The following is a 131,121-nucleotide window of genomic DNA, read 5'->3' as shown; positions in this document are numbered from 1 at the left end:
GAATTGTACCGGGGGAGCCCGGGCATCACATTACAATGCAGGTTCTGACTCAGTGGGTCCAAGTACATCCACAGGTATTGAATGTCTCCCCAGCTCCCAGTCTTGCCCATGCACTGTATCATGGACCTGGTGCAGTCGGTGAGGGTGTAGAGGGTGAATGGGCATGGGGACGGATGTTTCTTTCCACCTCAGTGTGCACTGCTTCTATTTCTGTTGTGCATGGCTTTTATTTCCCTTCTTGGGCTCCACAGGTTTCTCAACACCAGCCAGATGGGAACAACTCACTCAGGTCTGGTGAGGTCCTACTGGTGAAAAGTGGAGGACCTCTCTGAGAGCCTATTGCTCTGCTCTTCCCAAGAGGGAAGGGTTATACTCCAGGGCGGGTGCATCCCTAGAGAGAGGGGAGTGGCCTGGCTGTGCAGCTTGCAGATTGGTACCTCCTGCTCCATCCTCTGAGCCCTGCAGTCATCTGTTCAGGTAGCTTTCCACTTAGCGCTCTGATTTCTGTGTTCAATCGATTGGCCACACTTTGTGCCACAAAAAATGCATGACTGAGCTTTGACCTTGAAGCCAGCCAGCCAGCCAGCCATGCAGGTTTCTGTCTTTCACTGTCTCTTTGAACTCTGAAGAAGGTTAGGGAGGAAAAACAGCAAGCTGTTTGACTAAAATAACGTCATTAGTAATGCAACCTAATTGCATTAAACCCTGCATTTATTAATAATACGATTATAGCACTCTTTTCCATTTGTCAGTTATATTCTATTTTACAAAGCACGTTCACCACCATTATCTTATCTGATACTCAAAAAGCCATTATGAGATAAAAGATTATCATCTTCAGGAAACTGAGGCTCAGATTGGTTTATGAGCTTGCCAGGATCACAGGGAGCTGGGGGAGACAGAATTGGGATGTGGGTGCATATTCATATGGAGTGGAATTAGTTGAACCAGATGCTGATCCCCTGGGTCATAATTCACCCCAGCCCAGGCATCGTGATGCCATACCAGAGACGACACTCATAGTGTGGCCTTCCTGCAGCTATGTTAAGAGTCTTCTTGAAATGACAGTGGTCACATTGTTGCTTAAGTGCATAGCTGAGAATGCTCTGAAGTTTAAAAAAGTGTTTTTAGAAAAAGTGAATAGAGTGAACAAAGTCAGAGAAAACCAAGCCATAGAGAAATAAGCTAGAAAACGTGTTATAAGTTAGTTGTTCTCTCACTTTCTCTCAATTTCACATGTGTGCACACACACTTTGCCTGGTTTTCCTGGCAAGGTTGACATCCCTCAGGGAAGCATTTAGAAAAGCCAGGCAGGGGGTCATTTGTGTGGTGCATGTTGGACTCCTTTCTGGAATGGTTCCTCCAGGTCACCACACCTTTCTTTTGCCTTCAGGCAGGCATTTCAAGCCACTGGCCTTGACAAGGTGGGATGGACAGGTGGCCAGCCACAACTGAATTTTCCCCAAACCTTGTTTAGGCTATTTCACATGCTGCTTCCAGTTGCCATAGAGACCGTCGTCTACTACCTTCTCCCTCAAATAGAGCTGGAATGACACTTGTGAGTATGTGCAAAGTGGAAGTGACAGAGCTGCATGTCTGTGAGCAGCCCCTGCTGGTAAACTTGCCCCCATCCGAGTGCCCAGGAATGTGTGAGCAGGGCCCTGAAACTCACCCCACAGGGTACTTACAGCAAAACAAGACACCTGAGAACAATCCGTTCTAAGCTTCTTTTGTAGTTAATGATTCAAGGAAAGTACTGCTAAGTTGCTGTGAAAAAAAAAAAAAAAGTGACCAAGCACAAGGAGAGCCTCACCATAAAATGGGCTCTGAAGGCCAGTGTTACTGGGACCCCAGTTCTTCTGGAGTCCCTACAACTGCCTGCACTGTTCCAGGTGGGGTAACTGGGAAATGAAAGGAGGTGGTGGTGGGGAATCTAGAGAGTACTCAAACAGGAATCCTGCCCTGAAAGGATTTGTCATCTGGAGGGAAGACCATAATGTACCCATTCTCCAGCACTGCATCTGGGTTCCAGCTGTGCAGTGGAAAGGAAACTGGGAGCGCCTCTCCCAGAGGCAGGCTGTGGATCAGATCATAAATCTTCCACTCAGGAGCTCAGGGGCTTTGTTGGCTTCTTGGTACCTGGGCGCCTTGACTTCTCAGGTGGCTACCAGTGCAAAGTGAGATGGTGCACGTTGAAGAGCCTAGGATGGTCTTGCATGTAGCAGGCCCTCCCTGAACACTCCTAGTTCCATCCTTCTTTTCCTTCCCACCTATCAGAGGAGGACAGAGCAGTGGCAGAGGGGAGGAAGGGTGTAAGGGCAGGGGAGAGTTGGGAGTGGGGAAGGGGTTGGAGTGGATCACTGTTTTCCACATTAGCTGCACCAATTGCTGTAGGTGGCCCACAGCAGTGCACTGTTGCTCAAACCTAAGCAAAGGCCTGTGTCTTCTGCCTTTACCAAAGAGATATGCACCTTCAGCACTGTCAGCCTGAAGGGATTTTCCTTACAAATTTCCTCTGACTGGAATCTAGGGAAAAAGCTTATGAATCAACGTTAGGAAGTGATGCATTCTTTAAATAACAAACAAACAAACAAAAACCCTGTGTCTTTTTTGCTGTAAGCACCTTCCCCAGCCCTACTGCTGCACAACCTTCCCCAACATTTCTCAAAACAAACAAAAACAAAAACAAAACCAATGAATCACTGCGGAAACAGGCCCTAGGAGTAGATCACGCCTGCAGAGGGCTAGGGATGAGTGTGCTGCTGGTTCAGAAGTGCATTATGGATGCAGAGCATGATGGTCCCTTGGGACAATGGGTCACCAAATCCTAAGTGTGATTAGAAGCAGCTGTGACTCCAGTCCCGGCAAGGCCATGCATGCTCCTGGGCTGTATGTGGTTTTGTTTCCCCTAAACCCTGGAGGCCAGATGAGAAATTGATTTTAAGGAGTATTCTTTGTAAGCCCTGCCCAACGGCAGAGGATGGATTGGTTAGATGACCACTCAGAGCCTCTGTGCATTTTCTGAGACTTTGGGAATCTGAACTGCTAATGGTATCTGGCTTCAAGGACTGGAGGCAGTGTGGCTCAGCGGTCACAGGAATGCACATTGACAAAGAAAGTAGAGAAAAATAGGGAATGTTTAGTTTGCTAGGGAGCCAGGAGAATATTGTCTAAACCTATTGGTAACTGAATTTAAGGAAGAACCCTGAGTGGCTTCTCACTAGTGGGGCATATTGGTCATAGCAATATGGAAAACACCTGGATGAAAACAAGTGTTTCCCAAACATATTCCTAATCTCACTGGATCCTTACAACACTCTGAAAGGCAGGAAAGGTGTTATCTTGCATGATAGATGAGATGCAGGGTACTTGTTCTACCTGAAGCCATCAGGCTTGTCAGTGACAGATGGAGGCCTGATGATCCATGCCACCCTACTGCAGGTCAGTGGCACTTCCCTCTGAGCATGCTCCAGGTGCAATGAAGGACAGAGAGGAAGGAAATCACATACAGCTATTACCCTCACCACCTTGCATCTGCTTTGCCTTCAGTTGAGGGAGGGGGGCACTTTGCCTTGGAACCTTAGCTTCCTGCGGGGTGGGTGGGGGCCAGGTTCTGCCAGACACTACAGAGCCTGACTACAGAGGGGTTGAGACTCCTAGCCCAAGCCTTTGTCAGAGAAGAAGTCATCTGACAGCTCCTGGTGGGGGTGATCATTCAGGAGGCTGGAAAGAGCCTCCATGGGGGCATTTGAGAGACAGCTTTTCAGGTGGCCTGGAGTGGCCTCAGAGACCCATCTTAGAAGCATATCTCACCAGAAACACCACTGGAGGAGCCAGGACCCATTCTTGGCCCCTGGCTTCAGCCAGGTGGGGGCTTCTAATACAGAATAGCTTTCAAAGGAAAAGCTTTAGAAAGTCTGTGACGTGGAAGGTTTGGAAATGACAAAACAGACTTAGTTAGCTCAGGTGTTGGGAAAGGACCCACCTGTACATTTGTAGTGTACTGCCTGGGAGCCTCCTGGGGGCTGCCAGCTGACTCCCACCAGAGCTGGAGTGAACATCTTGTTGAAGTTCAAACCAATAACTCACTGGGCCACTCGAGATAGGACAATAGCAGTGATGTTGCTGCACTGTACGGAATCGGCACTCAGGAGCAAGTTAATGAGGGAGCTAGACAAGTACCCCATGATATATGTACTCTCTAGCCCCTGGATTTATGGAGAAGACAGAGCCTGTGTTTACTTTGTGTAAGGAGAGATCATGGTTGGACACAAAGAGGATCATTGGGTTCTGGCATTCATTGAATTAGATCATCTCATCTGAGAGCTTCTTGAAGTGTGAGGCCAGTTTTAATCTCTACAGCCCATTTTTAGGACTTAAGGTGGAAAGGCCTACTTAAGAATCAGTAGACCAGTTTTTTGTCTACTTGTCCATCTACTCAGTCAGGCAACTCTAATACATTGAGCACAGCTCTGGGCTTCTGGGACTGTAACCTGTCGTCTACCTAGTGTATAGTCAGGGAAAGAAGCCAGGTGTATAAATAGACATGTGATTGTGCAATACACTGTGTACCCCTCATCTGTGATAATTCCAGGACTATAGTGATAATGCCGCAGCCAAAACTCGAGTGTTTATTCAAGTCCTAGGAAACAAGGATCCCTCACCCCCCACTTTTTTATTTCTGAGATTTTATTTGTGACCTACAAACTTAATGGAACCTAGTACTTTTCTTCCAAGTAGAAACATGAAAAAAGCCAAGAGCTACTAGTGGATGCAGTTTTCTCTGCGTTTGCAGCAAAGTGTGATTCACACGCTGGTTTCTGAAATAACTTATTGGTGACTTAAATTAGAAGTGTGGGTATAGTTTAAGTGTTCTGAAGGCATTAGGGAGTTTTACTACATAACTGTTAGGGAGATAATAAATCCATATGTGAATTCAACAAGTAATGATACAGGCCGGTGTAGGATAAATGCCACAGCCCCTCAGATAGCTAAGATGGGTGGATTGCAGGTCCAGGGACTGAATATGGGAACACAAGAAACAAATTATGTTCAGTCGTGTGAAGTTGGGGGTGTCTTGAGGACAAAGAGCTAGTGGCTCTCTGGGTCTGGAGCTTTGAGGAGTGTTCCATGCTGTCGATCTAGATTTGGGAATTGCCAACATTTGGAGAATCCCAGTGTCAGATGGTCAAGGAAGTGTGTGGAGAAGAATCTGACAAAAAGCAGGAGTCTAAGGAATCTCCAGATGCTTGGACAGGGAGAGGAAGAAGAATCTCCAAAGGAGGAGGGCTGACCAGAGGAGCTGAAGAAAAACTGGGAGGTGGAGGTGGGAGCTGTTCCCCAAACCAAAGAGCTTTTTGGCACAAAGAGGTAGCTAGTTTCTGATGTTCATGAGGGATACAGATGACAGCAGGGCAGCAACACCTGTTGGAATCTAGCATTCTGGGTGAGAGACATGTCAAAAGGAAATTGAGGGCAAGGTCAGGTGCACTGAAGGGACTAGGAGGGACCACCTTCAGGACTGTAAGGGGAGGAGAAAGTACAGGTCAGAGCTTTTAATATCCACCACCCCCCTGAAGTGGGGGCTGTTGTTTTCTGATTACAGAGGAGACTAGGCCCAGAGAGTTGAAATATTTTGTCCCTTTTCACATTACTATTACAAACAGAAACCCTGTTCTCACACACTCCCGTAAAGGTTATTCAGTGTTTCCCAAAGGTACTACAAACAGAGCATGGTGGCATGGGGATTCAAATCCCAGTATGCCTGGCTCTGAAGTCTGGGACTTTACTACTCAAAGTGTGGTGTGGGGACCAGTAACATGGGCATCACTTGGGACCTGATGAGAAATGCAGCTTCTCAAGCCCCACCCCAGACCTACTCAGAATCTCCTGAATAAAGTTCAGGTGAGATACATGCACTTTATTTTTTTTCTTTTATTAATATTTATTTATTGGGGGGGAGGGGGAGAAAAAGGAGGAGGGGCAGAAAGAGAGGGAGAGAGAGAATCCCAAGCCGGCTCCACGCTGTCTGGGCTGTATATAGCACAGAGCCTGGCACAGGGCTCAATCCCACAACCCCAGGATCATGACCTAAGCATAAATTAAGGGTCAGACATCACCGACCAAGCCACCCAGGTGCCCCAAGATTAAATTTCTTTGAACTGCTAAGGGGCCTGGGTGGCTCAGTCAGTTAAGCATCCAACCTCAGCTCAGGTCATGATCTCATGGATATGTGGGTTCGGGCCTGAGTGCTGACAGCCCAGAGCTCAGAGCCTGCCTCGGATTGTGTCTCCCTCTCTTTCTGCTCCTCCCCCACCCAGGATCTGTCTCTCTCTCTCAAAAATAAATGTTAAAAAATTATTAATAAATAAATACATTTCTTCAAACTGTTAAAAGGTCACCTGTTCCCTCCTTAGAAAGCTCAGCCTCAGTGGTAGAAAGGCTTGGATGTGAATCCCAGCACTACTGCCTATTCAAGGTTTTGACTAGGTATTGACTGGTTAAGTTACTTTAACCACTCAGAGTTTCAGCTTCCTTCTGTAAAATGAAGATACCTGCACAGGGTTCTTATGAGAATTCAGCGATGTGACACTGGTTAAATGTGAATAGATGCTCAATAAATGCTCCCTATAATTGTAGAAGGAATTCATCTTTTGACCTGAGTTGCCTCGAACAGAACTCTGGAGCAAAGAAAATGCTTAGTAAAGGAAATAAACAGGGACATGTGCCCTACCTGCCTGAGGCCTCCTTACTACAATTCTACCCCTCTCTCCTAGATGAACAGTCTTCCCATAAACATCTCCCTGTCAATCCATAATGCTCTCCTTAATCCACTCCTATTTTGTCTGCCTATCCTCCAAAATACAGCTTAGCTCACTCAAAGCCTCCCTCCTCTATTCTAGTCCCTGAGGTTGTGTGCTTCCCATTTTAATATGAAGTCTCTTGGCCTCCACTGTCCCATGGCTTTTCCTTGATCTGAAGTGAAAATGCTGGAGGGCAGAGATTTTATTTTGTACCTCTTTTGTGCAGCACCCTCTCAACCCTCATTTCTCTTCCCCACCCAGAAAAAGACCCAATAGTGCTAAATGAAAACCCAACAAATAATTAGTATTTAATGCAAGGCAGGGGGGGCAGGGCAAAGACTCCTGTTTTATATAGGATGAAGAGGTGACCACCATGTAGCAAAAAACCAAAACTGGCGACGGTTGAAATCTCCCAGAGAAGGGGAGTGGTTTATGTTTACTGGGTACAGTTTCAGACCTGCAAAATGAAAAGAGTTGTGGAGACGATGGCTGCACAACACTGTGAATGTTCTTAATGGTGCTGAACTGCACACTTAAAAATGTTTATGAGGCTGGGGTGCCTTGGTAGCTCGTTGGTTAAGCATCTGACTTCAGCTCAAGTCATGATCTTGTTCATGGGTATGAGCCCCACAAAGGGCTCTGTGTTGACAGCTCAGATCCTGGAGCCTGCTTCAGATTGTGTCTCCCTCTCTCTTTGCCTCTTCCCTGCTCATGCTCTGTCTCTCAAAAATAAACGTTATTTTTTTTAATAATGCTTATGATGCTAAATTTCATGTTATATATGCTTCGCCACATACAATTATTCTTTAAAAATATTAATTAATTTTTTTAAATAGTTATTTAAGAGGTGCCTGGCTGGCTCAGCCAGTGGAACATGGGACTCTTGATCTCCAGGTCATGAGTTCAAGCCCCACTGTGGGCCTAGAGCTTACTTAGAATTAAGTAAATAAAAAGTTAAAAACAAAAAGCCAAATTAAAATATCTAAAATTCCTTTCTAACATAAAAACAATGAAAATTGTAAATTAAAAAGTTTTACTTAAAAATTCTCTTAAAATACTGAGGAAAACGTAGAAAAAAAACCAAAAATCTCAAAGCCCCTGGAGAAAAATGAACTGATCAGTTGTATCTCCGTCTCTACTCTAAGACCAGTCTTTAACTTGCTCTTCCCTGTATTCCTAATACCTGGCATGCAACAGTCGATTCTGCATACAGAAAAATCAGTGGATGAACACATGGTACATCAATGAATGCACGATTAGTAAAGATACCAAACTTCACCGCAAATGCAAGCTATCCCACCAGTCCATACCGTCTTGTTAAAGAGTTTCTCACGCCGCATTTGGTTGTAAACAAGTATCTCTAAAATCTCTCCTCCCTGTTGCAGAAAATGGTATGCCAGAATGCCAAAGCCCCCCCCCCCCCCCACCTAGACTAAAGTTGCTGACCATGAGATGTTTTGAAGAGACGAAGAGCCTGGGCCTAGACAGGCATCGTTCTTCCTCCAGTTAGAAGTCTAAGTTTAGCAAACTACTCATTCAAAATAGCCCAGCGAGGGGCAAGGGTAGGAAAGTGAAAGAAAGATTATCTCATGAAGACATACGATGTTTGGTCAGATCATCTTATTCCACCACCTGCATGCCCCCAGCTTATTCTGGACAGGAGATACATGCACTTTAAAGTGTGAGAAACACTGCTCTGCACTTTCCTCCATACCACGTGTTAATAATCCAGGTATCAGGTAAGAAGGACCCAAACTACCTTGGGAAAAGAGAAATGGAGCAAAAGGTGTGCATTTCCCTTCTCTGAACAGTTTGAAAAGCTGCATATGCTCAGGTGGCCTTGAGGAGCTCCCTTTACCAGGAAGGGCATGCACTGGCTACCAAGCCATGGGACTGGGGCCACGATGCCCACCTTGACCAGACACTGATGGAGCACCCTGGGCTCTGGGTGAGTTTTCCTGCATTTTTAATTAACAACCATTTTCTTCAAATAATAATTCAGATGCAAAGGAAGGAAACACGCTTTCCATTGCTAGTGTAATTGAGCTGTGTAGATTAGCCTGATCTTTGTTGCCTCTTCAAAGCTCTCCAAAGGGAAGATAACTCTTGTGCAAGAGGTGTGTTCAGATGTTTTGCTTCTGAAAGATTCTGTAGGTGCCTACCTATGAGGGGTTTTTGGGGTTTTGCTTGCTTGTTTTTGTTTTGTTTTGTTTTGTTTTTAGCAGCCACCTCCTTAAATACTTTTTTTAAATGTTTTATTTACTTTTGAGAGAGAGAGAGAGAGAGAGACAGAGTATGAATGGGGGAGGGGCAGAGAGAGAAGGAGACACAGAATCTGAAGCAGGCTCCAGTCTCTGAGCTTTCAGCACAGAGCCCAATGCAGGGCTCAAACCCATGAACCATGAGATCATGACTTGAGCTAAAGTCGGATGCTTAACCAACTGAGCCACTTAAGCACCCCTGAATATTTGTTTTTTGAGTGAGCTGTTTCCTTCAGGGTTCTTCCTGATCCCTTCTCATCTATACCTAAAGCAACCAAACCACACGCAAAATTACTGAAAGGATGTGAGATTTTCAGTATTTTTCAAAGTGACCCATGGTTGTGAAGTGAATTTAGTGAATCTCAAAGAACTTTATACACACACACACACACACAAATAAAAATAAAAAAATATCAAAGCGCATCATACACAGTAAGGGCAACATTTGTTCTGTGAAACTTCTCTTTCAGTTATATAAATGTGTGTGTCCTGAGTTTCTGTGCCAAAAATAGTTTTTCATACTCTGGAGTCGTGGTCAAAAAGTATGGGAGCCACTGACCCGTTTCATTGGCTCCCTATTTGTACAATCATTGAAATCAGATCATTTTTTTTAATTACCCTATTTCCAGGCTGATATACACCCATTGTTTTCAGTAATTGGTATTAGAAAGCATTCCCAGAGAGCCCAAACATCAACCATGTTGAAGATCTGCTGGTCTGCTTCAAACTCGCAGCCAAAGAGGATCCCCTTTTATATTACTTTTGGCCAGTGATAACCAAGACGCTGGATGCCAGCCTTTCTCTTCCTGTTTGCCAGCAGGTATGTGCATGAATAACCTCATTTGTAAGCTGCTTCCTCACAGAACAGCAAGTATTCCATGCATCGTGGGATGCACCTTCTTGTTAGAAACTTATCCTGGAGGTTGACCCAAACCTGGCTTGCCTAAAGCTTTCACTCTGACAGGCTTTGGTCAATCCCCTGGAGCTCTACAGAGTGAATCTGTCATGCCCTTCACACAGACAGCCCTGCAAAAAAGAAAAAAGCGGGTTTTGTTTTCTCTGAAGCTTTTCCTTTTGTCGACTTAAGCAATTCAGGGTATTATGGGAGCAAGAGTCTTCATGAGCCTACCTTAGCATCTATGAACCTTTTGAACTTTTTTGAACGTTTGTGAAAAAGAGCGCACACTTCACTAAATGCAGTGCAAATTAGTGCTCTGAGCGAAGACTTCTGCTTCTGTCAGTGATAGTGATATGACCCTCGGTTAGCCATCTCATTCATCTCTGGGCCTTGGTTTCCTCATTTGTAAAGTGAGGCTGCTTGGCTGCGTGACCCACTTTACAAAGTTCTGGTTTTGGGGTTAACTAGGAGGGCTATATGACTCTCAACATCAAATATTATTCTCAGTTTCCTGTTAAAGTTGATGAGCCATAATCAGATTAGGATTTTTTTAAGAGTCCACAGATTCTTTCATTGATGGCAAATTATTCAAGTGTTGCTTTTATTGGCTTGACATATGGGCTTCCTTCCGCAAATGTATATTTTCCCTTATTATCAGCAACCAAAAAAAATATCTTTTTCTTAGGATTTACCATACTATATAATTTCAGACTGAAGAGATTTTTTTTGATGTTTATTTATTTATTTTGAGAGAACGAGAGAGAGAGAGAGAGAGAGAGAGAGAGAGAATCCCACGCAGGCTCTGGCTGTCAGCACCGAGATCAACATGGGGCTCAATCTCAATGACCGTGAGAGCATGATCTGAGCCTAAATCAAAAGTTAGATGCTTAACCGACTGAACCACTCAGGCTCCCCTCAGACTGAAGAGATTTTTGTTCATTCCCTGTACCTGAAGTTTTGTGCAAAATAATTCAAAACAAAGGAGGAGTAGGGCATGCTGTTCTTTCAGCCCAATGAGAGTCTTTATTTTTTTAAGGAATGAATAGATGTTTTTTAAGAAGTGTTTAGCTGGTCCATCCATTGTTAGCATCTAAACACATCTTCAATATCCATGCTATGAATTTCTAAAAAGAAAGGTTTTAAATATTAATGAGATTGAGAATTGGCTGTTCTTATGAGTATTCTAGAATTCACTAAAGCTCCAGTGAACCCTAAAGAACTCAGCCCCTCATCATTAGAGATTAGGTCCCCCTGGGACCTCTCTAGGAGCATTTTTTTACGTGAGGAGTGAACAAAAGGGCAAATGAAAGTCACCGTAGCCTCCTAGAGATGGACTTAGATTTTCAAACCTTCCCAAAGTGGTACCAAACCCACACCATCTTTTCCACATTTTCTGGTTAGCTCAGCAGGGGATGGTGCTAGTGGGGCTGTGTCCTGGCCTTGTTTGGGTGTGACTCATCCCTGTATGCTCTTGGTCTCAAAGGGGAGGTCACAAGAGATGTGGGTGGGATGAACAAACCTGGGAGAAACTTTTCCCTAACCCCCCTCCCCAGCAATGGAGACCTCTGCAGCATCCACATCCTCTTAGAATTGTCATCAGCCAGAAAAGGTAGGACCGTGTTCCAAATTGGTCGAAAGGAGCTCACCCTTTACTGCGAAAAGAAGGTAGAAGTTGGAGAGTTAGGGTGGTTCTGGGGCTCATGAGAGGAAAGGCCATCAGGTTGAGAAGGAAATGTATACACAGAGAAGGACCCCTCTGCTCTATCGTGGGCATGTGGTGGTCTCTCCCTGCATGACTTACTTTCCCTTGAAAGTTTTCTAGGACATAGTATTTTTATGGCAGGAGAGTGTCATGGGTTTCTTCTGTTTGCATTGGGGAAATGTCTTACTTGACAGATGCATGTCTGCAGTAATAGCATTTTACCTGGGCAATTTCCACATCCTCTCACACTGAGTATTTGTTTAGCCAAATAGAGAATGTTCAATGCTCTGGTCTCTCTCGGCTATACTTTTATAAAAACATACTGTCCCAACACAGTAAAGCCCCATCTTGATATTCATCAGCTCACTTAATATTGCACATGCAACTTTGCCTGCTCTCCATGGGAGGGGTGGGTGGGCAATTCTTCCCCCGACCTGTGAGGGAGGAGGTTTGTAAGGAGGGTTCTAGCTTCGCCTCTCTGTGTCTGCTCTCTGAAAGCACTTTACTCTAACTTTTGTTCAAAATCACAACTCCTGTATTTTTAGTGAAGCTCTGATCATTGTACCAAACACGTGGCATTATGCCTCTATTCTTTGGTTACCATTTTGCAAGGACTGTGGAGCACAGCATGACCAGAACCAAGAAGCATCTTGACTTGTCAAGGAGCCAAGGCAGAGGTGGTTCTTCTTATGTGAAGGCCTGTGTGTATAAACACACATACGTAGATGATGACCATAAAGGCTACGTGGGACTAAGGACCAGAAAAAGGTTCAGACAATAAATGGAATTTCAGGAGAGAAAATCACCATAGAAATCATTTTTAGGTTTCTATAGTTCCTTTAAAACCAGATAATTAAATTCGGTCCAAATCCCTGAAACTTTCATGGATTTCATGTGTATAGTAAACCATCTGTACACCAGCTGGAAAGTAAAGGCATAGATAGGAATTATTTTTCATGGGTCATGTTTACTGCCAGCTTGAGTCCTCTGTGGCGGGGCTGGCCAAGGCTGACAGCAGGGTGGGGCACACAGGAGCCTGTTGGGGGGCAGTGCAAGGCCTCTGAGCCTGAGTCCCACAAGCCTGTCTGTGTTTTTGCAGAAGCCCAGAGGACAGACACTGTTGTTAGGCCAGATGTCGAAGCAGTTGGAAGGCCTCACAGCTCTTTCCAGGGCCCAACTTATGTTGTCCTTCCTGTCAAACAGCCCTTGTCTTCAAGGAGCATCCTTTTCAGATAGGTATACAGGGAGGGCAGAACTGAAAAGCTAAACAAGGCAAGATCTGTGATGTGAACACATACACAGACGGCCCTGAGAGGAAATACTTCCAAACGCTAACAGTTCTGTGTTTGGATGGTGGAGTTTTTGAATAGCTTTTCTTCCACACCTGTTTAATTGGCCAGATTTTCTTCGATAATCTTATATAGTGTTCATGACGGAAATAAAAAGGTTGCTATTCAAGAGATGTCACAGACAGATGAAAATGAATCTCAGAGCAGGTGGTAGGGACAGGCCAGTAGAGAGAGGGAGGGGGAGGGAGTGATTGTGGGCAGCATCCCCAGGAAAGGCATCTGTGGGCTGGGCTGGAGAAGGGGGGTTGGGGCTGCTAATGGGTGCAGAGGGAGGAGAGTGTAAGCTACTTCAGGGGCCTGGAGATGCTCCCTGGGAAGAGCTGGCAGGATATGGCAGTGGCCAGTGTGTCCCAGTGGGAGAGACAACCACCCAGAGAGTGTGTCAGAACAGACATAAAGGCAGCTGGTTCTGGCTTGAATAAGGCTTATGTAAATAAAGGTGGCTCTGCAGAGACAGCTGGTTTCACTTCAGTTTATTTGAAAATGGGAGCACATCAGGGTCCAGAGAGGAGGAAGGGAGGGGGGTAGGTGGACCATGGGAAAGAGGCCTGGTCTGAGCTGGGGGGAGGGGTGATGCAGCACAGAGAGCCCATCCAGAGAGCAGAAGCACAAGCAGGCTGACACTTGTCAGCACCAGTTTCCCCTGGAAGACCAGCTGTGGGCAGGCCATGTTGGATCTTCGGGCACTGGCTTGGACTCAGAGATCCTCTTCCTTTCCAAGGCATGTCATCTCCAAATTACTTGGTGAGGGAGGCCGCAGGGAAGCCCATGTGTGTGAAGGTGTTTGCCTCTACCCTCCAGTCTGGCTCAATATGCTCGACCTGTGTCTGTCAGGCATGGGAAGGTTTCAGGCAGGTGAAGGAGAGACACTGGTAAGGGGAAGAGGAAGGCACTTGGAATCAAGACCTGGTTTGTGTCACCCCAACCGTGCCAGTTTCCCGGTGATCTCAGGCCGGCCAGCGGGTCTCAGGCTTTGTTTCCACATGCCTGAATGGTGGCCCAGCCATGGCAGTCCACCCCTGTCATCTTCATCTCCTGCAGCCTCAAGACTGGTGGGGCGGGGGCCAGTGGCCCCACTGGGAGGTAAGGACACTACTTTGCTCTGCAGTGTTAAGGCAGGGTCTGAACGATCTCACAGTCAAGTTCCTCTTTGACAAGAGAAAAGCTTCATTCCTAAGGTCTCATGGAGGAAGTAAAGTGACCTTAGCTTGAGGCTAAAACTTTAGAAGGTGAAGGGGTGTACACTAGGGCTTCAGCTTTAGGCTCTCTAAATGGCAGCTCGATAATTAATCACATAGGGGAGTGTAAATGGTGCAGCTGCTTTGTAAATGGTCTATCAGTCCCTCCAGTGAATAAACAGAGATGTACCTGACCCAGCAATTCCATTTCTAGGTATGTTCCCAAGAGCAATGAAAACCTATGTCCACACAAAACTTGTAATGGTCTTCGTGGCATTATTCACAATAGCCAAAGAGCAGAGACAACACACATGTCTGTGAGCTGTTGAATGGATAAGTGAGGTATGGAATATTCATACAAGGGAATATTATTGAGCCATAGAAAGGAATGAAGTATGGATACCTGGTACAGCATGAATAAACCTTGAAAATATTGTCTAAGTAAAAGAAACCAGACACAAATACTAGTGTTAGAGGGTTCCACCATGTGAAATGTCCAGAGTAGGCAAATCTGTAGATAGGAAATGCATTAGTGGTTGACTAGGCTGGAGATGGGGAATTGGAGAGTTATGGGGGTGACAGTTTAAAAGAGGCTTTCTTTTAGGTGAAAAAGTGCTTTAAAATGGACTGTGGTGATGGTTGCACAAGTCTATATGCATCGAATAGTATAGTTTAAAGGGATGAAATTATGGTATGTGAAGTTTTGTAAAACGATCAACCCAATAATTGTTCCCTCCCCTCGCCTTGCTTGGGCCTATGGTTAAACATTTCTAACAAGCAGCCAGACACTCAGCCCATTCCTGCTAAACTGAGCTTCAGAAATGAGAGACGCACACTCTAAGATGGACGTCAGACACGAGGAAGTCTGCAGATGGCCCCTGCCCTAAAATATTGACTTAAAAATATATCACAGAAAAGAATGCCAATGATTAGGCAGAGGTCTTCAATGAACCAGAGGATATTGAAGAATATGGGCCAAATACAGCTGTGTGTGTGTTGGGGGGCTGGGGGGGGGCATCTTACATGTCAAAGCCCATAATAGAATCCCCCAGTTTTTGTAAATAGGAGATGTAGTATATGTGGGGTTGGAGCTGCTGAAATTCCTATGTCCTCCGAGAGAAACTGACTGGGGATGATAGAAAATATAGATGAATAAGGTGCAATTGCCTAAAAAGAGTTAATGGGATCCCCTTGAAAGATGGGGAAAATTGGTGATTGTTGGCCTTAATGGAACATTTCTGCTTTTCCAGACACTGTTTTGTATGTCTTAGTGTATTTGTTCCTCACAAGACAAGCCAATGAGTTATTTGCTATTAGCACCCCATTTTCTAGATTAGGAAACTCAAATAGTTGGGTCACTTGCCTAAGATCATACAGCTGGCAAGTGGCAGAGCTAGGATAAATTGACAAGTCGGTCCCAGTGGCCAGAGCCCCTGGTCTGCTGTCTCTGGCCATGAGCAGTTTCCTCCAGGTACGTGTATGTGCTAACCAAACACTATCATTTCCCACATGTGCCATTCCATAGCAAAGGTACACTTGTGTGACACCCCTGGGCCATAGCCCTTCTGTATGACCTTGGAGGGCACATCTAGTATTGTCTTCATTTTGGTATCTCCTCCTGGTGTGATGCCTGGTGGCTTATAGAAAGGACTCGATACATAATTTGGATGTATAACAAATGAAGGTGGTTAACTGATTTCTAGATTGGTTTCTATATTTTTCAGCAGTGGGGATAGAAGTATAATTATAAATAATATATATCCATTTGCACCCTTATATAGGAAAAGTGAGCCTAAGGTTCAAATGAGATTATAAGTGGCTGCCCACTCTGAGATCTCAAAAACCTTTTCTGCACAGAAGACATCTTCCGATTAAGGACTTGATTTTCTTAAGGATACCTGATGACGTGTGTGGTTGCTAATGAGTTATTGTTCCTCTGGGAAGTCACACCACACTGAAAGCTCTGGAGTGGAGATGGCATGAGTGTGTCTCCAGTGACATCCACTTGAGGCTGTTTCTGACTCGAGGGGGGGGCGGTTGTGGTAGCCTGGATAATTAAAATCCATAGAATTGGTTCAGGACAGGGAACAGTTAAGCCCTATTTCAAAGGAACTGTCCCCAAGGACCCCTCTGGATTAATGTAAATTGTTTTTCCTATACTTTTCATTGCCCGGCTTTTAGGCAAGTGGTTAGGAAACTGGGCAATGGAAAAAAGAGACGCCAGTCTCGATTCCATTTTCATACAGGTTTGCCAGCCGTCTGGTCCCTAGTTCACATTGTATCATACATTGGTCTCTCTCTAGCTGAGCACCCCTCGGGACAGGTGTCTTGATCTATGATAGTATTTTTTTAAATTTATTTGAGAGAGAGAACACAAGAACGTGAGTGGGGGCACAAGTGGGAGATAGGGGCAGAGGGAGAGACAGAATCTTAAGCAGATCCCTTGCTCAGTGCAGAACCCAACATGGGGCTCGATCCCACAACTCTAGGATCATGACCTGAGCTGAAATCAAGAGTGGGGCACTCAACTAACAGAGCCACCCAGGCGCCTTGCATAGTATTAATACTAGAGCTCCACAGACTTCTTGCAGACACCCATTTTCTCATTTAACCTTTGCAGCAACACTGGGGTGAACGAGGCAATTACTTGTTATCCCTCTTTTATAGATGAGATTTGGAAAGCGTTTTTCCCCTGGTTCTAGAGCTGGTGAGTGGTAGTCTGATGTCCATCCCAGGTATCCTATATTCCAAATCACAGCTTGCTTTCTGATCCTATGTGCTTGTTGCTATCCCTCAGAGCATCTGGAAAAGCTTGAGTTCCATAGCAATCTGTTCAATAGTGGTTTCAGGAATCCCTATCAGTTTTACACTTAGGTTTAGGTGTGGTCCAATGGAAAAGAGTTGCAGTAGAGGCCCCAAAATTCTTTGTACTGGCTGAACGACTAACCAACTCTAAGACCTTTCTGAAGCCAAGGTCCCCTTGTGACCTCAAGGGGTTTAGTGTCCAGAGAGGGAAATGGAGGAATAAGAAGTTAAGTGCAAGGCAGTGTTACAGAACCCCTCGAGGGGGTTAAGTGCCCTCCCTGGAATTGTAGCCAGTGTCTCATTTGGAATTCCTTCCTTAAATTCCGGGAACTCTGCCACCCACTCACTTCCCACTTACTATCGTCACTAAACCCTTCCTCCTGGTATGCCCTCACCAAAAGCCTGTGTGCCCCACCTCTGCTGATAATTGGGGCTGCCCAGGGCACCTGCAGTGGAGACTTGTGCTTAACAAGAGGCAAGATCCTCCAGCTCTTGTTGCTAAGTAGCTGGCTTTTGGTTGCCTGAAGATTATCATGGAGTTGAGGCCACAGGTGGGTATCTCATCTGGTGCTGGAATATGCTCAGGTGCCTAAAACCCACCAAACCGTTCTCTCACAGGTCTGCTTTTATTCTAAATCCCTATAACTTCAGGGTAAGTACATCCTTCATGTATTTGTCATCGGAAATAGCAAGTACACAAAAGATCGTGTTCGATATCCCCAGGATTACAGGGATTGGTGATTCTTCAGGACATAAGAGGAAAGCAAATACCACACATCTGTAAAGCAGGATAAAGGAAAGAACCAGAAATTGAGTGGTGTGTGTATAAAGGAGGGGAGGTAAATGGTGCTTTTGAATTTTCCTCAGAGTGACTATTCATTTGTATGGGGAGGAATAAGCCTCCCCGAGTGAGGAGCATTTCAGGAAGGTTCTGTTGGAGAGAGGGTGGCACTAAAATTCTTTTAGAAAATGCAGAATGTATAGTTCCCTGGCCCCCTGAGCTGATAGTTACCTCTTCTTGAGGTTTTGACAGCTTTCAGATATGCAGATAGGAAGGCTGGATCATTTGGGAGGATTTAACTAGTCCTTTGACAGACAAATGTGCTTGTGTGCCCTGATGGGACAGCTGTGAGCCCAACCCCTGAGGCTCACAGAAGAGGGTCCGAGGATCAGAGGAAGAGACACTATGTGGGGTCAGTAGGATCTGACCAGCCAATTGCCAAGTTGACACCATTTTAGATACTGTGGAAGATACAGAAGTGTAAGACACTTGATTTCTATCCCTAGACTAGTTGAGAAGACACATGTAAAACAGTGCATGAAGGTGTATAGTTATTTCAGTGCCGACCTGTGTAGCATGGACTTCATGAGGTAGGAAACAGATCAGGGGCTCTTGCTCAGACTTCACAGGGTTGGTAAGCCTCCATGGGGGAGGTGGGGTTAGGAATATGTGGGAATCTCACTGACCAGAGCTGAATGTTCTTGGGTGCAACAGGCAATGTGAGGAGAGGGGTTTATCAGAAGTTTTGAGAAAAGGGTGTGACTAAATCAGCGTTTACTTAAATATGAGTTTGTTTTGTCTTAGACTCTGTGGAGATAAAAAGAGGAGGAAGAGAGGGAGGTGTATGAATGTGAGGTCTCCCTCCACACGACTTCATTCCCGATAAACAAATGGATCCAATCCACTGGTCCATATTCTCTGTGGAGGGAGAATCGTCTTTCTCCTGCGACTTCAGTTTCTCAGGAACTTAGGCAGGAACCTTTCCCCATGCGTGGGGACAGACAGTAGAATTTCCTGGCCCAGCCATGTAGTTGCTAAGTAATCTGTTTCTTGATCATTTTAACAAAAAGAAACAAATATACTTTTGGGGACAGGTAAAACTGATATGTCCACTTCCTGAAGAAAGAAATCCTTATACGAATTTGAGTCTTTCTTTACCAGATCAGTTGGTTCCGAATAGGAAGATGAAGGACTGAAGGCAGAGGAGGTATTAAGAAAACAATGGATGTTGGGGTTGGTTGAATTCTTCACTGCACATAGGTGCTAATGGAAAGCAGGGAGGTTGGGAATGTAGCCTCCTGCCCACATTGTACAGGGCTCTGCCACTTTCCAGCAATGGGACCTTGGCCTAGTTATTTAACTCACCAGGAAAAATACTAATACCCAACCCCCTGCCTCATGGGGTTGTCATAACACTTAAAGGAGAGAACACGCATAAAATGTTTGGAAGAGTGCCTAACAAATTGTATGTGCTCTGTAAATATTAGAGATGCTGTTGTTTTATCATTGGCCCAAACACAACGCTGAGAAGGACAATTGTTTTCATTTGTACTGGTGGCACAAAATTGATTGATGGGGGAAGTGAGGCCCAAATGGAGACCTTGGATTGAGGGAAGGTGTTCATGGCTGAAGGCACAGGCTAGTTACCAAAGCCAGGCCTGGGCTGTGCAGAAGACAGCAAAGTTCTGGATGCCTCAGGGCTCCTCATCTAGCTGAGATGTGGACAGCTCTGAGAACAGAGGACAAGGGACCAGGTTGAGGGCCCGTGGCAGCCAGGACTAAACAGCCAGAGTTCATGGATAGGCTCAGTGTGGGGAAACTAGGGAACACCAAAGAGGACGAGGGAAAGTGATGCTGGGCATGGTAGGCAGGGTATTTTAAAAAGGTATCCAACTCTGCCTCAAGGGTAAGCTTGCTAAAGTCTTTATTTTTATTTTAACCACCAGTGCTCATCACAGGTGCATTCCTTGATCCCCATCACCTATTTCACCCATCCCCTCATCCCCTTCCTCTCTGGTAACTATCAGTTTGTTCTCTATAGCTAGAGTCTGTTTCTTGGTTTCTCGCTCCTTTTTTCCCTTTGCTCATTTGTTTTGTTTCTTAAATTCCACATATGAATGAAATCATATGGTATTTATCTTTCTCTGATTGACTTATTCCACATAGCATTGTACTTTCTGGCTCTGTCCATGTTGCAAATGGCAAGATTTCATTCATTTTTATGGCTGAGTAATATCCCATTGTATATATATTCCACATCATCTTTATCCATTTATCAATCAGTGGACCTGTGGGCTGTTTCCATATCTTGGCTATTGTAAATACTGCTACTATAAACATAGGGGTGCATGTATCCCTTTGAATTAGTGCTTTTGTGTTCTTTGGGTAAATACCCCATTGTGCAGTTGCCTCCTATGAGGTACCTCCATACTATTTTCCACAGTGGCTGTACCAGCTTACATTCCCACCAACAGGGCAAGAGACGTCCTTTTCCTTCAAATCCTCACCAACACTTGTTGTTTCTTATGTTGTTAATTTTAGCCATTCTCTCATGTGAGGTGATATGGTGATATTTTAGTTTTGCTTTACATTTCCCTGATGATGAGTAATGTTGGGCATTTTTGTGTGTGTTGGCCATCTGGATGTCTTCTTTGGAGAAATATCTGTTCTTCTGCCCCCTTTTCAACGGAATTATTTGTTTTTTGGGTGTTGAGTTTTATAAGTTTTTTTTTATATATATTTTGGATACTAACCCTTCATCAGCTGTGCCATTTGCAAATATATTCTCCCATTCTATAGTTTGCCTTTTAGTTTTGTTGATTGTGTTCTTCACTTTATGGAAGTTTTTTTTTTTTAATTTTACGTAATCCCAATAGTTTATTTTTGCTTTTATTCCCCTTGCCTCAGGAGATGTCTCTTTAAAAAACGTTGCCATAGCTGATGTCAGAGAAATTAGTGCCTGTGTTCTAGTCTAGGATTTTTATGGTTTCAGGTATCACATTTAGGTCTTTAATCCATTTTGAACGTATTTTTGTGCATGGTATAAGAAATTGGCTGTTTCATTCTTTTGCATGTAGCTGTCCAGTTTTCCCAGCACCATCTGTTGAAGAGACTGTCTTTTTACCATTGGATATTCTTTTCTGCTTTGTCAAAGAGTGATTAACCATATCATGTGGGTTAATTTCTGAGTTTTCTATTCTGTTCCATTGATCTGTGTGTCTATTTTTGTGCTGGTACCATATGTCTTGGTCACTACAACTTTGTAATATAACTTGAAGTCCGGAATTGTGAAGCCTACACTTTTGCTTTTCTTTTTCAAGATTGCTTGGGCTATCCGGGGTCTTTATTGGTTCCATACAAATTTTAGGATTGTTTGTTCTACTTCTGTGAAAAATGCTGTTGGTATTTTGATAGGGATTGTATAAAATGTGTAGATTGCTTTCAGTAGTATAGATATTTTAACATTATTTGTTCTTCCAATCCATGAGCAATGGAATGCCTATCCATTTCTTTGTGTCTTCTTCAGTTTCTTTCATCAGTGTGTTATAGTTTTCAGATTATAAGTCTTTCACCTCTTTGGTTAGGTTTATTCTTAGGTGTCTTATTTTGGTGCAATTGTAAATGGGTCTGTTTTCTTAATTTCTCTTTTCTGCTGCTTCATTATTTGTGTATAGAAATACACACAAATAATCTTTTGTGTGCATTTCTGCATACACACAATCTGCATTTTTCTGTACATTGATTTTATGTCCTGCAACTTGCTGAATTCAATTATCAATTCTAGCAGGTTTTTTTTGTGTGTGTGTGCAGTGTTTTGGATTTTTTATACATATTGTATCATGTCACCTGCAAATAGTGAAAGCTTTACTTCTTCCTTACTGACTTGGATGCTTTTATTTCTTTTTGTTGTCTGATTGCAGTGGCTAGGACTCCCAGCAAAAAGAGAAATATCTGGAGCCTGGTGTCAGGCCACCAGGACTTGTGGATTATTCTTTAAAATGACGAGTTGCTCATTTCTGAGATTTAGGCCATGTACTGAAGGGTGAGGGTTTTCCCCTTTCCTTTATTACAGGCGTGATAAACTTGCACATTGTTCTCATACTTATCTCCCCTGACCTCTTAAGCATCCTTCATTTTACCAAATCTTATCAGCAAGTAATTACTATGTACGGAACATATGCCCAGCCAGCAATGAACCCAGGAGAGAATGCTGGAACATAAGTATCGGGAGCTCACTGGCTGGTCAAGAAGCACTTTGATAGAGCTTACTCTTAAGAACTAAGATCCATGATGTTAATGCGAGAAAGCTTCTGTGGATCGTTGACCATCATGGGGTGGGAAATCCTGGGACTACTTCCATCAACAGGTGCAATTTGGGCAAGAACTTCAAGGTTTTCCATAAGCAGCCAGATTTCAGGTGTTCCCTGAGGGTGGGAGTCCATGAGGAGTCAAGGCTACTGTAGGTGGGTGGAATCAGATTGGGAGAATTCAGTGGGGTAGAATATTAAAATCCTTAGTACCATCTACTTTTGGTTAGGCATTTCTAGGAGGGCATCATGCCAGTTTCTTTTACATCCCAGGAAACTGGGGACTTGAATTTCACATACTTGTGCAGTATCAATAACTCAGAAATCTTGAGAATTGATAAGGTTAGCAGGCATGAATTTTCAGTCTGCTGCTCAGCAGTTGAACTGAATTTTCTGGGGCTTACAATAATATTCATGGACACTTGGCTGGCTAAGTTTGAATTTTCCTTTCTCCAGGGCCTTGGCCAAGGGTGTGTGTGGGTAGGAGGGTTATCCACTCCTTGTTTCAGGGTGACTGCCATACATAACCACTGTCTTCAAGGAAAAGCCTGACAGAAATAAATTTCCATTACACAGCCAGTCTGGAAGCAGCTAGTGAATTCAATGATTTATGTGAGTGCCTACAGCCCTAATAACCCTTTGTGCGTTGTGATGATAGTGATGGTGGTAGAGGTGGAGGTGATGGTGATGAGGGTATTTATGAGAGTGGTAGTGGTGATGGTGGTAGTGAAGGTGGTGGTGATCATTATGGAGGTAGTGATCATGGTGATGATAGAGGTGGTGGTAGACACGATGGAAGTGATGGTGGTAATGATGGTGGTGATGATGGGAGCAGTGATGATTTTGGAGGTAGTGGTGATAGTGGTACTAATGATGATGGAGGGGTGATGGTACTAATGGGAATAGTCATGATGATGATGGTGGTAAAGAAGAGACCTTGTATTTGTGTAATACTGGCAGATCACATAGCTCTTCCATACGGCTAATCTTACTTGAGCCTAAAGCAAAATAGTGAGGTAGACAGAGAAGGTAGTGTTACTGGGGCACCTGTTTGGCTCAATTGGTTAAGCCTCGACTCTTGGTTTTGGCTCAGGCCATGATCTCAAGGTTCATGGGATCGTTCCCCACATCAGACTTTGCACTGACAGCGTGGACCCTGCTTGAGATACTCCCTTTCCCTCTTTCACTTCCCCTCCCCTGCTCATGCTCTCTCTTGATCTCTCAAAATAAATTAATGAACTTAAAAAAAAAACAGTAGTGCTATTTCCCATTGAAAAATGGAGGCTGAGATTCAGAGAAATTGTAAGATAGGGCTGTGAGTGTGTGTGTGTGTGTGTGTGTGTGTGTGTGTGTGTGTGTTTAATACCACTGTGTTTCTTGTCAGTGAGTATTAAACGAGTGGCTTAGATATCTATGGCTAGAAGTGTTCAGACAGGAAGGGTCTGCTGTGGGCCAGAAGCACCAAAATGGTTTCTGGAAATGGAATTTGAGGTTAGAAGTTTGGGCTGGAAAGTAGAACACAGGCCAGTCAAAGGTGTGAGAACGTGTGTATGTGTATCTGTGATTACGAGTGTTGGTGGAAGGGTGTTTTCAGAGAAGAGGGAGATTTAAAAGTAAAGACATAATTTGTGAACTAACGAATTTGATTATAAATTCCTTGAATCAGAATGTAGAGAAGGGAAGGAAATTAATATTTGTTGAGTCTCTTCAACATGCCAAGCCCTATGCTTTTTATACATCCTTAAAAAATGAACTCTTGGGGTACCTGGGTGGCTCGGTTAAGTGCCTGACTTCACCTCAGGTCATGATCTCATGGTTCATAAGTTCGAGCCCCACATCGGGCTCTGTGCTGACAGTGGAGAGCCTGGAGCCTGTTTCAGATTCTGTGTCTCCCTCTCTGCCCCTCCCCTCCTCACGCTCTGTGTGCCTCTCTTTCTCAAAAATAAACATTAAGGTTTTTTTAAAATAAAAAAGTGCACTTTTATATACATCATCCAGTTTAATACACACACACATCATCCAGTTTAATACACACACACACACACACACCCATGAAGTAGGAATTATCTTCATTTTACACAGTTGGGAACTAATGCATAAAATTAATAAATACCTCCCTCAAGGTCACCTAGGAAAGTCACATGAATCCAGGCCCATATGACTCAAAGGCTATCTTTCTAAAGCACCTTAGTGCCTAGCCAAGACCAAGCGTGCTATGTGCCAGTCTGTGATGGCTGGTCCACAGATATGCAGCCTGGCATATGTTACTGGATTCTGTGCCTCAGGTAGAAGGGCATTGGAGAGAGGAACTGCAAACCAACAGGAGGTACCATACTTCTCCTCTTTGCTGGTATGTTCTCTTGCAGTGGATTTGAGTATTTGTCTTCTCATTAAACAGATAGGCATAAAATTGCCCGCTGTTGATATATGCTGAGAAAAAAATACACCTTTATTTCTCTTCAGTTCTAGAAAGACTTTTCTGTAGTGACTTTGAGTAGTTGGAGACATCTGAGGTTTCATTCAAATGCATACCTTCTGTGGTAACTGCTGCCTGGTACATAAACTATAACCTGGTGGGGGGGGGTGGACAGGCAGGGGGACAGAGGGAGGTGGGCTGAAGCAGACTTATCTTCCAAGAGCCCAGGACCTGGGGAAGGGTGTTTGGCTTTTGTATGTTCTTTGGGGCTCTAAGAGTGTCCCACCACTAAACTCATTGACTTTAATATTTACTCTCTATTCCATCTCTAGGCTCTAGTTCTAGAGTATCTTACTCCATGTTGTGTCCTCTGAAAGGAAGTGGCTTAACCCCTGTGTCCGCCACAAGTTTTGCTTTGGGTGTGTAGTCATGGATTACAGTTCAGACTCCTAGCATTAATGCTTTGCATTGGAATGTAACTTTAATAACTTCCTGGACACATCCATTATTTCATTTTAGTCCTTCCACAACCATGTGTCTAGAAGAGATGGTAGAGAAAAGATCCAAAGTGGGGTTTATTTTTGAGAGAGAGAGACACACAGAACACAAGCAGGGGAAGGGCAGAGAGGGAGGGAGACACAGAATCCCAAGCAGCTCCAGGCTCTGAGTTGTCAGCATAGAGCGACATGGAATTTTCTACAATTGTTGGTCTATTGTTTCCTTTATTTCTGAGAGGGATTTGATCCCTTAGAATATAGTCAGGGATGGCAGGATTCCCTTGCATGTGGTGAGGCATAAAGAAGTGGGGAAGGAAAGGACCGTGCATAGATGGATTCTGAGAGCCCTCCTGCCTTATTTGTACCACCCTGGACCTCACATGGGCTTCCCACCCAGACACCCCAATCCTGGTATTGATCAATTAATAAAGCAATATAATTTAATTCTACCTGGAAAAATATCATATATATGAAAATAACACGGACACGTATGACATATAAACATAAAATAGAAAACACCCCACCATAAGAAAGCAAACATATTTAGCATACTATAGAATGGAGTGTTCCTTGAATTAATCCCATCACTATCTTATCTAGGGTTTTGTAAGATTTCATGTCTACCCACAATACACAGACACATTATAGAGCTGTCATGACTCTGTTTGTTTTGATGATCTTCAGAAAGAGGTTCTTCTGTGTCTTTCATGCCAACGGTGGTTCCTTACGTATCTCATCAATATCAACGTTGGTACTAGGCCTTGTTAGATTCAGTTGAATTATGAATAGAAAATGCCTAGTACTCACCAGTGATCTGAAGCCCATTGTTCACAATGGACAATTGGTAATGTCAAGGTACTCAACAAAGTGGCTCTTTCATTTCAATCTGCAGTCATTCAGATAAAAGGAGTTTACAACCATTTCCAAAATTTTGTTATAAGGCTTCCAATGCCTACATTCCCATATAATTCAAATAACCAGTATCGTGTGAAGATATGTCAGCTTCTTTGCATATAATCCTACATTGTTGTCAATGCTAGGTACCTGTAGATTGACATTTAAGTAAACCACGATGAGGTTTTCCACCAAGGTCACCTATCTTATTTGTACCTCCCTTCCTTTATTTACACCTACCCCAGGAAAACAGTGTTTGCAGTTTTTGTTTATTTGTTTGTATGTTTTCACAGAAGTCAGCCAAATATATTCAATAAATGTTATAATAATATTTCTGTTTCCAAAACAGACTGAAGAAAAGTTGATATAATTTTACTCTATTTGGATTTCAATCCAGTTTTCTTTGATTTTGAATCCTATTAATACTGTTTTTTGTTTGTTTGTTTGTTTGTTTGTTTGTTTTGTGTGTGAGTGGCCTGGCGAAACAGAAATGTCCATCATCTTTTCTGTGTTGGGAACACTCTGAGGTTTATGTAACTAAGACTGAGAGTCTTAATGATAACAGCACTGAAAGGACTGGGCTTACACTGCAGTGACCCAAGCACTTGTCCATCTGAAACACTCTGTGCTCACATAAGTACAGGGAGGGGAGTTCTCATCCACTCCCTGCCTCCCACTCTGTTTCCATATATTCCAGGAGCAGATATGCCAAGGGGAGCCCTGAAGCGTGCTGTATTCCAGAAATCCACCACAGCACTAGGGGCCCCTGGGTGGCTCAGTCGGTTAAGTGTCCGACTTCAGCTCAGGTCATGATCTCACAGTCCGTGAGCCCAAGCCCCATGTCGGGCTCTGTGCTGACACCTCAGAGCCTGGAGCCTGCTTCACATTCTGTGTCTTTCTCTCTCTCTCTGCCCCTCCCCTGCTCATGCTCTGTCTCAAAAATAAATAATAAAAACATGTTTAAAACATTAAAAAAAATACACCACAGCACTGTGAAAACTTTAGTATAAACATATAAAAATGGATTGAAAATAAGTGCCCCACTTCATCAGATGTGTGTAAATATCCTCTCTATGTGGATGCCTTTTACTTCCCTTTCTTTCTAACTTTACCCTATGTCTGTGTTCCTAGCTGATCAAAGCATCTGACACAGTTTGTGTGTGTGAGTGTTGGTATTTACACATTTCTATGATCATGGCTCCTAACTGAAAAACTGCTGTAGAAAAGTGTTTTATATTTCTCTTTCATAAAATCATTAAATTATGTTTTTACCAAAGAACCAGTTGTATCTAAAAGAGAAAACCATCTCATTTCTTTGTTTATGGTGGTCAATAGCAAGCCAAAAAGATCATTTTGGAAATTATTATTAATTATGATAAATTACTGAATTCTTGTTGAAAGCCACATATTGATATTTTGTACCTGCCTGCTTCTTTTTGCAGACTTGAACTTATACATAAGACACCTCCAAGAAAGTAAATTCAATTGAAAAGTCACAAATTACACTCTTCAATTGCCAGCTACTTTTAATTAGAATCCAAAATTATTTATTTATTTGAGATAGAGCAGGGGAGCGACAGAGAGAGGGAAGGAGCAAGAGAATCCAAGCAGACTCCACACTGTCAGAGCAGATCCCGACATGGGGCTCAAACACAGGGAATGTGAGATCATGACCTGAGCCAAAATAAAGAGCTAGGCACTTAACTGACAGAGCAACCAAGGCGCCCCTTGCAGTGCATATTTTTAGTACTGACAGCGATAAATTGGGCATTTAGACACACACATCACAAGTTTTGTGTTGGACTTCCCACTTGATGTGTTCCAGGATTTCAGTGTGTGTACTGTTAGTAGTGTTAGTGCACATTAGTCCACATGCCAGCATGTGTACTTACGTCTGCTGTTGTGTGTACTAATGTTTCCTAGGTGTGCCAATGGGCATACAGCTAGTGCCAGTGTGTAAATGTGTGTATACTAGCGTGTGTAATTGTTTCTGCTATTGTGTGCTAGTATGTGTCCTAGGTGTGCCAGTGAGCCTAAAGCTAGTGCTAGTGTGGATACTTGTGTATACTAGAATGTGTACTTGTGCCTGCTAAGGTGTGTGCTAGTATGCGTCCTAGGTGTGCCAGTGAGTGTACAACTACTGCTTGTGTGTGCTCAGGTGTATACTAGCATGTGTACTTGCATATGATTGTGTGTGCTCATAGGTGTACTCATGTGAACTAATATTTGGGAACCAGTATGTGTACTAGTGTGTGTTAGTGTGTATGAGATGTGCTAATGTATGCTAGTATGTACTACTGTGTGTACTAGTAGATGCCAGTGTGTTCATTAGTGTGCACTAGTACTAGCATATGTGCTAATGTGTAATAGGTTTGCAAGTCTGTGTGCTAGGTTGAGTATAGCATGTGTGCTATTGTGTATTAATGTGTAGTAGCATTTACTGAACATACTACTATGTGTACTGACAAACACCAGTTGTATACTAGTGTGTACTAGTGCGTGTACTACCTGTGTACTTATATTTATCCTTGTATAAGTACTAGCTTGTGTGCTATTGTGTGCTAGTGAGTAGTAGAGTGTGCTAGACATGCTAATGTGAACTAGTCTGTGTACTGTACGCCCATGTTTATACTAGCATTTGCTAGTTTGTGTGTGCTACTGTGTGCTCATGGACACTCATTAGAATAAAGGAGGATTGCATCACAAATACCATCATGGCAGCATCCCAGGCAGATGTCCAGTGCACACATGATGTCATAGAGGACCAGCCAATCAGAATCTCCCCAGCCTGTGGTTCTCAGGTGGGGAATGATGTTTGGAAGTGAAGACAGAGGTTGAAGCAGGAGACACCCACCCCCCGCCCCCGGCTCCCACAATCACATGCTCAGGACACTTCCTATAGCAGGGATGCTGGCATAGCTCCTGTGGATCTACCACCTGGAATCCCTCCCTCCTACCTCCCTGCATGGATCCTGCCAGCTAAGTTTGCAGTTACCTGCTTCAGGTATGTTCCTTTTTAGGGAATGCCCATAACTTGTGCTCTGAATTAGTTTTACATGAAATACCTGAGATTGAATCTTTGCCCTACCATGTGCTGTCTTAAGAAAATTTCTTAATTTCAGTAATCCTGAGTTTAATTCTCTGTAAAATGACATCATGTGCATATCTTGTTAGGGTTGTGTGTGGTTTAAATGAGATCATGCATATGAAACCCTGTGCACAGTGTCTATCCTTAGAATGTGCCCAGTCAGGATCACCATTATTATTACCTTCAATGTCACTAAATATTCATGTTCTCACATGTATCTTCTTACACATTACATTGTAGTTTTGTTTGTTTTTGAGATATAATTGGTATATAACAGTATTAGGCATACAACGTTATGATTTGATATTTGTATATAGTGTGAAAATATCAACAGAACATGTAGTTAATATTCATCACCATGTGTATTTACATTTTTTCTTCTAGTGAAAATCAACTCTCTTAATATCTTTCAAATAGACAAGATCATTAGCTATAGTCACCATGCTGCATGTTAGCTATATGCCCAGGATTTGTGTGTCTAGCTGGAAGTTTATACTTTTGGCAAACTTTCACCCATTTTACCCACTTCCTGACCCCACATCGGAACTACCAATCTCTTCTTTTTATCTAGGAGTTTTATTGTTTTTTTTTAATTACACGTATAAATGATCATGTGTATTTGTTTCTGACTTATTTCAGTTAGCACAATGCACTCAAGGTCAATCCATGTTGACACAAATGGCCAGATTTAGTTATTTTTATGGCTAAATAGTACTCCACTGTGTGTGTGTGTGTGTGTGTGTGTGTGCGTGTGTGTGTGCGTGTGATGTTTCCTGTATCCATACATCCATCTATGGTCATATAGGCTGTTTCCAGAGGTTGGCTATTGTAGATAATGCTGCAGTTATTGTGGGTGTGGGTATATATTTTAGGATTAGCGTTTTTGTGTCCTTCAGATTAATACCCAGAAGTGAATTTCTGGAATGTATGGTAGTTTCAGTTTTAATTTTTGAGGAGCCACCATGCTGTTATCCAGAGGGATTGTACCAAGTTATATTCCCACCAACTGTGCACAGGATTGCCTTTTCTCCACAGTCTTGCCAACACTTGTTAGCTCTTGTCTTTTTAGTGAAAGCCATTGGGATTGGTGTGAGGTGATAGCTCTTTGTGGTTTTGATTGTGATTTTCCTGCTGGTCAGCACTTTCCATGGTTTCATTGGATGAATGGTTGCTTTGCTATTGAGTGTAGAAATTATTTTATTTTTATATTTTGGAGAGTAGACCCTTTTTCAGGTTACAATTTGACAGTATTTTACCAATTCATTAGGTTGCCTTTTCGTTTTTATTGGTGGCTTCTTTCGATGTGCAAAACTCTTTAGTCTGATGTAGTCCCACTTGTTTATTTTTACATTTATTTACTTGTGGTGTGAAATCCCTCCAAAAAATTCATCGCAAACACTGATGCCATGATGCTTACCACTTGCATTCTCTTCTAGCAGTTTTATGGTTTCAGGTCTTATGTTTCACTCCTTAACATATTTTGAAGAGACTTTTGGGTGTGGTTGAAGATAGGGGTCCAGGTTCATTTTTCTGCATGTGGCTTGCGATTCTCCCAGCACCATTTATTGCAGAGACTGTTCTTTCACCATTGTGTGTCCTTGGCTTCTTTGTTGTAAATCATTAACTCTATGTATATGGGTTCATTTCTATTCTCTATTTTCTGTTCCCTTGATCCATGTGTTTATTTTTATGCCAGTACCATGCTGTTTTGTGTAGTATCTCTGTAATTGGAGCTTATTTGTGATTTTTATAGGTGTTATTTTATGAGCATGTAGTGAACTTTAGTAAGTGGCACATGGGCAGGTTGTCTCCTTAGTGATTCCCTTGTCTGGTTCACAAATGGAAGATAGTCTCATGGAAGAAGAGCCATTCCTGTGTACAAATAGTCACTTCTAACTGCAGCCACCATCCCCACATCCTAAATCCTGGTCATGTGGGTTTTATGCTATGTATAAAAACACATTTGAGCATGAATACAGTTTAAAAATGAATGTGTGGTTCAGGCAGCATGGGAAAAAAGCATTTCCTGGTGGAGTATACATTTATAAAGTTTGAGATAACTGATTTAAAGCACAGAGGGACCTGTTCTGTCTAGGAGGAGGATGGGATACATTTGGAGTGTGCTAAGCCATAAAGAAAAGGGGTGAATGGGATTTAGAGTGGAATCTAGCTTTGAGGTGAGGTGGCTCTCACTCATGAGTGTTTGATGAAAGATGGGCCCTGTAAAGTCATGGCCAAAGCTACCACCAGGGCCCTAATGCTTAAAAACCTTTAAAGGCTATGTGTTCTGATATAAGGTCAAAATGTAGTCTCCTTGGCTCACTGTGTTCCACTCTCTACTCCAGACCCAATCCCTCCTCCTCTGGCCAATGAGACTTTTTTCACTTTGGGCTTCCAAGCACCTCCCCAAACTCATGTATCATTCCCACAGTAGACATGTCCCTGGTGCCCTTTGTAGCACTTACCAGTTAAACAGGCTCCATGAAGGCAGAGACCAAATGTGTCCCCCCTGCTCCTGATGTATCTATACTGTTAATACAATGGTAACAGATAGCAAGTGCTTGATGCGTGTTTGCCAAACAGAGAAGGAGCCAGTTGTGTGTCAGGCTCTGTCTTTGGTACTGACAATACAGAGAAAATAGTGTCTGTCTTCTAGGAGCTCCTGACAGAACAGTGGAAGAAACAGATAGCTGACAGGCAGTTGCTGTGCTGTGGAATAAGTGTTCTGATAGGAGAAAACCCAGGGTATTCTCAGAACACACATGGACCTGGCTGTCAAAGACAACTTCCCAGAGAACAGGAAACTCTAAAGGGCATTTGGACATAGCCAGAGGAAAGGGAGGGGAAAGATGTTACCTGTAGACTCCCTCTGCTGGTGGGTAATCATCCACCCAGGTTTTTCTGAAGAGGTACCTTCATGGCCATATTCTCATTTCTTGTCTCCTTACCTGTGGTCTCTTTAAGCCTCTATTCTACTCCCTCCAGTGGCTTGTGGAATCTGCTTGCAAGCTTTTCATTTCTATTAGTTCACTGTCCCCTGTGGTCTCTGGTCTCTAATAATAATAAAATATATAGGCCAAAGAAAAAGGTGGTGCATCCATACAATTGGGTAAAGTTCCACAATGAAAAGAGATAATATTTCACATGGCACGTATGAACCTCAAAAGTACATCATACTAAATGAAATAAACCATATAGAAAAGACCATATAATGTATGATTTCCCTGACAAAAGTTATACATTAAAATAATCCTTCAAAAAAGAATGTAGGTTTGTCCAGCTATGTAGGTCAAAATATTCTAAGTTTATAATCTTGCTATGTGAGTCACTACACATTTCAAAAGCATTGAATTGTGTTTTTAATATCTGTGATTATATTTAAATTATGGATTAATAAATCTAATAAAATGAATCTATAAATACACTTAAAGCATTAAACTGATTATGTTATGCTATTTTTTAGATTCAGTTTATTTTTAAATGAATTCTTAACATTAAACTGATCCTCTTAACATAGTTTTGTGTGTACAATGTATTATTGTTGAATATAAGTAGAATGTTCTTCAGCAGCTTTCTAGAACTTAATATCTTGCTTAAATGAAATTTTGTGTTTACATGATCTTGGTGTCATATATGAACTAATTCCCAAAGATAAAATCAAGAAGTTTTTCCTCTATGTTTTTTTTTCTAGTAGATTTACATTTTTAGGGGTTTCATGTAAATCTTAATTAGTATATAGTTGTGTTTCTGCATAGTATAAGGAAATAGTGGGATTTAATTCATTTACATGTCATTATTAATTTTCCAAAAATATATTTGTTGTGGAGATTTAGCTTGGCCATGATATGCTCTTTAACCTACTATGAAAGATCAATTGTCTCTATTTGTGTGCATTAATTTCAGAATCCTCTTTGGTCTATCGTGTATGTCTATATGCCAGTGCTACACTTTAGCCTGTAATATATATTGAAAAGAGAAAGTGTTATTCCCCCAATTTGCTTCTCCTTTTTCAAGACTGATTTGCATATTCATTGTAATTCATGGTTCCAATAAACTTTTAAGTGTATTTTTTTATGTGTGTAAAAAAGTCATTGGGATATTGATAGGTGCTCTGCTGAATGTGTAATTTACAGTGTTAGTATGGACATTTTGAAAATATTGATTCATCCAACGTATAAACCCAGAATATACTTCTAACTATTTCTGTCTTTTTCAAATTTTGCAATGTTTTATACTTTTCAGTGTATATACAATTATTTTCCTCCCTGTATAGGCTTATTCACAAGTATTTTACTCTTGTTGATGCTGTTGAAAATGGGATTGTTTTTGTGATCTACTTTTCAGATATTTCATAGGTAGTATAACGATTTTTATGTGTTGACCTTGAATCCAGAAAACGTGCTAAGTTTGTTTATTTTTTTTAAATGTTTATTTATTTCTGAGAGAGAGAGTGAGACAAAGCGTGAGTGGGGGAGGGCCAGAAAGAGGGAGACACAGAATCGGAAGCAGGCTCCAGGCTCCGAGCCTGACGCGGGGCTCGAACTCACGGACCACGAGATCATGACCTGAGCCAAAGTCGGACGTTCAAACGACTGAGCCACCCAGGCGCCCCCTAAGTTTGTTTATTGATTCTATGTAGAATTAAGCCAGATGCAAGTAAATATTAATTTAAAATTTCCTTTCAGATTTGGATGTCTTTTATTTTTATTTTTTTGATACAATTAATTTGACTAGCAATAACCATATGATATTGAATAGGAGAAATGGGAATGGGGAATTTTGTCCTTATTAAAATTATACAGGAAAAAATAAAACTTCGAGTTTTTCACCATTGAGCAGGAGGAAGATGTGAGGTTGAGTTACATGGAATGTATTGTGTTGTGCTAACATACTAGTATAAATTATTTCTTGAAAATTTTTATGATGAAAGGATGCTGAATTTTGTCAAATGTTTTGTCTGCACCCACTGAGATAGTCCTGTAGTCTTAATCCATATTTTTTAAAGTTTATTTATTTATTTTGAGAGATAGCAACAAAATGAGTGGGTGGAGGGGCAGAAAGAGGGAACAGAGAGACAATTCTAAGCAGGTTCCACACTGCCACCACAGAACCAGATCCAGGGCTCAAATTCATGAAGCTGGGAGATCATAACCTAAGCTGGTATCCAGAGCCAGTGGCTTAACAAACCAAGCCGTCCAGGTCACCCCTCCGTAATTTCCTAATGAGGCTTATCACACTGACTGATTTATATATTTTGTGTATTAGGAAGATATTCTGCTGATCATGATATATGAATATTTTTATGTGCTGTTTGTTTTCTTCAATTTTGTTAAGAATTTCTGCATCCATGGGCTCCTAGGTGTCTTAGTCGGTTAAGCATCTGACCTCAGCTCAGGTCATGATCTCAGGGTTCATGGGTTTGAGCCCCGTATAGGGCTTTGTGCTGATAGCTCAGAGCCTGGAGCCTTCTTCAAATTCTGTGTCTCTCTCTTTCTCTATGGGATTTCCCAACTTGTGTTCTCTCTCTCTCAAAAATAAATTAAGAAAAAAAACATTAAGAAAAAGAATATCTGCATCTATGTTCACCAGGCTATTGACATGTAGCTTTCCTATTTTGTAGTGTAATTATCTTGCTTTGGTATCAGTGAAATGTGGCCACATAAAATGAGCTCAGAATAGTTTCCTCTTTATCATTTTGGAAGAGTTGAGAAAGAATCAATATTAAGTGTTGCAGGGAGTATGGCTGGAGTTTCAAAAAATGAGTCTGCAAACAATATGCAGTTAAGTGAAGGTCCTCATACTGGAGTCAGAATGAGGCCCCGACTCCAGAATGGAGTTTCTCTTTATTAGGATAATTGCTAAAGACTATGTGGATAAAGTCAGCTAAGCAAGTGTGTTAATCAGTCTAGCGGTTTAGCTTTTCAAGGTTGAATTTTGAGTTAATTGGTTTCTATAACACTAGGAAGGGTCAGGTGTGAAGGAGGTTCTGGCCCTGGAGGATGTTAATGTCTCTAGGCATTCCTTAGGAGCCACAGCCAAGTTCAGCTATGTAAACATGTCCTGAGGCCTCGCACCTTCTCCAGCCCTTCCCTTTTGAAGTCTTTTCCTTTGATACTTCTCTCCTGCATCTGCCACAATTATTTTTAAAATTATTTAATTGAATTATCCTGGAATATATCTAGTTCTGGGTTTGGTTTATTGAAAGATATTTGATATTGTTTAATTGATTATTATTGGGTTGTTCAAAATTTCAACTTCCTTTCAATTCAATCTTGGTAGATTTTGTGTTTATAGGAATTATTCTCTTTAAGTTGTATACGTTTTTGACATGTAGTTATAATAACTGTTATTATATCTCTCCTCCCTTCCCTTCCTCCTTCCATTTATCCTTTCTTTCACTCTCTGTCTCACTCCAGGAAAACAAAACAAAACAAAACAAAACTGAAGCTGCTTATATTTCCAAGAAAAAAAACCATATCTCTTAATTGGATTGAATTTACTTTTTAAATTTGTCATTCTCTATTTGATTTATTTATGGTATACACCATGTTAATTCCTTCTGCCAACTTTGACCTCAGTTTCCTCTTTTTCAATGTTGTGAGATGTAGGTATCTTATTTATTAAAATGTTTTTTTTAATGCAGGCGTTTGCCATCTTTACTACTTTTTTATGTTGAATCTCATAGGCTTTAGTATGTTGTGTTTTAATTTTTTTTTTCATGGTCTGGAGACAAATTTTATTCTGTTATTTTATTTTACCCTCATGTTTGTTCAACAGTGTGCTGCTTAATTTTCATATAATTTTGAATTTTCTCTTTTCCTTAAGTTATCGCTATTATTTTTCTTTTTTTTTTTCAGAAAAGATCCTTGGGATAACCACATTCCCTTTAAATCACTTTATATTTGCTTCGTCACCTAGTATGTGATCCAATTTAGACAATGTTTTATTTAAGTGTGCTTGATGAGAAGATGTATTTTGCTGTTGTTGGGTAGAATGTTCTGTATGGGATTGATTCACACATTTGGTTTCTATCTTTTTCAAGTCTGGTTTTTAAAACGATTATTATATATAGTCTCTCTGGATGATATACCAATTATAACAATTGGGTTCTTAAAGTCTATTATATATGATGTTGCTGTCTATTTCTCCCTGCAGATGTATCAATATTGGCTTTAAATATTCAGGTGATGGGGACACATGTATTTATAACTGTTGTATCATGCTATTGATTCAAACCTTTAATCATTATGTAATGAACTTGTTTTCTCTTGTGGCAAATATTGACTTCATGTGTATTTTAGGCATAGCTGACTCCCCCTGTTTTTTACTACCCCTGTTGTCAACATTTGCATAAAATATCTATTTCTGTAAATTCACTTTCAGATTTATGTGTTTATAAATCAAAGATGTTTCCTGCAAATAACATATTTTTGAGTTTGCTTTTGTTTCTTTTTTCATTGAACAATCTATATGTCTGCATTGATTGGCATAATTCTCCATTTACATTTAAAGAAACTACTCAAATGTAAGAACTTATTATTTCCATTTTGTTAACAATTTTCTTTATATTTTGTAGTTCTCTTGTTCCTAACTATGTTCCTCCTGTCTTTCTTAGTGGTTTGATCATCTTTGGTGATACAATTTGATTCTTTTCTCTTTAGCCTTTGTGTATCTGCTATTACTGTGTTGAAATATGATATAAAACTACTATAGACATAAATGTCTCTTTAATCTGGTAACAAGATAACATCGATGCCATTAAAATGCTGTGCACTACTATTAATCCACATTATTTAAGTTCTGATACCAGAATTTATTTCTTATATTGTGTATATATTAAAGATTTTGTAGTTATTATTATTCCCAATACATTTGCTCATTTTCTCATTTACTAGTATTATAAATTGATTTACCCACCACCATAAAACTATTCCAATATTCTATTTATCTATATATTTATTATAATCAGTGATATTTTTACTTTAATAAGATCTTTTGTTTTTTTCCCTGTCCATTTATTTCAATTAAAACTATTGTTTTTATCCCATCTTTAAACCTAGTGGTGATACATTGCATCAAATTTTGTTTAACGAGGGCAATTGTGATATCTCCTTGTTTAAGGGACAATTTTGTCCTATGTTTGATGGACAATTATTCTGGTAATAATATTCTTGTTTGGTAGTTTTCTTTCTCCTAGGATTTTCCACTTATCCCATTCCCCTCTTGCATTAAAGTTTCTAATGTAAAATCTGCTGTCTCACTTCTAAGGGATTGTTGGATGGTAATTTTATTATTATTGAATTATATTACATACAATGCTTTATTAGTTTCAGGTTTACAACATATTGACTTAAAAATTCTTTTCATTGTTTTATTCTCACTAATATAAATGTAGTCACCATCTTTAATCATACAGTTTTATTACAATATCATTAATTATATTCCCTATGCTGTACTTTTTAAATCCCTGTGACATTTATAGTATAACTTGAAGTTTGTATCTCTTAATCCCCTTTGTCTCCTTCACAAATCCTACCATCACCACTTATGTGGCAGCCATTTTGTACCGTCTATTTATAAGTCGGTTTGGTTTAATTTTTTTTTTATTTTTTTAAGTTCAATTACTTTTGAAAGAGAGAGCCAGAGCATGAGCAGTGGAGGAGCAGAGAGAGGAGACATAGAATCTGAAGGAGGCTCCAGGCTCTGAGATGTCAGCACAGAGCCAGATGCAGGGCTCCAACCCATCAGCAACAAGATCATGACCTGAGTCTAAGTCAGACATTCAACCCACTGAGCCACCCAGGTACCCCTATTTGGTTAATTATTATTTGTCTTTCTCTGATGTATTTCACAATATATGATACCCCGAAAGTCCATTCATGTTCTTGCAAATGGCAGGATATCTTTATTTTTTATAACTAATATTCCATTGTACATATTAACCAAATTTTTATTCATTCATATTTGGATGGGCACTTGGTTTGCTTCCATGTCTTGGCTACTATAAATAATTCTGTAATAAACAAAATATTCACATATATTAGAATTAGGTTTTCGTTTTATTGTGTAAATATTCATGGTGGAATGACTAGATCACTTTGTATTTCTACTCTTCTTTTTTTGAAAACTCCATACTGTTTTTATTGTGGTGGAACCAATTTACATTGCTGCCAACAGTGTATGATAATTTATACACTTTTTTCCATATCCTTGTCAATATTTATTATTTCTTACAATTATTTTAGTCATTAAAACAGGCCTGAGGTGATATCTCATTCTGCTTTTCACTTGCATTTTCTGGACAAATACTCATGCTGAGCAATTTTTCATTTCATTTCATTTCGTTTCATTTCATTTCAATCTTTTCATTTTAGTTTTTGGTTGTGGATGTCTTCTTTGTAAAATATTCAGGTCATCTGCCCATTTTTTAAATCACTCTGGGTGTGTGTGTGTGTGTGTGTGTGCACGTGTGTGTGTGAGTGTGTTAGAGTTGAGTTGTATAAGATCTTTGTATATTTTGATTATTAACCCGTGTTTTTGAAATAATTTTTGCCAATATCTTCTCCCATTTGGATGTGGTCCTTTTTTTAAATTTCTGGGTTTGTGTGTGTGTGTGTGTGCGCACGTGTGCATGTGTGCATGTTGTTTTAGTTGTGCACAATGTTTATTTTGATACAGTCACAATTGTACATCTTTGTTTTTATTTTCATTGCATCCCAAGAGTCATTTATTAATACATTGTTAATGTCAATGTCTAGTTTACTCCTTTTCTTTATTTATTTTAGGAGACTTATATTTTCATTTTATTATATTTTTTATATTTTTATTAAAATGTATTGTCAATGTAGCTAACATACACTGTATTCAGTGTGCTCCTAGGTTTGGGGATATATTCCTGTGACTCGCTGCTCACATACAACACCAAATGCTCATCCCAGTAAGTGCCCTCCTCAATGCCCATCAGATATTTTCCCCTCTCCCTGACTCTTCCCCCCATCAAGGGGAGTACCCATCAAGGGGACTCTCCTCCCCATCAAGCCTCAGTTTTTACTCTATATTTAAGAGTTTCTTATGGTTTGTTTCCCTCTCTGAAACTATGTGGTCCCCTTCCCTTGTCCCATGGTCTTCTGTTAAATTTCTCAAATTCCACATATGAGTGAAAACATATGGTGTCTGTCTTTGTCTGCTTGACTTATTTCACTTAGCATAATACCCTCTAATTTCATCCACATTTTTGAAAATGGAAGGATTTCATTCTTTTTCATTACCAAGTAGTATTCTATCGTTTTTACAAACCACTTTTTCTTTATCCATTCATCAGTTGGTAGGCATTTGGGCTCTTTCCATAATTTGGCTATTGTTGAAAGTGCTGCTATAAACATTGGGGTACATGTTCCCCTTGAATCAGCACTCCTGTATCCTTTGGATAAATTCCTAGTAGTGCTATTGCTGGGTCATAGGTAGTTCTGTTTTTAATTTTTTGAGAACCCTCCACTCTGTTTTCCAGAGCAGCTACACCAGTCTGCATTCCCACGAACAGTGCGAGATGGTTCCTATTTCTCCACATCCTCACCAACATCTGTTGTTTCCTAAGTTTTTAATTTTACCCACTCTGGCTGGTGTGAGATCGCAGCTCAGTGTGGTTTTCATTTGTATTTCCCTGATGATGACTGATGTTGAGCATCTTTTCATGTGTCTGTAGGCCATCTGGATGTCTTCCTTTGAAAAGTTTCTATTTCTGAATTCTGCCCATCTCTTCACTGGATTATTTGTTTTTGGGTGTTGAGTTTGGTAAGTTCTGTATAGATTTTGGATACTAACCTATTGTCTAATATGTCATTTGCAGATATCTTCTCCCATTCCATCGGTTGCCTTTTAGTTTTGTTGTTTCATTTGCAGTGCAGAAGCTTTTTATCTGGATGATGTCCCAATAGTTCATTTCTGCTTTTATTTCCCTTGCCTTCAGAGACATGTCAAATAAGAAATTTCTTTGACCTACATCAAAGAGGTTGTTGCCTGTTTTCTCCTCTACAGTTTTGATGGTTTCCTGCTTCCCTTTTAGGTCTTTCATTCATTTTGAGTTTATTTTGTATATTGTGTAAGAAAGTAGTCCAGTTTCATTCTGTGTGTTGCTACCTAGCTCTCCTGGCACCATTTGCTAAAGAGACTGTCTTTTATCCAGTGGATACTTTTTCCTACTTTGTCCAAGATTACTTGGTCATACATTTGTGGGTCCAATTCTAGATTATCTATCCTATTCCATTGGTTTATGTGTCTGTTTTTGTGCCAGTACATACTGTCGTGTTGATTACAGCTTTTAGTAGAAGCTCAAGTCCAGAATTGTGATGTCTCATGCTTTGGTTTTCTTTTTCAATGTTACTTTGGCTATTTGGATTCATGTGTAGTGCCATACAAATTTTAGGGTTGCTCTAGCTTTGAGAAGAATTCTGGTGCAATTTTAATTAGGATTGCATTGAATTTATAGATTGCTTTGAGTAGTATTGATATTTTAACAATATTTGTTCTTCCACACATGAGCATGGAATGGTTTTTTTTTTTTTCCATTTCTTTGGGTCTTCTTCAATTTCCTTCATAAGTTTTCCATTGTTTTCAGCACACAGGTCGTTACATCTTTGTTACATTTATTCTTAGGTCCTTTTTGTTTCTTGGTGCAATTGTAAATGGGATCCATTTCTTGAGTTCTTTTTCTGTTGTTTCATTATTGGTGTATTGAAATGCAACCGATTGCAGGGGAGAAGGGAAGATGGCAGTGTAGGAGGACGCTGGGCTCACCGCGCATCCTGCTGATCACTTAGATTCCACCTACACCTGCGTAACTAACCCAGAAAGCCACCAGAAAACTAGCAGAATGGAGTCTCCGAAGCCAAGCACAGATGAGAGGCCCATGGAAGAGGGTAGGAAGGGTGGAGAGGTGGTGCGCGCTGCACGGACTGGCGGGAGGGAGCCGGGGCAAGGGGGTAGCCTGCTGGCCAAGCAGAGCCCCCGAGTCTGGCTTGCAAAAGTGGAGGGGCCGGATGGAGTGTGTTCTGACAGCAAGCGGGACTTGACATCTGGGAAGTCATAAGTTAACAGCTCTGCTCAGAAAGCCAGAAAGCTGGAGGACTCAGGGAAGGAGACTTGCTGAGCCCCGGGATGACAGAGCTTAGATTGTTGGGGAAAAAAGGTGCTCGCCAGCGCCATCTCCCTCGCCCATCCCCCAGCCAAAATCCCAAAGAGAACCAGTTCCTGCCATGGATCTTGCTTGCTTGGTGCAAACACCCAACGCTGTGCTTCTGTGGAGCCACCCCTCCAGCAGTGGGTCTGACTCCCTCCCGCTGCCACAGGGCCCCTCCTGAAGTGGATTACCTAAGGAGAAGCGAGCTAAGCCTGCCCCTCCTGCCCCCGTGCACCTTGCCTACCCACCCCAGCTAATACGCCAGATCCCCAGCAACACAAGCCTGGCAGTGTGCAAGTAGCCCAGATGGGACACGCCACCCCACAGTGAATCCCGCCCCTAGGAGAGGGGAAGAGAAGGCACACTCCAGTCTGACTGTGGTCCCAGCGGTGGGCTGGGGGCAGACATCAGGTCTGACTGCGGCCCCATCCACCAACTGCAGTTATACACCACAGCACAGGGAAAGTGCCCTGCAGGTCCGCACCACTCCAGGGACTATCCAAAATGACCAAACGGAAGAATTTCCCTCAAAAGAATCTCTAGGAAATAACAACAGCCAATGAACTGATCAAAAAGGATTTAAATAATATAATAGAAAGTGAATTTAGAATAATAGTCATAAAATTAATCGCTGGGCTTGAAAACAGTATAGAGGACAGCAGAGAATCTCTTGCTACAAAGATCAAGGGACTCAGAAACAGCCAGGAGGAGCTGAAAAACGCTTTAAATGAAATGCAAAATAAAATGGAAAGGACGGCAGCTCGGATTGAAGAGGCAGAGGAGAGAATAGGTGAACTAGAAGATAAAGTCATGGAAAAAGAGGAAGCTGAGAAAAAGAGACATAAAAAAATCCAGGAGTATGAAGGGAAAATTAGAGAACTAAGTGATACACTAAAAAGAAATAATATACGCATAATTGGTATCCCAGAGGAGGAAGAGAGAGGGAAAGGTGCTGAAGGGGTACTTGAAGAAATAATAGCTGAGAACTTCCCTGAACTGGGGAAGGAAAAAGGCATTGAAATCCAAGAGGCACAGAGAACTCCCTTCAGACATAACTCGAATCTATCTTCTGCATGGCATATCATAGTGAAACTGGAAAAATACAAGGATAAAGAGAAAATTCTGAAAGCAGCAAGGGATACACGTGCCCTCAATATAAAGGGAGACCTATAAGACTCGTGACTGATCTCTCTTTTGAAACTTGGCAAGCGAGAACGGATTGGCATGAGATCTACAACGTGCTGAACAGAAAAACTATGCAGCCGAGAATCCTTTATCCAGCAAGTCTGTCATTTAGAATAGAAGGAGAGATAAAGGTCTTCCCAAACAAACAAAAACTGAAGGAATTTGTCACCACTAAACCAGCCCTACAAGAGATCCTCAGGGGGATCCTGTGAGACAAAGTACCAGAGACATTGCTACAAGCATAAAACATACAGACATCACAATGACTCTACTCCCGTATCTTTCTATAATAACACTGAATGTAAATGGATTAAATGCGCCAACCAAAAGACATAGGGTATCAGAATGGATAAAAAAACAAGACCCATCTATTTGCTGTCTACAAGAGACTCATTTTAGATCTGAGGACACCTTTATATTGAGAGTGAGGGGATGGAGAACTATTTATCATGCTACTGGAAGCCAAAAGATAGCTGGAGTAGCCATTCTTATATCAGACAAACTGGACTTTAAATTAAAGGCTGTAACAAGAGATGAAGAAAGGCATTATATAATAATCACAGGGTCTATCCATCAGGAAGAGCTAACAATTATAAATGTCTATGTGCCGAATACCGGAGCCCCCAAATATATAAAACAGTTACTCATAAACATAAGCAACCTTATTGATAAGAATGTGGTCATTGCAGAGGACTTTAACACTCCACTTACAGAAATGGATAGAGCATCTAGACACACGGTCAATAAAGAAACAAGGGCCCTGAATGTTACATTGGATCAGAGGGACTTGACAGATATATTTAGAACTCAGCATCCCAAAGCAACAGAACATACGTTCTTCTCAAGTGCACATGGAACATTCTCCAAGATAGATCATATACTGGGTCACAAAACAGCCCTTGATATGTATACAAGAATTGAAATTATACCATGCATACTTTCAGACCACAATGCTATGAAGCTTGAAATCAACCACAGGAAAAAGTCTGGAAAACCTCCAAAAGCATGGAGATTAAAGAACACCCTACTAGAGAATGAGTGGGTCAAACAGGCAATTAGAGAAGAAAATAAAAATATATGGAAACAAACGAAAATGAAAGTACAACAATCCAAACCCTTTGGGATGCAGCAAAGGCAGTCCTGAGAGGAAAATACATCGCAATCCAGGCCTATCTCAAGAAACAAGAAAAATCCCAAATACAAAATCTAACAGCACACCTAAAGGAAAAAGAAGCAGAACAGCAAAGTCAGCCTAAACCCAGCAGAAGAAGAGAAATAATAAAGATCAGAGCAGAAATAAACAATATAGAATCTAAAAAAACGGTAGAGCAGATCAACGAAACCAAGAGTTGGTTTTTTGAAAAAATAAACAAAATTGACAAACTTCTAGCCAGGCTTCTCAAAAAGAAAAGGGAGATGACTCAAATAATAAAATCATGAATGAAAATGGAATTATTACAACCAATCCCTCAGAGATACAAACAATTATCAGGGAATACTATGAAAAATTATATGCCAACAAATTTGACAACCTGGAAGAAATGGACAAATTCCTAAACACCCACACTCTTCCAAAACTCAATCAGGAGGAAATAGAAAGCTTGAACAGACCCATAACCAGTGAAGAAATTGAATCAGTTATCAAAAATCTCCCAACAAATAAGAGTCCAGGACCAGATGGCTTCCTAGAGGAGTTCTACCAGACGTTTAAAGTAGAGATAATACCTATCCTCCTCAAGCTATTCCAAGAAATAAAAAGGGAAGGAAAACTTCCAGACTCATTCTATGAAGCCATTATTACTTTGATTCCTAAACCAGACAGAGACCTAGTAAAAAAAGAGAACTACAGGCCAATATCCCTGATGAATATGGATGCAAAAATTCTCAATAAGATACTAGCAAATCGAATTCAACAGCATATAAAAAGAATTATTCACCATGATCAAGTGGGATTCATTCCTGGGATGCAGGGCTGGTTCAACATTCGCAAATCGATCAACGTGATACATCACATTAACAAAAAAAAAGAGAAGAACCATATGATCCTGTCAATCGATGCAGAAAAGGCCTTTGACAAAATCCAGCACCCTTTCTTAATAAAAACCCTTGAGAAAGTCGGGATAGAAGGAACATACTTAAAGATCATAAAGGCCATTTATGAAAAGCCCACAGCTAACATCATCCTCAACGGGGAAAAACTGAGAGCTTTTTCCCTGAGATCAGGAACACGACAGGGATGCCCACTGTCACCGCTGCTGTTTAATATAGTGCTGGAAGTTCTAGCATCAGCAATCAGACAACAAAAGGAAATCAAAGGCATCAAAATTGGCAAAGATGAAGTCAAGCTTTCACTTTTTGCAGATGACATGATATTATACATGGAAAATCCGATAGACTCCACCAAAAGTCTGCTAGAACTGATACATGAATTCAGCAAAGTTGCAGGATACAAAATCAACGTGCAGAAATCAGTTGCATTCTTATACACTAACAATGAAGGAACAGAAAGACAAATGAAGAAACTGATCCCATTCACAATTGCACCAAGAAGCATAAAATACCTAGGAATAAATCTAACCAAAGATGTAAAAGATCTGTATGCTGAAAACTATAGAAAGCTTATGCAGGTAATTGAAGAAGATATAAAGAAATGGAAAGACATTCCCTGCTCATGGATTGGAAGAATAAATATTGTCAAAATGTCAATACTACCCAAAGCTATCTACACATTCAATGCAATCCCAATCAAAATTGCACCAGCATTCTTCTCGAAACTAGAACAAGCAATCCTAAAATTCATATGGAACCACAAAAGGCCCCGAATAGCCAAAGTAATTTTGAAGAAGAAGACCAAAGCAGGAGGCATCACAATCCCAGACTTTAGCCTCTACTACAAAGCTGTCATCATCAAGACAGCATGGTATTGGCACAAAATCAGACACAGAGACCAATGGAATAGAATAGAAACCCCAGAACTAGACCCACAAACGTATGGCCAACTCATCTTTGACAAAGCAGGAAAGAACATCCAATGGAAAAAAGACAGTCTCTTTAACAAATGGTGCTGGGAGAACTGGACAGCAACATGCAGAAGGCTGAAACTAGACCACTTTCTCACACCATTCACAAAAATAAACTCAAAATGGATAAAGGACCTGAATGTGAGACAGGAAACCATCAAAACCTTAGAGGAGAAAGCAGGAAAAGACCTCTCTGACCTCAGCCGTAGCAATCTCTTACTCGGCACATCCCCAAAGGCAAGGGAATTAAAAGCAAAAGTGAATTACTGGGACCTTATGAAGATAAAAAGCTTCTGCACAGCAAAGGAAACAACCAACAAAACTAAAAGGCAACCAACGGAATGGGAAAAGATATTTGCAAATGACACATCGGACAAAGGGCTAGTATCCAAAATCTATAAAGAGCTCATCAAACTCCACACCAGAAAAACAAATAACCCAGTGAAGAAATGGGCAGAAAACATGAATAGACACTTCTCTAAAGAAGACATCCGGATGGCCAATAGGCACATGAAAAGATGTTCAACGTCGCTCCTTATCAGGGAAATACAAATCAAAACCACACTCAGATACCACCTCACGCCAGTCAGAGTGGCCAAAATGAAGAAATCAGGAGACTATAGATGCTGGAGAGGATGTGGAGAAACAGGAACCCTCTTGCACTGTTGGTGGGAATGCAAATTGGTGCAGCCGCTCTGGAAAACAGTATGGAGGTTCCTCAGAAAATTAAAAATAGACCTACCCTATGACCCAGCAATAGCACTGCTAGGAATTTATCCAAGGGATACAGGAGTACTGATGCATAGGGGCACCTGTACCCCAATGTTTATAGCGGCACTCTCAACAATAGCCAAATTGTGGAAAGAGCCTAAATGTCCATCAACTGATGAATGGATAAAGAAATTGTGGTTTATATACACAATGGAATACTACGTGGCAATGAGAAAAAATGAAATATGGCCTTTTGTAGCAACATGGATGGAACTGGAGAGTGTGATGCTAAGTGAAATAAGCCATACAGAGAAAGACAGATACCATATGGTTTCTCTCTTATGTGGATCCTGAGAAACATAACAGAAACCCATGGGGGAGGGGAAGGAAAAAAAAAAAAAAAAGAGGTTAGAGTGGGAGAGAGCCAAAGCATTAGAGACTGTTAAAAACTGAGAACAAACTGAGGGTTGATGGGGGGTGGGAGGGAGGGCAGGGTGGGAGGGAGGGCAGGGTGGGTGATGGGTATTGAGGAGGGCACCTTTTGGGATGAGCACTGGGTGTTGTATGGAAACCAATTTGACAGTAAATTTCATATATTAAAAAATTAAAAAAATTAAAAAAAAAAATAAATAAAAAAAAAAAAAAAAAAAAAGAATTCTTGGTTGCATTTTTTTTTTTTCTGATTCAGCACACTGAATATATCTTACCACTCTTTTCCGGCCTGCCAAGTTTCTGTTGATAGGTCTGCTGAAAACCTGATATTTCTTCCTTTGTAGATTAGGGACTTTTTTTTTCCCTTGCTGCTTTCACGATTCTCTCCTTGCCTGAGTATTTTGCGAATTTGACTGTGATATGCCTTGTTGATGGTCGGTTTTTGTTGAACTTAATGGAGGTCCTCTGTGCTTCCTGAATTTTTATGCCTGTGTCTTTCCACAGATTAGGAAAGTTTTCTGCTAGGATTTGCTCACATAACCCTTCTACCCCTACGTCTCTCTCTTGCTCTTCTGGGACCCCTATGATTCTGACATTGTTCCTTTTTAATGAGTCACTGATTTCTGTAATTCTTATATCCTGCTCTTTTGCCTTAATCTCTCTCTCTTTTTTTTCTGCTTTGTTATTCTCTATAAGTTTGTCCTATATATCACTGATTCTCTGTTCTGTCTCATCAATCCTTGCTGCCTCTGCATCCTTCATGAGGGCAGCTCATTTATAGAATTTTTAATTTCATTCTATTTTTTACTTCTTTTATCTCTGCAGAAAGGGATTCTCATCTATTTTCGACTCCAGATAGTATTCTTATTGTCATGTTTCTAAATTCTGGTTCAGAAATCTTGCTTGTATCTGTGTTGGTTAAATCCCTGGCTATCATTTCTTCATGCTCTTCCCTTTGGGGTGAATTCCTTCGTTTTATCATTTTGAAGGAAGAAAAGGAATGAATGAGGTAGAAAGTTAAGATTGAAAAAAAATAAAATTTAAAAATATTAAAATTTAAAAAATCAAACACACACACACACAAAAATTGAATAAATGATGCTAAATTCTGTGTGTTTGGTATGGGTGTTGAAAGAGGTTTGACAGATTACAGCAAAAAGAGAGGGGGAGACAAACAAAGCAAATCATTTGAGAATTGGAAAAAATGAATACACTGAAGTAGACTAAAATGAGATGATGGTAGTAAAATAGAATTTGAAAAAATCTACACAAATGTAAAGAATAAAGTAAAAGAAAATAAAGAAAATTAATAAAAATGAAACATAAATTTGAATCTTTTCCTTTCCTGTATTCAAGGAAAAGAAAAGAAATGAAAAAGAGAAAAACGATTTTAAAAAGATTGAAAGAAGAAACAAAGAAAAAGGAAATAGTTTGAAAATTATAAAACGTGGATACACTGTAGTAGACCAAAATAAAATGATGGAAGTCAATAGATTTGAAAAAAAAATACATAAATGCAAAAAAAAATAGTAAAAAATTAAAGAAAAAATTTAATACAAATTGAAAGTAAAAATGAAATTTTTCTCTTTCTGAATTCAAGAAAAAGATAACAAACGAAAAATTAAAAAATAGAAAAAGAAAGAAGTAAAAAGGAAATTGTTTGAAAATTTGAAAAGGTGAATACACTGAAGTAGACTAAAATTAGATGATGGAAGTAAAAAATAATTTGAAAAAAATTTACTCAAATGTAAAAATAAATATATAGTAATAAAAATTAAAGAAAACTATTTTTAATAAAAATTGAAAATAAAAATGATTTTTTTCTCTTTCAGTATTCAAGAAAAAGAAAAGAAGTGTAAAAGAGAGTAAAAAAATAAAAAAATAAAATTGAATTGATGGACGTGCTAACAGATTGAAGTATGATTGAAATTACTTGGTCCTCCTCTAGAAGTCAGTCTATGTAGCGCTTTAGAGTCCATACACTAAGCTGGCAGTAAGACTTGAGTTCTTGGGAATGAAGTTGGCCCAGTTGGGTGGGGATCAGTGTAAGGGCTCCATTCTCCACTAGATGGCGCTGCTAGCCTACTGGGGTGGATTTTTGCAGAGCTCATGGGTGCTTATATGCATGTGCGGGAGCAGTGAAAATGGCTCTATCCAGCTATCCAGCCTGTTCTCCTGGATCAGCAAACACGCACCTGTCCTCTGTCTTCAGCTTTCCTCCACTCCCCATGTTTTCACTCTCCGTGACCAGGCCCCAGGCAGTACCTTTCCCCCAAGTTTTGTCTCAGATGCGACTGTGTTCTCCAGCCCCTTACTAACAAAGGACTGCGGCTTTGACCAGGAATTATCCAAGAAATTAAAATGAAAATGAAGAGCCATTACCTTATACCAATTAGAATGGCTATTATCAAAAACGAAGAAATAAAAAAGAGATGGTGTGTTTATAGAAAAAAAGAAAAGGGAACACTTGAGTACTATTGGTGGGAATGTAAATTCATGCAGCCACTATGGGAAACATTATAAAGGCTTCTTTAAAAAATTAAAAATAGAACTAAGACATGATCCAGCAATTTCACTTCTGAGTATATACTGAGAAATAGTATAAACAGTAATAAATATACACACATTTTCATGTGCATTGCAGCATTATTTACTGTAGCCAAAATATGAAAACAACTTGTGTCCATCAAGTAGATACATGGACAAAGAAAATGTAGTGCAAATTTGAAGGGACTATTATTCAGTCAAAAAGCAATCTTGCCTTTTAGAACAGCATGGATAGATGGGTCTTATGGGCAATATTCTATGTGAAATAAATCAGACAGAGAAATACAAATACCACATGAAATATTTATATATGGAATCTTAAAAAAAAAGGAGCTCATAAATACAGAGAATATACTGGTGGTTGCCAGAGGTGGGGGTATGAAAATGATCAAAAGGGGTAATGGGGGAAAAAGGTACTAATGCCCAGTTATAAAATAATGTCATAAGGATATATGATACAGTTAATAATATTGTATTGCATACTTTAACGTTGCTAGAGTTACCTTTTAACAATTCTCATCACACACACAGAAAATATAACTATGTATGGCGATGGGGGCAGGAGTTACAATGGTTTAAAAGTAGGGAGACCCTAAGCTTGTCTCATGCTTTGAACACAGCTAGATAGTTATCAAATAATTGTGAATGACAAAGAAATCAATCAGAGTCTGAAATGAACACTCAAGACTTCATGTAGAAAAGGGACCACCATTTGGAAGGTAAGAGATGCAGAGAGTTCCCCTGGGGACATATTCCTCTGAGTCCAGCCACCAGGAGGGAGCCTGCTTACAGAAGCTACAGCAAAGTAGTGTAAGTAACATAGTGCAAAATCTTAATCTTTCAGCAGTTTGTCACAGTGTGGGAAGTGCATGGCTAAGGGGCTCAAGTGGTGAAGCACGATGGAATCCCAGGAGTGGCAGTGTGGTCTGAGGATACCTTAGGTCACAAGAAACATAGATCATGCCAAAGTGCTGTGCTACTTCAAGGCATAAGAGAGGGGACTTGCTCCAGCTGAGGGCTACAAGCAGGGGTGCCTGCTTTCTGCTCTGTTATGCGTGAAACTGAACAGCAGCTTAGTCATGCAATTGTTTTGTTTGCTTTGTTCATTCATTTGTTTGTTTTGCAAAGGCCAGCAAAAGCATGGCCAGACCTCCCCTAAGAAGCAGCAGAAGTCCCTTCTGAGAGAATCCCTAAAATTTAAGTTTTGAAACTTAACTTAATGAGAAACATGCTTGAAGGAGTAAAAGTAGGATGGAAGAAACATACGAATGAATTAATGACCTAGAAGACAGTACTGGAAGGTAATCAACTGAACAAAAAGGGAAAAGAATTATTCAAAATGACAATAGACTTGGGACCTCAGTGACTCCATCCAACATAATAACATGTATTATAGGAGTGACTGAAGAGAAGTGGAAAGAAGTGGAAAATTTACCTTAAGAAATGATAGCTGAAAATATTTCTAATTTGGAAAGGTAAACAGATACCAGACGCAGGAGGCACAGATAGCTCCAAACTTAACAACAGCAGTCCCAAATCAAGATATGTTGTCAATAGATTTACAAATTACACTGAGAAAAACAACATCTTAAAAGCAGGAAAACAAAAGAAGTCATTGACTTACAAGGTAAAGCCTATAGGCTAGCTGTAGATTTCTCAACAAAATCTTGACAAGTCAGAACTGAGTGGTATGATATATTCAAAGTGCTCATTGGGAAAAATCGGCTGCCAAGTATACACTATACAGAATGGGTATCATTCAGAGTAGAAGGAGAGATAAAGAGTTTCCCAGACAAATGAAAACTGAATGAGTTTCTGACCACTACACCAGTCCTGAAAGACATAATAGAAGGGACTGTTTGAGACAACAAAAGAGATCGAAGTGACAATGACAAGAAAGTATCAGAGAAAAATTCCAGAAACAATAACTATCAATAAATATCTATCAACAAATATAAACTATCAACAAATAACTATCAATAATTTGCTTGAATGAAAATGGGTTTAATGCTCCAGTCAAAAGGTAAAGGGTTTCAGAGTGGATACGGATACCAGATCCACCTGAAAGAGGCCTAGAAGAGATGCATTTTCGACCTAAAGTCACCTGCATATTGAAAGTGAGGGGATAGAGAAGGGTGAATCATGTAAATGAATGTCAAAAGAAAGCTAGAGTATAAAAGTTTACATACAGAAACTAAACATTAAAACAAAGACATTAAAACAAGACATGAAGAAAGGCAGTACAAAATAATACAAGTGTCAATGCAAGAAGAAGACATAGTAATGGTAAATGGTTATGCAGCCAACATGGTAACACACAAATATATAAAATTATTAATAGCAAACATAAAGTAACTAATGCATTGTACTAAAATAAGTTTAGGAATTTTAAAACCCCACTTACTTCAATGGAAAGATCATCTGAACAGACAATAAACAAAGAAACAATGGATTTGAATGATACACTGGATAACAGATACATTCAGAACATTTCATCTTAAATGAGCATGCTCATGTAAGCATGCTACACATTCTTATAAAGTGCACACAGGGAACATTCTTCAGAATACATTACATACTGGTTACAAAACATGCCTCAACATATACAAAAGATGGAAATCGTACTATGCATATTTTCTGACAACAACACTAAGAAACTAGAAGTCAATCACTAGAAAATAATTCTAAAGTGCACAAGTACATGGAGGTCAAAAAACATGCCACTAAACAATAATGAGTGAACCAGGAAATCAAAGTAGGGATTTTAGAAATGCATGGAAGCAAATTAAAAGGAAAATACAATGGTACAAACCTTTGGTATCCAAGAAGAGCGGGCATAAGAGAGAAGCATATAGCTTCTGATTCTGATTCTGATTCTGATTCTGATTCACCATGATCAAGTGAGATTTACTCCTGGGCTGAAAGGGTGGTTCAATATTACAAATCAATCAACATGATACATCATATCAATAAGAAAAATGATAAGAACAATCTAATCAATTCAATAGACACAAAATAGTTGACAAGCATCCATTTAGTTTAAATGCCCTCATTAAACATATGTAGAGGGATCATACCTCAACATAATAAGAGCCATCTATGAGAAACCCACAGCTAATATTAACCTCAATGGAAAAAAAAAAAAACCTGAGAGCTTTTCCTCTATGTTCACAAAGAAGTAGGGATGTGAGTTCTCACCACTGTTACCTAACGTAGTACGGGAAGTCATACCCATAGCAATCAGAAAAAATAAAAACTAAAATTGAATAAAAATTAAAAAAATCCAAATTTCACAGAAAAATACCAGGTACTCTTTTTGCAAATAACAGGATAATATCTGTACTAAACCTAAAAGACTCTCCAAAACACTGCTAGAACTAACACACAAATTCATTAACCTTGCAGAACACAAAATCAATGTACAGAAATCCATTACATTTCGATACAATGGTAATGAAACAGCCGGAAGAGGAAATAAGCAATCAATTCCATTTGCAATTGCACCAGATATTTTATTTTTATTTATTTTCATTTTTTTAAAGAAAAAAGCAAATGCTTTATTTCTAAATTCTGTTTTCTTAAAAACAAACTTTTTTCATGTTAGAATAGCTTTAGATTTTTAGAACAGATACAAAAATTGTACAGAAAGTTGGCACGTACCCCACACCCAGTTTCCCCTGTTAACATCTTAGATTGCTATGATATTTGTTACAATGAATGACCAATATTGATACATTATAATTAAGTAATGCTTTATTAAAATTTCACTAGTTTTTCCAAAGAGTTTTCACCTGTTCCAGGATCCCATGCAGGACATGTTGCGCTTTGTTGTCATGTCTCTTTAAACTCCTTTTGGCTGTGATAGTTTCTCAGACCTCCCTTGTTTTTTGTTTTTTTTTTTTCAATATATGAAATTTATTGTCAAATAGGTTTCCATACAACACCCAGTGCTCATCCCAAAAGGGGCCCTCCTCAATACCCATCACCGACCCTCCCCTCCCTCCCACCCCCCATCAACCCTCAGTTTGTTCTCAGTTTTTAAAATTCTCCTATACTTTGGCTCTCTCCCACTCTCACCTCTTTTTTTTTCCTTCCCCTCCCCCATGGGTTTCTGTTAAGTTTCTCAGGATCCACATAAGAGTGAAAACATATGGAATCTGTCTTTCTCTGTATGGCTTATTTCACTTAGCATCACACTCTCCAGTTCCATCCGCATTGCTACACAAGGCCATATTTCATTCTTTCTCATTGCCACGTAGGATTCCATTGTGTATATAAACCACAATTTCTTTATCCATTCATCAGTTGATGGACATTTAGGCTCTTTCCATAATTTGGCTATTGTTGAGAGTGCTGCTATAAACATTGGGGTACAAGTGCCCCTATGCATCAGTACTCCTGTATCCCTTGGATAAATTCCTAGCAGTGCTATTGCTGGGTCATAGGGTAGGTCTATTTTTAATTTTCTGAGGAACCTCCACACTGCTTTCCAGAGCGGCTGCACCAATTTGCATTCCCACCAACAGTGCAAGAGGGTTCCCGTTTCTCCACATCCTCTCCAGCATCTATAGTCTCCTGATTTCTTCATTTTGGCCACTCTGACTGGCGTGAGGTGATATCTGAGTGTGGTTTTGATTTGTATTTCCCTGATGAGGAGCGACGTTGAACATCTTTTCATGTGCCTGTTGGCCATCCGGATGTATTCTTTAGAGAAGTGTCCATTCATGTTTTCTGCCCATTTCTTCACTGGGTTATTTGTTTTTCCGGTGTGGAGTTTGGTGAGCTCTTTATAGATTTTGGAGACTAGCCCTTTGTCTGATATGTCATTTGCAAATATCTTTTCCCATTCCGTTGGTTGCCTTTTAGTTTTGTTGGTTGTTTCCTTTGCTGTGCAGAAGCTTTTTATCTTCATAAGGTCCCAGTAATTCATTTTTGCTTTTAATTCCCTTGCCTTTGGGGATGTGTTGAGTAAGAGATTGCTACAGCTAAGGTCAGAGAGGTTGCACCAGATATTTTAAAATAAACCAAAATTTAAAAAGGACAGAGGTGAAAGACCTGTACTCTGAAAACTATAAAACTCTGATTAAAGTAATGGAAGATGACACAGAGAAATGGGAAAATATCCCATGTTTGTGGATGAAAGAGCATATATTGTTAAAAAGGCTATACTATCCAAAACAGTCTATACATTTAATGCAATCCCTCTCAAAATACCAACACCATTTTTGACACAGAGAGATTATACAATCCTAAAATTAATACGAAAACACCAAAGACACTGAATAGCCAAAGCAACCTTGAAAAAGCAAAGCAAAGCTGGAAGTACCACAATACCAGTCTTCAAGTTGTATTACAAAGGTGGAGTGACCCAATGTTGTAAGTGGGGTATTAAAGTCACCTACTATTACAACATTGTTTTCAGTAAATTTCTTTGTGGTTGTGATTAATTGATATATATTTGGGCGCTCCTATGCTGGGATGATAAATATTTATAATTGTTAGGTCTTCTTGGTGCAGCCACTCTGGAAAACAGTACAGAGGTTTTGGAAGTAATTAAAAATAGAACTATGCTATGAGCTAGCAATTGCACTACTAGGTATTTATACAAAGGATGCAAACATGCTGATTTGAAGGCCACATACACCCACAATATTCATAGAAGCAGTATTAGAAACAGACAAATTAGAGAAAGAGCCTACATGCCCATCAACTGATGAATGGATAAAGAAAATGTGGCATATATTCCTTGGCAAGGAAAAGGAATGAAATCTTGCTATATGAAGAATGTGTATGGAAATAGAATGTATTAAGCTAAGCCAAATATGTCAGCCAGAGATGAACAGGTATCATATGAATTCCTCATATGTGGAATTTAAGAAGCACAACAGATGAAATGGGGAAGGGAAGGAAAAATACGATAAAAACAGAGAACAAGGAAACAATAAAAGACTATTAAATACAGAGAACCAACAGGAGGTGGATAGTGGGATAGTACGATGGGTTAAATAGTAGTAGGCATGAAGAAGGACACTTGATAGGTTGATCTCTGGGTGTTATATGCAAATGATGAATCACTGAGTTCTACTCCTGATGTCAATACTCCACTGTATGTTAACTAACTTGAATTAAAAAAGTAAATTTAAAATAAATAAGTAAATAAATAAATAAATAAATAAATAAATAAATAAAATAAATGCTGGAGTAATCAAACAGTACACTACTGGCATAAAAGATAGACACACAGACCAGTAGAACAGAAGAGAAAACTCAGGAATGAACCCGCACATAAGTCAAATAATCCTTGACAAAAAAGGAAAGAATATCCTATGCAGAAGACAGTCTCTTCACAAAAATACTGCTGGGAAAGTGGATAGTGACCTCTGAGAGAATGAAACTCTATCACTTTCTTACACCATACACAAAATTAAAATCAAAATTGATTAAAAATGTAAATGTGAGACCTGAAACCATAAAAATCCTAGAAAATAACACAGGAAATAACGTCTTTGAGTTTAGCTGCAGCAAGTTCTTTGTTGATATGTGTCTTGAAGCAAGGGAATCAAAAGTAAAAAATAAATTTTTAGGACTTCATCAAAAGGAAAAGCTTCTGCACAGCGAAGGAAACGATCAAATAAACTAAAAGGCGACTTACAGAATGGGAGAAGATAGTTTCAAATGACATATCTGGTAAGTGTTAATATCCAAAATATATAAAGAACTTATAAAACTCAATACTCAAAAATTGATTAATATAATTAAAAATGGGCAGAAGATGTAGAAAGATATTTTTTCAAAGAAGACATACAGATGGCCAAGAGACCCTTTAAAAAATTCTCAATATGATGATCATCAGGGAAACGCAAATTCAAACTGCAATGAGATATCACCTCACCCCTGTCAGAAAGGCTAAAATCAACAACACAGGAAATGACATGTGTTAGTGTGGATGTAGAGAAGCAGGAACACTCTTACACTGTTGGTGGGAATGCAAACTGGTGCCTCCACTCTGGTAAACAGTATGGAGTTTCTTCAAAAACTTTAAAAATATAAGTACCCTGTGACTCAGTGATTGCATTACTAGGTATTTACCCAAGGAACACAAAAATAGTATTTCAGAGGAATATGGGCACCCAGATGTTTATAGCTGCATTACCTATAATAGCCAAATTTGCAAACAACTTAAGTGTCCATTGACCAATGCATGGACAAAGAAATGCATATATAGGTATCATATACAATGGAATATTACTACACCATAAAAATAAAACAAATAACAACAACAACAATGCATTCTTGCTATTAGCAAGGTCATATGACTGAGCTAGAGGGTATGAGGCTAAGCGAAAGAAGCCAGTGAGAAAAAAAGACAAACACCATGTGATTTCACTCATATGTGGAATTCAAGAAAGAAAACCAATTAGGAAAATGATGAAAAAGAGAAAGAGGCAAATCCAAACACAGACTCTAAGTATTGACAACAAACTGATGGTTACCAAGAGGGAGGTCAGTGGGGAATGGAGTAAATAGGTGATGGGGATTAAGAAGTGAACTCGGAATGATCACTGTGGGATGCATGGAAATCTTGAGTCATTATATGGTATGTATGAAACTATATTTCACTATATGTAAACTAACTGGAATTTAAATAAAAATTAAAAAATATATAAATGGTTTTCAGGTCTCACATTTAGGTCTTAAGTACATTTTGATGTTATTTTATATATAATTAAGAAATAACGAAGGTGCTTTCTTTTGCATGCATCTTTTCAATTTTCTAATGATGTAAATATATTGACCATACAAGTGTGGGTCTCTATTCAGTTTCATTGATCTATATAACTGTGCCAATACCATGATGTTTTGTGTTTTTTATCATTGTAGTGTACCTTGAAATCTGAGATTGTGATGCCGCCAGCTTTGTTCTTTTTTTTTTTCGAAATTGCTTTCTATTTGGATTTGTTTGTAATTCCATTCAAATATTAGTATTCTTTATTCTACTTTTGTGAAAAAAAAACGCTATTAGCATTTTGATACGGAGTCCATTGTATCTCTAGGTTACTCTGGTCATATGTATATTTTATCAATATTAATTCTTCCATTCATGAGGATCGTATAACTTCCCATTTGTTTGTGTCATTTGTCATTATTCTGTTGTTTGTTTGTTTGTTTAAATGGTATTATGTTACCATCTAAAAGGAAATTTTCACTGAACACAATTTAAAACATTTTAATTGGGCTTCTCACACCCTCACAGGTTCAAGACACATGATGGTGAATGATTTTTGGATTTAAGTTACACTGAAAGAGAAGGAGTCTTAGGTAGATTATAAGAAGGTATTGTCATTTGAAAATGAATATAAGTATACACTTTCAGTCGCTGTGTTTGTAAATATCCGCTCTCTGACATTAAACTTCCATCATCCTTTACTTGCTGTTTCTAGAGAATTTTTTTCCTCTAAGCAATTAGAAGTGAAGGAAATATACATTTAATTTTTACATTTTCAACATTAATTACAAAATATTTCGGATTCCAAAAGTGTTCAAAATATATATAGTCTTAATCCCCATCACCCATATTATCCAATCTCCCACCCACCTCTTCTCTGGTGTCCCAACAGTTTGTTTCCAAGAGTTAAGTCTGTTTCTTGGACTGTTTCTCCTTTCCTCCTTTTATTAATTTGCTTGGTTTCTTAAATTCTGCATATGAGTGAAATAAAATGGAATTTGCCTTTTCTGGGTTATTTTTCTTAGCGTTATACTGTTTAAAGAAGAAGGAAATCTTGCCATTTGCAATAACAGGATGGATCTAGAGAATATAGTGCATATATCCCATCCTATGAAAATGCTTTCTACTCCCTAAAAGTCCTGAGCAGAGGACAACCCGGGACTTGGAGGACTGAGGACCTTGGTTTGCAGATTGTGGCAGAGCAGTGGATGTCAGTGTGGGGACCAAGGTCACGAGCCTCCTTGCTGGAGTCTCAGCTCCTCCTTAGGAAGTGTTTCCAAGACAGGGCTGAATGCAGGAGTATACCTCATGAGTAACCTAAACACCAGGACAGGGGTGGGAGACAGGGCACCAGGAAGGATTCTGAGAATTCTCACATGGAACCTGAATCCCCCAGGCTCTGTTCATGTGGAGATGCAGAGACAGTCTGAGGTAGAGACAAAGCATGGACCCAGGAGAGAGGAAACCAGGAAAAACCACAGACCCGCATAAAGCAACTTGGAAATGACACCCCACCATTCTCTTCTATCCCTTAGAACCAAGTCACATGGGCCACCCACCCAGGAGGGGAGGGCATGACAGGAATGTGTGACCAGGATTCAGGAATGCTAGGAGACACTATAGGGACTGCCCATAACATTGGCCCAGAGGAGGCACTGGGACTTGAGTCCAAATATCATGGGAGAGACCATGTAAGTGTGTGTCAGGTGGAGACAAGACCTGAACGAGTTCATTTCAACTTTCCAACCGGGCCTGGGAACCAGGCAGGAAATGATGGCTGTATCTAGACCCCAGAGCAGACCCAGGCCCTTTTGAGTGTGTTCCGTGCTGTGTCCACCTCTTTCTCACCTTTCCATGGCTAAGTGTGTGCATGAGCCTCATGTGATAGCAGGTATGGGGCATCTCTATAGGCAGATCCCCTGGTGGTGTCCCTAGAAGTAGATGCCAGAATGACCACACAGTGGAGATGGCGAGACTGGGGAGGCCCTGAGAAGGACGGAATTTGTGCAGGGTCACACTTCTGCTTGGGAGAAGGAGCCTGGCCTCAAGCCAGCACTGTATCCTCAAAGCTGGCATACTGGCTGCACCCAGGCCTCCTGGGGGCTTTGAGGGAGTTGTGTTGGTGTCCCTGTATGGACAGGGCATGGGGTGGAGTGGAGCCCTTTTTCAGCCTGAGGGAGTGGCTCTTGTATGAGGAGGAAGCCCAGCAAGGGGACCCCAGGCAGTGACCTCACTTCCTTGAGAGCAGAGCAGAACAGAATTCAGAACCCGGTAACCAGGCACCCACATTCTAGAGACAGCGTCCTGCTGGGCTTATTTGTCTGGAAACCTGCACATAAGCAACATGCTCTCCTGCTGTGTGCCCAGGACACGAGGCTAATGGCTCAGGAGGGCCAACAGTGACACTGTTTCCCGATCCTGGTGACACTGTGTCATGTCTCATACTGGGCGCCTCTGGATTCTAGCTTGGAAAGACCCAAAGGTAACATAGGGAGTCCCAGTTCTGACCAGTCAAACCTGTTACCTTTCTTACTTATCTGTGTGGCCCCACTTCCCCTCCCTATGTGTATGTGTATGTGTGTAAGGAAGGGTCATGTGTGGAGGGCCCACCTGAGCAGGTGCAGTCTGAAGAGGGGTCAGATGCCCAGTGGGCCATCATGCTCACAACCCATGTCAAGCCTGGCTGAGGGGTCCAGGGTGTTCTAGGGACTACTCTTGTCCCCAAAGTTCATCCTGAGCCCTGAAGTTGTATGTCACTGCATTCTGGGTGCAGGGCTGTGCAGAGGTCAGTGTTCAATCTGGGAGCAGCAGTGGGAGAAGGCAGAAGGACCCTGAAGATGTTCGAGCAGGTCTGTGATACCTCTGGGCCAGCTGCTATTCAAAGCCTTTACAGAAGACAACAGATGAGATGAGGAGGTGGCTGGCAGACCCATGCTGTCTACCCTGTTGAGGTGCCCATTTGTCCACCCAGGAAGGCCACCCTGGACACAGGGAGAAAGTGACCAATGGGAAGTCTCTAGAAACACGGCCTGGAGATTGCCTGGAGTGGTCACAGTCTAGACCACTGCAGAGGACAATGGTCCACCAGATGCTGGTCCAGGAGCTAGAGCCCACGTAGGCAGAGCCAGAGGGTGAGAAGGCTGAGGGTGGGTGATGGTGGTGTATGGGGCCAGTCAGAGATTGGTCACCCAGGGAAGAGCCCCCAGGTCGTGGTGGGGGATAGGAGCAAAAACTGACCTCAGAGTACCCAGCTGTGGATTGCAGGAGGAAAGAGGTCCTGGTGCGTGTTCCTGGCTGCAGCTTCTCTGGGAGGCTCAGGGGTGTGTTCTGTGCCTGCAAAGGGACCTGGAGAGGCAGGCATGGGGGTGATCTTTCTCATCTCTCAGCTGGGGACATAGACTTTCTCCAAATGTCACTCTGTTTTATTCTGAAAAGTCAGCTGCAGGAGCAGAAGCCACTGTGTCTCCAGAGCTTGAGGCAACGCCATCTCTGGCATCAGCAGCTCTGTAGGGAGAGGCGCTCTTTGGAGGGACTCCTGCAGGAGTCCAGAAGCCAGAAGATGGCCTGGCACCTGTGCAGGGACAGCCAGCAACTGTGCAGAATGAACCAGCTCCTGCTCCGTATTTTGCCTCTGCTCCTGCCTCTGCTCCTGACCCTATTCCTGCTCCTATTCCGGCTCCTGCTCCTGACACTGTCCCTGATGCTGCCCCTGCTCCTGGCAGTGTTTTTGCTCCTGACACTCTTCCTGCTCCTGCCTCTGCTGCTTCCACTGTTCCTGCTCCTATTCCAGCTCCTGCCCCTGCCACTGCCTCTGCCCCTCTTCCTGTTCCTACCCCTGCCATTGTTCTGCCCCTGTCCCTGTTCCTGCTCCTGTCCCCAGCCCTCCCACATTACCTGCCCCTGGTCTTGATCCTGCCCCTGTTGGTGTCATTACCCCTGCCCCTGCCCTTGGTCCTGTTCTTGCCTTGCCCCTGCCCAACACCCCAGCAGAATGCTTCTTCCACTCCCCATTTGTGCTTTCCTTCTGCTATATTTCAACTATTATTTTATCATTTGGTGTTTTGTATAGTCTTTATTATTAATTTAAAAAGTTGTTTACATGATTGAAATTGTACAATTCCTGGGCATTGAGTACACTCACAACCCTCTGCCACCACAGCACACAATATTGTTGCAGAATATCTCAGTCCCCAAGGGACACCATGTACCCAGAGCCGTCATTCCCCTTTGCCCCCTCCCCATACAGCCTCTGGGAACCACTAATCTCCATTCTCTCTCTTTTCCTTAGCTACTCTGGATATTTCCTATACCTGGAACCTCGCAATAGATGTCTTTGTCTCTGCCCACACATTCTAAGATGGGAGAGATTAATTTTTGTATTTTGTGTATATTTGAAATAGATTTTTTACTCATTTGATATTGAAATCCACAATGGATTTAAAATTGGATGTGCAAAAATGAGACTCCTTTGGTATGAATGGTCATAACCTTGGGGTACAGACCCATGTTCCTCCTGTGACACCACAGCCTGATGCCAGACAGAACATGGCTGTTCCTCCTATGGCAAAAACAGAAAGAGAGGAATGCAGAAAGCTGGGCAGTGACACCACAGAGGGGAAAAGCATTCCTCACAGCCCAAGTCCAGAGAAAGGTTTCACAGGCCTCTGTTCCCAAAATACTCCAAAGTCATGGTGTTCCTGGGATGAAGAGCAAATACATACAAGTCCAAGGGGAGGCAAACTCCATGTGGAGCAGTTGTCAGAGATGTGGGATGTTCCTGGCAGGACTTCAGGAAAATGAAACCCTAAGGGGGCAGTGCTGGTCACCCTCAGATGGTCAGGTTTATGGTCTGGGGACAGCAGCCCAGGTGACAAAATAAGGAAACCAAGCCCCAGGAGATCCACAGTGAGAAGTCCTGACCTGAGGGGAGCAGCTGTCCAGTACCAGGAGACTCCATGGAGCCCAGCCAGTCTGTTGCTGGGAGAGACCACAGAGTCCAGGTGGCCCAGTACACAGATAGCCTACAGAGCCCAGTGTCCTCCCTTCCCCAGCCACCATGTCAGGTCCCAGGCAGATGGGTTAGCTCTGCTCCCCTGTGTTCAGAGGGACCTTATGGCAGGAGGATGGGGTGCCCAAGGAAGAGGGACCTGAGTTCCAGAATGATGAGGTGCAGGCCTGAGGTTAGGACAAATCCAAAGTGGAGTTAGGACACTCCAAAGGAGAGTGGGGAGTCTCACCTAGCTTGTCTTACTAGTGACCCCAGGCTGTGCATTAGCCTCAGTTTACCCATTTGTGACCAGAGGACATAACTTGGCCTTCTTGATGGGTTGCTTGTTGGAACCTCTGAGAGATGAGGTGATATCATTGCCTGGTGCCTGGAGGACAAAAGAGCCACATGGCAGGCTGTCACTGGATTATCCAGGGAACAGGCTCTTGAAGACCCTGTTCGGGCCTCTGCCTAGTACCCAGATTCTGGGAACATTCAGCATTGCCTGAGGAGATGGAGATGATCCAGGATGTCAGCAGTTCCCATGTGAAGGAGGGTCAGCCATGGGAGGAGAGCAGGACACATCCTGTGCCAATTTCCAGGACCCGGGGATTACATACTATGACCTCACCCGACATAAAGTCTCCTGCTGTGTGGACCTGACCCTCCCTCATTCACTTCCTCACTGTCTCTCCCATTCACTCCCTCATTCACTCACCCCTCTCCTAATTCAGTCGGTGACCTCCGGTCCCTGTCATGTGCCCTGCAAGGTGACTCCATCAGTGACCCAACGGGGTCCCCACATGTGGCATCTTCCTTTGCAGAGTCTGTACATTCCTGTGCTATTTCCCCTCTGACAAGGCTCAGGTCTGCAGGGTGACCATGTCCCCCAGACCAACTGTGTTCCCAGGCCTCGAGGTCCTCAGGGTGTCCATGCTCCCAAGCTGCCAGGAGAGGTTGCTACTGTGAGGAAGGACTGAGCCATCTGGCCGACCTCAGGGTCACAGATGCTATTCTTCCGCTTAGGTAGTTGGACTGCGGGGCCATGAGGAGTCATCAGCGAGAATGCAGCACATCGTTGGCTTCAGTTTCGCACATCCAAGACAAAGATTCTAACAGCACCTGACGCACACCGTTGTGCGGTCAAAGTGACAGTCCCCATATGTGTCACTGTGCTGCTTGTAGTCTGCTCTGTTTGCATTTGATTATCATCTGTCCTGACTTGAGAGGTCGGGGGCCACCTTCTGTGTGACAGGGTTGTAAACAAGGAATAGGGAGGTCTTACTCTTTCACAGATTTGGATTCTGGAGATTGTTTTTTGTCAATCAAGAGAGCGGACCCACAACTGAATTCAAGAGCATCTAATGTCCAGGAGGAGAAAAGAACCCGAGTAAGGGTCCTCGCTCTGTATTTATTAGGATCAGAAGGCCTGCAAACGTGATGGACGTTATAGCTAATGAAATCCCTGGAGTTTGTTTCTCGGGAGATTTTTTTTTTGTTTAATGATTCAATTTTATTATAAATTATTGGTCTGTTCAAATGTTTTATTTTTCCTGATTCAGTTTGGAAGATTGTATGTTTCTCATAATTTATCAGTTTATTCCATATTGTTCAATTTGTTTGCATATAATTTTTAATAATATTGTCTTATAATTCTCCCATTTGTTGTATGTTGTTGATTCTTATTTCTCCTCATTCATTTATGGTTTCATTTATTTGTCTTCTCTTTTTTTTGAGAAGTCTAGCACATTTTCTGAGTTTTATCTATTTTCCAATTGATTCATCATTTTTGAAAATCTGTTTAAAGAACCTGCTCTTGAATTCATTAATAGTTTAAATTTTTTTCTTAGTTTGTCTTTCTAGATCATGGATTTTTTTTTTTTAAATTTTGCAACCAGAAAATTCTGGGACTGTCATTGGTGGCATTGTTTATGATTAGGTGGCAAGTGGTGCAAATAGACTTTGTTCATTTTGCTTATGTAGTAAATCTTATGTTTTGTAAACATTTCAAATTTCCAGATTATTTTTTTGCAGAAAATTTGAGATAAAGCTACAGATATACTCTGTTTCCACACATGCATTGCCTCCTCCATGTACCCATCCTCTACTGGAGTAGTACAATCTGTTACAATTGATGAACATACTTTGGCACATCATAATCACCGAAATTCCAGAGTTTACATTATTGTTCCCTTCTGGTGTTGCACATTGTGTGGATTTGGAGAAATGGATATTTGTTTGTATGCACCATTTTGGAATCATACACAGTGTCCCCATTTTCCTAAAAGTCCCCTGTATTCCAAATATTCAACACTGTTTCTTCTTGTAAATGGGGCAATCATTGATCTTTTAATTTTCTCTGCAATTTTGATATTTACAGAATGTCTTAGAGTACAAGTCATGCATATGCAGCCTCTTTGGCTGTTTACAGGAAAAAAGTCACCACTGAAGTAACAGATGGTGTATGATACAGAAACTTACATGCAGGTATGACAAGGATAAAGTTTAAAGTTAATTTTAAAAAAAGTTGTTATAATTGTAAGGGTATGCTCTGAAAAAGAATATGCCAAAAAACTGGGCAATGTGGAAGAAATGAACAAATTCCTAGACACTTACCAACTTCCAAACTGAAACAGTAAGGAATCATAAATTTAAGTAAACCCACAACCAGCAAGGAAATTGAATCAGTATCAAAAACTTCTCGACAAACAAGAGTCCTGGGCCCGATCAATTCCCAGGGGAACTCTGCCATATATATATATATATATATATATATATATATATATATTACATATAAAGAATCCTCTCCTCAAACTATTCCATAAAAATAGAAGCGTAATTGATGGGTATTGAGGAGGGCACATTTTGGGATGAGTACTGGCTGTTGTATGGAAACCAATTTAACAATAAATTTCATATTAAAAAAGGGTTTTCTTAAAAAATAGAAACAGAAAGAAAACTTTCAAACTCATTATATAAATCCAATATGATCTTGATTACAAAGGCAGACAAAGGCCCCATTAAAAAGAAGAATTACAGGCCAATATCCCTGATAAACATGTATGGAAATATTCTCAGCAAGATACTAGAAAATTGAATTCGAGTACATTAAAATAATTATTCACGATGATCAGGGATTTATTCCTGGACTGCAGGGCTGGTTCAATATTTGCAAATCAATGAAGGTGATAGAACCACAGTAATAAAAGGAAGAATAAAATGATATTATCCTGTCAATAGATGCAGAAAAAGCATTTGACAAAGTACAGCATCCATTCCTGATTAAAAACAACAACAACAACAACAACAACAACAACAAAGTAGGGGCAGATGAAAAATCCCTCAACATCACAAAGACCATAAATGAAAGACCCTCAGCTAATTTCACTTTCATTGAGGAAAAACCCAGAGCTTTTCCCCTATGGTCAGGAACAAGATAAGGGTGCCCACTCTCACCATTAGTAATTAATAAGTAGTAGAAACCTTAACCTCAGCAATCAGACAACAAGAAGAAATAAGGGTCATACAAATTGGCAAGGAAGAAGTCAAAATTCCAGTATGTGTGAATGACATGCTACTCTATGTTCAAAACACAAAAGATCTCCACAAAAAAATTTCTAGAACAAATCCATAAATTCAGCAAAGTTGCAAGATATAAAATCAGTGTGCAGAAATTTGTTGCAATTCTATACAATGTAACAAAACAACAGAAAAATAAATCTAGGAATCAATCCCATTTACAATTGCACCACAAAACATATTATTCTTAGGAATACACCTAACTAAAGAGGTATATACTCTGAACACTACCACCCAAATCAATCTGAAAAAGACTACCGAAATCAAGGTACACATTCATGCTATCCTTAACAAAATACCACCAGCATTCTATGCAGAGCTAGATCACACAATCCTAGTTTGTATGGAACCACAAAAGACCCTGAATAGCCAAAGCAATCCTGAAAAAGAAAAAGAAAACTGGAGGCATCACAATTCTGGATCTCAAGCTATATTCCAAAGCTGAAGTCATGAAAACAGTATGGTACTCGAACAAAAATAAACACAGACTAATTACTGAAACTGAATACAACACTCAGATATGGACCCTCAACTATATAATAAGCTCATCTTCAAGAAAGCAGGAAAGATTATCTAATGGAAGAAAAAAAACAGTCTTGGGTGCCTTGGTGACTCAATCATTTATGAATCTGACACTGGCTCAGGTCATGAACTCACCTTTTGTGAGTTCCAGCCCCATATCGGCCTCTGTGCTGACAGATCAGAGCCCTGAGCCTGTTTCAGATTCTGTCTCTATGGCTCTGTGTCCCTCCCCCACTTGTGCTCTGTCCCTCTCTCTCAAAAATAAATAAAGATTAAAAAAATCTCTTCAACAAATATTTTTGAGAAAACTGTACAGTGAAATGCAGAAAAATGAAACTGGATCACTTTCTTACACCATGCACAAAAATAAATTCAAAATGGATGAAAAAACAAATTTTGAGACAGGAAACCACCAAAATCCTAGAGGAGAACACATGCAGCAATGTCTCTGACCTCTCCTACAGCAACTCCTTACTAGACATGTCACTGGAAGCAAAGAAAATAAAAGCAAAAATGAACTTATTGGGACTTCATCAAGATTAAAAGCTTCTGCACAACAAAGGAAACAATCAGCAAAACTAAAAGTAAACTGAAGAAATGGGACAAGATCTTTGGAAATAACACATCTGATAAAGAGTTTGTATCCAAAAATCTATAAAGAACTTATTAGACACCCACCTAAATTAAAACAAACAAACAAACAAAAAAACAATAAAAACACAACAATCCATTGAACAAATGGGTAGAAGACATAGATAAACACTTACCCAAAGAAGACATCCAGAGAGCTAATGCTCACGTGCAAAGAAGCTCAACATCATTCATCATCAAGGAAATACAAATCGAAACCACAATAAGATATCATGTTACACCTAAACAAAAGTCTTAAATTAACAACTCAGGAAACAACAGATGTTGTCAAGGTGGGAGAGAAAGGGGAATCTTTTTGCACTGTTGGTGGGAAGGGAAACTGATGCAGTACTCTGATAAACAGTATACAGTTTCCTTAGAATATTAAAAATAGAACTACCTTATGGCCCATCAATTACACTACTAGGGATTTATTCAAATGATACCAAAAAGCTGTTATGACAGGGCATATGTTCACCAAAGTTGAAGTGAGGTCCTTAACCACTTTTCAAAGTCAGACACTTCAATTCCACACGGGAAAACTGAAGAGTACTTCAGCTTGTTCATGCTGTACTCCTGAGTGTAGCAACAGTGGGAAGTCTGTACTTCAGGGTAGAGGGATGGAGGGGCTGATCCAGGCACAGGTGCAGGGCTGCTCCAGGTAGACTCACCAGAAACAGGGTTGTGAGAATATCACAAGACAGTCAATTTGAAGCAGAGCATGGCTCCACCTCAACTTGTATAAGCCTTTGTAGACCCCTGTTTTCTGCTGTGAAAATGAAGAAAGCACTGTGGGGAGTTGCTATGCAAATTCATGGTGATGGTCATCCCAACTCCAATTCATCAAATGGCCCCATTCTGCCTGCTCATGCCCACAACCAATGTGTCTTCATAGACAACCTTCCTGCACACACTCATCTCCCTGGCTTTGTTTCTCTCTGCCTGTGCAGCTGTTCTCCCTGTGGTAGCCTGAGTGAAAGCTGAGAAAATCCCATGTATTCCACCCTGGCCCTGAACCGTGGCCATGTGGATTCCAAGACACATGTTACTTGTTTGACCCTACCCAACAGGGTCCCCCAATCCTGCAGTCACCCACTCTGTCACTATCTATTTCTACTGGAGTGCTCCTCACCACATCCATGTGCTTGGGGCATTCACATTCCCTAGCAAACCGCTCAGGGTAGGTTTCCCTCCACAAACTAATCCATCACTCAGCACTCTACATCCAGTCCCTGAGCTATCATTGAAAGATACAGTCTAATAGAATCTAGTTCTATGCAATATGGAGTAATATCTGAACAGTAGCTCTTCATCCAAGGGCTCCACTAACCCCACAATCTTTATTAAATGCCTTCACGTATTGTCCTTGTGAACAGGATAGAGAACTACCCTGAACCCAGAGTGGGCTTGATTTGTTGTTGGGTAAACCATGCATTAAATCCAAATGGATACGAGACTCAGGGCAGATGGAGCCTCAGGACAGCATGGTAGGGGGTGGGGAGTAAAGCCACAGCTCTGAAATGCCCAGGAACATATATTTGGGGCACATTTCAGACTCCGGGTTCCTCACACAGACATCAAGTAGGCACTGCCCATGGGCACCTACCAGCCCATGCTCCTTAGGGCAACAGGTGGGGTGTGGTGGTCACTGGTATCCTCGTGTCCTACTTTGGGCTCTGTGCCCAACCTTCAGCTTCTCCTTCCTGAGTGACTTCTGCCTTCTGTATGGACTGCTCTGCATAATGGCTCACTTAGGCCACTGGTACAGGGGCAGAAGTGCTTGCCAGGTAGGTCACCCCCAGGGCACCCTGAACCTCTGTGTGGCTGGCCTTGGGGGATGCAGGAATTACTTCTGCCCAAAATTCTGCAGGAGCAGATGGTGACCATACAGGACACAACCTCTTTGCTTTGCAGGTGGATTTGGAGGCTGTAAGGGAAGTTCTTCCAGCCAGGATGGCTGTGAGAATACTGAAGACACAGCATGAGGTTGGAGAAGTCTCTGTCTCCAGACAAGACAGCCCAGGAGCAGGCATGTCCCCATGCCGCAGGCATTCAGCTTCCCTCAACACAAGCCACTGAGCATAAAAAGAGCTTGGGATCAAAGTGGGTGGAACAGTAGGTTTACTGGCTTCTCACTTTTTGAAATCAACAGGTACCTATTTTAGCTACTCCAGTGCCTTTTTTTATACAAGTTGAATTTCCCCTCCCTGTCCCCATATCTGCTCCTACATCTCTTCAACCAAGTGATCATTTAAGAAATGTCTTGGATGCCCTGTGGGTCTGCAGCCTCAGTGGGGCTGAGACCAGGCAACTGTGCAGCTGTAAGTGAGGGGTTTCTGGGGCGGGGCAGCCTGCTCACATACTAAGATCTGCACTGTAGCCTCTGGCTCCTGCTGTCCTCTTCTAGAAGAAAAGGATTGTGGCAGCACTGAGCCAAAATAAGAGGCTCACACGCCTAGAACCAGGTTTGTCTTTTGCCCCTCATCACTCCTCCACCTACAGCACCCCCTAATACACCCAGAACGGTCCTTGGGGAATTTACAGCACAGTCAGCATCAGCACCAGGACCTGGACTCCTTGCCCTCAGTGCAGTCAGTGAAGGGGCCAAAGGCAATCTCAGGAAATAGGATTTGGAGATGGGGTATGGTGACAGCTCTCGACCTGTCCACCAGCATGGAGACTCCATCCTCAGGATGAAAGGTATTTGGCCATGACCAGGGCTCCAGGGAACCCATGGCTTCCTCAGGGCTCTAACAGTTCTGAGCTTTCAGAACCGTAATCTCACCACGGCCAAGCACACATGAGGAGAAGGATCATGGAGGAGCATCATGAATTTAGGACCTTAGCTTTAAGCCTTGTCTCTTCCTCACACTCAACCGTGCACTGCTGGCACAAGGCACAAGGTGTCCTTGGACTGAGGTCCCCAGAATTAGCTGCTAAATGAAAACCCAGTCCCTTTCTCCTGACACCTTGAAGAGCAAACACATCACCTGGGGTTATGGTGCAGGCACAGTGGGCAGAGGGAGCAGGTGGCTTGTTGCTGAGTCAGAATTAGCTTGATTTTTTGTTCCTGCTTTCCTTTCCCACTGTTGTCTCTGCAAATTACTGATTTTGTGCCTGTGGCTTCCATTGAGTTTTCCAGAAAAAAAAGGAGTTATTAATGTAAACAATCTTGGCCACAGCAACAAAATGTCCTGAAGTGTTGAATTGTCATTTTATCACCAGGGCCCAACCTTTGCTTTCAGTAAAAGAAAAGAAGATGTACTTTTTCTTGAGGAAAAAAAGAAGTAATTGTATCCTAAAGTAATGTTGATTATTTAGTGAGAGAAAACTTGGGGTTGCCTGGGGCGCTCACTGCATTGGGCATTCGACTTCACCTCAGATCATGATCTCGTGGTTTATAGGTTTGAGCCTCGCATTGGGCTCTCTGCTGTCAAAACAGAGCCCACGTAGGGTCCTCTATCTGCCTCTCTCTCTGCCCCAACCCCACTGGTTGTCTCTCTCTCTCTCTTCATAATAAATAAAGAAAGTAAAAAAATAAAGAAAAATGAGGAGGGAAAATTTAGGACAAGAGAGAACTCCAGACTCAAAGTCTGTGACAGATGGTGACACTGACGTGACTAGAAGTCAACGTGATTAGAAGTGAACATGGCCAGAAGCTGACACAACTCAAGGACATCAGAACTCTGCAGAATGACAAAAGATCTCTACAAAAAAATGCACCAGACCTCAATCTTTCCCTGACGATGTCAGAGAAAAGTGAAACCAAATTAGGATTTGCTGCCATGGGACTTTTGAGAGAATTTTTATGGGAGACTTCCTATCCCCAGAGCAGAAATAATAACATTCATATTTTACAATCATTGAGATAGGTTCACTAATGTACTCAATCAGAAAGCACTCCTTAAGTTATAAATGATTAACAAGCAACAATGCACTTGGTTCCCCAAACAAGGAACTTATGATCTGGATATCTGGGAAAGAGTACAGAAAACATTAAAAGCTCAACATTCTGAGGGGGCTAATGCCCTCAACCCCGAGGTAATCCTCACTCAGTCCCTTGTCCATTCTGCCCTTGTTCCCTTGAGTTCATACAATGTATATGAAGATGTAGAATTACCCAATAGAGAGGGGAAATAAACTAAGCTTTTATAGTCAGCCTGTGCCTTTGGTGCCTTTATAGCCAAAAGATACTCCTCCCCCCACTCAAAAGGGTTAGAAGATATTGAGCGTCCAGAAACCTCACTGACTAGTTCTGATAAAGTCCTCACCCCAATGCAAAAGTACATTAAGGATGCCCACAAGGCCGGTGACTTCCAGCCATTTCACACTGTCAGGCAAAATGGGCAATATGTCCATCAAGTCCTGCTCTGCCAAATAGTAAAAGAATTGCAGAAATCAGTTCAGTTGAATGGTCTCCACGGCCCTTTTAAAATCATCAGTTTAGAACCTATTTGTGGCACTTATTCCATGTGTGCCTGTGATGGGGGCTCTCTTATGAAAATCATTTTGAGCCCAGCCGTCCATGCTGTGTATGCCCAAGTGTTTTATATGCTTGTGTGACTCATGTCATGCTTAACTTTGATGCTGCTATCCTGGTGTCTTTTGAACAATTTTCTGGCCCAGGACACTATTCCCAACTAAGGCAGCTAGCCCAGCTTCGAATAATTGTCAAACAACAATGCACTAAAATAGTGTGTCATATTCTACACAGGCCATCCCTATTGAAGGGGACTCTAACTGTCTCTCACCGTTTCTCCCAATATCTAACTTTATGTGGGAGCTTCTCTTTCATTCATTTCCTGGGCCAATGACTATAATGAATAGAGCCAGTTGTCTCTGATTAGTGTACCTCAGGATGGAGACTTTACGGAATATTCCCTAGCAGCCGCCGAAACTCCTTTTTCTTTGGGGAATGTCCCTGTCTTCTCTGGCCTGACATGGACTGCCTAACCACTAGTGCAAAACCAAATAAACAAAACAAAACAAAAATCTGTACCTGCTCATGTATCTGAGGTGACAGGCTTTGGGACCATGAGAACTCTTTCTCTACCTTTGTCTGCCTCCAGGCTACTTGGTGGCACCTCACTTTTGCTGCCTTCCCTTCCCCCTCTTACAATTTCTGCACCACCTGGGGTGAGGTCTGCATATCTGGCTCTTCAGTGTCTCAGGCAGCATTACCTACTACCTCCACATTGTCAAAGAGCAAAAAATTTCCCCCTTTGACTTTCACCACCCACTTCAGATTTCCTCACTGGTTCCACAGGAAAAAATGACAATGGTAAACTTTTAAGAGGACACAAATGAAATAAAATTAGGATAGACGTTCATTTTATTTATTTTAATATAATTGATTGATAAATTGATTTGCAGACAACACCCAGGGCTCATTTCTTTTAAATGATCAGAATTGAATAATAAACATTCATTCTACTAAGTTTTACTGAAGGTCAAATTAGCTCATGATATCTGTGTTCCAATTTGTTACCAAAAGGATAACGTAAAGCAGTGTTTAACTTTGTCTATCTATACTTTTCATGGGTAATTGTTTAAATGCCCTTCAGGGACTTTGGTATGCTTACACGTTAATTTTTACTTAAATGATAAATTAAGTTAAGTCCATTGGACATTGAGGTCTCTACCACAACAAATAGAATGCTGAAGCATTGCTTAGTAAATATAGATTTGTGCTATGGGTTTCTATGGCAAAAAAACAAACAAACAAACAACCTAAGGTTACTACAATGTATTAAAAATATAATTTGTGCTTCATAAGTCTGTCACCTACAAAATTTCTGATATAGCAGAGTTCACAAATGTTACTGCTAAGTTTTCACTAGAGACTAAGGTCTCTAAGCTTTAAAATTCTGCTAAATGTAATTAGGCTAATGTAAATAAAGAAAGTCATTCTGTGTATAAAAGACTAAGAGATATGTAAAAATGGATATGAAAATAAAAACATATTTTTGTTAAAGATATAAATAAAAATAAATAAACAAACAAACAAACAAACAAACACGATCTTAACAAATAGGGTTTAAAAAAACAGAATAGCATGCCCTTTTGAGTTGTTTACTTAAGGCTTGGTCAGAATTATGCATTCCTTTTAATCTATAAGGCGAAGCAATTGTAAAATGAGAACATAATAAGCTCAAATATATGTCAAAAAAAGGGGGGGGATACCTTGGCTGTCTGCATAACAACCTCAGCTCCTTTTTCTGCTGTGATTATTCTTAACTTTTAAAATCTTAATCCTCAAGGACTAACCACAGCTATGCCACATTCTTCAAAATCAGAGAAACCTTCTCATCCTATGGTGCTATACAAAACCCCTGGAGGGGGGCCCACACAGACTGGGCCCACTAAACTTCCACCTGGGGTGAGGATATGCTTGTGTTCTTTTAGGACTGTGTTCTTTCTTGGACTTCTGTGGGTTCCCTCTCAGTTGGTAAAGCTGTACCTTGGCATGGTGGAGACCACCATATCTTCCAAATGACCAGGACTTCCAGAAAATGAGTCTCAATGGGAAACCACGCCCCCCTTTTTGGAAGAACCCTCTTCATTGACTCTTCACCCTGAAGCCACTTCGCAAATGCAAGTCTTTGTCCCTGATATAACATTGGGAAGCCTCAAATGTCTGTCTAACCAGGCAAGCATCCTCTTACAACACAATGGTATTGCATATACTTCTGAAATGCATCTGATAGCCATGATCTCAATCACTGACAGGAATTCGATACAGGTAACCCTGATTCTTCTCCTTGCCCTCATTTGTCCAGGCCAAGCTCAATATTTAGATTATGCTCATCTACATAACACACCTATATGTAACAAGCTTAACACTCCTAGATGGGGATATACCTATTAGCAATAATGACATGGAGATCATGGGAGGAGCCAAGCTTAACCCACCCTTCCAAGCTGAACAAGGGTATTGGATTTATATGCCCAGACCACAATGGTGGCTTACTTCAGAACCTCCTTCAGTGTGTTACTAAACTGAGCAACTTATATGCTTGTCTCAAATGAAGAATCAACTGACATTTACATGTATAGCCCAAAACCTCTCCAAGGCCAGACAATTTAAAATTTTTCTCAGCCACAAATTTTGATATACCTCAAAAACAAACTTATCTCACACTCCTAATCCTCTAGCTTGCTCTAGTCTCAAGTATTCATACCACCGCTGGAATAATATTCCTTGGACAACCTGGTACGGAGAGACTGAGCATAATATTCGCTAGGTCACTTGGACTTTAATTGACTGGGGTCCCAGAGGCCACCTTGAAACAAAATATTTGAATAAGACCATATCCTTCGACCAATCTAGTAAGAAAAATATATATATTTTTGGAAGGACAGAGGTTGGTCTGGCCCTATATTTCTACTCATAAAGGAAAATGTAAAATGGTTGTTAATCTTTGAGCCCTAGGCCTTCCCTTCTTGACTCATAGTGTTAGCCATGATGAAATTTATATAAATAAGCATATTAACAAAACATGGGCCTCCTGGCACAATGACCAACATGCATGAGCCACTATTTGCATTCCTTCTCCCTACATTCTCTTTATTACCTCCCTTTACAAACCCAACCAATAGAAAATAAGTATAACATTTCTACCACCATGGGTGGGTTTATGTCCTGAGTAAATAAATATAACATCTACCAATTAAATTTCTCCTCTTTATTAGTTCTTAGTGTGTCTCAGCCTGGGTTCCTTTTAATAGCTCTGAGCCCTGTATGCATCCATCAGGACGAGGCTCACTTTCCAAGCTTGTTAAACACTGGTATTCAGCTTTAAGGCAAAAATGATTTGTTGGCCGTTTAATCATGGGCACCTTAGCAGCAGTAAGCATTATCCCCTCTGCCACTGTCACTGGAATCAGCCTGCATCAAACAGCCCATGTCCTCGTTAAATTTGTGGTCAATACTACCAAAAAATTAATAAACCAAATTTCTATTGATAGACAAGCTTTGGCCTGCCTTGAAGCTTTTGAAGCTGCAGTGGAGTTTATTGGAAAAAGGCCTTGTTCCTCCACTCTACACTGCCCCGTGACCCTAACTACCAGCATATTTGCATAACTGCCATTCCTTATAGTCACTCCCAATCCTGGGATGCTTTCCAGACACACCTTTACAGTGTTTTTTTTTTCCTTTGTATGCCTCTAACATTATAGGAAATTTGGTTGTGACATTGAGCCAACAGCTACAATATACAGATGACCAAATTAGAAATGAATGGCCTGATTCGTGGGCAATGTGGCATGACTTAAATCTTTTCTCACTTACAGCCAGCACACATGTCAAATTCTGGATAACTCTGGGAAGCAGAATAATTATACCGTGTCTCTTTTTATATCTTTGCAGAGTCACCCGCCAAGCCACCCAAAAACAAAAGAAGGACCAGGAACTTATCATGATGGTCTGTGAACAAAAAACTAGAGAAAACCAAGAAAAAAAAAAAAAGGTCGGACTGTGGGAATTGAGTATAGGAATCCTTGAGCTTGTACAAATGGGTTAACAAGGCTAAGGATGAAAGCATCCAAGTTTAGGTAAGCAGGGCAAAAGTGCCCTAGGCATGGAAAAAGACAGAGGAATAGGAAGTCGCAGGATGAAAGCATCCAGAAGAGGTAAGCAGGGGGAAAGCACCCCCAACATAGAACAAAGACACAGGAATAGGAAGACACAGAGTGAAAGCATCCAAGATTACGTAAACAGGGCGAAAGCACCCCCAGCATAGTACAAAAGCAGAAAGCTGCTTTCAGAAGATGGAAGCTCCAGAATAGGTATACAGGTAAAGAGGGATAAAGACAGCCTCAACAGGGTGAAATCACCTGGAGCAGAGCTAACCAGCAACAGAAACCTGCCTTCTTAGCTCTGAGGTAGCATTCTCTGTCTTATCCGTAGACAAATTAGGATAAACCGACAATGTGTCTCTTGCCTGTCATGAACAGCCATCTGCTGGATGCCAGGATTTTTTTTTTTTATATTGACCCAAACCCTAACACCACATAACATAAAAAGCTCCTTTCTCTCACACACATAGGTTAATAATGACGCTTTTATTCTTTCTAGACATCCATCATGTTGGTAAGCCTTCTGATGCTAAAAATACAGAGCAAGGACCCTTACTCAGGGCTCTTTTCTCCTTCCTTACAGTAGCCACTCTTTTATTCAGTTCTGCATCCACTCTATTTCTAGACAAGAGAAACATTGAGAATCCAAGTCTGTACAAAGGCAGGATCCTCCCTGTTCCTTGTTTATAATCTTATCACACAGAAGAAGGACCCCACCTCGCCAAGTCGGGACAGATCATGATCAAATGCAAAGAGAGCAGGCTGCAAGCAGGGACACAGGATGGGAACTGTCACTTTGACAGCACAAGGGTGTGTGGCAGGTGCTTTTAGGGTCTTGGTCTTGGATTTGGGAAACTGAAGCTGGCAATGCACTGCAGTCCTGCTGATGACACCTCATGCCCCCAGAGTCCACCTGCCCCTGCAGAAGAGTCGCATCTGTGACCCTGAACTCTGCCAGAGGATTTGGTCCTTCACCACAGTCACAGGAACATCCTCTCTTGGCAGCCTGGGAGCACAGATATCCTGAGGACCTCAAGCCCTTGGGACAGAGCTGGTCAGGGGGACACGGTCACACAGCAGACTTGAGCCTCGTCAAAGGAGGCAGAGCGCAGGAAGGCACAGACTCTGCAAAGGAAGATGCCTCATGTGGTGACCCCTTGGGGTCATGCTCATGGATGGAGTCAGTGTGCTGGGCACATGGCAGGGACCAGAGATCACCTGCTAAATGAGGAAGAAGTGAGTGAATGAGGGAGGTAATGAGAGAGGGAGTGAAGAAGTGAATGATGGAGGTCAAGTCCACACAGCAGGGGAATTTATTTGGGCTGAGGTCAGAGGGTGTAACAGCCTGGGCCCTAGAAGGTGGCACAGGGTGTGTCCTGCTCTCCTCCCATGGCTGGCCTTCCTTCATGTAGCACCTGCTGACATCCGGGATCATCTCCATCTCCTCAGACAATGCTGAATGTTCCCAGGAGGTGGGAACCAGGCAGAGACCTGAGCAGGGTCTTCCAGGAGTGCCCTGCCCTAGAGGATCATGTGGCAACCTGCCAGGTGGCTCTTTATGTCTTGTAGGCACGGGGCAATGATTCAACCTCATCTCTCAGAGTCCAACAGACAACCGATCAAGAAGGCCAAGTTATGTCCTACAGTCAGATGTGGACACTAAGGCTAATAGCACAGCCTGGGTTGACTAGTAAAACAAGCTATGTGAGCATCCCAGTACCCTTGACTTTCGATTGTCTTAACATCAGGCCTGTATCTCAGCATTCTGGAACTCAGATCCCACCTCCTGGAGCACCCCACCCTCCTGCCATGAGGCCCCTCTGAACTCAGGGGAGCAGAGCTGAGTCATCTGCCTGGGACCAGACATGGTGGCAGGAAAGGGAGGACCCTGGGCTCTGTAGGCTTTCCCAGTATGGGACCACCAGGGCTCTGTGGTCTCTCTTAATAACACATGACCTGGGCTCCCTGAACTCTCCTGGTACTGGACAGCTGCTCCCCTTCAGGTCAGGACGTCTCACTGTGGATCTCCTGGGACTTGGTTTCCTTATGTTGTCAACGGACCTGCTGCTCCCCAGATCATAAACCACCATCTGAGGGCGATCAGCACTGCCCCATAGGGTTTAATTTGCCTGAATTCCTTTCAGGAATGCCCCACATCTCTGACAACTGCTCCCCATGGAGGTCGCCTCCCCTTGGACCTGCATGTGTTTGCTCCTCATCCCAGGAACACATGGACTTTGGAGTATTTTGGGAACAGAGGCCTGGGAAATGTTTCTCTGGAGTTGGATTGTGAGTAACACTTTTCCCCTATGTGGTATAACTGTCCAGCTTTCTGCATTTCCTTCTTTATGCTTTCACCAAAGGGGCAACAACCATGTCTTCTCTGGCATCAGGCTGTGGTGTCACAGAAGGAACAGGGGCCTCTACCCCAAAGTTATGACCAATTTTACCAAAGGGCCCTAATTTTTCACATCCAACTTTTAATCCTTTGGGGATTTCAATATCAAATGAGAAAAATTCTGTTTCAAATAAACACAAAATACAAAAATTAATCTGTCCCATCTTACAATGTGTAGGCAGACACAAAGTTATCTATTGTGAGGTTCCAGTTATAGGAAAAGATACAAAGATAGCTGAGAACTTCCCTCATCTGGGGAAGGAAACAGGCATTCAAGTCCTGGCAGCACAGAGAATTCCCTTCCAAATCAACAAAACCAGGTCAACACCATGACATGTCATAGCGAAACCGGAAAAGTACAAATATTAAGAGGGAATTCTGAAAGCAGCTAGGGACGAACGGGTCTTAATTGACAAGGGAAGACACATAAGGGTAGCAGCAGACCTATCTAATGAAACTTGGCAGGGCAGAAGGGAGGGGCAGGAAACAGTCAATGTGCTAAATGGGAACATATACAGCAAAGAATCCTTTCCCCAGCAAGGCTGTCATTTAGAATAGAAAGTGACAGAAAGGCTTTCCAAGACAAGCAAAACCTTACTGAATTCATGAACACTAAACCAGTCCTGCAGGAGATCCTAAGGGGCAACTCCTTGAGTGGAAAGCAGCAGAGACTACAAAGGACCAGAGGCCTCACCAAAAGCATGAAACCTTCAGATAACACAATGACACTAAATCCATATCTTTAACTAATCACTCTGAGTGTGAATAGATTCAATGCCCCAATCAAAAGACACAGGGAATCAGAATGGATAAAACACAAAACAAAACCAAACAACAAGATCCATCTATATGCTGTCAACAAGACACTGATTTTAGACCCCAGGACACTTCCTGATTCAAAGTGAAGGTATGGGGAACCACCTATCATGCTACTAGAAGTCAAAAGAAAGCTGGAGTCGCCATACTTCCACCAGACACACTAGATTTTAAACCAAAGACTTTAGTAACAGATTCAGAAGGGCATTGGATCATAATTAAGGGGTCTATCCATCAAGAGGAGCTAACAATTGCAAATGTTTATGGCCCCAAAGTGAAACGCCCACATATATGAATCGATGAATCACAAACATGAATAAATGTATACATACAAATACCATGATTGTAGACGACTTTAAGACTCCTCTCATGGCCATAGGCGGATCATCAAGGCAGAAAATCAGTAAGGAAACACAGATCCAATGTATCATTGGACCAGATGTATTCATATATACATAGATATATATTGGCCTTAATATATACATTTATATACATGGATATCAGTACAGATATATTGAAATCTTTTCATTTCACAACAGTAGAATGCACATTCTTCTTAAGTGCACATAGAACATTCTCCAATATATATCACATCCTGGGTCACAAAACAGCCCTCCACAAATATAAAAGGACTGAGATCATACCATGCATATTTTCAGATCACAATGCTCAGACACTTGGAATCAACCACAAGAACAAAAATGGAAAGCCTCCAAATGCATGGAGGTTACAGAACTTCCTACTCAAGAAAGAATGGGTCCACCAGGCGATTATGGAAGAAATTAAAAACCATAAGGAAGTAAATGAAAATGAAAACATGCAATCCAAACCCTTTGGGATGCAGCAAAGGCAGTCCTTAGAGGAAAATACATTGCAATCCAGGCCTATCTCCAGAAGCAAGGATGGTCCCAAATACAGAAACTAACTTCTCTCCTAAACAAACTAGAAACACAGCAGCAAAGAAAGCCCAACGTCAGCAGAAGAAGAGAACCAAAAAAGAGTAGAGCAGAAATAAATCCTATAGAATCCAAAAACAAAGTTTCACACATCAGTGAATAAAAGAGATTTTTTTAAAAAATAAACAAAGTTGATAACACCCTAGCCACACTTCTCAAAAAGAAGAGAGGCCCAAACAGATAAAATCACAAATGAAAGACGAGAGATCACAACCAAAACCACAGAAATACAACAAGAATCCGAGGATACTATGAAAAAGTATATGCCAACAACATGGACAACCTGGAAGACATGGACAAATTCCTAGACACCCACACACTACCAAAAGCCAAACGGGAAGAAATAGAAAACGTGAAGAGACCCATAACCCGTGAAGACATTCAATCAGTTATTAAAAATCTCCCAACAAATAAGAGTCCTGGGCAGGATGGCTTCTCAGGGGAATACTACCAGACATTTGAAGCAGAGTTAATCCTTCTTCTTCTTCTTCTCAACAAGATACTAGCAAACGTAATGCAACGGTATATTAAGAGAATGATTCACCAGGATCAAGTGCGATTCATTCCTGGGCAGCAGGGCTGGTTCAATATTCACAAATCAATCAACATGACACATCCCATGAAGAGAAGAAAAGATAAGAACCATATGATCCTGTCAATAGATGCAGAAAAAGCATTTGACAAAATACAGCACCCTTTCTTAATACAACCCTCAAGAAAGTCAGATAGAAGGAATAGACTTTCAATCCCTAAAAGCCACATATGAATGGCCCACAGCTAATAGCCTCCTCCATGGAGAAACACTGAGAACTTTTCCCCTGAGATCAGGAACACGAAGGGATTTCTACTCTCACCACTGTTGTTTAATATGGTGTTGGAAATCCTAGCATTAGACATCACACAACAAAATGAAATAAAAGGCATCCAAGTTGGCAAAGAGGTCAAACTTTCACAGTTTGCAGACGACACGATACTCTATGTGGACATCCTGAAAGCCTCCACCAAAAAAACCTGCTAGAATGGATACATGCATTCAGCAAAGCTGCAGGATAAAAAATCAATGCACCCAAATAGGTTGCATGTCTATACACCAATCATGAAGCATTAGAAAAATATATCAAGGAATGGATCCCATTTACCATTGCACCAAACCATAAAATACCTAGCATTAAACCTAACCAAAGAGGTAAAAGATTTGTATGCTGAGAACTATAGACAATTTATGAAAGAAACTGAAGAACACACAAAGAACCCGGAAAATATTCCATGCTCATGGGTTGCAAGAACAATCATTGTTAAAATGTCAATACTACCCAAAGCAATCTGTACATTCAATGCAATCCCAATCAAAATAACAGCATCATTCTTCACAGAACTAGAGCAAACAATCCTAAACTGTGGAGAGAACCACAAAAGACCCAAAACAATCAAAGTAAGGTTGAAAAAGAAAACCAGAGTGGGGGAGGCATCACAATCCCGGACTTTAGCCTGTACTACAAAGGCGGACTCCTCAAGTGCACGGTATTAGCTCCAAACAAGCACAGAGGCCAATGGAATATAATGGAGAACCCAGAAATGGGCCCACAGATGTGAGGCCAACTAAGCCCCAACAAAGCAGGAAAGAGTAGCCAATGCAAAAAAGACAGTCTTTTTAGCTAATGGTGCTGGGAGAACTGGACAGCAACATGCACAAGAGTGAACCTGGACCACTTTCTTACAGCTTACACAAACATAAACTCCAATTCATGAAAAAGGTAACCGTGAGACAGGAAACCATCAAAATCCTAGAGGAGAAAACAGGCAACAACCTCTCTGACCTCGGCTGCAGCACTTACTTGACATGTCTCCAAAGGCAAGGGAAATAAAAGCAAAAGTGAACTTTTGGGACCTCATCAAGATACAAAGCTGCCACACAGCAAAGGCAACAATCAACAAACCTTAAAGGCAACCGACGGAATGGGAGAAGATATGTATTTGCAAATGGCATATCACATAAAGCGTTAGTATAAAAAAGTCTACAAAGAACTTGCCAAACTCAACACCCGAAAACCAAGTAAGCAAAGAAAGGGACAGAGGACGTGAATAGACACTTTTCCAAAGGAGACATCCAGATGGCCAACGGACACATGCAAAGATGCTCAACATCACGCATCATCCAGGATATACAAATCAATCCCCACTGGGATACCACCTCAATCGGTCAGAGTGTGGTGGTGACATTCACAACTCTGCAAATAACAGATGTTGGCAAGGATATGGCGAAATGGGAACCCTCTTGCACTGTTGGTGGCAATGTAACCTGGTGCAGCCGCTCTGGAAAACAGTGTGGAGGTTCCTCAAAAAATTAAAAATAGAATTACCCTACAACCCAGCAACAGCACTATTAGGCATTTATCCAAAGGATACAGGAGTGCTGATTTGTAGGGGCACATGTACCCCAGAGTTGATAGCAGTTCTATCAACAATCGCCAAATTATGGAAGGGGCCCAAATGTCCATCAACCGATGAATGGCTAAAGAAGAGGTGGTGGTCTATCTACAATGGAATAATACGACTCGGCCATGAAAAAAAATGGAATCTTGCCATTTGCAACACTGTGGAAGCAACTGGAAGGTATGATACTAAGTGAAATAAGTCAGTCAAGAGAATGATATCGTATGTTTTCACTCATATGTGGAATTTGAAAACTTCACACAAGACCATAGGGGAAGGGAAAGAAAAAATAGTTACAAATACCTAGAGGGAGGCAAACCATACGACACTCTTAAAAGACAGAGAACAAGCTGAGGGTTGATGGGGGTGGGGAGTTATAGGGGCGGGAAAAAGGGATGGTGGGCATTGAGGAGGGCACATGTTGGAATGAGCCCTGGGGTTATCCGGAAGTGATGAATCACGGGAATCTACTCCCGAAGCCAAGACTACACTGTACACACTATATATTACCTAACTGGACACTAAAGTGTAAAATAATAAAAATAAAGAATAAATAAAGAATAATAATGAAAACAGGGGAGGGGCGCCTGGATGGCTCAGTCAGTTAAGTCTCTGAATTTGGCTCACGTCATGAGCTCTTGGTTCATGAGTTCGAGCCCTGCATCAGGCTCTCTGCTGTCAGCACAGAGCCTGCTTTGGATCCTCTGTGCCCCTCTCCCTACCCCTCCCCTTCTCCCTCACGTTCTCTCCTCAAAAATAAACAAACACTAAAAATATTTTTAAAGAGTAAAAATAATACAATCACAAAAGCAAGGGGATAAAAAACATGAGATTCAAGATTTCAACTCTATATTTCAACGTTAGTTTAAGGATGTAAAATATGCTTTTACTAATATAGACAAATATTCATTTCTGTAATGAATGGCATTAAGAGTCATAAAATGTTTTAACTGTGAAACACTAATTCAGGATTTTATAAGAATACTGCTTTTTAAAAATTAATCTTGGGACACCTGGGTGTCTCAGTCAGTTGAGCATCCAACTCTTAGTTTCAGCTCGAGTCATGATCCCAAGGACGTGGGATCAAGCCCTGAGTCAGGTCCACACGAAGCATGGAGTCGGCTTGCGATTCATATGCTCCCTCACTCTCTCTCAAGAATCAAAAAAAATAGTAAAACAAATAAAAAAATTAATCTTAAGGGGCAAGATTTAAAGTATAGAAGAGAAATACAGGATTACAGAATTTTGAGCCATTTTCCAGAACTACCATGAAGTCTAATATAAATATAAAAACCGATTTAAAATTTCATATAGTTTTATTATTCCACTGGGAACAGCATATGAAGAGCTCTAATTTCCTATCTACACCATATTGGAAGGTAGTTAAGGACCCGAGAAGGAATCTAGCATTAAGCAACTAATATGTTTATGATCATCCAATTTGAAGATTTTAAAATCTTCAAGTACATGTGTGATTATCAAGCAGGACTGAACATTCCCAGGCGGAAAGAAGAAAGGGACTAAAAAAAAAAAAAATCAACTCAGCAGTCTTTCTCAGTTTTACACATGAAAGAATTTACATGCTAAATTGAACAACTATGAATACTAAAGTTTCCCCTGAATAACATAAAATGTATCTTGGGGTGCCTGGGGGACTCAGTCGGCTAAGCATCCGACTTCGGCTCAGGTCTTGATGTCATGGTTCCTGAGCTCGAGCCCCGCGTGTCAGGCTCTGTGCTGACAGCTCAGAGCCTGAAGCCTGCATCAGATTCTGTGTCTCCCTCTCTCTCTGCCCTTCCCCCACTCATGCTCCATCTCTCTCAAAAATATTGTTTTAAAAATGTATCTATTGTAGGAAATCTTCAAAAAAGTAAAAATCATCTCCTATAAAGAATTTTGAATACTCTCTTGGAAACCTTTCCTGCCTTATGATTCTGTCATGACAAAGAGTTCATATTAGACAAAAATTTATACATGTTGAGTTCATTCATTTGGTATGTGTGCATGTGTCTATTCTATTCAGATACTATTAAAAAAAGAATGGCACCTGGGTGGCTCAGCTGGTTAAGCGTCCAACTTAATTTTGGCTCAGGTTATTCAAGCTGTGTGTCAGGTTTGACACCAGCAGCACAGAGCCTGCTTAGGATTCTCTCTCTCTCTCTCTCTCTCTCTCTCCGTCTCAATCTCTCTCTCTCAAAATATATAAACAGTTGAAAACTTAAAATTAAAAAAAGATAATTCAGAATGCAGAAAACATATTTTATATATTTTTTTTCTTTCAGAGTGTGGCACCTTAAGTGGCACCTGGGTGTCTCAGGCAGTTAAGCATCTTGATTTGGGCTCAGGTCATCATCTCGCAAACCAGTTTGTGAGTCTGAAATATGTGTCGAGCTCTGTGCTGACAATGAAGAGCCTGTTTGGGATTCTGTCTGTCTCTCCCCTCTCTCCCTGTCCCTACCCTGCTTGCTCTCTCAAAATAAATAAATAAGCTAAAAAACAACAACAACAACAACAAAAACAAATTCAGTGTTGCAGCTTCAAATTTAGTTTTTCATTTCACAGATAAAGAACCTTATTTACATCACCAGAAATTTTACTTAATGAAAAGAATAAATGTTTATTTCCTCTCTTTCTACTCAAAAAGACCTAAAATATACCAAGATTATACCACACAGTAAGTTACCTTAGAAACCCCAAAAAGACAATAGCCAAAAAGTGAAAATTCGCAATCAACCTGGTATGGCCTGAAACAGATTTCACTTTGCATTCCTTAGAAACAGGTTTTGCTAAACTAAATCTAGGATATCACCCTTATTAAACTGAAACGTAAGGGCAAAAATTTCTTCCAGTTCTTCACAGACATCAGCTGTAAGTCATTCAGAAGAGTCTAAGCATTTTTTTTTGTTACCTGGCTTTTTTTTTCTTAACTTGCACTTAAAATATTTTCTCCCACATTTTATAATTTAAAGAGCATCTGCTCTGCCTTAATCCCACTATTGCTGCTGTGATTTTATGATACTTTCTCTCAACTCTTCATACTTTAAGTTCCTCTCGCCCCTCTAAAATGAATTCTTCCCCTTCACCCCCTCCTCATCTTCATATGCATCGAGCTATTCTTTCCAGCTGCTTTCTCCTTCTTTGCTTCCATAAAGGCATACCCGAGAATTGTCTACTCCCACCAAACTTTATAAATTTCAATCCTGTACCTTCCTCTCTGTTATCATTACACTGATTTCTATTATGATCTTGAGGACTTCCGTTTCTTCCTAAGATTCTTTTCATCATTATAAGGAGCAAGAGGATGGTATGGGGTGGGGGCAGTATAAAACAAAACAACTTACCTTTGCAAGACCAAGGACAGCTAACGTCTTGAGAGAAGGTTTCAGAAGAGATTTAGATGATGGTAAAATAGGAAGACAATCACCATAAACTCTGGCTGGTGGTTTGGAAAGAGTTTCAGCCACATCTTAATTTTCAGAATCAGGATTGTTGTCCTCAGGTTCCGCCTTCTGGTTTCACAGTGCCACGTTTTGCCCTCACTTAGTAGAAAACAAAGTAAAGAGGACATGAAAATATCTGTAACTTCAAATAAATGAATAACACAAGAATGGACAAGAATTAGTGAATAATACAAGTCTCCCAATAGCTTAATGTTTTTCATAAATTGCCAAGAAGAAAGCAGTAGCTTTGCTACGCGTGGTTTCGGGACATTCTAGAATAAAATTAATAGCTTTAAGGATTACAAGAATCCAATTCAATAAAATCATTGTAATATTCACCATTACAAAATGAGCACCATTACACAAGGAACACAGGTTTTGGAATCATTCAAATGTAGATTCACATCTCAGTTATGCCGTTTACTACTTATTACCAGTCTCCATTTTCTCATGTGGTGAGGATTACAAGATATCTCATAGGTAGTCTCAAAATGTTACTCGCCGTACCTGTAACTGATTAATATTGGGTAAATGCTTTACCGAAGTAACCTCAGATAAATATTGAACCCTAGGTACTTGAAAGCATGTTGAAAATACTAACACTAAGAAATTTAAATATGTTATCTTGTGAAGTGTTTGCATGATTTATACTGGCATGAACTATCTCTTGTAAGAGAAAATATTCAAACTTACTCCAGTGGTATCGTATGTTGGTAAGTTGGAATTGCAAATAGTTTAAGTGGCTTCTGTTTCTCAAAACACTAAAGACAAATATGACTGTTAAATGTAGCTCCTTATAGGACCCCTGTGTGGCTCAGTCAGTTAGGTGACCCACTTTTGATTGCAGCTCAGGTCACGAACTCACGGTTAGTGGGGTTCAAGCCACACATCAGGCTCTGTGCTGACAGTGCAGAACCTGCTTGAGATTCCCTCCTTCCCTCTCTGTTTGCCCCTCCATACTAGCACTTGATAATTCTCTCTCTCTCTCCCTCCCTTTCCAGGAGAAATACAAACATTACGAAAACATTTAGCTCAGATCCTTCCAAGAAAGAGGAAAAAAGAATAATAAACCTTGTGGGGCAATGAGTCATGGATGAAAACCACACACAGACAATAGAATTCCATAACAAATATGTTGACAATGGATTTGACAGAAAGTGATGTACTAAAAGAACAGACACTATAGAAATGTTTTCTGCAAGGAAATATTATTATAGGGGTAAACCATGAAAAAAAAGCATGGTGGGGGGAACACGTAGGTGGCTCAGTCAGTTCAGCGTCCAACTTCAGCTCATGAGTCATGATCTCAAGGTTTGTGGGTTTGAGCCCCATATTGAGCTCTGTGTTGACAGCTGGGAGCCTGGAGCCTGCTTTGGATTCTGTGTCTCCCTCTGTCTCTGCCCCTACCATGCTTGCACTCTGTCTCTCTCTCTCGCTCCAAAATAAATAAACTTTAAAAACATCAAAAATACCTTTAAAAGCATGGGGGGAGAAGAGGAAAAAAGGAAAAAAAAATAAGACATGACCAATCAATCAAGCATGAGCTTAGGACAAGGAAGAAAAGGTGAAATGTGAGCAAAATAAGGTACGTGGAAACAACATACACTTTTTAATGGGTACATAAGTAGGATTGGGAATATACTATGAACAATAGTCTCTTTTAAACCTTTTAAAGATATATATAAAATCTATACGTGAAACAGAGGCTTCAATTCACAGTATATCCCTAATAATACTGACTTTTATCACTCTACAGTTATCTGGTTATAAACACTGTAATAAAGAATTTAAGTTTTTTCACTATAAAAAATGTTCAATTACTGGCATCTATCACTTCCGAAAAGCTATAAATTATTACTAGACTAACAAAAGAACAGAAAAAGAGAGGTTCCTAACACATCAACTTTCACTATGGAAAAAGAATTGGGAATGAGAATTCTAGGACGAAATGTGAACCATCAAAGGATGCATGTAATGGGACACAGATGGGGTTACACAAACAAAGGGTGAGGACTTTTTCTCTGCAATTCTAAGCTCACAATGGGAGGATACTAAAAATAAACTGTAACCTTCTTTCTTATGTAACTCCTGATTTCCTCAGTAGAATTCATTTGCGTTTATATGTATTAAACGCTAAAACGGAATATAAACTGAAGCCTTACTTTTTAAATTCAAATATTTAATTGTGATATATCATGCGTATTTCGTTACTTTTCAAATTCCATTCTATGGAATTCCATTTCCCTATTCATTTATTCACATTCGAAAACTATGACATTGCTCCTTCCAAGCAAGACTTTATTCAGGAGCTCCAGAAGTCAAACAAGTATGTTTCCTAACCTCCAGTAGCTTATAATGATTTAGGGGTTTGAAATGAATATTTAAATAAATATCAGATGTCTGAAACTTTAAATTTTATAATCTGACACAAGGACCAAGAGGACATATTTTTCAAAGTTAGAATATGGAAGACTTCTGAAATTAGAAATTTAACAACTTGGCTATGAAGAGCCTCTGCTCATAGAGCTACTCTTTTCAGAAACACATATTCTTCAGGGAGATTCACAATTTTAACTTACTCTTCCTGGAGTTATTTCAAAACTACAGGGAAACACCTTTGTGAGGTAAATATTGAGAAATAATGTAAACATCTAAATTTCTACATTTTCTAATATGATTTTAGTCTAAATGTAGAACAAAGGATAGAGCCAAAGGAAAATCCTGTATCTCACCAAAATAAAACTTGCCCGGGGCGGGGGGCAACCTACAATAGATACTTGGACCCAATCACGTTTCATTTAGGCATGAGTATTATCAGTCATGTTAATATCACAGTAAGAATCCTTATCCTTAACCAAATGACATATTTCCTCCATTATGGGAAAGCTTTTCCCAATATAATTTGACGGTCATTATATATTTTCCAGCCCATTCTTTTATCAGCCTCCACCTCTAGGATTTACCAAAGTAAAACAAAACAAAAGAAAACAAAACATTCAAAGCGTCATGTATCTGTAAAGTGGTTTGATCTTGCTAACTTTCCATTACACACATAAAATGATGATACACAGGCTCGTCTTAAATTTTCAGAGTAAATAAGGGAGAAAACTCAATTCAGAGCAGGAAAGTGAGTTTCACAGGAGGGTACTTTACCTTGGTACCAAAATCTAAGTCTTGGCTAGCTGATGTAGACCATGAATCATCAGGACCAGGTTTGTCGGAAAGCCTTTAGAGCAAAAATACACAACAAAAACATGTTCATTTATTTAAAACAAAATTTCAAAAATTAAATGAAAGTTCAGCTGTTTATTAAACGAAGTTTCTTGGTATAATTAAAAGTTGGCCTCTGATTTTTTCATTAAGTTTTATTTTCATTCCAGTAATAGTAACATCCAGGGTTATATTAGCTTATTAATATAGTGATTCACCAACTACATACTCACCCCGGGCTCATCATGACAAGGGCACTCCTTCATCTCCATCACCTCTTTCACCCCTCCCACCACTCACCTCCTCTCTGGGAACCATCTGTTTGTTCTCTGCAGTTAAGAGCCTATTTCTTGGTTTGTCTCTCCCTTTTTTTTTCTCTTTGCTCAATTGTTGTTTCTTAAGTGCTACATGAATAAAATCATATGGTATTTCTCTTTCCCTGAATTTGCTTACCATACTACTCTCGGGCTCCATCCAGGTCATTGCAAATGGCAAGATTTCATTGTTTCATGGTTGAGTAATATTCCAGTGTGTGTGTGTGTGTGTGTGTGTGTGTGTGTGTATGGATTACATATACACACACATACATACATATAGGACTTCTTCTTCGTTCACTCATTTGTCAGTGGACGCTTGCACTGGCTATTGGAAATAATGCTGCAATAAACACAGGTGTGCATGTGTCCCATGGATTTTGTGTTTTTGTATTCCCCTTGGTAGTATCCAGTAGTGCATTTACGGGATCATAGGAGAGTTCTGTTTTTAATTTTTTGAGGAACCTCCATACTGTTTTCCACAGGGGCCGCACCCATTTGCATTTCCACCAATGGTGCAAGAGGTTTCCTTTGTCTCCACATCCTCGCAAACACTTGCTTCTTGTGTCTTGGAGTGTAGCCATTCTGACAGTTGTGACGTGGTATCTCGTTGTAGTTTTGGGGAGCATCTTTACATGTGTGTGTTGACCATCTGTATGTTGTCTTTGGAAAAGTGTCTGGTTATGTCCACTGCTCATTTTTAAACTGGGCTTTTTTGGCGGGGGGGGGATGTTGACTTGTATCAATTTTTTATACATTGTGGATACTAACCCTTTACTGGATTTGCAAAACATTTCCAAAATTGTTCTCCTATCCCAGAGCTTGCTTTTAGTTTTGACGGTTGCCTTCACTGTGCAAAAGCTTTATAGGTTAATGTAGTCCCCATAGTTTCTTCTTGCTTTATTTCCCTTGGCTCAGGAGACATAACTAGTAAAATGTTGCTACAGCCAAAGTCAGAGAAATGACGGCCTGTGCTCTCTTCAAGGATTTTTTATGGTTTAAGGTCTCACACTTAGGTCTTTAATTCATTTTGAGTTTATTTCTGTGTATGGTAAAGAAATTGGTCCAGGTTCATTATTTGGCATATGGGTTGTCCGGTTTTTCCAACACCATTTGGTGAAGAGACTGCCTTTTCCCCACTGGATAGTCTTTCTTGTTTGTGGAAGATGAACTGACCATACAGTGGTGGATTTATTTCTGGGTTTTCCGTTCTATTCCATTGAGCTATGTGGCTATTTTTTACGCCAGTACCCACCATACTGTTTGAATTACTACAGCTTTGAAAAAAACTTGAAATCTGAGATTGCGATACCTCCAGGTTTCCTCTTTTTCAATATTGCTTTGGCCACTCAAGGTCTTTTGTGGTTCTATACAACGTTTAGGGTTGTTTGTCTACCTCTGTGGCAAATGCTGTTGGTATGTTGACAGGGATTGCATTACATCTGTAGATGGCTTTGGGTAGTGTAGAGACTTTAAAAATATGTATTCTTCCCATCTATGAGCATCGTATGTCTTTCTCTTTCTGTCACCTTCAATTTCTTTCATAAGTGTTTTACGGTTTTCAGAGCATAGGTATTTCAACATTTGGACCCTGTTAAAGAAATTGTGGTTTATATACACAATGGAGTACTATTTGGCAATGAGAAAGAATGAAATATGGCCCTTTGTAGCAACATGGATGGAACTGGAGAGTGTTATGCTAACTGAAATTAGCCATACAGAGAAAGACAGATACCATACGGTCTCACTCTTATGTGGTTCCTGAGACACTTAACAGAAACCCATGGGGGAGGGGAAAAAAGAGGTTAGAGTGGAAGATAGCCAAAGCATAAGAGACTCTTAAAAACTGAGAACAAGCTGAGCATAGATGGGGTGTGGGAGGGAAGGGAGGGTGGGTGATGAGTATTGAGGAGGGCACCTTTGGGGATGTGCTCTGGGTGTTGGATGGAAACCAATATGACAATGAACTTCATATATTGAAAAAAAAAAACTTTCAGTTCTCTATTTTGCCTCCACCTCTCCTAACCTGTGAAATCTCCAGGAAAGACCCAGTCTGAGTTTGCATAACCAAGTGTGACAGGTAGGGAATTCTATGAAATGGTTGAAAATTATATCTATAAATGTTACCACAATGACTTCTCACCTCACATCTGTCAGAATGGCTCAGTTTCAACACACAGGAAACAACAAGGGTTGCTCAGTGTGTGGAGAAAAAGCCTGTGTGCACTGGTCATGGGATGTAAATTGGTATCGCCACAATGAAAGCCAGTATGGAGGGGCCTCAACAAATTAAAAATACAAATACCATAGGATCCAGTAATTCAACTACTGGGTATTTATTTACCCAAGGGAAATGGAAATACTAATTTGAAAAGACATATTCACCCCTGTCTTTATTATAACATTATTTACAATAGACAAGATATGGAAGCAACCCAAGTGTCCACCAATACATGAACAGACCACACACACACATGCACATACACACACACACACACACACACACACACACACACTGGAATATTATGCAGCTATAAAACAGATGAGATGTTGCCATCTGCAACATCATGGATATACCTAGACGGTATGAGGCTAAGTGAAATAATTCAGACAGATAAGACAAATCCTATATGATTTCACTTCTATGTAGAATCTAAAAAGGGGAACAAATGAACAGTGAAAAAGCTGAGATGAAAAACAGTGAAAAAGCATAAATGCAGAGAATTGACTGTTGCCAGAAGGGAAGGGAGGTGGGGGGATGGACAAAATGGGTGAAGGGGAGAGGGAAGTTCAGGGTTCCAGTTATAAATGAATGAATCACAAGGCTCAAAGGTACAGCATAGGGAATCTAGTCAGTGGTATCGTAATAGAATTATACATTACCAGATGGGAGCTACACTTATGGCGAGCATGGTGGAACATCCAGAGTTGTTGCATCACATATTACATTGTGTGTCAGGTAGATCTCCGTTTAAGTAAATATACCAAAGTTAAGGTTTCTATGTTATGAGTGGAAGTACTAACTAGAGATTAAAAGATTAAAAGCTCCCAAGGCCAACTTTGTTCCCACACTGGTCTTGGCTTATTTAGGTCCATAATAACCAGAAGACTTTCCAAGCCTTGAGGGGCATTCAGCTACCCAAGGAGTAGGGTGCGATCAAAATGGTCCCGGTAGTTGAGCCTCTATTTCTCTATATGGTGCCTGAATATTTTCTTCCCCATGAGCTCCCACTCCTACATCACTCTTCGGCACGGCTCTGTGGCATTCCCAACCTTTCAATCTTTAGCCTATGAAGGCACAGACTCCTACAACAAGGATGGGCTCAAATGAGCGAGGGTAGCAGCCATGTCTTGCTCCTGGAGAACAAGCTAATTGGGAGTCTCAGTCATCCACACAGTCATCTCAACATAGGCATGTTATCACCTATCCAGATGAAGCTCCCTTGCTGGTTTGACAAGTCAGTCCTACCCCTGCCCAGCCCTACAGGTACATGGGAAGGGTATCACAGATTTAGGAAAAGAGGTGGAGTGAGGAGACAGCTTGCTTTGGGCCATACATCTCTGTTGTTCAGAATCTCCACCCCCACCCCCAATTCCTTGAGAGGATCTAAGTCATCCTTCCCAAGTTCGGAAGGGAGTAGATGGTATCATATTTCTATTTGCTGTAAACAGACTCTTCCCAGAAGCTCAAATGATTTTTAATCTCTCTCATCAGAAAATCTGAGGTATGCTCGCACCTTCAATGAAACCAACACACACAAAAGCAGAAACCTGGTCACGACCCTCTTGAACTCTCTATTTGAATATGCCTTTCTAAACAATTCCCCTAATCCTGGGTCTTTCATCCCTGTCATTCACGTTTATCTCACTTGGCATAAACCCCCATATTCTGATATCTTTTCTAAAACTCTTATTCCTATCCAAATCAGTGATGTTCTTCTTGAAACCTGGTCTCCTCTGCTAATTCGACTCTTACTCTCCTTCATTGTATTCATTAGACCCACTCCCCAGCTTTCTATTATTAAAACATTTTCCTGCAAGATGAAGACAAAAAACAAAGAAAGAAAAGAAAGAAAGAAAGAAAGAACCCGAATTTTAATTTCATTTCTGTCACTTATCATATCCAAACAGGTCACTTCAATCTCTTTTGAGTTTCAAATTCTCCATGGAAACAACCATTGGACAGGGAGGTTAAACATAGGTTGAAGTACCAGAGGGTATTTTGATGAATTAATCTCTGAGGTTCCCCAAATCTTGAGATTCTAAGTGCTTGTGATTTGGCATCTGGAAAAATGGAGAGTCCTGAGCTGGCCGAAGTAGAAAAATTAATGGAAAAAAAAGAAATACCAAGAAAACCAGAGAAGAAAGTCAAAAGGCAAAAACACAGTACAGAAAAGTCATGGGAAAAAAATCTCCAAAAAAAGAAAAAGCTTCCTAGAACTTGTCAAGGGTACTAGCCTAAAGGGAAACCAGACTGGGAACTTAGGCAACACAGAATCATATAGCAATATCCTCGAAATAGAGGCTGAATTTAATTAACATAACATGGTCTACAATAAAATATCCTTCCCTTACAGAATGCTCATTTGTGTCAAGAAGAGGGGATATCACTACATCTGAGGTGCTGCCTGACTAGATCTTGCTTATTATGTAAAAGCCATGACACCATGGCCATAGCTGACATCCACCCTAAAATCTCGGATGGTAAAAACAAGGGACTAGTTACCACTGCACTAATAACTTTTGTTAGCACTAGTGGTCAAATATATGAGGCCTTGTGCTTGGACTAACCTGGGTTCTTAAGAAAACCCTAAATTAGAGTTCCGACATCATTACCTTTGACATTCTGAGTTGATCTGCCCTAGGATCTGTATCTTCATCTCAGTGCTGCTGAGGAACCAGAGAATGGATGTGGAAGCTACACAAGCTGACGGGCAAACCCCCAGGTCAGCTACTCATTAACTATGGAATCATGGGGCGGGTAATCAACCTCCCTGAACCACAGTTGCCAAAGTAATAAAAAGTAGGCTACAATAGCACAGCTACTTTGCAAAGTTATACAATGACTATATAACTGAACAGATGTTACGAATAGGATATAGTGTCTAGTCCAGGGTAGAACACTCAACAACTGCTTTTGTTCTCTGCGTTCCCTTAGGAAACACGTAATTTTCAGTTCATTCATTTCCTTTCCTTTCCTTTCATTTTCCGTTTCACTTCATTTCATTCATTTATACTTTGAGAGTGAGTACACACAGAAAGAGGGAAAGATATCTCAAGGAGGCTGTCAGCGCAAAACCCGACGTGGGGCTTGAACTCACAAACCTGAGTTGAAATTAAGAGTCACACCCTTAACCGACTGAGCCCCCCCAGGTGCCCCAACAAATGTCATTTTTACAAATCCATAAAAATCCTACCTGGTTATAGAGTCTTCCTCAGTACTTTTATCTGCTCCTAAGGAAGAAAGCAAAATTCATGTTAAATCCACAATCGAAAAATAGAGGAAATTACAAGTGTACGGCTTATGATTTGTTAAAAAAATATTGCTTTGGGACCACACCTGGAAACGACACTACACTGAATGGAAATTATATGATTGGTAGGCTTAAAGCACTAAGAAATTTTACTTTATCCTCTTTATTGACCAAAAGCAAGAATAGGTTTTATTAGAATTTGACACCTACAGGTGAACTGATGTTTACAATGACCATCACTGATTGACTCTATGACACTGGAGGAAAATGGTATCGTTAGGAGAATGATTATCATGAGCTGACAATGTCAAACTGAAACTGGCATGATGTTTCTGGACTTCCACTCCTAGAGGAGTTAAAAGAGAGTATGTTTATTTTGCTGTCACATGGCAGAACTTCCCCAGCCCTTCAGTAGAGACTGTTCAGTTTAGGATGAAACACCCCCTCACAAAGTGTGGTCTATAGCTATTGTACTTTGCAGCATGGCCAAACCATAGCAAACAGACTCTCCCTGGCCTTATTTCCAGTGGCAAGGTAAGTAAGAAGGATTTGGCATTCCAGTTTGATAAAGTTCTAACCTCTTGAGATGGTCTCCTTCCATTGCTAGAGAGTCTATCTAGACCCACAGTACATCACAGAGGAGGATGATCCCAATGTGAGTGCTATGTAGTGGTTCATGATGTCATTTTTCTTAACCCTACCCATTAGGTGACACAAATCTAGAGAAATCATGCTTTTTTTCATGGAAGGAATATATCATCAGATCCTCTACTGATGAGCAACAAAACAAAAGGGCAAAGAATATCTTGAATGCGCACATTCAATTACGGAGGAAGTATAATTTTCTAAACATTCAAAGATATCCACTGTATGATTCTTACTATATGACACTCTGGAAAGAGCAAGACTATGAAGGTAAGGGTTGGGGTGAATATAGGGATAAAGGGGCACAGCACAGAAGAGTTTTAAGGCAGTGAAACTCACACAATACCACAATGGTGGATTCACATCATTACACATTTGTTAAAACTCATAGAATGTATAACACCAAGGCCGAACACTAATGCAAATTAGAGACTTTGCCTGAAAATGATGAGTTAGTGTCCATATAAAATGCACCACTGTTGTCAGGGTGTGTGGGTAGCTCAGTTGGTTCAGCGTCCAACTCTGGATCTGAGCTCAGGTCATGATCTCACAGTTCATGGGATCAAGTCCTGCATCAGGCTCTGTGCTGACATCACAGGATCCTTTCTCCCCTCTCTCTCTGCCCCTTTGCTGCTCACACACATGCATGTTCTCTCCCTCAAAATTAGACAAAGGAACTGAAAAAAATATACTATTAAATTGGACCACTGTCATGCAAGATGTTGACAACAGGGGAGGTTAGCTGTGTACGGGAGCATGGTATGGTATATAGAGACTCTCTGTACTTTCTATTATATTTTGCTGTGAACTTAAAACTGCTGTAAAAAATAAGGCTCATTAAATGTAAAATACAAAAACAAAAAAACACGGTATCCACTGAAGCTACCCTTACCATATATTAACGTGTGATACAGTCACCTTGAAAATTAAGATAGAGATCAAAGGAACAAAATAGGGGAACTGTTTTCCATATGCAAGTATATGAAAATACATGAAGCAAAATACAAAAATACAAAAGTTATTCGTATACTTAGGCAAGAAAACAATTAGTGAATATGATCAAATATCTTATAACTATAAACAGGGATTCAGCACTATAGGAATCAAACCTGGGTTTGCATATAATCAAGAGATTTTATTCTAATTTTAAATCAAAAATCATTATGCTTATCGTATCTAAGAATCATAATGAAAGTTTAGTCACTTAAAAAAAAGATTATAATGACCTAATATTGCCCTAGTAATTTTTGTACAAATACCTACTTCATATGGATGATGAAACTGAAACCAGTACCATAGTAACCATCATATTACTAGCTAGTAAAATAAAATTTGAAGACACCACCAAAAATGACGTCAGGGCTATAATTCCTATACAGAACAGGTTTCATCCAGCAGGCCAAAGATGGCTACCCTCAGAACATCCTACTTGAATGACTGGCCCTTGGTTGTTCCCTGGGATCTTGGATTTAAGGAGGGTTCCCACCATTCCCTAGCTGGTTAAGAGTGGCTTACTCTGCCTAAGTGCTGGTACAATCATTGTGCTTAAGGCCGTACACTTGATTTCCTTCTGGAAACCTGGAATTTTGGGGACATGCTAAGGAGAAGATGCCTGTGTGATAAACATTTGATGAAACCTCAGGCACTGAGTATCCATAAGCTTCGTACTGGCAGACATTTCACTTGTGCTGTCCTAATATGATGTTGGAGGAATTTAGCACATCCTGCTCACTCCATAGAAAAAGATTCCTGGAAGCGTGTGCTTGGTCTCCTCTGGCCTTCACCCCATGCACCTTTTCTCTGTTCTGATTGGCCTTTCTAGCCTGTCCCCATACCAAACCACACGCAAGAGTACAACTATATGCTAAGGTCTGTGAGCTCTTCTAGTCAATAATCAAATCTGGGTGTCGTTGGGGTGGCTCTAGCACAACTGCGTTATATGAAATTTTTATTATTTGGGTTGATGTCTTACACATGGTTAACAGTCAGAAGGTTATGTCACAGAATACCTTTCCTGGAAACTCTTTTTCTTGGTATTTGCTTTGAAAATTCCTACATTCCTACATATCCATTTGAAGAAATGTTTAAAAGGAATAGATGAAATCATGATGTCAGAAAGTGTGAAACAAGCATCATTCTTATTTTACACAGAAACAACAAAAAAAAAGAGAATCCTGCTGGTTGCCGCTATGTTCTACCATATACAAGTTCCTCTCAAATATGAAAAATCATTTAATTTACTCCAACTAACTAGGACTTAGTTCATTTTTCTGGCAGAACGGAATCAAAAGAAGTAACAGGGATAGTTCTAGAAAAAACAGAACTATCAGACCCAGTTTAAAAACATACTACTGATTATAGTTTTCTGTTTGTTTCGTTTCCTTAATTTCTTAGAAAATTAAAAATATAGTTCACCTACTAAAGGCAGTTACTGCCGAAATAATCAAAAAGTCATAATTAATGTGTCCTCATTCCTGCTGCTCTCCTCTGTTCATCTGATAAGTCCTACTCATTCTTCATGTCCAATTTAAATGCAGAGGCACAACCTGGAAACCTCTGAATCTTCTGAGAGTTCTCTCTCACCCCCTAACTTTTTATATTCAGGAATCACAAATTCATAATAACTATACTGTTTTGGTCTCTGCTTTATCTTTCCCCTGCCACTGCCCTAGTCAAACATGAGTTCTTAACTGATGATTTTCGCAGGGAAAAATAAAATCCACCAAATATTATTGTTATTTCTAAAATGAACAAAAAAATTAACCAAAACAAATGAGAAACACACAAGGCTTAGGAGAAGAAATTAATGGAATAAATTGAACCCCCTGACGTTTTCAATCCACACAGCTGAAAGTTTCACAAAGGACTATTACTAGGCTAAGAAAACAAGAGCTTCCTTTGTCTCCCAGTCTCTTTATGTGGTTTCCTATAACCTATCCTCCTTACGAGGGTTCAGCAAACTATGGCCACAGGCCAAATCCAACCTGCCATCTGGTTCTGTAAATAATGTTTTATTGGGGCATAGTCCCATGTCTTCACTTACATATTGCTATGGCTGCTTTCATACTCTCAGCAGAGCTGAGAGACCACATCACCTAAAATATTCACTGACTCTTTAGGAAAAAGGCTTGGTGATCTGTATTTTATGCCATAACCAGAGTGTCCACTCAAATCTAATCTTAGTAGTCTTCTGCTTCAAATTCTCCAAAATCCCTGCATCAAATACTGCTGGCTCCCTCCCTAAGAGCCATTCCATATTCTTCATTCTTGCTAGAGAATCACAACTTTATTTGGATATTTACTGTCTCCATACACAAAGAAGGTGGCCTCACCCTGGCTCCAAAAAGAGAAAAGATTATTCTAAGCTAATCACAGTACCTGATTTACCAGGGACCAGTTTAGGAATGAGTATGTGACATAACCTAGTCTTTACAATGTTAGAGGAAGTCTACTGCAAGCCTCTTCCTAGCGAAAAGAAACACCTAAAGGAAAGCAGTCCTTCCCACCCACTGGATGTTGCCATGTGAGAATATGATACCTGGAGCTGTTGCTAATCAGCCACCCCAGAAAGGAGAAATAAAAATACCACCAACTCCAAAAATGAACAAGAGACGACTGGCATCCTGATGACATCAGTGAACCATCAAAACATTTCTGGTTCCTACTGTTTTAGTTACTGTAGAAGTCACCTATTATTTGCCACTAAAAGCATTCTATTGAAGAAATTTCCCAAGGCCTATCGGGTAAGATCTACTCCTTTCTATAGCACGAACAAACTTCCATAAGCTTGTCTTACCTAGGTATTCACCTCATTCCCAACCATTCCCATAGCACACGTTTTCTACCAGCAAAACCCAACTGCTCATAAATCCTGCTAAGTTCACTCGTACACCTTCGCCTCTGCACTGCTGTGTACTCCGCCAAGCACGTAATAGTGACAGTTTACAAACAGTGTCAAACATACAAATGTTGGTCCTTCTGCCTCTCTATCTGGCAAACTGAACTCCTCACTCTGCACGCTTACTGTAGATTCTACCCCGTCTTTGAAAAATCGGATTCTTCACCGTGAACTTATGGTAACTGGAACAAATGCCAATACAAAATAACAATGATAATTATAAGCTCTACGAGACTCTGGCACCTAGTAAGCACTAAATAGAGTAAATAATACAAATGGCAGTGGTAACAACAAAGTCCTGGGGTGCAGAGACTGGTTTTTGAATGTTTGTATTCTACAACAGGATAACACTTAGTAGCTAACAGGCACTTAAGAGTTACATGTGAAGTGAACAAATGGACATGAATAAAAATTAATTCCTTTGAAAATTATTTTTAAAAACCACAGAAACTTTTCTGTTTCAAAAACCGCAGGGACAGCTCTATTCTGTTATGAGCACTTTAATGATCAAAACGCTGTCTGTTCTATCTTTGCCTTTCCTGTAACTTCCAAAACTAACCTACAGAAGTCCTTTGGTAACAGTCTTCCAAGTTAAAGTTTTCTTCCTACTTTTCAGATTGTACAGTGCACTAGGTGCCACAACTAGGGAGCAACAGTAGCATTTGTGTGTGTGTGTGTGATTGTGAAACATCTTTGTGCTGTTATTATAATTTCTGGAGCCCAAGTTGCCCTATTTGAATACTTATGAAGATAAAATTTTGACTAATGGCAACAGATTATCTTATTCTAACAAAATTACAGTGTCATGACAATTCTCCAACAAACAGAAGAAAACATTGTTCTAATGAAGTCAACATATCTCATCCTGGATTTGTTGTTGTTGTTGTTTTTAAATGTTTATTTTTTTGAGAGATACAGAGCATGCATGTACAGGGGAGGGGCAGAGAGAGAAAGAAAAAGGAAAATGCCACACAGGCTCTGAACTGTCAGCAACGAGCCCGACAGAGAAGTCTGACACAGGACTCCAACTCACCAACTGTGAGATGATGATGACCTGAGCTGAAATCAAGAGTTGGACACTTATCTGACGCAGCCACCCAAGCGCCCCTCTCATTCTGTCTTGATTTATGAGGAGTGAAGTTGATAATGGTGAGACCTTGTTGATACAATATGTGTAATAACATATGCCTCTCAACAAGGCATTGCTTTTCTTCGGCACTCCTGGAAGCTATCTGTAAAAAACAATCTCATTGGCAGTGCTGCACACTAGCTAAGATTTGCAGTTCTTATTATTTGCCAATTTTTTATGGTACCAGGAAAGTACTGTAGAATTCCCAGTTTTAGGGCTGGTTCATTTTTTAATGAGACAAATCACTAGGTAACAATACTTACTAAATATAATCCATTTGTAAACATTTTATACAAGATCCATTTTTATAACAAGTGCAATCTGTTATAATATGCTTATGGAGGAAACATAAAACATACTAACTTAAAAATCTTTTTTTCCTCTGGGCACCTGGATGGCTCAGTTGGTGAAGCATCTGACCTTGGCTCAGGTCGTGATCTCGCAGCTCACGAGTTCAAGCCTCACATTGGCCTCTCTGCTGTCAGTGGTGGAGCCTGCTTTGGGTCCTCTGTCTACCTTCCTCTGTCCCTCTCCTGCTCGCTCTCTCTCTCTCTCTCTCAAAATTAAATAAACAGTTAACAAAGCATTTTCATATTTATTACACAAAGATGTCACATGGTATTTTAGGGGTCATGACTAAAATAATGAATTTCTTTTCAGATAATACTGCCTCATATTTTCAATTACCTACAGTTAATTTCATAAATAATTCTGAACGTTAGACTATAAAGAAAGAAATTAAGAAAGAAAAAAATATGCATGCAATTTACACATTGGTGTTCTTTTCTTCATTGTTCTTTCTTTATCAAAACACCCTTACTCTGACTTTACTTATGTTAGGACCACCAAGAGCAATTCACTATGTAAAGTCTTACCAGCATTGCTGTTTTGCAAAGAATTTTTAAGCATGATTTCTTCTTTATGTCGGCAAATTATTTTCTAACTGCTATGTATAAAAAAGGGTGATAAATAATATTACTATTTTAACGCTGATATGAAAAACATTTACCAAATACATCAAATTCTTAGAGTATTTCAAATAATAACAGAGCAAATATCAAAACTTGAATTACCCCATATACTTCAAATTTATACGTTCTAGAAGCTTTTCATTAAGTCTGTACTTAAAGAAGAAAAAAACAGGAAGATGAACCAGTCATGAATTGAGGGCATTCTAGCTTAGTAAATTAGAACTAGCTTGCCAGGGGCACCTGGGTAGTTAAGCGTCCAACTTTAGCTCAGGTCATGATCTCACGGTTTATGGCTTTGAGCCCCACGTCGGGCTCTGTGCTGATAGCTCAGAGCCTGGAGCCTGCTTCGGATTCTGTGTCTCCCTCTCTCTCTGCAACCACCCCCACCCCAGCTCGTACTCCGTCTCCCTCTATCAAAAGTAAATACACATCAAATAGAAATGAGAATAATTAGAATTCGCTTGCCAGAATGGAGTGTTTGGAACTCAGAAGTTCTAGCTCTATAACCTATAGCTATTTGTTCTTGGAGAAGCCACTTCTCTTTGGCTCAAAATCTCCCTCTATAAAACAAGGGAAATTACTGCCTTATTTTACAAGGTTGATAAGAGGATTTAATGAGATATTATACCCAAAACATGGCCTCTCAGGCCATGGCCTCTTAGGTGATGCTCATTACTCTGGGAAGGGCAAGATAAGACCTTCCCTGACTTCAGAAAAGATGCTCCACAGGATTTAAAGCGGTGGTCCAGAGGCACCTGGGAGGCTCAGTCCATTGGGCATCCAACTCTTGATCTCAGCTTGGGTCTTGATCTCAGGCTCGTGAGTTCAAGACCCATGTTGGACTCCACGCTGGGCATGGAGCCTACTTAAAAAAAAGGCAGGGGTACAGATCTGGTAACAAAGGAGAAAGGGAAGTCCGATCTCTTCCTGCAGCATCATTTGAACCTCTCTGACAGCTTAGAATGGTCCCAACTAACATCTTCTGGCAAAAAAAAAAAAAAAAAAAAGACAAACAAGATCCTCAAAGGGTAACTCATAAGGAAAGTCTAGGCTAAGATATGGGTTCCACATAAGGTCTTTGAGTGTGGAGGGACAGGGGTGTATGGCAAAAGCCAGGAGGCCCAGCTGCCCAAACAGGGTGCTGGTGCTTTGGGATAGCTGCTGAGCATATGTACATGTGCAGTGAACAAAGAAACTTTGTAGCTTTGAAATTTAAGTGTGGAACACCATGAAGACTGAAAACTGGATCAGCAAGGGAATACTGGGAGTAAAGGTCAATCACGACCAGACTGCAGCACCAGTTTCAACAGCAATGCCACAGCAACAGAATCAAAGGAAACTGTAGAATGATCAGGATGTCCTTTTTTCCCCTCCAAATGACTTGTGAAAGAGGACTGTCTCTTTGGTCTTAGGGTGCTCCTTAGGTTCTTGGAAAATTCAAGGGACAGAGTACAGGAGATAGCCCTCAAAGGAAAGTAGAAGGTCTTCTACAAAACTGAACATTTCAAGACCCAAGTTACTAGTTAGAAAACACAGATGTAACATTATTTGTGTCCCATGCAGAGGGGTTATACTTGAAATGAAATGGATAAGGTTAGGATCCTGGAGGATAAAGGTCTCAAAAGTCCTGAGATAAAGAATCCTGCACACATTCCTACTTCCAACTAGTCTAGTCCTTTGCTTGATTTCTGGCTAATGTTGTGGACTAACCGACTGCTATTCCAAAACTGCCAGACCAAACTACGAAATCCCATCTGTTACATACGAAGTTAACAGTTAAATTATTTTAAGCCTCAGTTTAGTAATAACTAGCATTTTAATACAAACACTTACATATTAAAACCCTTAATATAAGCATATTCATCTGCAGCCCATCCATATACATCTTGAGGAAAGGGGTCAATACCTTGCTGAAGAAGAGGCCTGACTAAATTTGTTGAGTTATAATTTACAGCAAGCATGAAGGCTGTTCTAAAATAACAGAGATAACTTCACTCTTAGGAATTTAGAGTTATTTAAACAGCTAATTTGATATACTTTATCAGGTTAATATCTTGCCTATCTGTTCAGAATCGACCATTTACATGTTTCAGTGTTCATCTGTGTAAATGATCTCCAAGACTAAAATGAAGGGACAAAAAGGAAGCTTCTTGTCCCACCTGGGTAATGTATTATAGAGTTGCTAATTTAGAGTCGTTTGATAAACAAGAAACTATGCTAGGTCACTTATCTGAATAGGTAAAGATTTAAAAAAAAATAATTCCCCATGTCTTCTTCATCTGATACAGTGCACTTCAAAGCCATCTAGAGGTCAAGTAAGTATAAAAACTATCTGCAGGCTTGAAATGATAATATTTTAATGCGAATGCTAACAAAATAGGCATAATTATAGTTAACGATGCTGATAAGCATATGGTAGGCACTAAATTAAATGCTATGTATATAAAATATGATTTACGCACAACCACCCTTGAAGGATATATTATTATCCTCCTTTTCATATCAGGAAACATATTTAGTGATGATACGTAACACTCCCAAGGTCACAACACCTAGCCAGTAGGAAAGCTATGAATCAACCTAGTCTTGTGTGAATCTAAAGCACATCTCTTCTTTCTTTATCACCCACCTATAACTTATCCTCATTAAAGGAAAAGTCTATACAGTTAAAGTTATCTTTCATTTTTCTACTCCTACCAATTGAAAATAAAATCAAAAATACATATACTGGACATGAAAAAGGATAAAACCTGATGAGACTTGGTAATAGTAATTAATCATCACTTAGAGATCACCTAACGACATCAGTTTTACTCAAAAAAGAAAAAAAAAGCAATTTAAAGAAAAGTGTCATCCAAAAGACACAACAACTCCTATTTATGTTTAAGATGCATCTTTTTTTTTTTAACATTTATTTGCTTTTGAGAGACAGAGCTCAAGCAAGGAGAGGGAGAGAGAGCGGGATACACAGAATCCAAAGCAACTCCAGGCTCCGAGGTGTCAGCACAGAGCCCGGCGTGGGGCTCGAACCCACGAACCATGACATCATGATCACAGCCAAAGTCATAGACGTAACCAACTGAGACACCCAGGCACCCCAATATACATCTTTGAAGGAAAAATGTATATGAAATAGAAGTTCTTTTTTTTTTTTTAGTTTATTTACGATTTATTTTGAGAAAGAGAGAGAGTGCACACGAGAGTGTGGGCAAGGGGCAGAGACAGAGAGAGAGAGAGACAGAGAGAGACAGAGAGACAGAGATTGAGAATCCGAAGCAGGCTCTACACTGTTAGCACAGAGCCTGATGTGGGGTTCAATCCACGAACCATGAGATGATCACCTGAGCCAAAGTCGGATGCTTAACCAACTGAGCCATCCAGGTCCCTCTATGAAGTAGAAGTTTAAAAAATACCATAAATGGGTTAAGAAGGCCAATATTGTGCCATTAAGTAAATTAAGAGCTGAGAGTCCATCCTTTATAAAACTAAAATGAAATCCCTTTAGTTAACACAAAATCATGTGGCAGAAAAAACAAAACAAAACAAAACAACAACAAAAAAAAACCATTGCAGGAGCAACTGGGTGACTCATTTGGTTAAGCATCAGACGCTTGACCTCAGGTCGGGTCTTGATCTCAGAGTCATGAGTTCAGGCCCAGCTTTGGACTCCACGGCGAACATGGAACCTACTTAAAAATAAACACTGCAAATGACACGAGTCAACATCATCAAGGCATATGAATTCTGCTATACCCTGTTCTTCATGTTGCCCAGTCAGAATAATTGCTTTCTGCCTAACTGGTGATGTGTTTACATTTTTCACTATATAATTATAAATTAATATTCTTCTTCTGAAGTTAATCTTCCTGACTTGAATAATTATTACCACTCTAGAACCATACTAAGGTTGAAAAGAAAACTACTGCCCCTTTTTAATTTATCCTCTGTATGTATATTTGCTGCCTTTTCTACTAAAACTTCCACTATTTGCTGTTTGTTTTCATTTACGGCAACTAGAAGTGGTGTGATGTTATCCTGTAAAAGAGCAAAAACAATTTAGAATTTACAAAATTACACCTTTCCATACGGAATTTTAAAACATACAAAAGATCCTCTAAACTGAAACATATAATACAAAAAGTAAATAAAAAATGGCCTCTTCCTTCCCACCACTGTGCTTTCACCTGCTGCTGCTTCTCTTTAAAATAGCCCTCCTCCACTGGGGCACCTGGGTGGCTCAGTTGGTTAAGTGACCAACTGCAGCTCAGGTCATGAGCTCAGGGTTTGTGAGTTCGATCCCTGCATTGTGCTCTATGCTGGCAGCGCACAGCCTGGAGACTGTTCCAGATTCTCTCTCTCACTCTCTCTCTCTCTCTCTCCCCTCGCTCTTTCTCTCTCTCTCTCAAAAAGAAATACACATTAAAAATTCTTTTTAATAAAATAGCCCTTCTCCACCTTCTTCAATAGATTATATGAAGTCATTCTCCCAAAATCACTTCAAACACTCACTGGTTCCAAGATCGTTGCTTCTATCACAGTACTTATCATGGTATACTGTAGTTATTGTTCCCTATCTAAACCAAGAGCTTCTTGAGAGCAGGGGCTATTTCTTATCTCTGTATCTCCAAACTCCAAAACACAGCAGTATATGCTTTAAGTACTTTTACTGAATTAATAACCTAAATGATGATCTCTGGAGTAGTGTTTCTTAAATTATCTTCCAAAGAATACCTACTTTGCCAGAAGGTAAGTACTATGTCCCAATGGAAAGATTTCATGATCATCTATGTTTGAGAAATATTATAAAACTGCATTATATGTCTGGCATTACAGAAATCCATGTAAATCTGCTCAGTCCCCATTTGACAATCCTTTTTGTGGCAAACATTCACATTTGAGGAATCAGAGTTTCAGGGATATAGTTTGGAGAGTTTTCCGATAAAGGTGAAGCTTTTCCCCAAGTTATACAAACTTGCTTGTCTTCTGTCAGTGGTATCAGGATCCACTGACATCCGAGATGTCAACATAAGGCATCGCTGCTCCAAATGGGTCACTAAGGAGATGGGCTCAGAACTCCAAGAGTTAAGCTTCAAATGAACTTTGATTACTTAGTATTAAATAGCCCATGGGCTTTCTCCTATTATAAAATGCTAAATTTTTATCTTAACTGTTAGGAAGCTCCATATGAAATTTTATTGTCAATTATAATAATCCTGGGACCCTAATACGTATCTACTTCTAAAAAAATTGTTTGTATTCTAGTTGTATTCCAGTTTCCACTGGAATAGCTACTTACTTTATATTTTAGGCAAACTATAAATCGGAAATAAAAATATAATGGCTTATCAATAAAAATTCAAACACTGATTTATACAGATCATTTTTAGCATAATGAAAGTGACTACATTATTTGCATTTTTAGGGAACAATTCTGAAGAGAAAGAGAATATTGTTTGCAATAGGCATAACCTATTCAACTGTAACCATGATTAATCTAATACGGTTTGCAAATATTCCAATAGGAATACGATTATTCAAATGTTGTTTCTTTTAATGTTTATTTATTTTTGACAGAGAGAGACAGAGCATGAGCGGGCAAGGGGCAGAGAGAGAGGGAGACACAGAATCCGAAGCAGGCTACAGTCTCTGAGCTGTCAGCACAGAACCCCACAAGGGGCTCAAGCTCAAAGACAGCGAGATCATGACCTGAGCCAAAGTCAGACGCTCAACTGACTGAGCCACCCAGGCACCCCAGGAATACGATTATTTATAGTACACAGAAAGAAAAAGTGTCTTGTTTTCAAACTAACTTGTGGGGCACCTGGATGGCTCAGTCAGTTAAAAGGCCGACTTCGGTTCAGGTCATGATGTCATGGTTTGTGAGTTCAAGCTCTGCATTGGGCTCTATGCTGACAGTTCAGCCTGGAGCCTGCTTGGGATTCTGTGTCTCCCTTTCTCTCTGCCCCTCCCCCACTCATGCACGTGCTCTCTCTCCTTCAAAAATCAATAAACATTAAAAAAATGAATACAATACAAAAACAACTTAGAAAGTCTAACTTGGAAAATTCAATCCTATTCCGAAGACATTAACATAAAATACAAAATATATATTATAAATTAATATGGATTGCCTTGAAAACCTTGAAATCTTTATCAAAATAGACCGTAAAACAGAGGCGCCTGGGTAGCTCAGTCAGTTAAGCATCTGACTCTTGACTTTAGCTCAAGTCATGGTCTCATGATTCATGAGTTCAAACCCAGTGCCTCCTAGGGATTCTCTCTCTCTCTTTGTCAAAATTAACTTTAAAAAAAATTATCAAGGTTTCTTTGTGTCCAAAAGAGATATGATTAGCACAGTCATATATATATATATATATATATATATATATATATGTATATATGTGTGTGTATATATATGTATATATGTGTGTGTATAAATATATGTGTGTGTGTGTGTGTGTGTGTATATATATATATATATATATATATATATATATATAAAATAAAACAGTAATTGTAAACACAATGCTTATGGAGGCAAAGTAGGTGACTCGAGTAAGTGAAGAACCTAAGTGGGGACAGTAGCAAACTGGAGACACACACACCTCATATAAAAAGGTCAGCCGCTGGAATGCATACCAAACAATAGTATGGGCTCAAAGTACCAGGTATGATTCTATAAGAAAAGTCTGAAATCCAGATTTCTGCATGAGTGTCATAATTTTAAATGTTGACTCAATTTATGGAGGAAACGAAACACATCCAGGGGCCAAATTTAGTCAATAGCCCACGGGTATTTTGGTTGTGCCTAAAGCAAATATTTGTATGGAAATCTTTCCTGAAGTATCAGTATCACGTTTTAGCAAAAACTTAGGCCCCAACACATAATAACAATTGCTATTAAGACTCATAAGAGGGGAGCCTGGGTGGCTTAGTCAGTTGAGCATCTGACGCTTGACTTCAGTTCAGGTCATGATCCCAGAGTTGTGGGACTGAGTCCTGCATCAAGCTTGGCACTGAGCTTGGAGCCTGCTTGAGGTTCTCCCTCTCTCCCTCTGCCCTTCTCCCCCACTCACGCTCTCTCTGTCTAAAAGAATCACCACAAAAAGACTAGTAACACACACCTTAAGAATTTTTCCAATGCTTCTTAAAACTGCAATCTATCTGTGTTTAATTCTCCCAGACTGTTAATCAAATAGACAAATTAGTTCACAACTATGCTGAAACTAAATTATGGAAACAATTCCCAACTGTATTGTCACTAACTACATTTCCATGTTTAAAACTACCATTTGGATTATGCCAGGGCTATATGAATTTAACAGACATCATAAGACAGTCGGTCACATAGCTTCAACTAATAAAGAAGATTCAAGATTTTTCCTATTGCAATCAGGAAAACACTGCTTGTAATAACCAAATGGCTATGAATATGAGAGAGAGAGAGAGAGAGAGAGAGCAAGCGTGAGTGAGTGGGGGAGGGGCAGAGAGAGAGACTCTCATGTGTTTCTGCACCATCAGTGCAGAGCCCAATGTGGGACTCGAACTCACAAACCATGAGATCACAACCTGAGTGGAAGTCGGACGCTTAATCAACTGAACAACCTGGGTACCCCTCCATTCAGTAGTTAGCTTTTTTAAATTTTTTTTAAATGTCCACTTTTTGTGGAAGAGAGAGAAAGAGCACGAGCAGGGGAGGGGCAAAAAGAGAGGGAGACTACAGAATATGAAGCAGTCTCCAGGCTCTGTCTAAGCTGTCAGCACAGAGCCCAACACGGGGCTAGAACTTGTGAACTGTGAGATGATGACCTGAGCCTGAAGTCAGACGCTTAACCGACTGAGCCACCCACACACCCCAGTAGTTCTTAACCAAGAGTTGTAGCACAGTCTCAAAAAAAATATTTCTAAATATCCATGTCTATGTATACATGTTACTAGATTTACTCAAACTCTTCAGGGGAGAGTTTAGGCTTGTTAAAAAAAAAATTGGAACTTCCCCAGGGCACGGGGATTCACCACCACAATTCTAGCTGAGAGCTGGTGCAGCAATCACATCAGTCTCATCTATGTGGCCAACTCCCTCTATCATTTGAAGACTTAGCCAAAAGAATGACTTATCAAAATTGCATTTAATTTCCCTGAGCAGAGGTAGAACAGGGACTAAATGTAAAGTCAAAATGCAACTTGATTTCATTACTTTTAAACTTCTTACTTCCCATCAAGATATTCTAGATTTCAGAGCAGAGTTTAGACTCTTACCTAAGTGGGTGTTTCTGCCAGAATAGGATTATATGACAGTTAATTATTTGTTCTTTCTTCTCCTTGCCCACTTAATCAACCACCTGTTCACTGCCAATCTGATTTCCTCTGAGTCCTCCTACACTTGGTCTCTAGGCAGGTTTGCAACTCACTCTTTCCCTAAGTAACAATTATTCCCCTCAAAAATTGAAGACTCCTTGACTAAACATATAAACTGAAGGGGAAAAAAAAAACAATAAAACAAACAGCCTCTTCTTGTTATTTTCTCTCACTTGTCAAATTTCCAAATTGGCCTACTTAGTTCTGACTGCTCCCTCCTTTCCCCTTTTTTCTCTTAAGCCTTGGCCAATAAAAGATAAATCCCATTTTTATAAATCACTTTTTTATCAAATAGGAACTTGTCAACAGCAGCAATGTTTTTTATTGTAAAATGCATTTGTTTTCTTTGAGTTTTAATACAAATCCTAGGGCAAATTTTGCTTTCCTGTGTTGTTTTTCACTAATAAAAAAAAATTGGATGGGAAAAATATGTGAAAACAAAATAAGTTTTACCTTTAACAAATATATTGTTTTCATAAATATTTGCCATAAATACATAAAACAAAGCAGTATTCTCTGTTTCTTTAGAAGTATCCTCATTTAAAATGAAATCTTAGGGGTGCCTAGGTGGCTCAGTTGGTAGAGCATCCAACTTCGGCTCATGTCTTAATCTCATGGCTCATGAGTTCATGCCCTGCATTGGGCTCTGTGCTGACAGCTGGGAGCCTGCTTCAGATTCTGTGTCTTCCTCTCTCTGCCCCTCTCCCCCTCTTGTTCTGTCTCTGTCTCTGTATCTCTCTCTCAAAAATAAATAAAAAATAATAAGAAGGAAGGAAGGAAGGAAGGAAGGAAGGAAGGAAGGAAGGAAGAAGGAAGAAATCTTAGATAAATAAGTTATTGCCAAATATTTTCATTCAGGGAATCCTTGAACTTCCAAATACGTAAAATTGACCCTGCCCGTGTCAACCAAGGGTGTTCCTCTAGGGGCTTCAGCAGTGAGAGGTAATGCATGTCAAAGAAAAGGAAAGTGGGCCAGCAAGTGTGGCCATCATCTACTCCCCATGTATAGCTACAACCCTGCTGAGGAGCTACACAAGGTTGAGCAGGAGCTACTCTCTGAAGTGGGACACCCCAACATGGTACATGGGTGGCCGAGTGGCTACCAACACAAGTAGATGCCTTTGCTGGATGTCAAGACATGACCTGACCCCAATGCCCTCATCTTCAGAGCACCGGGGCCTGCAGTGCCTAGCACCTACAACCTGCTGCTTTCTCCTTCTGCTTGCACACATCCAAGCTCTCCCTGCTGGGTCTGGGTCTCCATTCTTCCTCCCACCTATCCCCAGCAGCACCCCTTGCCTAAGCCCCTGCATTGCACCCAGCCTCCATCATCACCTCACTCCCCTCTAGACCTTTAGTCCTTTACGGGCTCTGAGACTACCATCCACTTGTAGGCACTAATGGAAACATTTTCTTTCTGGGGTGGAAGAGTGGCTGAGAGATACAACTTTGCCCTTTCTGTGGGCACTACCTTTTTCTAGCCCTCCCTGACTTGGCATTGGAGTTATTTCCATGATGACAGGGCCTGATGTATAGAATTCAGTGAGTGAGTGAGTGTGTGTGTGTGTGTGAAATAAAACATTTTGAGGCTAACATATTCATGTATATATATAAAATTTCAAATATTGTATAAATTGTTATTTACCTTATTTCTTGCTTCAGTATTCACATTATATAGCAGCAGCTTCTCTATTATGGATATATTATCACCAAAGGCCGCATAGTGGAGAGCAGTGTTGCCACTCACATCCCTAATATTTGGATAGGCACCATTTTCCAATAGTATGTTTACACATTTCTCTTCCTGGCACTGTACGGCCTGTCAGTGATATGCCAAGAAACAGAGTGTAAATTCTGAGAATTTAAATTAAGCATGCCAAAAGGTTTCACCACCTCGTTTTGTTTCAAGGCAATAATTTCATTTGCATTCTAAGTAATGACATCAAATCTATCTCAGGCAGACATAGCTGGTACTACATACCTTCATGAGAGCTGTCCTGTTTTCATGATCACAGAGGTTAAGATGACATTTCCTCTCTAGTAGGAGGGTCACCACTTCTGGATGGCCATTGGCACAGGCCAAATGGAGAGCAGTCCTAAAAAAGTGAGAGGACTTTTTAGGAAATGATAGTGCACTCTCTCAAAACTTGCAGTTAATTCAAGAATTTGTAAACATTAAGTAGCATGTTATTCCTATGCCTCCAAAACAAAGGTTCAGTTTTCCTATGGAGAAAGTACAATGTTTAGTAGTGATTACTCATCACACTAATAAAAAAGCAGCCTGTTTGAAGAGACAGAGTATGACATCGGGATTCAGCTCCACTTGGGTTTGAATCCTAGTTTAACTCTGTCACTCACTAGCTATTGCTTAGACTTATCCTCAATGTCCTCAACAAAAGGGGATAAAAATAGTAGTTGTCTCGTGTCACCTGGCTAGCTCCGTCTGAAGAGCATGTAACTCTTGATCTCAGGGTCGTGAGTTTGAAGCCACACAGTAGGTGTAGAGATCATTAAAAAAATAAAATAAAATAAAATAAAATAATTAATAATAAAATGAAATGAAATGAAATGAAATGAAATAAAATAAAATACTGAGTAGTTATCTCACAAGACCTCGTTGTGATGCTTAAATGAGGATCTATGCAAGTATTTAGAACACTTCCTAGCACAAATAACATCTCAATAGTTGTTGGATAATATAATTTTTACCATTACTACTGCTTTACATAAACAACACTTCAATTAGGTACCTTGATACAATTACACCTACTTTGCAGACATGTTTTAAGGATTAGCAAGAATACTGCATTTCAATGATTCTAACATGCTCATTTTGTCACATTTTAATATCTCTGACATTGGAATGCAATTTATAACTCAAAATGTCTTCCAACTGAAAATGGCAGGACTTTAAAAAGTAATTGGTATATAAAATAGTGGGACAGCATAGAATCTTGGTGCCTTCCATTATGTGAAATGATGGTATATACAATAGGTCTATTGCAGTTCTAGTCATATGATTGGCACTTAAATAAATTTTAGTTCTGAAAAGCATTATAGGAAAAGAGGACAAAATTAACAAAAGGAAAACATTTTTAAGAACTTCTTACTTTGCTTCTCAAGAAAGTTTAAGCCACAGGAAACTCAGGATTCCAATGACTAGGAACAGCTCATTTTATTAAATATTGAGGTCTACAGATTGTACGAAAATCAAGTATTTCCAGTGATCAATATTAGTAGTTACTACTCTCATAAATTTCAGAAGGTAAGGTAAAGGTTATCTTTTACAATTTCCTATCTTCAGAAAATTTGAAAGGAAGGAGGAAAACTTCCCATTGAGATTAAGTCCTAATAGTTCAATGTAAAATTTCTCATCTTAGGGGTGCCTTGCTGGCTCAGTCAGTAGAGCATAGGACCTTGATCTCAGGGTTGTAAATTTGAGCCCCACGATGGGTATAGAGATTACTTAAAAATAAAATCTGGTGCAGAGCCTGCTTTAGATGCTCTGTCCCTCCTCTCCCTTTCCCCTTCCCCCTGCTCATGCTTTCACCCTCAACAATAAATAACACTTAAAACATAAAGTAAACAAGATAAAAGCTGGGGCACCTGGGTGGCTCAGTCTGTTAAGCGTGCAGCTCTTGATCTGGGCTCAAGTCACGATCTCATGTTCACTGGCTCAAGCCCCGTGCTGGGACTCTTTGAAAAGTGTATTGCAAAAGTTCCTGCTTTCAGCACGGGGCGTGCTTGGGATTCTCTCTGTCCTTCCATTCCCCCCACCCCCACCCCCACCCCATCCCTCTCAAAAAATAAATGATTAAACTTAAAAAAAAATCTTTAGAAAATAAATAAATAAAATTCCTCCTCTTGCTCATACTGTGCAAAATGAAGTCTTTGAGAACAAAAGGATCTTGGGTAGAGTATTTCCGCTATATAATATATGTGCAGGTTCTAGGTGATAAATAAATGGATGGAAAGAGTGGATAAATACATTTGGAGAGTTCAATATTTTTAAAGAAAAGGTATATAAAGGAAAGCATACTTCTGAAACAGTAAACTTATATCTGCTAGGTCTTATTTTTTTCACAAGGACACAACTAATATATTTTATTTTCATGATTAATATAAATCATTTACCTATTACACGTAATAAAGCTACCTATAACAGAAAACATATGTATATGCTTAATATATGCATAATAAAATCTACAAGTGCAAATAAAAATACTCCCTTTACTTCTGAAGAGGCCAAAAGTTGTCCAAATATGCCAGTCCTCAAAAAACATTTTAATTAACTCACTTTTCTTATTTTACATCCAAAAATATTTTTTAACACAAAGTGAGAAATTATTTTTATGTATATAAGATCAATATTCTTGCTCTTCTCCAGGATTACTTCAACGACAATAAACCCTTTCTGTTGATAATAAACTTTTAATAGGACCTTTATACACCTTTTCCTGCAGAAAGCACAGATTTTCTTTGAAGGCAAAGAAAAATGCATGTAAATACAAAGGCTCAGAAATAACAAATGTCATCACATTTTGTGCATTTTTGGGCTTAACATAAAACTGCTTGTGTGTACCTATGATCACACTGATTTTTGTTCTCACTTAATGATCAACTAAAGCACAGCTCTGCATCTCTGTGTATATCTATTATCTATGCCACTTTCAATGATCACATATCCATCTTATGGATGTAATGACATTTACTTATAAAAGCCATTATACGAGTTCTTCTTAATACATTGCTATTTTAAATAGTGCTGAGAAAAGCAAAATGTATGCCATTTATCTCTAGTGATTTCCTAAAGATATTTTAGTAGAAATAAAATTGATGGGTAAAAGGAATACATATTTTTTAAATGTGGTACTTACACCAAATTGTCTATTGGAAAGTCGAAAACAACTTAAACTTTAAGCGGCAGTATAAGCACCATCACTCTATTTTCACAAAGGTTGTAGACGGAAAACCGTATTTCAGTCCCTTTTTCACTTAAATTTCTTTTTTCCCAGGGACAGTATATTTCCCTATGTCCACTGGTCCCTTGTAGATATGCAAAGAAATACTTTGCACGATTTCAAATTACAGGTTTTTGTTCGTTTTGATTTCAAAGACTTCTCTGTAAAACGAAGATAGATTCTGTTGTCGGATACAAATATGTTGTAAATATTTGCAAGTGCATTGTCTTTTATTTTAATAATATTATTTTCTGATAGAGGCTTTTAGTTTTTTATGTTGCTAAATCAATCTCCAGAATTCTTGATTTAAAAAAACATTTTTAATATTTATTTATTTTTGGGAGACAGAGACACAGTGTGCAAGCAAGGGAAGGGCAGAGAGAGAGGGAGACACAGAATCTGAGCTGTCAGCACAAAGCCTGAAGCGGGGCTCGAACCCACAAAGCATGGGATCATGACCTGGGCCAAAGTCAGACCGCTTAACCAACTGAGCCACCCAGGGGCCCCAATTTTTTTTTTTTTGAGAGATAGAAATAGAGAGAGAGAGAGAGATAAGAGAGAGAGAGAGAGAGAGAGAGAGACAGAGAAGCAACACAGAATCCCAAGCATGCTCCACATTGACAGCAGGGAGCCCGTCGAAGGGCTTGAACCCATGAACACCTGAGATTATGACCTGAGCCGAAATCAAGAGTCAGAGGCTTAACTGACTGAGCCACCCAGGCACCCCCCAAAAGTCTTGCTTTTCAAGTCATTCTTAAGATGGGTAAATAGGCACTTGTGGGATTTTTTTCTGTCACTTTTCTTATTTTGCATATTACAATTTTTAAATTGATATCCCATCTGGAACTTATTTTAGGGAGATAAAATTCTAACAAGTTTTCTCCAAATCGGCTGTTTCTCCACTACTTATGAATAATTCACCTTTTCCTACTAATATGAAATGTCACCAGTATCAAATTCAAAAGTCTTATGTATATTTGAGCGTTGGTCATGTTCTACTCTGCACCACTCCTTTATCGGTCTTTTCAGCTGTTTGTAAATGAATAATTTGTGGAAATTTCAGGTACATTTTGATATCTGGAAGGGCAAATCTACCTCCTATACAAAAACATAAGTTCTTAGGTTAATTCCAGTTTGTTAACATACAGTGTTCTATCACTTTCAGATGTACAAGATAGTGAGTCCAAAAATTTCCTTAATGACATCACAAGAAGAGCATGTGTAGCTCAAAATTCTTAAAACCAGGATGCTTTCATTTGCTTTACCTAACACTGACAAATACAGGAAGGGTACACATTTTGAGAAAAAGGAGTCCTCCTATTCAGAGCCATCTTCCACTTGAAAATGTCCTTCCAAGGTCCCTCAGGAAATAGCATACATACCTAAGTGTACACAGACATAAACTGGATACTGGATTTTGTCCCAAGAATTTCTAGCCCAGAAGTTGATTACAGGAATTATTTCTCCCATTATGCACTTTTCTATGACGTTATGGTGTTGCATCCACGCGACTCCTGAAACAATGCTACGGGCACCAGTGAAAGTTGCAACAAAGTTTATTACAATGAGAGGCAAGGCCAACCCATTGGGACCAACACTCTTGATAAGAGTGTGGCCCGAACAGCCAGTTTACAGAGTTTTTAAAGCCGATCACATCGTTTTATCATTATCTGGGAACAGAACAGATAAACAGTTCCCAGATGAGTTAGAAACAGTTGCCAGATGAGTCAGAGACAGTTATCGAATGAGGTAATTATTTTAGACTTTTTGCCGCTAAGTTGCAACCAGTGGATCTCCTTGACCTTGTCTCTGATGCTCTTTTTGAGGTTTTGTTCCCTTCATTGGTAAAGCCTGAGCCACAAGAGTATGAAGTATGATTTACAAGAATAAAAGCAAGGTTGTTATCTTTTGACCTTCAGTGTCAGAACAAAGTTGTTACTTTCAAGCTAAGCGTTAGCCCTACAGTACAATTCAGCCCTTACAATGGTATGAAAATGAGTCCATTAAAAACAACAGTGCCTGCGCAGTCGGTTGGGCGTCTGACTTCAGCCAGGTCACGATCTCGCACTCCGTGAGTTCGAGCCCCGCGTCAGGCTCTGCTGATGGCTCGGAGCTGGAGCCTGTTTCCGATCTCTCTGCCTCCCCGTTCATGCTCTGTCTCTCTCTGTGAAAAATAAATAAATGTTGAAAAAGAATTTAAAACAAAACAACAACATGTTGTCAAGTCGGTACTTCACCAGTCACGATTTGAGTTCGAACTCAGGCTCATGGCATGGATATTCTGAACTATGCTCTGTAAAATAAATAAATGTTGAAAGAATCACAAAAAAAATGTTGTCAACACTTAATTTCATGTGTATAACTATTGAAATTTGGGTAAATCACATCAAACTTGAGAGTCAAGTGGTCTATTCAGGAATTAACAAGTACGTGCCAGGGCAGCTGAAGACATTGTTTTTGCCGCTCATGCTGTCGGCCTGGTGTTAGACCACGTAGGGTTCCCACGACCGAGGGGCAGCGGGATCTCAGGAGGGAAGAGAACCCAGCACCCTGAGGGAGGGCTCGGATGCACAGATAGAGCTAGGCCAGGTGTGCTCTTCTCCCAGGTCCGTCCCGCCTCCTCCCTGCCAGCCTCCAAGCCCCTATTACCTGTTCATCTTGTCTCTATCATCCACGCCATTTTCCGCGAAGAACAGAATCTGCTGCACTTGCGCTGCGTTGCCCACACAGGCAGCCTTGTGGATCTTTCTGAGATCTCTGTCTTGGACATGGTAACCCAGCAGCAAGTTGTCAATTCCATTGTTCTTCTGCCCAACGCCCCTGCCCTGCCTCTGCAAGCCAGAAGCGGAGCCCAAGGGCGACATGCCCTTCTCCCTCCCGAACCCCCAAATCCTCTTCATTGTGAAGCCTGCGGGCTCCACAGAGACTTCACCCCCGCCCTCCCTTTCCACTACCTCCCGAGCTCAACACTAGCGCCGGAGACAGGCCAAACCCGCCTGGCCACAACACCCCAGCAGTGAGGATCCGCGTTTGGGTAGCTGCCACTTCTCAGTAACCGGCAACAAGCAATACCACCAAACACAAGCGCGCTTGCGCACTTCAGAAGAGGCAACCACTGCGCATGCCACAGAGGCCTAACTGTCAAGGGTACTCACAGCTCCGACGCCGGCCCAGCGCGGTGCAGAGAACAGAGGGGAGGGGCTCCGGTGGGGGGTGGGGCGGGGTCCCTGGGTCCCAAGCCACAGAACCCAGCGGGAGCCAGCACCTCTGCTCACCACGCTCGGGTCTTGCCTTGGCACCCTTCTCGCCCCACGCGCGCCTCCCGAGGGGCCCCTCCCCCGCGCCGCGGCCCAGGGTGCAGCCAGGCGGCCGTGCCTGGACCGCGGGAGGGGGTGGAGGTGGGGGCGTGAGGCGGGGATAGGGACCGGGCCCGGGGCCGCGACTCCCGAGAAGCCAGGAGCCCGCTGCAGCCGCCTCCGGATCCCGGGATGGGACTAGAGACTGTGGCGGAAGCCAGCATCTCCCAGCCTGGGGCAGCGGGGGCCGCGGAGCCAAAGCCGCCGCCACCGCTGCCGCCTCCGCTGCTGAGACCAGGCTGGAGATGCGTGAGTTGACACTGACGTCCCGGGGGACCCGCGCCACAGCCCCTCCATCCACGCACTCCTAGCCCTCCGCCTTGAACTCCGCCCTGCCGGCACAACCCTCCCCGCCCCACGTCTTCAGGGCTCCCACAGCCCCCTCCCTCCCTGAGCATGACCCTAGGGGCGGGAGCGGGAACCCCGGGCCCGGGGGTTGGGGGCTTCGAGACAGGGAGGTGGGGGCCGGATGCCAGGGAGACTATTGGGCTCCCACTCCCACGCCCAGGCCCAGCGGGGCACTGTGAACGGAGGGGAGGGGGCTCCGGTGGGTGGTGGGGCGGGGTCCGGAGCTGCCGAGCCAGGCGGGAGCGGGCACCTCTGCTCGCCGCGTTCCGGCCTGCCTTTGGCACCCCTCTCGCCCCACACGCCCCTCCCGGGGGGCCCCTTCCCCGCGCCGCGTCCCAGGGTGCAGACTGGCCGCCATGCCTAGACCGCGGGAAGGGGTGGAGGTGGGGCCGGGACGCGGGGCTATGGGCCGGGCGCGGGGCCTTGATGCCCGCGATGCCGGGCGCATGCCTCAGCCTCCGCCGGAGCCTGAGATGGGGTCAGAGGCTGCAGCAGACGCCAGCATCTCCCCGCCGGGGCCTCGAGGACCGCGCAGCCATCGCCGCCGCCGCCTCCGCCGCCGCCGCCACCGCCGTTTCCTGCGCTGCTGAGACCAGGCTGGAGATGGGTGAGTTGACCCTGGCATCCCAGGGAACCCGCTCCACAGCCCCTCCATCCACGCCTTCCTCCTGGCCCTCCGCCTCCATCTCCGCGCTCCTGGCACAACCACCCTCCCACGGCGTCAGGGCTCTCACAGCCTCCTCCCTCCCTGAGAGTGACCCTAGGGGCATGAGCGGGAGCCCCGGGTCAGGGGTTGGGGGCGTCGAGACAGGGAGGTGGGGGCTGGATGCCAGGGAGACTATTGGGCTCCGATGTCCCCTCCAGGCCCAGCTGGGCACTGCGAAAGGAGGGGAGGGGTCTCCGGTGGGGGGGTGGGGCGGGGTCCGGAGCCTCCGTGCCAGGCGGGAGCTGGCACCTCTGCTTGCCGCGCTCAGGCCTCGCCTTCGCACCCCTCTCGTCCCACACGCCCCTTCCGGGGAGACCTGCCCCCACGCTGCGTCCCAGGGTGCAGCCTGGTGGCAGTGCCTGGACCGCAGGAAAGTGTGGAGGTGGGGGCGTGAGAGGGGGATGTGGGCCGGGCGCTGGGTCGGGATGCCCGCGATGCCCTGCGCTCGCCCCAGACTCTGCAGGAGCTCGAGATGGGGTGAGAGGCTGTAGCAGACCCCAGTATCTCCCCGCTGGGGCCTCGAGGGCCACGCAGCCATCGCCGATGCTGCTGCTGTTGCCTCCGCTGCTGAGACCGGGCTGGAGATGGGTGAGTTGACCCTGGCGTCCAGGGTGACCTTAGCCGCAGCCCCTCCATCCCCGCACTCCTGGCCCTCAGCCTCCATCTCTGGGCTCCAGGCGCAACCCCCACCCCGCCAAGCCTTCAGGGCTCCCACAGCCCCCTCCCTCCCTGGGCGTCACCCTATGGGCTGGAGTGGGAGCCCCAGGACCAGGGGTTGGGGGCATAGAGACAAGGATGTGGGGGCGGGATTCCAGGGAGACTACTGGGCTCTGATGCCCCCTCCCCCAACAAGCTGGCCCCAGGACCTTTCCCAGGTCCTGGAGGGCAAAGCCTCATGCCTTAGATCCCTTCCCTAGGCCTGGGCAGGGGCGTTCCCTAGGCGCGGGGCTCAAAAGGCTCTTTGTGAGCTGTGTCCCCCACTCCCCAAGCCTCCAGCGGGGTCCTGGAACAGGGCGGGGTGAGGAGGCTGGGACTGTGGCTGCTTGTCAGGCGGAGGGGCGTGGGGAGAGCACCCCTAGTCCTTTCCTTGGGTTTGAGGCGGGGGGGTGGGGGAGCGGCGAGGCTCAGGTGCTTTTCATTGCACTGCCCAGGGTGGGGAAAGGAACCTGGCTGGAAGAGGGCTCTATCAATATCTGCAAATATGAGTTCTGGAAGCTGGGTTGGGGAGGGGAGCCTGGATGTAAGTCAGAATGGTGGCACCTGAGCTGGAGTGCCATGAGAAGCAGAGGTGGGTCTCAGCCAGCCCTAGTAGCTGGAGGTCAGGTGACTCTCCTGGCTCTGGAAGACTCCCTAGAAGGCCTGTGGGCAGGAATACTACCCCAGAGAGACCCCTCCATGGCCCCCCAGAACTGGCACTGCCCCATCCCCATAGCACTCCTTGCCACTCCTGGGACACCAGTCCTGACCTGCCTTGATGGGGAGTTGTGGATACTGGCGGGTCACCTCCCCGGGCAGGGCAGGTACTGAAGATCCAGGCCTCCGGGTGCTGAGGAGATAGGCACAGGGTCTTGGGAAAGTCTTGAAGAGCTTCTGCCAGTCCAGGGAGGAGAGAGAAGTTGCTGGAAGAGTTGGCTTGCTCAGCACTAAAGGGAAGGGCACTCTAGGTAGAGGGAATGGCTGGGGCAGAGGATGTGAGATGTGAGCGCCTGGTCGGGGTGGAGAGTTGTGGAAGGGGGGGGTGGTCAGGCACGGGAGTGACCCACGTGAACGAAGGGAAGGAGGGCCAGGTGGAAGTGAGGTGTCAAGCCATCCCAGCGAGCTGGCACAAGCAAGCTCCCAAGGACAGCGAGGAGCTGATGGTGGGGGCAGTGCTGCCATCTGGCTCAGCAGCCCCTCTGGAGTCTGCCCAGGGTCCCTGCTGTGGTCATGGCTGCTTGGCCCACATCTGCCGGTGGCTGGACCACCCCAAGCAAGTCTGCTTTCTGAGTCTCAGTGTCCACATCTGTCAAACGGGAGACTCCTCCACAGGGTTGTGGGGAGGTCTTTATGAGGTGATGAGTGTAGGGAGCCCAGCACCTGAGAAGGCCTCGGGAAATCCTTGGCCGCTGTGCCAGTATATTTACCTGGAAAACGGGGGCATTGATGTCAGCTGATGGGCCAGGCTCACTTTACCTTGTGGCGATGAGGATCCTGTGAGGGCTGGATGTGACCCAGGGAAGCCAGGGCTGGGGGCACTGCAAGTCCGTGTGCTCATGCTATTCTGGAAGAAGAGAGAAGCAGTGGGCGGTGGCTGGGGTGGGGTGGTCCTCGTTGTGCCCCTATGGGCACCTTAACCATGGCATTCAATGGACCCTGCTGTGTTCCCCAAAGCCAAAGCCTCTTTGTTCTCCTTGCTGCACAATGCACTCCTTCCTTCTAGTCAGCCCTAGCCCTGCACATGGGGGACCAGGGCTCCCTTCCAGAAGGTTCTTCAGACACTGAGACCAACAAACACAATATCTTCCTGTGAGGGGCACTGTCATGGGCAGCCAGGTGGAGAGGACACAAACCTTAGCCCCAGGAGAATGGAAACTAGTTGGGCAGCAAAACCAGTCAGGCCTCCATGGTCTTGCGTAGTACTGTGCTGGCTGCTTAGGGGGTGTGTGCTGGGGTGGCTGGTGGTTGGGGGGATGGGGGCCTGGGCGTTGTAATAATTGCACATGGGACAGTCAAGGGCAGAAGTTAAAAGCAAGGACTCCAGATCCAGTGGCCCAGGTTCAAATCTCAACTCTGCCACTTCTTACTGTGTGAACGTGGACTGGTGACTCTGCCTCTCTGTGCCTCTGTTTCCTTGCCTCTAAAATGGGAACGAGGCACACTAGTGCTATTTGAACAGCTTGGTTCAGTTTCTAGTGAGCATTTATGCCCCCTTTTCAAGAATGGGTCTCCCAGTTCACCCCTGCGTCCTGGAAAACTACACAGCCTGCTCCAGTAGGCTATGGTCTTCCTCTTGTGTGTGAGTCCCTACAGGTGGGGCCTGCCTTTCTGTGTCCGTTACTTGGGCAGGGGGCAATGGTGTGTGCTGGCAACAGGCCCTCTGGGAGAAAAAGGTAGCTGATAAACAGCGTTGGCAGGTTTCCATGGTGTAAATATTCCAGCAAGGCCCATTTGAGGCTACCAACAGCTTAACCATCTCGCAGTGGGAGGTGGTCCATGCCAGCTTTAGCACCCAGGCATTCAGTAGGTGCTTAATAAATGATGGTTGAATAAGGAGAGAAGGCTCCAGAGACTTGGAGAGCTGTCAGGCCATACTGTACTGAGAGAGGGAGGCATCTGACAGGCTGAGGCCAGGACAAGAGACCACTCTGAATAAGTAACCCGTGGTGAGATGGAGGGCAGAGGGGAAGGAGGACTGGTGTCCTCCCTTCCTGGGAACCTCTGCACCTCTGACCCTGCGTCACTTCTGCTCTGGATCCTCTTGACCTTGGCCTGGTTTCGGCTGTCTGCACAGAATGACCTAACTGGATCCCAAGCATTAACCTGACAGAGCTCTGAGAAATGGTCCAGACGGGTCTCAAACGTCAGATTCTATTCCCTTGCTTATGCTGTTCCCTCTGCCTGAATGTCTGTTCCACCCACTTCTTCCTATGTGCCCTGAAACTCTGTCACCCTTTAAAAGCCTCCTCCACCCCAAATCCCACCGACCCTCCTCCCCTTCTGCTGTTTCTCTGGCCTTGCAGCCCCTCTCGTGTGCACCCTGCCTGCCCATAAAAATATTAGTAGCTGACATTGCATCTGGACAGCAACCTATGATAGAGGTACCGTGATAATCCCTTTTGCAGATGGGGGAATGGAGGCTCTGTCTTGTTAATGACCACCCATCTTTTGCCTCTCGGCTTTAGCATCCGTTCGTTGTTCAGAGAGGCTCCTTGCTGTGGGCTAGGCAGAGCACCACTTCTCTTTCTTCAGTGTGTTTGCTGTGGCGTGTTCCACTAGGCCGTGAGTTCCCTATCATATAGGAGCTTAAATGAATGAATGGAATGAATGAGTGAATGACTTTCAGCCCCAGGGAGCATCCCTGTTCTTTTACCCATTCCTCCTCCCTTTCCATCCCTGTGGGAGGAGACTGACCCTCCAGAGGGCATCCTCACACCATGGAGGGATGGTCACAGGGACCCTGCTTAGCCACACCTGCCAGAAGGGAAGGGGAAGTGAGGCTTTGGGTGGGGCTGAAAGCAGGAATGGTAGAAGGGTAGTGGACCACCCTCCTGTGGTCCAGAGTGGGGCTTACATGGGCCCACAGCACTGCCTGTAACCCAGGAAGTTAACGGGGTCCCAAAATACGTTTTCTTGCACTGCCCCAAATGGAAATTCCTCTGTTGGCCCACTTATTTTCATTTTATCTAGAAAAATAAAGTTGGAAATAATCATTCACACACCCTAATTACTCCGTTGCTTTATGAATTTAGAGCCTGTTTGGCTCTAGACTTTGGCTCCTGCTGAAGGAGGAATCCCCTGGGAGGGGCAGGATGAGGTGCCAAGGCAAGAGGCCAGAGCCTGCTCTGACGCTGGGGCCTCCTCGGGGTCTGCCCTCCAGTTGCCCTCTCCTAGCAGGCTGGGAACTTCCCAGAAGCAGCAGCCCAGATGGGGGTCTGAGCAAGGGAAGGTGGCCAGTGGCAGTCTCCAGGATTCTGGTTGACCGGGGCCCATAATGGATGACTCCCCAGGCTGTTCTACCCCACCTTGACCTCTGAGTCATAATAATTTGCTGCTATTTCTTGAGCACTTACTATGTGCTGGGCGCTGGGCCAAGCACTTTGTCGGCATCATCTCAGCTATGCCTGCTAACTTCCCTTGAAGCAGGTACTATTATTCTCCCCATTTGGCAGTTTGAGGGTGCCTGGGGCCCGGGGCTCAGGGCCGGGAAGTGGTGGGGCTGGGATTGTATCCAGCCTGTATGACCCCCATAGCCAGATGGGGCCCCTTGGATAGGCCCCTCAGTCACTCAAAATGGAACGGCCTCTGAAGCCTGGACGCCCGAGACAAACACGTCACTGGTGTCCTGGACTCCAGGCCACCCTCCTTATGGCCCTTATTGCCACTCCCTTCTTCCCCATAGTCCTGGGACTCTGTCTCTGGAAGCCCCGTGTAGCCTCACCTGGGCGGCTTGGGGAAAATACAGACTTCCCAGGCCCTGCCACACCCCGCTGAGTCAGAATCCCACTACGGGAGAGGGGGCTGGAAACCCAGATTTTCAAATGTTGTCCTGGGGATACAGAGGCCTGCAGACTCCCAGAACCGCTGCCCGGACCAGTGGAGTTCAGGCTGCTTTAAGAGACTCCCTTGCCCTTAACCCAGATCCCTATGACCCTGCCCCCACTTGTGTTCTCAGCCTCTGCCCCCTGCTACCCTAACCCAGCACTGCACACATCACACCATACTCACCCCCCACGCCCCAATTTGCCTTTATCCAGGAACCTGCTGCTGCTGTTTCCTTCTGGAAACAGGTCCCAGCTGACCACAGACCCCCACAGAGCTTGTGTAATACTCTGGACCGGTCGATCGTGGCCCCACTCTTGCTAACCCGGGCCTGGCACCCAGCCTGGGGGAATCATGGTGAGTGAGCGATGGTGGCCTGGGAAGGCAGAACAAGGGGGGGCTGCCCATGACAGGTGGGGCTTCTAGGCTGGGCGCACAGGCACTCTCTGGGGGCCGGCACGTTGCCTAACATGCAAAAGGCATTTGATGACTGTTTCTTAACTGCTTAATGAATGGTGCTGGGTCATGTGACAGGTGAGGGCCACTTCCAGAAGCAGTGCAGATTGGCCGGTTTAGGCAAAAGATGGAGAAGGTGTCTTCCGGGCCATCTCTGAGGACCGTGAATATATAATGGTCCGAACTCATTTATGGCTCGGATGGGAGTGAGGGGCTGGTGCTTTCTTGCTTTATTTCATTTCAGTATCTCAGGAGCCCTGGGAGGGGGTGCTGATGTAATCCTTATTTCGTTCAATGGAAACTGAGCCCTAGACAGGTGACTTAGTAAGGTCACACAGCTGGGAGGGGTCCTGCAGAACGGAGCCTTGCCCATTGTGCAAAAAAATAAATAAATAAATGAGTCTGCACTCTACAGTTTATGAAGCAGTAACACATTATCTCAGTTGGTTCTAGCTGTGGCTTGGAGGTGTGGCTCTACATTTTCACCTATGCCTACATCCCAGGGTCAGAAAACCTGCATCCAGGGGCCTTCTGTGTCTCTAAGGGACGGTGATGGGAAGAGATCCTGCCTCTCTGGGCTGGCGGGAGAGAGAAACAAAGAGGCAGTGTTGGGGGCTCTGGCACATAGTAGGTGTTTGGGAACCCCTGTGGTCAGTTCAGGCAGAGCCAGCTCTGGTCCCATCTGGACCTTGGAATAGCCCAGATCAATCTCCAGTCTTTGAGCCAAGGCCTACAGGGTGTGGGTGACGGGTCCAAGGTCATATCTGCCATTAGGACTAGAGCAGAGGGTGTGAGACTCCTCCACCATGGCGGAGAGGTCCAGGGAATGGGGCAGGGGCATTCTGTCTGTGCGGGATGACCTCTGTCAGAGCCATTAAACCACAGAGCCTGGCCCCAAAGGGCCCACAGGCAAACCCCTTCTCAGGGGTGTCCAGGACTGCTGTGGGGCCTGGCGTGTTATTGCTGTCATGGAAGTTCGAGACCATACCTGAGTAGGGGCAGTGGTCCTGCAGCCACCAGTGGGGGATGTAACAGACTCTGTGGTATGCCTCCAGGCACTGGCATGTGGGGAGGGCAAAATGCACCAGCATCCCGCCCAGACTAGAATCCAGGTGCTGGCTTCCCCCACACACACCTCCCCCACCCTTGCCCCGCCCCGCCGCTGGGCCTTTGCAGATGCTATCCCTCTGTCTGCAGTGGCCTTCCCCTCCTCTCCTGGCAGGTGCTGGCTCATCCTTTAAGACCTCCAGGAAGCCCTGCCTGACTCCCACCCCAAGGGCCAGGCTGAACCACCCTGCCAGGATTTCCATCTGGCTGCTCCACAAGATGCTGAGAACCTTGAGGGCCTGGTCTGAGATGCCAGTGGAGCGGACAGGGAAAGCAGCTGTAAGGTGCAGCCCAGTTCAGGCGACTGTCCCTGCAGCCCAGAGAGGAGACCAGGCTGGGGAACCTTGAGGCCAGATAGCTAGCCAAACATGCCCATTTCACAGAGGGGACGGTTGAAGGCCCAAGGTGCTTGGGACTGACCCAGAGCACCCTGGGGAGTGGTTGGTAGCCCCTTTGTGGCTTGTAAGAGGAGAGCCCAGGGCTATGTGGCCGTACCCCTCCCCCACTCCGGTCGCCAGCTGGAGCATTTGTCTGCAGGATCCAGGTCAGGTCTGAGGGGGATGGGAAGAAGCCCAGGAGAGCAAAGTCCCCAGGGCTCAGGTCTGCACTCGGTCTTCCCATGTGGAGGACAAAGCTCCTTAGAGAAAATGCTTGCTGTCCAAAAGCTGGCAGGAAATCCACATCGATAGCTCATTCCAGCAAGAAGGTGTACGGGAAAAAAAGCCTGTGAGAACTTAGGCCCAAATATTAGCCCCAGGGATGGTGGGTGATATTACCCTTCTTTCGCTGTGATTTTCACATTTCCTAGGTTGTAGGTGAAACCTTTATAACCAGAAAAATGAAGTTACCGTGTAAAGGAGAGAGGTCTAAGAAAAGGTGCCCTGAGAGCAGCCAGCTCCCTATTCATGAGACTCTGGGGTCACCAAGTATCAGTGGCTTCCAGAGGGACCCTGGCCCCGGGCCCATCCCCCAGAACAGGCGCACCTGGGGCAGACAGCTTAGCCTGTGTGTCTCTCTTTCTCGGAATTTGGGTCAGAGAGAGTCCAGACCTGGGACTACTGGGATGTAGCACACCCAGAATTCCATTCAAACCTCTGCTGTCCTTTCTGTCATGTGGGTTAGACCTCAGGGCCCTCGCCTTCCCACCTCCACCTGGAAAGCCACCCCACCCCAGGCTGCCCTCTGCCCCTCCCAGCCAGAGGTGGTCCTAGGGCTATTTGCTTCACCTCCATCCGGGTGCCCAGGTGGGTGTGTAGCACTGTTGACTGCCTTCCTTACTGACTCCGGCCCCGAAGTGCCTTTCCAGGGGGTCTTCCTACAATGTAGTCAAGTTCGACCTCGTGGAAATGGTCTTTGGAATCACAGCTGAGCCTTGATCCTGGGTGAGGATTCGATCTCCATCTCCCCCTTATACCTAGTACAGAGCACCCATTCATTCGATCAGCTGTTATTCAGCCAAGTGCCAGGGCCCAGGCTAGGTGCCAGGGGCACAGATCTGCTGACTTGAGGGTGTGATGTGTCTGTGTTTTTGAGCACGTGTTTTGTGCACATCACCTGCACGCACACACAGCGTGAGCATCTCTGTCATATGTGAACTCAGGTCTTTGAGGCTGTGACAGCGTGTAATCCTGCCGGGACTCCGGGCACACCTGGTTAATTCATTCTGCAAGTGTTTAACAGACACCCACTAAGGAAGTACCAGGCTCTGACACCAAAGAAAAATGACCCAAGGTCTCTGTCCTCGGGAAGTGCCATCTTGGGGGCTGTTGCCATGCGGACTGGTGGGGGCAGAAGCCAGCAGGGCTGGGGGTGGTCAGAAACGTGGTCCTGGAGACACAGGGAAGAGTGGGGAAGAGTGTTCCTGCCCAGCTGTGAGTATGATCTCCAGTATCCCCTTCAGCCCAGTGACCTGGGGCCTGGGACAGGCCTCCCCAGCTATTTTCATGCCCTAAAGCAGCCCTGAGAGGCCGACGGAACTGGAGCTCCAGGTGGTGACCTGTGGGCCCCGACTGCTGAGGGCTGGGAGAGAATACAGGGAATTTATTCCGCGAGAGCGGACATCCCCTCTCTTGTTCCGACCTTAGAGGGGAAACTCCCATTTTTCCCCACACTGAGGATGATATTAGCATTGGGTTGTTAATATATGGCTTTTATGATCTCGAGGTATGCTCCTTCTCTCCCTCCTTTCTTGAGGGTTTTTATCAAGAAAGGATGCTGTATTTTTTCAAATGCTTTCTCTACATCTATTGAGAGGGTCATATGGTTCTTGCCCTTTCTTTTGTTGATGTGATGAATCACATTAATTGTTTTGCAGATATGGAAACAGCCCGCATCCCAGGTATAAATCCCGCTTGGTCGTGGTGAGTAATACTTTTCATGTATTGTTGGATCCAGTTAGCTAATATCTTGTTGAGATTTTTTGCATCCATGTTCCTCAGGGAACGTTGTCTATAGTTTTCTCCTTTGTAGTGGGGTCTCTGACTGGTTTTGGAATCAAGGTAGTGCTGGCTTCATAGAAAGAGTTTGGCAAGTTTTCCTTCCATTTCTATGTTTTGGAACAGTTTCAAGAGAATAGGTGCTAATCTTTCCTTAAATGTTTGGTAGAATACCCCCCTGGAAAGCCATCTGGCCCTGGACTCTTGTTTTTTGGCAGATTTGTGATTACTAATTCAATTTCCTTACTGGTTATTGGTCCTGTTCAAATTTTCTATTTCTTCTTCCTGTTTCAGTGTTGGTAGTGTATATGTTTCTAGGAATTTGTCCATTTCTTCCAGATTGCCCATTTCATTGGCATATAATTGCTCATACTATTCTCTTGTTATTGTTTTTTATTTCTGCTGTGTTGGTTGTGATCTCTCCTCTTTCATTCTTGATTTTATTTATTTTTTCGGCCCTTTCCTTTTTCTTTTTTGACCAGACTTGCTAGTGGTTTATCAATTTTGTTAATTCTTTCAAGGCACCAGATTCTGGCTTGATTGATCTGTTCGACTGGTATTTTTCTGTTTTTTTTTTTCTGTTTTTTTGTTTGTTTTGATAGCATTAATTTTCTGCTGTAATCTTTAGTATTTCCTGTCTTCTGCTGGTTTGGGGTTTTATTTGCTGTTCTTTTTTCCGCTCCTTAAGGCGTAAGGTTAGGTTGTGTATCTAAGATCTTTCTTCCTTCTTTAGGAAGGCCTGGATTGCTATATATTTTCCTCTTATAACCACCTTTGTTGTGTCCCAGTGGCTTTGGGTTGTGGTGTTATCCTTTTCATTGACTTCCATATACTTTTCAATTTCCTCTTTAACTGCTTGGTTGGCTCATTCATTCTTTAGTAGGATGTTCTTCAGTCTCCAAGTATGTGTTACCTTTCCCAATATTTTCTTGTGGTTGATTTTGAGTTTCATAATGTTGTGGTCTGAAAATATGCACGATATGATCTCAATCTTTTTGTACTTACTTAGGACTGATTTATGTCCCAGTATATGGTCTATTCTGGAGAATGTTCCATGTGCACTGGAGAGAAGAAAGTATATTCTGCTTGTTTAGGATGAAATGTTCTGAATATATCTGTTAAGTCCATCTGGTCCAGTGTGTCATTCAAAGCCATTGTTCCCTTGTTGATTTTTTTTTTTTTGATTAGATGACCTGTCCATTGCTGTGAGTGGGCTGTTGAAGTCTCCTACTATTATGGTATTACTATCGATGAGTTTTTTTTGTTTGTGATTAATGGATTTACACACTTGGGTGCTGTCACATTTGGCGCATAAATGTTTACAATTGTTAGGTCTTCTTGGTGGATAGACACCTTGATTATGACATAATGCCCTTCTGCATCTCTTGATAGAGTCTTTATTTTAAAGTCTAGATTGTCTGATATAAGTATGGCTACTCTAGCTTTCTTTGGTTGACCATTAGCATGATAAATGGTTCTTCATCCCCTTATTTTCAATCTGAAGGTTGTCTTTAGGTCTAAACTTAGGTCTCCTGTAAAGAGCATATAGATGGACCATGTTTTCTTATCCATTCTGTTACCCCATGCCTTTTGATTGGAGCATTGAGGCCACTGACATTTACAGTGAGTACTGAAAGATATGAATTTATTGCCATTATGATGCTTGTACACTTTGAATTTCTGTGGTGTTCTCTGCTCCCTTTCTAATCTTTGTTCCTTTGGTATATATATATTGCATATATATGTATGTATGTATGTATATATTTTTTCCAACTTTTCTTCCCTCAGAAAGTCCCCCTTAAAATTTCTTGCAGGGCTGGTTTAGTGGTCACAAATTCCTTTAATTTTTGTTTGTCTGGGAAACTTTTTCTCTCTCCTATTTTGAGTGACAGCCTTGTTGGATAAAGAATTCTTGGCTGCATTTATTTTTTTATTTTATTTGTTTAATGTTTATTTTTGCAGAGAGAGAAAGACAGAGACAGAGCATGAGCAGAGGAGGGGCAGAGAGAGAGGGAGACACAGAATCCGAAGCAGGCTCCAGGCTCTGAGCTGTCAGCACAGATCCCTTCGCGGGGCTCGGACTCACAGACCGCGAGATCATGACCAGAGCTGAAATCGGACGCCTAACCGACTGAGCCACCCAGGTGCCCCTGCATATTTTTCTGATTCAGCACCCTGAATATATCCCGCCACTGCTTTATGGCCTGCCAAGTTTCTGTGGATAGGTCTGCTGCAAACCTGATATGTCTTCCCTTTTAGGTCAGAGAACATTTTTTTTTCCCTTGCTGCTTTCATGATTCTCACCTAGCCTGAGTATTTTGTGAATTTGACTATGATAAGCCTTGTTGATGGTCGGTTTTTGTTGAATCTAATGGGGGTCCTCTATGCTTCCTGGATTTTGATGTCTGTGTCTTTCCCCAGGTTTCGTAAATGTTTTCCGCTATGATTTGCTCACATAAACCTACTACCCCTATATCTCTCTCTTCCACTTCTGGGACCCCTATGATTCTGATGTTGTTCCTTTTTAATGAGTCACTGGTTTATCTGATTAAATTGTGCTCTTTTGCCTTAAGCTCCCTCTTTTTTTTCTGCTTCGTTATTCTTTATAAGTTTGTCTTCTATATCGCGGATTCTCTGTTCTGCCTTGTCCATCCTTGCCGCCACTGAATCCATCCGTGATTGCAGCTCAGTTATAGTATTTTTAATTTCATTCTGGCTATTTTTTACTTCTTTTATCTCTGCAGAAAGGGATTCTAATCTATTTTCAACCCCAGCTAATATTCTTATTATCGTGAATTTAAATTCTGGTTCAGACATCTTGCTTGTACCTGTGTTGGTTAAATCCCTGGCTGTTGTTTATTCATGCTCTTTCTTTTGGGGTAAATTCCTACTGAATTCTGTGGTTTGGGTTGTGCAGACTGTTGTGTTAGTCCTCCAATCAGTGTTCTAGGCGTGTGTAGGATGGTTTCGTGTTGGCCTGGCTGTATTTCATGGATGGGAGACACACACAAAACTTCCATGCTGTTCCGCCATCTTGGCCTCTCCCCCCATTCACAAATATTTTAAAAACTTATCTCAGGGTGCCTGGGTAGCTCAGTCGGTTAAGCATCCAACTTAGGCTCAGGTCATGATCTCACAGTATGTGAGTTTAAGCCCCACGTGTTGTTCGCATTGGGTTCACCACTGTCAGTGCAGAGCTTGCTTCAGATCCTTTCTCCCTCTCTCTCTGCCCCTGCCCTGCTGGCTTCCTTGGTCTCTCTTAAAAATAAACAGTTAAAAATAATTATCTCAATAGATGTGAAATAAACATCTTTTAACATTCCATATTCATTCATGACGGAACTTAGAAAACTAGTATTATAAGGGAACTTTTAATATACTTGTAGCAGAAAGACCCTAAGT

General features: G+C 41.9%; 1 protein-coding gene across 1 annotated transcript; it reads right to left on the bottom strand.

The window, feature by feature from the left end:
• Positions 1 to 59,536: 59,536 nt before the first annotated feature.
• Positions 59,537 to 116,980, bottom strand: LOC122236330 (ankyrin repeat domain-containing protein 26-like). Its single transcript, XM_042977191.1, has 7 exons — positions 116,723 to 116,980; positions 111,094 to 111,208; positions 110,758 to 110,931; positions 94,055 to 94,091; positions 88,267 to 88,339; positions 85,015 to 85,212; positions 59,537 to 60,120 (listed from the first exon to the last, which is right to left on the bottom strand). Exons 1-4 carry the CDS (start codon positions 116,971 to 116,973, stop codon positions 94,059 to 94,061), a joined length of 573 nt encoding a protein of 190 aa, XP_042833125.1. The 5' UTR covers positions 116,974 to 116,980; the 3' UTR covers positions 59,537 to 60,120; positions 85,015 to 85,212; positions 88,267 to 88,339; positions 94,055 to 94,058.
• Positions 116,981 to 131,121: the final 14,141 nt, after the last annotated feature.

The sequence above is a fragment of the Panthera tigris genome, assembly GCF_018350195.1.
Source record: "Panthera tigris isolate Pti1 chromosome F3 unlocalized genomic scaffold, P.tigris_Pti1_mat1.1 chrF3_random_Un_scaffold_98, whole genome shotgun sequence".
In the NCBI taxonomy this organism is placed as follows: Eukaryota; Metazoa; Chordata; class Mammalia; order Carnivora; family Felidae; genus Panthera; species Panthera tigris.
The sequence above is the reverse complement of the archived record's forward strand: the minus strand, read 5'-3'. Positions and strand labels throughout refer to the sequence as shown.

What these genes read in the sequence shown, in the direction of transcription:
- LOC122236330 (XM_042977191.1), bottom strand. Translation starts at nt 116,973, where the DNA reads ATGAAGAGGATTTGGGGGTTCGGGAGGGAGAAGGGCATGTCGCCCTTG. An exon ending in ACAGGACAGCTCTCATGAAG is followed by an intron (nt 110,932 to 111,093) that starts GTATGTAGTACC and finishes TATCACTGACAG; the next exon opens with GCCGTACAGTGCCAGGAAGA. An exon ending in ATACTGAAGCAAGAAATAAG is followed by an intron (nt 94,092 to 110,757) that starts GTAAATAACAAT and finishes TTTCTTCCTTAG; the next exon opens with GAGCAGATAAAAGTACTGAG.